A 141,429-nucleotide genomic window follows, 5' to 3' on the forward strand; every position below is an offset into this window, starting at 1 on the left:
TGTTTATTTAACCTATTTCCTGTGCTGGCTTTCAAGTCTTATCCTGAAGAAAATGTTTTGCTAGTGCTTTATCATATTTTCACAACTTGGACTTTAAAGAAAATGATCATCCCTGAGCTATTTTTTTTCAGATCTTCAGAAACTTTAAATAGCATTTTCTGCCTTCATCACAAAACCAGTTAAGCACTATCTGACTAAATGCGTGAGCAGAAATATCATTTTGTTCAAGCTTTTAAACTCTCCTTGTCAACAAATGATTTGAGCATCTCTGCAGAGTGTACTGTCACTTCTCTGCCATCTGTCATCCATCACTTTTCCTCTCTTTTTCCCCAAGGAGAAATGTCAATCGCTGATTTATATTTCATGTTTTCCTTTACAAAAGAAAATCCTGTTAGGATACAAATAAATTTTGCAGCTCTTACTCAACTTCTCAGAGGCCATTAATTGTTCTCTTCCAGGCACTATGTAATTCCTTCCTACTGAAATATTCTGGTTTTCTCCCTTTTTTATAATTTTATTTTAAGAAGCTATACCTTCTGTTCACTTGAAAGTAAGGAGAGCATAAACAAGTTTCAGCAAGAGTACTAATTGTTGATACTGCTGGGAAGATGTGGAACCAAAGGTCTGTGGATTATTCTAAATTAGAGGAGACAAACATTATTATAATTTCTCATGTCTAGGACAGCCTCAGACTCACAAGATTTGCTTTTGGAAAAAATATTTTAAATCACTCGTGGCAAACCATTTCCAATCAGCTCTCACACACTCTGGGAGAGGAGATAGCACATGGGCAGACCAGAACAGTTGATGTGTTCAGACAGAGACAGAATTAAGATTCCCTTTTGATTTTAAATCTAAGAAAGAAGGAAGGGAAGAGATGGTTTTACTGCTGCATATTTAAATTGATCCATTTACATCCATTTAAATCCACTGTCTGTCCAATCTGTATAGGAGTAAGTAGAAAATGCTGATTTTCTACACGTGGCAAACCATTGTTAATTTTGAACCAGAGAACCTGTTCATCAGGTTTTGGCTCAAAAAGTGTGGAGATGGTGTTTGACCTTCCCTTCTCCTTGGATGCTCACTGATGAGCTTCCCGTTATCTGGCTCGGAGCCCTGTGGGACAAGCAGTGACAAAGAAAAAGGCACCTGGTGCCAGAGGGAAGCACCACAGGGGGTTGTACAGGAGAGGCAGAGAGAGTCCAGATTCAGAGGAAGGGCTGGAAACCCCTCTGAAACTCTCCAGGCTTTTACTGCCCTGGAATTGTGTGAGAACTGGAGGCATTTCAGATGCAGGCATTGCTTTTCCAGCAGGGCTACCCCACTGCAGCGGCCATGGAGAAGGAAAGCCAGGCTGGTGGTGGCTTCTGGTGGACTTTTCCCTTTCAGGGGTTTAGGGCACGGTTTGGAAGCTGCCAGAAATTTTGGTCCCTGTTTATACTGCACTCAAAGGAAGATTTGTGCTTCTGAGAGAATAAAGTTTTGGGCACGGCTGGTAAAGAACCCAATTTGAAAACTGTAATAGTTGCCATGTGTTTATTTCTTCTCCATCTGCTTTTGATCACTTCTCTCCAGCTCTGGAGAGTCTTCAGCTAATGGGTAGGATTTTCACTTTAGCTTAGGAAAGCTGATGGCTTCAAGATTTAATTAAAAGTAGCACTTGTAATGATTTAAGAAGTGGCTCCCATTGCACAGGGAGGTACTCACACCAAACCACTGCTGTAGGGGAAATGGTGCAGCTCCAGCTTTGGGAACAGCCCTGGCTTGGATCAGCTGCTCTGGTTGTGGCTACAGGCTGAAATGGACACTCAGGAGTGATTATTTACAGCCCCTCTCCCTACCTCACATTTCTACCTTTCCTGAAAAACACTGATTTATCTTCTGCATAAATGCCATAAAGAGAAGCTCAGTCCCTGGGGAAGCTCTGGTAAGCTCCAGTTGGATCCCTAGGGTGGGATTCAGTAGGAAAGGGTCACCCAAGGCCCCATGCCCCTCACAGCCCTTCCATGAGCATTTTCCCATTAAACCAGGAGTATGTGGTGAATTGTGCAATTGGATTTTTGAGCCGAGCGTCTTCAGTAGAAACAGGGGCAATGCAAAGCTAAATAACAGATGAATAATTTCAACAGAAAAATGTAACACATTGCCCAGAGGAGCCTGGTGATGTCATTTACCTCATTTCCCCTGTGCCTGAGATGATGTGCTGCTTCCAGCGAAAGGTGAAAGCCTGCTCGCCCCTCCACATCCCTGTGCTCCACAAATTAGATCCAGATGAAGCTGACTTTGATTTAAACACCCTTGCAGGAGGAACATCAGCCAGCTAATTAAACTTGCAGCAGTTCACCTTTGTGAGAGCTTAATTAGCTGAGATGCTGCCTTCTCTATATTTATCTTGTGTGTATTGCAGAGATGTGTGTGGAGAGGGGGGTTGATTTGTGGGTTGTGTAACCACGAGTGTGCATAGGCTCTTCAGTTCATCTCCCTGTAATGCTGGCTGTGGGGTGGTGGAGGATCAATGGTTAAGTCTATTTTTTTACATGGAGGCTGAATATTCAAGGTCCCTGAGTGTTGAGTTGCACCATGAGGTGTGTCAGTCACTCCCAGAGCTTGAATTGCTGGTGCATGTCCATTAAGGTCAGGTCACCTTTCATACACATCCTAAGAAAAGTCATTGTGCTACCCTGTAATAGTTTAAAAAGTATGTAAAAGTCATGTAAGTTGCACAGACCACTGCAATTCTGGAAAAGAATTGCTTTAAAAGCACTTATATCACTGCCTTCCCTGAAAAATTCCAATGCTCTTGGAGAATACCTGGGAGCAGTCCATAATAGTGCAATAAATATTCATCAGGGCTTTGGTGGATGGCTTTGGAGAACTTCTAATTACCTCTAATTAGGCTTACAAAGCCTCCCTTGTGCACACTTTAGTTCAGACTTTTCTGGTTGTCAGTTCTTTCCTCCCCTGAAGGGCAGCTCTGGGCTCTGCTCACACCTGGCATTGTCACACACAGCCAGGAGGAGGGATCCAGGGAAAGGAGCTGGGAAATTAAAACGGGAGACTTTGAGAAAGGGACTGTCCTTCCAAATCTCCCAAACCTGGAAACGCAGGGAAATCCAGCTCCTTGCAAATCTCCCAAACCTGGGAAATGCAGGGAAATCCAGCTCCTTGCAAATCTCCCAAACCTGGGAAATGCAGAGAAATCCAGCTCCTTGCAAATCTCCCAAACCTGGGAAATGCAGGGAAATCCAGCTCCTTCCAAATCTCCCAAACCTGGGAAATGCAGGGAAATCCAGTTCCTTCCCAGCAGTGGGGAGAGTGTGGCTGGCACCTTTTGAGTGCAGAGCACAGCCTGAAAACATGGATCCTTGTGGAAATCATTGCCCTGCTTGGGACAATGTCATGTTTTCCCAGGAATTAAATGTCCCAGGAGTGATGGTGGCCTCTATTTGACTTATTTGTGATTTGGTGGCAGCAGCAGCCCAGCTCCTCAGGAAGAACTGTCAGCCCAGCTTTCCCAGGGTTCTACCCTCATCCACCCTGCAAGGGTCATCTCTTGGCTACCCTGAACACTCTGCAACTTCATGGGAGATGGGGGTGTAAATTTAAATTTAAATTTAAATTTTTGGTGCTGTGTTTTCCTAAATATGTCACGTGAGGGGCAAGGTGAGCCTTGGCAGGGCTGGATAAAGTGATGTGGATAAAGGAAAAGGATGTGCATGGCTCTGAGCTCCCACTTTGGGATCAGCACAGCTGACCCTTTGAATTCCACCTGCACAGAAATCCTTGCAGGGACCATTTTGCAGACATCCACTTTCCCCTTTAATTCGATTTTCACTGCTGACAGCTGGATTATTTGGGTAAAGATGTTTACATCTTGGATAATCACCAAGAAATTGAAGTGCTGACTAGAGTGAACCATCTCCTCAAACGATTGGGGAATTGCTTGTAATCAGTTGTTGCTGTGACTCTGGACACATTTCCCTGTATCCTAGCAATGATTGTCTCTGACTGAAGCTTTGGCTGCTACGTTTGGGATCCTGATGGAAATATTCTGACTCTCAGCTCCTTGCCTTCACTTGTGCCATCTCCTTCATGTCTGACCTCCTGCCCTGCTCCACAAAGCTGGGAACTTGCCTCAGGCAATGTCATTCCTCCCAACACAGCAATTTACACCTTGCTGAAATGACTGGGGTATTAGAATAACATCACTTCTGTGTGGGACCTGACTGGATTTTTAATAAACCATGGTGTGATGGGAGCTTACCGGCCACAACTCACTGCCTTCCAAACCACTGCCAGTGAATTCCCCCTCAAAAGCCTCATTGATTTCTGCCTGCATAATTTATACATTTGTGTTTTTCTTCTTTGAATAGAGGACCAAACAATGGCAGTGCATTGAAGCAAACATCCCTCAATGAAACATTCCATGACTTCAAAAGCACCTTCACTTGCAGGAGGAATAAATAACAAACCCCAGCAATAAAAAATGCTATTGTTGTGTGGGTTGCCAAATCTAGAAAGGTTTGCACACTTCCAGAAAAGAGCATATTCCAGAGGAGAACAGGCCATGATGAGATGGGGACAGAGGTTTGGCTTTCTCAGCTTGCTTCCCCCTGGAACCCTGCAGCAGAGTCACTGGCAGAGGCTGAAAGCTGATGCTGGGGAAGGGCTGATGTCCAGGACTGCCAGGTTTTGGGGTTACACCACAGAGTTTGTGATTCTCACCAACAGCCTCAGACACTGAAGGGAAATAAATGTCTGACAACCTCTGCTTTTTTTCCCTTATTCACATAAAAAATCTTAGTCAGGAAGTGAAATGTATGGTCTCTGTAGTATTGGGGTAGTAAGGATTGCATAGTAAGAACCTCATACACACATTTAATCCTATGGTTTGAAGAAAACTCCTTCTCTTTGGGCTATGACTCATGTTTGTGGGCGCTTTTTTATGTTAAGTGGTCAGCACTTTCTTCCTGGAACAAAGCAAGGCTCAGCTCAATGATTTGAGTGTTCATTAAGGAATGAGATGAGAAATCTCTCTCCATCAGAAAAGAGATGCCTCACAGGAGCCTCTCCTGCTGCAGGTGTTTGAATACATGGAGCAAAATGGCTCTTCAGCCCTGCAGCACAGCCTTTGTATTTGCTATTATAGTTGATTGATTTTTCACTCTGTGCTGCGTGGAGCTGTCTGTCTGGTTTCCATTTACAACCTCCATTGCTCAAGGAATTTATGGGTTACAGGACATATGCTGTATGCTATATGATATATATCCAAAGCCATAGGATCAAACTCAACTGCTGCCACATAGGAACAGCTCTCCATCCACCAACATTTTCATCCCAGAAAATGGAAATAATTGATGGATTCAATGTTGTCCTGTTCCAAGAACCTGGATTGATTCTCCTGCCAGTAACAGGATCATGACTAAGAATATTTGAGGGTTGCAAATTTTCTATTATAAGCACTTTCTGGATAGGCAGAGGGAATAATTTTTCCATGCCCATCCTTTCTCTCTTTACACAAATTTAACTTCTTGCTGCAACCCACAAATTAGTCAGCTCCTCTGACTGCAGTAAAATGCTTTCATTGGGTTTGCTAGAAAATAATGTTACCAGCAGCCTTGCTACTAACAGGGGGTTTTGTTATTTCCTGCTCATTTATCCACACCTGTTTTTGTGTAAAATAGTCTGGGGAGTCCAGGCTATTTCAAAACTAAAATTATTTTTTAAAAAATTAATTAATGAACAAAATTAATTTAAAACTATTAAGTTTTTGATTTCTCTCCTATTCCATACCGGTAAAATTTGAAAGAACAAATAGCTTTTACTCCTGATGGTGTGGATAGTCCAGAGGACTTCAAGGAAAGTCAGTCAAGACACACTGAGGTTTGGGAGATGGGTTACAAAATGAAATATCCCAGTGTCCATGTCTCCAAACTTCTATCCCCAGGTCATTCTCTACAGTTTGGTTTCATTTCCTTCCTCACAGATGAAAGGAGGTGGTTGATCTTGTTCTTTGGGTGTGCCTTGGGTGTGGGTAATCCCATGTGAGAGTTTCAAACCTGTGGAGCAGAGATTGCTCAGGCCAAGAGTTGTGTTCCCCAAGGGAAGGAGCCATTTCATTTCTAAACCCAGAGGTCAGAGCTGGGAATGGGCTTTTATTCCTCCAAGCTCCATTCAGAGCTGAATGTGTGATCTGAAACCCATTTCCAGTTGGAAATATGCTACAGGAGATCAAAAGAATATTTCATCCCCTTAGAGAATAAACTTTTATGTATATTGCTCCATGTATAAAATGTCTTCTTCCTACTGAACAGTGAAATAAAAATGACACGACTGTTTCCATTTGCCAAGAGCATTTTCAGCCTGAGCCAGCCCAAAGGCACAACTTGGTATTTTCAAGTGTCAATCAAAGATGCTTTTCCTTCAGCTGGTGCAGGGTCCAACAATGGGCCATATGGGACACCAGTCTGTGCCAAAAGAAGAAGAATAGAATCAGAAATAAAATATGTCTAAGTATCTTCATGTTAATTCCAAGCTCTACAGTCATCATGATGGGAGTTGCTGTAGCCATGCCAGCCCAATCATCTCGCTGGGCAAAATTAGAAGCAGTCCAGGTATAAATATCCCTGAACTTTTGGATGTTTGGAGTGGCAGGATGAGGCCTAAAGACATCATGATAAATTGTTTTTGTAGAAAAGTGCAAAAAATAACTGAGTTCCTGAATAGCATGAGACTGCTTGGTTTTCTGACAATACTTTGGTGGGCACGATCCAGATTTCCAAAGATATCCAGGCACTTGAAATCAAGTGTTTGTGTTCCTCTACCCTGACTGAGCAGTGAGTAGTGCTGTAAATAACTGCTGTGCAAATACAAGAGTTGTACATGGATCTGAAGGAAAGGCCAGTGTGTTGTCAGCATGCAGGACAAAAAGCTGTAATTTTAGATGAAGACACTATATTTTGGGGGAATCAGTGGGAAACGGGTGCCTTTTGGAAAAACATCCTCCTTAATCAACAACACTGTTGTGATCCAGAAAACTGTGGGAGTAACAGATGGCTGGTGTTTCTTTTTGTGTGGGCCAGTCAGCAGGAAAATAATAAAGCCCGTGTCTTACTGAGCAGAGAGAAGATGGGAGCCTGAAGGTACCAGAAACGGGGGAGGAGGGTGCAGACAAATCAGGCTCTGCCTTCCTGCTTACCCAAAAAGCTTTCTCATCTGTTGCACAAAAAGAGATGGGAAGGGGAAAAGCATCTTTGGCCCTAATCCAGACTAAGGACCTTTTCTGGAGCTCTTGGATTGTCCCCTCTCCACCTTCCCAGGTGCACACTAGGGAGAGGCAGCACCCCCAGCACGTACCAATATTGTCAGTGTGGCCACAGCCATGCTCTGAATCCTCTTTATTATTGTTTTTTAACTTTGAACATAGACTTTATAGTAGGTATGAAAAGTATCTCAACTGGCTTGATCATAGCCAAACAACCAGACAGGATGGATGGTATCATCTCAGCAACTTCCAATTCCAAATATTCTCTAAGAGACACCACCTTTCCTTTCCTGTTTGTGCAGCACTTCTGAAGATGCACATCCTAAGGCTGCCTGTGAGCTACATATGAATGAATCCAGGAAATAAAGAAATTGGTGGAAGAATGAAAGAGCTGGAAAAGAACTGCCACTACAACATCTACTGCAGGAAGCTTTTGGACAGTGCTTAAGGAAGTCTAAACATGAGGGTTTTTTCATCCCAGCTCTTTCTAAATTAAGAAAGAAAACAAATGCTGTTGAACTCTGGAAATCAGAAATCAGAGTTTCAGGGCTGCTTCCAAAGCTGTGGGAAAGCTGCCCTTATTTGCCACACTAGCAAGGCAGGACCCTGGTGCCAATGAGTGTGAGCCAGTTACTACTCAATTATAATTGAGATTTAAGAGCTATCATTTCCTATTGGTTAACCAAGGAAATATTTATGGCCAAAGCTTTGTGCCAAGCACAATATTTATCACCAAGTTTCTACCTCTGGCTGCATTTTTTTAATGCTGATTTTTGCACAGAGGACAGAGATCACATTCACACTGGTGTGGGCATGAAAATGAAGGCTGAAGTCATCCAGACAGAGCCTGGAGTTGGGTCTATCTCTGGCAAAGCTCATCTCTGTCTTCACAGCAGCCTTGGTGAGAGCACTTGAGGTATTTCAGGCTCATATCACTCTCCTCTCCATGCCTGGCTAAAATACCCTGTGTTCAGGGAGCTGAGGCCTGGCATGGGAGTTGTTCCAGGTCATGTCTGTGCAGAGGAATCAAGAGCTTCACATCAGGGACCTCCTGAGCTCCCCTGATGCCAACAGGGGTGGCTGGAGAAGCTCCCAGCTCCTGCTCTCCAGATGGATGGGCAGGTCCTGCACCTGACCCTCCCAGCCCTGGGCTGCTCAGCAGGTTGGTGACACTTCCCTTCAGCAGGCCAGGAGCTCAGGGGAGGTTGTGACTTGCTCAGTCACCTCATCTAGCTAATTACAGCCTGCTCTCAGGAGCCCTGGCTTTGCCTGGAGCCTGCAGCTCCCTCGGACAGGTTTGCACTGGCTGGGAAGTTGGGATCTGTTGCTGGAGCTGACTGGGGAGAGGAAAGGATTTGTCAGTCACTCAGCTCCAGATTTCTACAGTGAGTAAACTGGGCAGTGTTTGCCCTCTGGTGAGGAAGGACAAGAGCCTAATTTAGATCCACAAATCTGAGCAGTGAAACCAAAGCTATCCTTGGAGAACAAACTTGTCTGGAGAAACATGCCTCTGTTCTCTAATTTAAAAATCCATCTTTGTGGATCTTAAGAGGAGTGAAAGCTGCCTCCTTGCTCTTTATGGGCTCTTTTCAATGGAATCTGGCATTTGCAAATAAGATGTAGAGGTTCATCTGATCTGTAACATGAGTCCTTTAATAGTTGTAGAGCTGGAAGTCTTAATGAGGCCATGACTTCCTGCTTTGCTTCATTTCCTCTTTCAATGCTTGGTTCACTTTGTTTGTTGCTTTGTTTAAGTACAGCCAGAGCCACAAATCCTCCTGTTGCTTCATTAATAAAGAGCCTTATTCAGAAATTCCCAGGATATGCCTGAGTGAGCAACAGGAAGAAGAGAAATCCAGAGAGGAAGAAATGTGTGGATTATTGTGTTTTGTTGGCGTGATGAGTCATTGGTCAGACAAAAAGAGAATCAATGTGTTGCTGTGGAGGACAGAGGTGGGAACAAGTCTGGAGACAGAAGGAATGAGAGAATTCCCCCTGCTCTCCATCAGCACAGGCTGTTCAAAGGTAAATACAACTGGATTCTCCCCACAGCTTTGTTATGGAGTTAATCCTGCAAGATTCTGAGTTCCCTTAGCCTGGCAATGTGTGAGAATTCCAAGGCAACCCAAAAGGTTAAGGCATGAGGGCTCTGGTGCTGGGGTTCAAATCCCAGTGAGCACAGAGAGAGGAGGGGGAGATGCTGCATTAGCCACACTGCCCTGCTCTGGAGTGTGCCTGTCTGTGCTCCAGCCCCACTGAGCATCTCCTCATGGATGGGCTGCCCTGGCTCAGCACTGGGGGGCTGGATGCCTTGGAGGGGCTGCCTAGAACAGAGCTAGACAAGATTAAGAGAGTGAAAGCAGGTATTTATTGAAGGCCTTCAACAGGTACACCTTGGGCAGCCTCCAAGAGGGGCTACAGCCAAGAAGGACAATGGTCATGGGTTCTTCACACAGTTTTAAGTTTGGTGCATTTACATATCAGGGGTTAATCCTCCAATTACAGCTTCAGGCAATGAAGCCATATACCCACAGTTTTCTCCTCTCCCAATTTACTTTTTGTTTATACATCTCAGAGCCTGAAACAGTGGGGAGTCCTTGAGTTTCAGGCTCAGAGAGGAATTGTTTCACCTGAATAAAATGGGAAGGCAGTAACTAACAGGCTATGGAGCTTTAGAGTTATACACTAAGGAAGCACAGGATCTGAAAAACATAAAAGCTACAATCCTAAGGCATCACCCTGCCTGGACACTGTGTGCCTGTGGTGTCCCAAGCAGCCAGGGCTGGGCTGCCAGGTGTGCTCACTGTGTGCACCCAGAGAGGGACACTGCTCTGGAGGGGAATCTTGTGGCAGGTGCAGCTTTGGAGCACCTCAGACACAGCTGGGTTCTCACTGGGGGTGAGGTTTAGCAAAGCCATGGCACTGCCTTGGTCTGCAGGGCCTGGTCAGTGCCACGAGGGTGCTCCAGGGAATAAGAAGAGAATATGGCAGAATTCAGTGGCTGAAAGAAATCCACTCCATGGCCAATTTCCAAGAAAAGGAGAAGCCTTGGAAAAGCCTGGGCTCCATAATTATATCTACTGCTTTGGAAATAATCATTCCTACATTTACAGGCAGCGTCTCTCCCTCCTCTCTGTGTGCTCATTAGGATTTGAATCCTTTTACATTCCTACAGTGTTGTTTTACTGCTGTTCTCACTCCCATGCAGGTGTCTCAGCTCCCCTGCATGGCCAGAAGTCTCTCACACAGTAAAAAGTCTTTGATTTAGTTAAAAATGTCTTTTGAAGCATTCTTTCACTTCAGAAACAAACTGAAATGGGTATGAATAAATCAGAGTCACTCTTGAGAGGCCAGCAGCAGCTCAATCAGCACCCCTGTTCCCCAGGGGCAGATGGAGCCTGCTCTGCTCAGAAACAGCCCTGCACATCCCTCTGCTCTGCTCATCCCAGTGCACTTTTCACTGAAAGGAGAGCTCTCCCCTTCCACTGTTGGTTTTCTTCCTTCTGCTTTTGCTCCACCTGAAGCCTCTGTTGATGACAAAAACAGTTAGAAACAAAAGAGGGAAATCTTTTTCACAGGAAGGAGGAGACAAGGAAAAAAATCCCCTTTGAATGCAAAGCTGGTGTTTCTCAAGCATTCCATTAACCTGAGATGTTCCCCGTGCCAAGCCCAAATGGGCAATGGGTAAGGAGATATTATCATTATAATGTCTCACTCTTGTAGATTTAAACATTCCAATGACATTTTACAAAATAAACAGAGGTCAAGGGCTTGCCCTGGAGAGCTGGCTGTGACATCCAAGACAAGACCATGGAGAGAGAGCAAATTCAAATGTGCAGTCCTAGGATTCCCTGGCAGTGCAGCAGCTTCTGCCTCCTCGAGCAGCTGAGTATTTTCAATATTGAATGAGGCAGGAGAGGGGGCTTAGGCACAATTTGTGTGCAGACACCCACCTCTCAGGGACCTTCAATCTGCTTCTGCCAGTGTCTTTTATAGAATAAAAATTATTTGAGAAAGGTTTAAAGTAGACAGGAGATTTAGAGGAGTGCAGAATGCAAGAAGGCACAGTCAAGACTTACCAGATCCTTGCAAAATCATGGAATTCCACTAAATGGCTCAAACCTGAGCTTCTTACTGGCCTGCCCTTTTTCCAAGGACAAGTCTGAGATTTCACTAGAAACCTTGGGGAAACACTGCCTTGTTTCTCTTTTGTTCCGTCTAGAATCTTCAATAATTGGGATGTTTGAATCAGCTTTTGTGAACATCTGGATCACCCAAATTATCCACATCTTTTTCGGACAAAGGAAGATAATAGTAATGAGGAGACTCAGAGCTGGGTCCCTGGAAATCAGGCTGGAGTTGCAGCTTTCTGCCACAATAAAAAAAATAATTAAAACCTTTAAATGGCATCTTTTGTTCCAGCCAGAGTCCCTTGCACATGTACCAGGGGAAGTCATTGCCTCCCAAATTCACACAGGAGCTGATGGAAATTTTGTTATGGCCCAATGATGCAGAAAGAAACTGGCAGTGAGATTTAACAAGGTCACTTGAAGGCACAGAAACCACTGTAAAATATGCTCATTCCACACATGGCCAGCGAGGTGAGGGAGAAATGTTTCACTCACAGGAAATGGTGATTTACAATTAATTTCCAAAAGAAGGAAATCCTTTTTTAATCAAAATAATTTATAGGGTTAATCTAAAGGCAGGGTTTGCTCGCCAACATGGAAAGCCAGGCAAGGTGAAGATGGATGGGGTTTGTCCATGGGATTTGAATCAGCTCTGCACAGGAGGGCCTGTAGTCAAGGATACCTGTATTATTTATGGCCAAGGTTTTCAGAAGGGAATAGTTGATCTTGCCTCCCTTGGGTTTGGCTGCTCGGTGTGTGACCTGTGCAGAGCACCAGCCTCGCTGAAAAATGGCCTTTAGAAATCCTATTCCTCACTATTTCCTGTGTTTGGTGCTCGTGGCTAGATGTAGGTGGACAGAAAGCCAGGATTCCCTCACTGAATGCTGCTGGGTCAGAACTGAGCAGGGCTGGACATGACAAGGGGCACAAGAACCTGCAGACTTCGGCTTCCACAGAGGAAAGGTGTTTAACAAAATGCTAGGAGGTTTTTAGTATTGTTTTTGGGAATGTGTGGCTGCAGTAGGAGACAGAGTGATGCTGTTCTAACCCTGGTGAGGAGTGATTGCCCCCTTGCTCCCCTCTTGCTGGAGGTGCTCAGAGCTGCACAGGACCTGGCTCTCAGGATGTATCCCACGCTTCAGCTCCGAGTTAATTTGATCTCACATCTGCTGCTTATTAAATTAATGCTGCATGGTTCCCTGGAATGAGCACTATAGATTTTTATAGCATATCACAGGTGCTCAGTGAGGGTCAGGACTCTGAAAACAAAGCAGGAAACTGTGCAGGAATCCATAAAGTGGGAAAATAGGGTGTGATTTGTCACTGGAAGGGCTAACAATTGTTGAGGAAGAGATGAGATAAGAAAAACAAGACGAGTTTGGTACTATAGTGATGTTATTTATAATCTCACTACAGACCTATTTTCTCTTGTGACTTTAATCCTCCCCATTTGCAATGAGCAATCTATTATATTGGAAGATATTTGAGATGCTTTGGGAGTAAGGAAAGTATTATACATAAAATATGTAGCTAATATTATTAGAACAGACTCTGATTAATTTTGCAGCTGGCAACATTACCCCTCCTGAAAATTAAATCCATTTGCTATCCGTGTGGAAGTAATTGTGTTAATATCAAAGCTAGTTTGGAAATGAAATGGGGAGAGTTCCACTCCATGTCTCCCGTGCAAGGAATCAGGGATGGGAGATGAAGGGCTGGAGTAATAATTCCTTGCCAACACAAGAAGTTATCCTTTCCTCCACCAAATTTTCAAGACTTCAGTAGAGTTTTTTTGGGATGTATTTAATGTGCATTCAAACATAGGGATAAATCCAAGTGGCCCTGTCTCAGTCTCACCCCTGATTTGCAATATTGCCCTTGGGCAGACACTAATATTTGTATTTGTACTACATGTTTGTACAGCACTGTTCTCCTGGGCAGGTTCATCACCCCAGTAATTATTGACAGCAAAGATACGTGCCCAAGCCAGAAATATCTCAGTCTAATTACACTGGAGTGATTTTGAAAAGCAGTTGGACGAGATTAAAGAGACAGCTTTCGTTAATTAAGAACTGTTTGGGCTTCCGGTGCTATAAAGATCCCAGCTGGCCCCATATGCACCTCTGGCTGCAGCTGGGCTCCGCATCTCCCCCTTTATTCCTTCTGCAAAAGTTTTCCTCCCTGCAGCCTGTTTGCTGGAGCGCAGGCATTCTCTCCTCCTCCTCCTCCTCCTAAGCAGGAGGTGGGCAGGACTGACTACATTAAATATACAAACACGCTGTGCTCCCTCTCTGCTCCAGAGGCATCATCGGTGGCCCGGCAGCAGCAGAACCCGAGCGAAGGCTGCCCCGAGGGCTGGGGGAAGGCTGACAGCAGCAGCAGCGAACAAACCAGCAGGAAAGGGGAGAGGAGCAGAGGGGAGCCCAGCGAGGTTGGGCACCCCGGCTCCCCCAGGAGCTCTCGGCAGCCCTGGCACATCACTGTGAGTGAACGACAGCAGCGTCCCAGCAAAGAGCATCCTTCGAGGAGCAAGAGCTGGAGATCACTCAGAAGAGAGAGGGGAAAAAAAATAAAAATAAACAACAACAGAGCACCAGCTGCTATCCCTTCCCAGAGGGAGAGAGAGAGAAAGGAGTTGAGGGGAATGAACCTGGAGGATCCAGAGACTCAGAGCGGAAAAGTTGCCCTGACGGGAGGCTCTGCACAGTGAAGCTCGGCTCCACGATGGGATTTCTCGTGCCTAAGCGAAACCTCCTCCTGCTGCTGTGTGCCAGCATTTTCCCCGGTAAGTTTGAGAAAGCTCTTCTCCCTTTGCTCTCCTCCCTTATCCCTCTCAAAGACACACAGCAGGGACCAGCCCCTGTCAACAGGGAATTTCCCCGACTCCTCCACCCTCCTGCCCCACCATTTCTGGCTCCCTGAGCACCAGCCTCTGCTGGGCAGCGCTCTGCCTTTATTCTCTGCTCCTTGGCTGATTTGATGGAGAAAGGGTTAAAGCCACGGTGGGAAGGGGACAGGAGGGACAATCCAGACGGGGGCTCAGCATCCTGCTTCTTGCCCGGGCTTTTCTTCCCTGGGTAAAGTGTGTTAATGTGTCTCGGGGCTACAGCTCCGGCTGGGGAGAGCACAGCCAGCGCTCAGCTAATGCTTCCCTTTGTATAATCCAGGGCAGCTACAGGCTAAGTAGAAGCCATATTCCAGGAGGGACGTGGGGACAGCCCCCGGCTCCCTCTCCCTTCTGTCTGGCACAGCCGGCACAGGAGCGCAGCTCCTCCGGCAGCCCCGGGACGAAACGTGGCTTCGATTTTTAACAAACGCCAGGCACCTCTGACAGCTCCTGGAGCCTACGTGCAGGGTCAGGGCTGCTCCTTGCAGCCTTCAACTTTTAAAGTTATGCCTGAGCAAAACTGGGATCTTGCTATCCAACTTGTGCTCTCCACCATCCTCTTCCTTCTCCCATTGTTTTTGTGAAATATCCACTGAGCAGGTTAAAGAGCTGAATGTCAGTCTGCCTTTTTTTCCTGATAGATGTACTGCCAGTTTTTTATGTGCAAATCTGATCCAAAATCCCTATCTCCCAGCAGGAGGGTGCATTTTCCTTTCTGGCTTGCCCTCCTAGCATCCCTCTTCCCTGCTTTCAGACTCCAGTGCTAGAAACTTGCCACAAAGTGGCCATAAAAATGAGACCAGACTCAGTGAAGAATGGCTCATGAAGTGTTTTCTAGATGGTATTACTGGTGCTCCCACTTTCTTCAGACCAACCCTGCTCTGTAATAGTGGGTGAATAGAGTGAGGCACACCTGGCAAAGTCAGGGGAGACAAACCACCTGGGTAGCATCACCCTCCTGTGTGTCCCCAAGCTGTGGTTTGCTGGAGTTTCCCTCTGGAGAAGGCTCCAGCTCTGCCAGCCCGTGGACCTGCAGGTGTTCCATTCCTTCCCCACAGCCTTTGGCCACGTGGAGACCCGAGCCCATGCAGAGGAGAGGCTCCTGAAGAAACTCTTCTCTGGCTATAACAAGTGGTCCCGTCCCGTGGCCAACATCTCGGACGTGGTCCTGGTGCGCTTCGGCCTCTCCATCGCCCAGCTCATCGACGTCGTAAGTGCAACCTCTTTGTGCAACAAAGGCCAAAATTACCCAGGCTGGGCCCAGGGAGAGGCTCCTGGTGTGTGTGGCTGACCCAGGGTTGGGTTGGGAAGGCTCTGCCCTCAGCAGAGAACAGTGATCATGCAGACAGAGCTGGTGGAGCACAGGGGGACACATGTGAATAGCTGGGCATCAAAGTGGATCCTTGACTCTTCATTTACTACAAGCAAAATCACAAATTCCCTATCAAAACCCATGGGACTGATTATAGCAGGGCACTGGAGCAGCTGGCATAAATGACAAAGAATTCTGGCAAAATAATAAATCAAATACCTAATTTAGAATTTGAGCAATGATCATTAACACTGATTTACACAAGCTAATAGGGACAGTGCTTTGCACGCCTTGGGAAGAAAGATTTCCTGAAGAGATTTCTGCAAATGAAAGTTTTAAGGGTTTTTAGCTAATCTTGCAGATATTAACAAGAAAATTCTGAGTGTTTGCTCAGGTGGAAGTCACACATGCAAACTGTATATACCTTGTACAAAACAGAGTCTGCATGCAGACTGATGTGCACTGAAACAATATTTATGGGATTATTCTGGCACAGTGTGTTGGGGTCAAGTGCTGGACAAAGGAGGTCCCTGCAGGGCTGCAGATGCCAGACACACTCACAGGCTTTAGAGCTTATCCAGACCTTGCTCCTGCATTTTTCTGCTTCCTGTCCCTATTTGCATGTGGCACTTCCCAGGACAGTGTCTGTGCAGCTGAACACTCTTTGAGCAGGTATTGGGCTGGCTTTCATAGAATGGTTGGGGTTGGAAGGGGCCTTTAAAGGCCATCTTGTCCAACCCCTTATTTTTCAGAAGAGGGGACTCCCTGTCATTTTTTACTGTAGTCATGTGGCAGAATGAAAGGGGTGATAATGCCCCAGCCCTGGAAGTGTTCAAGGACAGGCTGGATGAGGCTTTGGCCAGCCTGGTCTCGTGGAAGGCGTTGGAGAGGGTTGGAACTGGATGAGCTTTGAAGCCTCTTCCAATACAAACCATTCTGTGATTCCTGTGACAATGGAAAGAATAATGCAGCCTAAAGACTTTACTGGTGTGGGGCAGTCCTAACAGATGACTGTCCACACAATTTTATATTTTGAAATCAGATTTTTGAGATGAAAGGAAACAGCTGAGATAGTTCAGGGGATGGGGAATCAAATCAAAAAACACCAGTTGCTGGAGAGTTTCATCTCCTCGTGCAGAATCCATCCACTTCCAGCTTTGCAGCACAGCAATGGTCTCCCATTCCCCTCTTCACTCCTACATCAGCCCGAGGCTTCCAGGGCTGTTTGCAGTTGCTAATGTTGAAGTTGCATGGTTCTCATCTGAATAATTGATAAGACTAAAGATAAGACATTAGTGACTGTGGAGGCATGAGAGAGATTTCCATTATGCAGCTGCTGAACTGTGGGAGAGGGGGATCGATGCACCTGCTCCACAAAGCTTTCCCAGTTTACTTAAGAAAAATTAATCTTCTTAAAACCATGTCAGTGGTTAGAAGTGCAGCTCACAGGCAGAGCTGTGCTGGGACCTGTGGGCATGGCTGGAAGAGAGCTCTCCCCCCTGCTGCCCCAGTCTGTGGCTGGTGACACTCCTGCCACCACTGTGGCTCTTCAGCTCCTCTCCCCCTTCCTGACAGTGACAGTTTTGGTGCAGACCCTGCTGCAGTTGTTGGACACAAAGAGTCTGAAAGGGAAATCAGACCTGTATTCAAACCCCAGCTCCTCCTGACAAAAGCTGGGGGCAGGGGAACAGAAATCAATGGGGAGCTCTACATTCCTGCATGTCCTTACCTCACCCTGGATTGCTGAGGGTTTTCTGGGACCAGAAATAAGGGGGAAGAGGTCAAATATGTGTCCAGGAGCAGCCACCAAGAGACACACTTGGAGTGCTGTGCCTGTGTGTCTGCAGGAGCTCACCTGCTGTGCTCACCTTGAGAGAAGGGGCCAGGCAGTGCAACACCCCCATGGCTGTGGAGCCACTGCTGCCCTCTGGACTCGCTGGTGAGGAGCATCCAGCTGAGGAGGAACTTGGCCTTTATCACATTGCAAACCACTCCAGATAATCCCCTGGGACTGGAGCTGTGCTTCACATGGGACAGGAGGATGGTGTGGTGATGGGCAGGAACTTCCACCAAGGGTGGCTCCAGAGAGGAGAATTCCAGGAAAAGGCAGCACCTGCTACACTGGGATGGCCCATGAAGGGGCTGTGGTAGAGACCCTCAGGTGCTTGAATTGCAAAGCAGGTTCTCAAGGACTGGTCCAGGTCATGGCATTCATCGTCTTCCATCAGCAGCCAAAGAAACAGCTGGAAGTTTTCTCTCCCTCTGTTTCTCTCTGGAGTGTTTTTGCATTCCCCCTCTCTCCATGTGGTTCTCATCCCTAACCCCAGGGCAGAGAATCTCTGCTCAGGTGTCACATCTGGTGCCACAACAGCAATGAGGAGGCTCAGGGAGGAGGAGGCAGAGCTCCCCCCAGACTTCCTGGGTTTAATGTTCACAATCAATCCTGAACTGCCACAAGAGCAAGGTTAATGATGAGCAGTTTGCTGTCAGCTGAGCTCTGCCAACTCAGCTGGGTGTGGTGCCAACCAAGGCAAGAGATAAAAAACAAATAAACCCTGAGCTCTGGTGGGACACTTCAGTCAGACCAGCACTAGGCTCTGCCCCACATAATTCATCTGAGTCACTTGCAGAGGGCACAAAAGGCAAGCAGCAAACAGTAATTAACTCTACTGCAGTGCTGCCAGCATTAGAAATGCCTGACATTATTTAAATATGTATATATAGTCCTACTTTTCCCTGCTGTTTGTGCACAGAAAGTCTACCCATTGATGGAAATCCACCAGGCTGCCCAAGAATTCCACGTCAGCAGAGCAGCTAAGGTTTGTTCAGAAAACGCAATCCATAGTGCCAAAGATCATCTAGTTGGTAGAAGGAGAAATGTGCTGAGCTTCCTGTTTCCAGAACTGTGTCCATGGGTAATGTTCCACAGGAGAACACCCTTGCAGATGAAGCTGAGCACTGGAATCCACCACACGTGTGTGATTCAGGGTTTATATATCCATCACTCCCCTCCTTCACTGCTCAGGTCAAAGGCAGGCTGGGGAGCTTTTTCCTCTACCTGGTATCATCATCCCAGGCTGAATCCATCAGCACTGAGTAAAATCCCAATAAATTCCAGTCCATCTGCTCACAGGATTGCTTAGGTGCAGGCTCAGCTGTTCAGTGGTATCAGACAGCTGTGCCCTGTCCCATGTCAAATGACAGAAACATCTGCTTTTTATTTCCAAGACAGAATTTACATTTATTGCAGAGGTGATTTGTAATTATGTAAATGAAACACAATAAAGGGAAATTAAGAGGGTTCTTTGGGCCTCTTAATCTGCTCCTATAACCAATATCTGATCTTGCATTTCAGGATGAGAAAAATCAAATGATGACCACGAATGTGTGGGTGAAGCAGGTGGGTGCCCCCAAATATGTGTTTTTTCATATTTCTTTTCAGTTTTTCTGCTGAACCCTCCCAGCTTTGTAACCACCTCATTTTTGGCAGGAGTGGCATGACTACAAGCTGCGCTGGGACCCCCAGGAATATGAAAATGTCACCTCCATCCGAATCCCCTCGGAGCTCATCTGGAGGCCAGACATTGTCCTTTACAACAAGTGAGTGGGAGCACTGTGACCAGAGGGCAAACCCATCCTTGCAAATTTTCTCTGTTCATGAGGTTAAACTGTGTGCTGCAATAATTCCACTTTATTTTGTTCTCTGTGGTTGGAGTTCATGCAGATTCTATAACATGCCTTAAATGACATGACTGGCATTCATCACAAGGGCTTTGCTCTCCTGATGATCCTTCCTCTGGGCAGCCAGTTCTGTTGGGGAATGCCAGGTATTGTTTTCTCTTCACATGTCAGATGCACAATTAAGCTGGATTTGAGCTTTCAGTCCTCTTCAATTTCATTTCACCCAGGAGCTCTCCCCTAATTCATCACCATCAGCTGGAAAAGCCAATTACTGATGATGGGCTTAAATAAGGAAAATATGCTGAAACATGTCAGGCATCTACCAACAGGGGTTTCAGGTCAGCTAAGTACCATTCTGGAATGATTTCCAAATAGGTATTTGTTCCTCATTGCAGATACTTGGAATGTGTTCTTTGTAAGGACACTTCCTAGGGAGCAGGTTGTGGTTTTCTTTCTTTCCTTTGGAGCCTGTTGATATTCTTAGAAATGCTTCCCAAGTGCCAAGGCTGTTTTCTCCCTGGAGGCCACAGCTCTTTAGTCTCCCAGGATGTCAGATATTCCAGTCCCCCAGCCCAGCACAGGCCCCAGAGAAAACACTTGCTGCAGGCATCAAAGAAAAGCATCTTTGCATGTGGCTGACACTCACAGCAGCAGCCAGGCTTGGTGTTAATAAACAGTTGCCTGGTTCTAGCTTGATATGATTTTGCTTCTGTTTAAATCCCAAAATAAATGGCTGAAGCTGGAATCTGCCCAGGGGACTGTGAGCTTTGGAGACTACAGGGGCTGTTATCTTTCCCATTAGCTCGTTCTGGATCCTCAGTGGTGTGGAGTGATTGCAAACCTCTCGGAAATCACTGCATCCTCACTGAGCACCTTTCAGAGATTAGCCCGCTGGAAATGATTCATTCAGAGGCACTTGGACCTTCCTGCCCCCAAGGGACACACTCTGAACATGAATATTGCACCCAAAGTGCCTCACTTGGCTGCCAAGAAAGGTGTTCACAGCTTCCACTGGAAAGAAAAAATAATGTCCTTGTCATTCTCGTTGTTTAATTAATGACAATAGCAAGGATTGTTATTTTTGGAGCTTCTGGTGGTTGTTGTGGTGGACCATGGTGCCAGAGGAAATGACATGGCAGTGGCACAAATCCCCGTGCCACCTTTGTGCATCAACCCATCCTTTTGCTGGAGCTGCTGGCACAGAAGAACCTGATATGTCACCTCTGCTTCCTCTCCCTTGGCTCAACACACTTGATGAGGATGGTCCATGCAAGGAGGGGCCAGGAAATAAGGAACCACAGAATGACAGAATGGTTTGGGATAAAAATGATCTTAAACATTACCTCATCTCAGTGGCAGGGACACTTTCCACTAGACCAGGATACTCAAAGCCCTGCTCAGCCTTGCCTTGAACACTTCCAGGGATGAGGAACACTCCAGGAGACCTTGGTATCCTTTAGGTCTCTGGACATTTTGGGGTTTCATACTGAAGACATCCCCCAGATGTCCAGGACACCCTGAGCTGGGCAGCCTTTGGCTCCTGCCCCTCACCAGCTCTGCCCCTCTGCCCTGCTGTTGGAGTCCACTGCTGCTGTCACATTGAGTCTCTACAGGGGCTCCAGGGTCTGATCTCCTGGCCACAGCAGCTACCCCAGAATGTGCTTCTCTTCCTCTTCTGGGCAGTGAGAGTCTTTCAGTCCTGCCCACCTTACTGCTCTGACTTGCAGTAACAAATCTGGCTGTCCAGGGACCTGCTGACACAGGGAGATCTCGTGCCCCAGCTCCCCAAATCCAGGCTGCTTCCCTCCTTTGGTCCACACTTAGCATTAATAATCATGCATTTGTCTGTTGGCTGTCATGAGTCTATCATGCATTTTTAATTGGTTACTTTATCCATGAATTAAGCATGGATGTGAGCTAGGCACCAGACATTAGTGGGTTTCCATGAATTCCATGTGTCTTCACTGCTGTATTTCCCTTTGTTCTTATGCAAAATGTTTTCTGCCCTGAGATGTGCTTCTCTCTTCCACTTAACTTCCTGCCAAACACATCTGGAGCTGCAGGCAGTGTCTTCATCAGGTTTCACATATTTTAGGGATTTCAGAGCAAAACCTCCAGAGTGAGGAGACACCAAGGTGAGGCTCTTTTGCACATCATTTCACCAGCTGCATTTCCAGCCAGGGCTTCTCCTGCTGGGCATCTCAGCTGGAAATAATAGTGATCAGCCATGGTGATGGTAACAAGGAGTCCATCTGATATTTTACACATGTATATGTATAGTTTAGAGGGAGTTTAACATAGCTGCACATGGTTCTGTGTCTCTGAGAGCAAGAGAATGTGGAAGGAAACCTTGGTGGAAGGGAGTGAGAGGCCACACTGACCTTTTGCTGTCTTCAGGCTGTTCAGTGTAAGCTGAATATTGCTTATAATAGTACTGAAATATGGTATTTCTGTTTGGGATGGACTCCTTAAGGAAAGATTATACAAATACCCCTCCTGTTTTCATCTTGGGCTATATATTACAGAAATGGTAAAATTTCAATTGATTTCAGATTTACATCTTTAAGGAAACCTAACCCTTTGTTGTGAGGTTACCCTCATATCTTTGCTCATTATTGTAAAAAACATTCCATTTACCCACTCTAGAGACCCAAATTAAATCAGTAAATTCAGCTGGTTTGGCCTAGAGACTAAATGTAGTTGTCAACATTCATAAGGAATCTGAAAAGAAATTAATATCCTACAGGGAAATTAATATGCTGTTAAATTTTCAGGCATGATGAGATAAGTTCCAAGACTCTGCAGATAGTTTCTACTGGATGTGACATAACATATGTACAACAGAGGAATGTGAGTTCCTCACAGTGAAGTGACAAAGCCTCCTCTTTGCCAAAAAACCAGCTTGTTCCTTATCTGAGGTTGTAAAGGCTCTTCAGGCACCACCAATTCATTTCTAAATGAATTATCTAATCCTCACCATTGATTTGTTTTTCCATTTATGAATGGCTTTGAAACACATTTTAGTTCTTCTTTGTATATTTGAAGTACAAAAAAAGAATTGTATTTTTGTATGGTCCTGGGGGTTGCATTTTTTGTTTGTGGTAGGATTTTTTTGGTGGTTTTTTTTGGTTTTTTTTTTTTTTGCTTCTCCACCATGGTGTTGAGTCACTTGCTCAACATAGGAGCTCCAGAGGATAAACCCCTGAAAGCACAGGTTTGCATCCAGGTGCTCCAGCTGCTAAAGGCTGCCCAAGGCAATCCAAGCCCATGTCCTTGAGCCTAATGCTGGTTTTTCAGCTGGATAGTCATGGTATTATCACAGCATTTGTCTTCTCCAGCCTGGTGGTTGTAAAACCTGGGAAGAAGCCACTGGGAATATTGAGAATTCAGAAGTTTCTCTTTTCTTGGTATTTTCTGGGATTAACTGTTCCAGAAAGTAATCCCTGCCTTAGACTCCACAGCTACCAAAAAAAAAAAAAAAAAAAGAAAAGAAAAGAAATAAAGAAGACAAGATCAGATGTGAAGGAAAATCAAATACAAATTTCTGTAATTAGGGGTAGGAAATATCTTGAGGAATTCATCCAGTGATAAAATGGACACAAAGGGATTACTGGACTGGGTAAGAAGATCATCTGTCAGGTAGCTTTTGAAAATCATGGAAAAGCAAAGAGTTTTTTTGAAAAGTACAGTAGCAGCTTGTTCTCGTGAGCTATACTGTGATGTTTGCAACCAGTTAGATTTATGGAGTAACACTGGTTTAATGACTCATCCCAAAGCTCTTTGGAGGAGAAATACCAAAAGATGCCCCAGTGTAACCTTTAAAATTGGAAACATACTTGACATTTTTCTTTATGTGCATTGGCACAGATCTCATCATTCTGCACCAGCTATATTTATAACAGGCCAAAAAAAAAAAATCACTAATTCACCCTTCAGTTCTCCTGATTCTTCTGGCAGGTTGAGTGGTTGTTTATTTGGAGAGAGACATCTTCAGGTGCTCTGAGGTTTGCTGCCAGGCTCTACCCAGCAATGCAGGAGCTGGTAGAAGGAGATATTCAGGAGGGATCCCTCTCCTGGGCTGCTCAGTTCACACCCAAGGGCTGCTCCTGCCGTTCTAAGGACAGAGCAGGAGCTCTGCCTTCAAAGGGCTGGCAAGGATCCTTGGCAAAGGGGAGAATTGGAGCAAAGAGCACCAACCCAGCAGAGTCAGAGCCTCCTGAGCCCCCTGTGCTCGTGGTGCCTGTTTTGTTGAGCAGCAGCCAAAACATCATTAGTTACTGCTGGTTCCTAAACACCAAACCAAGCAAAAGCTGGGATGTGACTGAAGGAAGTCCCATCAGTGCACAAACATCTCCCCTGGGCACCCAGGAAGTTTTGTACCCAAGTTGCCAAGATCCTGCAGCTATTTAAAACCCACCTAGGTAAGGTCCTGATCCTCTTGTGGCTGACCTGCTTTGAGCAGGGAGTTTTGGGCAGGAAACAGTTCCAGAGATGCCTTCCAAGAGGTGCATTTGAGTTATTTGGTAGCACAAATCAGTATGCATTTACCAGTAAATATTTTCTGGTTTCCCTTTGAAGAGAATTTTAATCTGAACATTCCAGAAGCATCTTTGCAATGTGTACCAAAAGGTTGCAGGCTCCTAATATCACAACTTTTCTTTATTACTGCTCTTTGATGAGAAATGCTTTAAGTGAGGACATTCTACTATATCCATATGTGTGTACAGATAATTTTCAGGCTTTTAAAGGTCTGTTTGGATTTAAATTGTGTCATCAGAAATTAAAATAAATGTGTGCCTCATTTACATGCACTCTGAAAACACTTAATTTTGTGAGATGGTGTATCTCCCAACTGCAGGAAAATAGAAAGTGTCAAAAGAAAATAGAAATTCTCTGTCAGCAGAGCTTTTTAGTTGAATATGGCTGGTAGATGTCAGTAAAGCAATGCCATCCTTAAACCCTTATAAACTTAGCAGATTTAGGAGAGCAGCCTTTCTTCTCAAAATGAGAAATCAAAGGCTGCAGCACACAGCAGCTTTTTTTTTTTTTTTTTTTTTTTTTTTAAATAAGTAATTGTCTTCTCTCTTTCTTGTTGTGCACTGCTGTGTTTGACATAAAAATTTAAGAGCTCCAGTTCTTGATTACTGACATATTTCTAAAGCTGTCAGGTCAGAGTAACCAGGAGAGCCTGAGTATCTGAATTCTGCAGTCCTTGTGATGTTTACCTTGCACTCACGCCTTCTTCCAACTGGATTTTCATGACAACTGTCACAACAGAGTGGTCTCCACTGAGTGAGATGAGAACGTGCCACTGCTCTGAAGGAATGTCTGCACATTTTCTCTGTCCCACTTCATCAGGTCTCCCACCCTCCTGTCTCAGGCAATATGCACGTGGTGCAGTCAGGGCTGCAGGAACAGCAATGGGTTTTCCCACAGCAAAGCTGTCCAAAAGAACACAGGGTTTCCCCAGTCTCCCAACTGCAGGCTGTGTTTGCTGTTGGTTGTCTCACCTTCATCCCTTGGAGAGTGGGGAAAGACTTTGGAAAGCACTCAACGGCCAGGTGACCTTGTTTGCTCCCTCTCTCATGTGGAGAGGAGCAGAATCCCAGTCTCACACTGGAGGGGAGAGAGAATCTCTCCAGGCTCCCCTGCATGGGCAGGGTGCCAGCAGGCACAGCTTCCAATCCACTGAACATATGCTTGAAGGTCCAGTGTGGGTGGAAATCTTGGGGAAGGAGGCAAAAATGTATGGATGCATGAAGGATGAGACAAGTGGGAACACTGCCTTTGCATGATGTGGCTGGCTGGGATGTATTCTATGTACACAGCATGGCTGATTTACACTGCTTACAAATTCCTCTGCATTGAACTGCGATGAGAAATCCAAACACACTCAGTAGAGTCAGGAATTCTTTCATGGTACTGATGGGCTGGTGAGGCAGGAGCATCCCAGGGTGTTTTGTGGCTCCTCAGAGAAGCTGTGGCTGTCTCATCCCTGGAATTGTTCCTGGCCAGATTGGATGGGGATTGGTGCAACGTGCTCTAGTTTAAGGGGAAAAAAGAAACTCCTATAGCAGGGAGTTGAAATCACATTGTCCTTAAAGTCCTTTCCAACTCAAACCATTGCATGATTCTATGAAACTATCAAAAAATCCTTTTTTTTTTTCCAATTTTGCTTGTAAATGAATGGCCTCCTAAATAAATGAATTCAGAAAGTTCCTGTGCCTTCTGCAGCTTGAGGAGCCCTGCTGGATCACCCATGTGTTGATGATCTTGCTGCTGGTAGGGAGGAGGAGAGGTCTGTCCCCTGTCACTGCCTGGCTGCTGTCAGGGCACATCTGGGCACTGAAGCAGCAGAGCAGGGCCCAGGGATTTTGGCAACTGCAGGCTGGGCTGGCTCCAACCAGAAGCACTGGGCAGGAGCAGAGAGCTTTCTATCTGTATCAGCCTGAATAATTCATCTCAAGTTTTTAGCAGAAGCTCTCTTCCCCTGCACAGCCTGTCTTTGTCTGGCAGTGCTGCTGTTTGTAACTCAGGTTCTTCCTCCAAAAGTCTGGAAAATACAATTTATTCATACAATTCCAATACAAACTCCTGAGCTGTTATCTGTTTACCTGATAACCCCCAGTTGAGGGTTCCTGTGAGAAGACAAAATGCCAGTGCTCTTCCTAACTGGGAAATAAAAAGATTAATGTTCATTATTCCTACTAATAGGATGTTCTTGCTGTTTTTCACATAAAAGACTGGCTGATTACCCAACACTCTTTCATTTTTAGCAGCTGTCACAAATAATTCTGCCCAGCCCACAGCTGCATTATCTCATACTACTTCCTCACACTTCTAAAACAAACTCAACTCATTCCAGAGCACATCTGGGACACCTTTGGGGGAAAACTGTGTACAGTCACATCAAGGAACTGACTTATGCCAGGGGAAGGCTGACTTGTGCATGAATTCCAGAGCTTGTGTAAGCCAAGAGCTCAGAATCCACTGGACAAAGTAGATGGATCCAGTGTTTGGACATGATGTGCTTCTTGCACCTCTCAGGTCATTTGGAAGCCAGGCACTAGATATCCTGTTTCCTTAACAGAGTTGACACGTCCTAGAGAAGTCTGAGCCTTTTTTTGTCTTCCATCTGTCCCCAGTGCTGATGGTGACTTTGCAGTCACCCACCTGACCAAGGCTCACCTCTTCTATGACGGGAGAATTAAATGGATGCCCCCTGCTATCTATAAAAGCTCCTGCAGCATCGATGTCACCTTCTTCCCTTTTGACCAGCAAAACTGCACCATGAAGTTTGGCTCCTGGACCTACGACAAAGCCAAGATAGACTTGGTGAGCATGCACAGCCATGTGGACCAGCTGGACTACTGGGAGAGTGGGGAGTGGGTCATCATCAACGCTGTGGGCAATTACAACAGCAAGAAATACGAGTGCTGCACAGAGATCTACCCTGATATAACTTATTCCTTCATTATCCGGAGGCTGCCGCTGTTCTACACCATCAACCTGATCATCCCCTGCCTGCTGATCTCCTGCCTGACCGTCCTGGTCTTTTACCTGCCCTCTGAGTGTGGAGAGAAGATAACCCTGTGCATCTCCGTGCTGCTGTCCCTCACTGTGTTCCTGCTGCTCATCACGGAGATCATCCCCTCCACCTCCTTGGTCATCCCTCTGATTGGGGAGTACCTCCTCTTCACCATGATATTTGTCACCTTGTCTATCATCATCACTGTCTTTGTGCTCAACGTGCACCACCGCTCCCCCCGCACCCACACCATGCCTGACTGGGTGAGGAGGGTCTTCCTCGATGTAGTCCCACGGATCCTTTTCATGAAACGTCCCTCCACAGTGAAGGACAATTGCAAGAAGCTCATTGAGTCCATGCACAAAATAACCAACGCGCCGAGGCTTTGGTCCGAGATGGACGTGGAGCCCAACTTCACTACCTCATCCTCCCCCAGCCCCCAGAGCAATGAGCCATCTCCCACCTCCTCCTTCTGTGCCCACCTCGAGGAGCCAGCCAAGCCTCAGCCCATCTGCAAGTCCCCATCGGGGCAGTACTCTGTGCTGCACCCAGAGCCCGTCCAGGTGACCTGCTCCTCTCCACAGCCCTCCTGCCACCCCCTGAGCGACGCCCAGGCCACCTCTGTCTTGAAAGGCAGGTCTCTGAGTGTGCAGCAGATGTACAGCCCCAACAAGGCAGAGGAGGGGACAATCCGCTGCAGGTCCCGGAGCATCCAGTACTGCTACCTGCAGGAGGACTCCTCCCAGACCAACGGGCACTCCAGCGGCTCTCCAGCCTCCCAGCGGTGCCACCTCAACGGGGAGCAGCCCCAGCACAAGCCCCCTCAGTGCAAGTGCAAGTGCAAAAAGGGCGAGGTGGGCGGCACAGCAGCCCAGGGGAGCAAGAGCCACGGCTCCAAAGAGCAGCACCTGGTGCTGATGTCCCCAGCCCTGAAGCTGGCAGTGGAGGGGGTTCACTACATCGCAGACCACCTGCGGGCAGAGGACGCGGATTTCTCGGTGAGCGTCCCAGGGGAGCCTGCTCTCCTTCAGAGGGGCAGAAATGAGCTGCTAAGGGAGCCACAGCAAGCCTTGAGCTGTGCTGAGTGTGTACGTGTTGAGGCAGGCCCAGCCATACCTCTGGTGTGGGTTTTGGCCACTGGAGGGGTCCTTGGGGTCTTGGAATGAGGGCCAAGGGGGCAGCACAGCCAGGTCATGCTCAGGGCTGCTCTAGAACTATGGGTTCTCCAGCAGAAAATGGGAATAAAGATGTTGTTATGAAGCAAAGAAGCAGTTAGGTTTGTGAGAGACCCAAAGTGCAGCCATCTCACAGGAACAGAGACTTATTCCTTATTTAAGCCTCTGACAAATGGGGAATTCACACTCTCTGCTTTTTATTAATCACTGACTGTGACTGTGGAGCCCAGGGAAGCAAATTGCCCAAGCAGGCTGTGGGAAGCTGTAGTAGAGTGGGGATTCTGCAAGGTCTGTTTAGCTCTGCTCACGTATCATGATGTGATTTTTTATTAGCGGGCTTCCACTGGACCAGTTGGTTCTGTGCAGGGATGTGGGGAACAAATTTCCTATTTATTCTGTGGGGGTAAATATGGCTGCAAATAAAGGGAGTAGAGGCTGAAAATATTTTTTTTCATGGAGACAGTGATACAGATAACAAATGCCACATTCTTTCACAGCTGTAGTAGCTCTTTCCTGCAGGACTATGGATATTGTGTGCTAGTAATTATGGCAGTAATGAAAGGAGGCACAAGATAACCTGAAGTTAGTCATCTTATTAAAGAAAAGTCTTATCTACCTTTTCCTGGGCAGATCCATATGCAAAAGGTGCATTTTAGCTTTGTCTACAGGTTAAATTTCTAAAGGTTTAGAATCAGTGCAAGTCATAGTGTGTTTATACAAGACTTCCTGAGCATGGAGAATGTCTTTTATTTGCATTTTTCACAGCACTGAGCAGCAGCAAGGAAACCTTAAATGCTACTGTCCATTTCTATACTATGGTATCATAGTTAAGGGCCTCTGTTCTTCAATGGATTTTGCTTCACAGCATCCCTTTGAGGAAAGAACTGTTAATTCCTGACATTGAGGAGTTACAGCCAAGACACAAACTTTCTATTCAAGGTCACAGAACAAATCTGTGGCAGAGATGGGCTGTGAATCCTCATCTTCATTAGTTGCCAGTCCAAAACTCCTTGCCAGGGTAAAGCACTTCAGAAGCACATTAGGAGTGCAGGAATTAAAGTCTGCTCTCTCCCTCTGGCAATAATCACAAGTAAACCCTTGGATGTCAGTTGAGTTTAGCTCAATTTTTTTCCCCATGGTGCAAATGAAAAAATATTACACCAATAATACTTCCCATTTCAAATGATTCTCCCTGCTGAGCTGGTTGGTGTTAACAAGAATGGACTCAATTAATATCTCGGGTTCCTTCCTCTTAATTTTTTTTAATGAAGCAGTCTTCAAAAGCCACAAATTTTCTTCTGATACCTTCTGCTGCTCTTCCCTCTTAAAATTAAGTGATCATCCTGAGGAGAATGCTACTTACAGTGCTAAACATCAAAAGCAGAAGAAAAGGAACAGCTTTGAGCCTTTGGTCTCTGACCCAAGCTCCTGCCAGCACGGGCTGTGAGGAAAGGCACCAGGAAAATATCCAGCAATGAGCTGGGGGCAGCTTTTTTGGGTTCCCCTGGGGATTCAGGGTGACCTTTCTCCCCTGTTCCACAGCAGCTGTGGTTGGCACAGAAGGCAGAGCTTGAGTTCTCAGATAGAGGGGATAATGCTGGCTCCATGGTGGGGCTGCACTATTTTCTCTCTGGACCCAAGTAACATTAAGTAGGAAAGCACAATTTTTTCTCCCAGTGGAAATGAAAAAGAGGAAGGAAAACGATCTTCTGGAACTGAAATATACTGTGAGGAGCAGAACTGATCTAATGAAATGAGAATTTATTGGGGAAAAGAATCAGTACTCAGAAATGTGCTTTCATCTTAAAATCAAATTGTGGCATTTCTTCATGGAAGTCTTCAATAAATCTATCAGCAGGCACCTCTGGTGCAGCTGCTGAGACACATCTCACTGTCTGGTGGGCAATATTTCCAGAGACATTCACCTTCCCAGAAGGAGAACAGAGCTTCTTTTAAGTTCATGTCTTTTTTATTTTTTTTCTCTAAAGCTCCATTGCCACAGGGGCAGTGCTTCTAAATTAAAAGTAAATAGCTCATTTAATTAAGTGCTCCAGCAAAGAGAAAATGGGAAATGCAAGAGGCAGTTGTTTGTTACAGAAAGATATCTGCAAACAATACAGGCACAATGGGGAGCTGGGGAAAACACATGGTGGAATTGTCCCAGCAGAAGATGGAAATGCCATTAGAAATTAATTACAGACTGAAAGGCAAAACAAGTTCCATGTCACACATCAACCAAAATAACCAGACAGCACCAGCACCATCTGGGAACTTGTTCTGTCCGTGGTTGTGTGCATCTCTGCAGTGCTCTGATATGTAGATATTTAAAAATAAAATGGGAAGGAATAAAGCTGAGGGGGAGGAAACACGATAATCTCACTGGGTTATTTTTAACAAAGTACAATAAAACTGCCTGGGACTGCTCTAATCTGTGTTGCAGACTCTGGGTCCTGGGGATCAGATGTCACCAATGCCCCTCAATCCTCCACTCAATCCTGAGGCTCAGCCCCATGAGGAGCTGGACCAGGGCAGAGCTGCAGATTCCCACTTTTCAGGAGTTTGAGAATGGGGGAGTCAGCTGGTTCTTCCCCTGAGCATTTCCCAAAAATAATTTTGAGTGAGCTTCTTAAAAACTAATCAGAACAGAGGTCAGGAGTTGTGGTGGCAGATGTTGGCAGCTGCATGGATGTCAGAGGGATGTCTGCAGATCAGACTCCACATGGGCTGCTGGACCACGAGGAAATGCTACAATGGTGGCAGAATGCAAAATAAAAAATCCAAATAATTTTCTCTCCCTCATCCTCTTTTTGTTGTATTATCACCCCATAAATTCCAATTTCACCCTCTGTGCTCTCAGTCTGAAGCTGGGCATTGATTTTACAAACATCTGATGCAGTCCCAGCCATCATTTTCAAAATGGGCTCAGTATTTCTGCATACACCATTACATTAGGAAGCAAATCCCTCTGCAAGTTGTTCTTCCCCCTCTTTCCTCCTCTTTGCTCAGAGAGAAACTCATCAAGTTTCTTTTCTTTGTGTGATCTAGCACTTATTTTTACTAGCATAAATATTCAAAGAAAGTTATTACACCAGAATCAGACATTATTTACTCAATCCAGCTTTCCAGCTGAACATCAGATGGGAAATTTCAGATTTGCTTTACACATTGGTTACATCATAAGACATTAATCCCATAAAAACAATCATCCAGGGCTTGCTTAGATGCCTTTCTCATAGTGAATTTTAAGCATCAGAGGCTCCAATTCTCAGCAAGTGATGAATAGGTCAGAAGATAAGTGCAGCAAAAGGGAGTTATCCACTGAGCTCTTATCACAGAATTGTAGAATCACAGAATGGTTTGGGTTGAAAGGGATCTTAAAGCTCATCTCATCCCACCTGCCATGAGCAGAGCCCCATCCAACCTGTCCTTGAACTTTCCAGGGATGGGACAGCCACAACTTCTCTGAACAGCCGTGCCAGGGCCTCAGCACCCCCACAGTAAAGGATTTCCTCCTATTTTCTGATCTAAACCACTACATTTCAGTTTAATTCCCCCTTGTCCTGTCACTACATGATTTTATAAATTTGAATAAATTATAGTTCACAGCCCAAGGAAATTGTAGAATCTTAGGATGAGAGAATTCCTTTTGTTTTCAAGGGTTAATATTTTTTTTACTTACTCTAATTACAGATGGTTGTGCAGAGGTCTGTACAATCATAAGATACCATGATTTTTCCCAAGAAGGTGACAAGATGCAGGATGAACCTGGTTGTTTTCTCTGCCTTTTCAGTAGTAAAGGCTGACTTAATGCTGCTTTTAAAAGGAATAAATCTGTCCATTGAATGAAAACATTGAACCCATTCTTATGCTTTTGACAACATTCAGATATTCCTGAAATTGAAAATGCTTTGTTCAGAGAAAACATAATATGGTCTCCAGTGCATGCCTCATTTCCCAGCTCACAAAGCTGCTCACTGAGCCAAGGAGCTCAGCAACACCACTGTACCTGTGGAAACACCCTCTGCTGCAAATGGCCCTGCACTGACAGCTGGATTGCTTCCTTTACCAAAATGCATTTTTGGCAGCTTTGCAGTCCCCTTCTTCTTTCTCCACTCACAGCCCCTGGGGAGGTTTGAGTGGGCTCCTGCTGAGATGTTTTCCCCAAAGAACAAGGCATCATGCCAGATTTCTGCCCTCGGGTCTATTAATCACCAAGTGGGAAATTGTAGGAAATCATAATGGGTACAGTCATATCAAATAGAATTTACCATCTGATCAGGCCTCTTCCTGGGAAAGAAATTACTCACAGCAATGTAATAAAAGAGGTTTTCACATATATATGGTTTCTTAATGAAGCAGTCATTTACCATTTCTGCCTCATGGTACTAGAACTCCCTGGAGAGGAATTGCTGGAAAATCCTCCCACAGCAAGGCAAAAATGGGGGAAAAGGAAAGTGAGGGTGCTTCTATTTGCTGGTTCATTCTCACTGCTTATTCACCCAAAGCTGTGAATCCCTTCACAGGAGGAGTTTGTCTTTGTTAATCTGTAAGCAAATCTTTTTATGAGCACGGGGAAAGGATCCATTTCTTACCCCCCACTGCCCCAGCCTGAATCACAGCCTCATTTACACACCCAGTTACAGCTGCTGCTGATGGAAAATGGGAGAGTGGGTGTGCAGATGGCCTTAATTATACACAGGGGTGTGTTATCCGTGGGATTTGGGACTTCACATGCACACCCCTGCAGTCTGGGCATCCCTCAGGTGATTGATGAATAAACCTTTGCCATTTTACAGCTCCACTAAGTGTGAGCAAGACATCCCCCTCCTATCTCAGGAATTATATTAGAATATCCTACTTTGGAATAAAGCTCTAAGAGTTTTCATAAATTTTAATCTCCAGTAAATGTTAATTGTTGGCCTGTCCCCTCTGTGTTCCAGGTGAAGGAAGACTGGAAGTACGTTGCAATGGTCATCGACAGGATCTTCCTCTGGATGTTCATCATCGTGTGTTTGCTGGGAACTGTTGGGCTCTTTCTCCCACCCTGGCTGGCAGGAATGATCTAAATATAGCACCAAAGGGAAGAAATGATTGTCCCACTATCCCACTGTATGGAATTTGGTTCACCTGGAAGGAGAGAACAGAGAAATGGAGGCAGCCCTTTGAATAATTCACTGCGTGTCCACACTCGAGCTGCTCCCGAGCTCTTGGGGAATCCTTTCTGAGGTCACGTTGTTTTGCCAAGCCATTTTCATCTCCTCCATCTAATTTAGGGAAAAAGTTCTTATCAAAGTCTGTACATAGCATGGTGACATTCATTGGCATATACTCAGCAGTGTAAGAACACGAGCTTGTCCCTAAAGCAGCACAGAAAGGGGCTCTGCATCCACAAACCAGCCCCTGGCAATAGCTCCAGTCACCCTCAGCAGTCTCACTGTGCCCTGCTCAGTGATTTTGCCCTGTCAGGCTGAAGTCTTTCAGGACTGTCTCCCTGTATGAGTCATTTTATAAATAAAGTTCCAAATTTGGGATACCTGTGCAGGATGTGGTCTGTGTTCAGCTGGTAAAGGCAGAGAGTCTTGGCACTGGGAGGTTTACCTGGCCTTAAATTCAGGGAAATACACACCAGGAGAGGCAGGCAGCTGCCTGGGGAGCAGCACAGAAGGTCCTGGCAGAAGCCAGAGCCAGGTGAGGGCTCAGGTGAGAGCCCAGGTGGGACATGTGTGACCCTGTGTAGTGGCCTGGCACATGAGGCTCGTTGCTGCCACACGGCTCAGTGAGCAGCACAGGGATGCTCAGAATTGTGACAGCAATGCTGGAACACAGACAATGGGGTTTAGAGACTTCTTTGAAATACAAGTTACTGCACTCAGCCAGAACAGCACAGGTTAAAAATCAATGCAGTGATCAGCCTGTGAGGCTTCATCTAAGAACTACAAGTGACCTCTGTGTTCACAGATTCAGCCAAGTGCTTAAAATGTGTTTGGCTCACCAAGAAAGCAGAGTAGCTGTGGTTTGGGCCAGCTCCACAAAGAGCTGTGCTGGCGCAGCACGGGTGGGAGGCAGGGAGGGAGGACGAGGGAGCTGCTTGTTTTCAGAATGGAGAGGGACCCAGCCTTTGGAGATGCTAATTTATCCCTTTTCACAGTCAGTGAGTTTGCTTATGGCAATGAAAGGAAAACAAACAGTCGAACATCTTCAAGGTCTAGTGCATAAATGTACCAGCACAGCTGTGGTGGTTGTGCAGGGCTGTGGCACAGCCTCTCGCTGTCACAGCCCCACGGGGGCACGGCGTCAGCCCTCGCCAGCACCTTTGAACATTTTGACAAAAGGATTATGAAGGTGGAAGATTTCTGGCCCTGGACACTGCTGGGTTTGGGGCATCGTATCAGCAATGCCCACAGCAGCTGCTCAGAGCTCGCTCTGCCTCCCCCTCCTCCTCCTCCTCCTCCTGAGCACATGGGAATCACTAGCAGCAGGGCAGGTGGGAGCCTTGGCTGTGCATGCACATTTTTAGCATTAAAAGCAGCAGTTTCCAGCTGGGATGGAGTCAGCAGCAGCTCCAGCCTCTGCTCACATCTCCCAGCAAACGCAGGAGCCAAAGCCAAGCCAGGGTGCCCGGGCTGCCAGAGCTGCTGCTGGGCCCTGGGGGCAGGAGGGGATGGCTTGGAGGCACCAGGAGAACTGATAAAGGTTTAGGGACAGAATAAGAGCCAGATGTTCAAGGTGACATATTGGGAAGTTCAGTAGGGACAGGCACAGGCTGTCCTTTGTTCACAGCAAAGGGCTCATCTCCAATTTTCACCTTTTTCTGCTCAAAGCCATGGCCAGTGCACACTGTGTGAAGGGCAGTGTCTCAAGGGGAGCATGGCACTTCAACTGCAGCAGAGCAGGACATGAAACCCAGGGGAGAATGGCTCTGCCATGAAGGAGGGGAGGAGGAAAGAGCTGCATTAGCACATCAGAGGTACCAGCTGTGATCAGGAGTGCTAAGGGTGTGGCTGTGTCCTTGAGGAGTCAGCGCCTCTGCAGGATCACAGAGTTTGGAGGCACAAGATGAGGAGTGACAGCTGAAACCATTCACAGAGGTGTTACTGGTGTCTGGGGAGAAGCTGGCATAGGGCAGTCCCTGGCATCTTCTGCTTTGCTAATGTCACAGCAGTTTTCATACACTGATAACTACGTTTCCTCACATGTTGCATAAGCAGTTTCCCGGGTTAAAGTTCAAATAAATTCTTGGTTTTGCTTCTGACATTCCTCCTTTTAAAGTCTAAAGGGAGAAATTAGGAAACAACATCTACTGCTCTTTCTCAGGCAGGTTATTCCATCCTGGATGTTGTTTAGGAGGATGCTATCCCTCCATAGGATTCAGTGATCAGAAACTGGAATAAAACTGGGACATGAACCAGACTAGAACTGTAGAAAAATGAATAATTGTGCTATTTCAAACCCCTGGAACACAAAGAGAGGTTTTAGCATATGAAAGACTCCAGGAAAATGCATGCAGCCAGACTGTTGGCATTTGTAATGCTCCCGGCTCAGAATTGATTCCCAGGACTCGAGTGAACAAGCTGACATCAGAAAAAGAGTGAGGAAGCAAGAGTGGGACACAACAAGAGCCCTAAAATGTCTTGGAAGAGATTCAGAGCTAAGTAAATGATTTTCAGCTTCCAGGAGTGCAAAACTAAGCTCAGAGACCCAAAAGGCATCAAAGACAGCAGATTTGGGTGTTGATCTTTTCTGTTTTACTTGTGCAGGAGAGATTGAATCCTTACCATGGTGTTTGATGCTTTCCCTCCAGTACAGCTCCTTTGGGCATGAATGGAACAAAACTGGCTGTAACAACCTCAGTTACCTCCACTGTTCTGGTTTTTCCCCTACATTCCTTTCTCCTGCTTCCCTAATGCTCACTTTGCCCAGATCATCTTCCCAGGCACAGAGGATGCAGGGTGTTTTATCTGCAGCTGGCTGGTAGGATGAGCTATGTAATCCCCATTTCCCCAGCACTTCCAGGGCTGATTTCCATCTCATTCCCCAGTGAGCTAATCCACATAGCTCATAACACCTCCCTTTTGGAGAAGTTTCTCTAGACATTTATCAAGAAATTTGGCTCAAGGAAATTCACTGGTGTAGAGGGAGAGAGGCAGAGGTGCAGATGAGAGATGCAAGATTCATGTGCAGCCCTAAGGAAAACACCCCCAAAAGAGCCCCACCTTCCCCCCCACCTCTGCAGTGATGTCCATTGATGACACTTTATCCACTCCCAGGATATCTTCCTGTTTCCAGCCCTTTAATTCTGATTCAGCCAAGCTGTTGAGTCATGGAGAAAAGGCTTAACAAGCTCTGCTGCCTATTAACAACATTGTTGGTTACTCCTGTAGTTATATTTTACTCCTGAGACAGAGATAACACCTCAAAAAATGCTTGTTGCAAAAATATCTGTCACTAAAAGGTCCTCAACCTGCCAGAATCCACCTACACCAGGTGGGTCAAACTCCTAAAAATCTCTCAGCAGAAAAGCTCCTTGGCTTGAGGAATTGGGTTACAAAACACTGGCACAGGCTCTGTGACACTGCATGGACTAAATAGCCTTGACTTCAAGTAAATAAAACCACTCATGGGACAAAGTTTAGGAAGATAAATGGACAAGTTGTTTGTGCAGGTTGTCTGTCTCCTAATCAATAGCCCTGCTGGGACCCAATTTTGTTAAAGTCTGACTGCTGCTTTTGGACCTGAAGTAACCAGACAAAAGCAAATGTCACTAGGAATTCCACCAAAATAGATCAAATCCCAAGACAGGCAGAGAGGGGATGTGAGCAATTTCCAAAAACAGTTGACAAAGAAACGTAAAGGAGCTCTGTCTCAAATCACCTGTGGTTACTAATTTTAACAGGCAGAACAGCAAATTCAGGACTGGGGATTTGGCTGCACTGGTTTAAGTCAGAAAGGACTCAGAATAACCTGCAAATGCAGATGTTCCTCATTGAACTGCTCAGCTTCCCCACTTTGTGAGCATTTCATGGCAATAATTTTCTGCCCACTGCTTTCACTGGCCAGTTATCACAGCTTTGGAGTTTATACTCAGTGCTAAATTCAGAACCATTCTGAGCCAACTTACTGTAGGTTTGGCTATGATTTTTGGTTTGGGTTTTGGTTTTTTTCCCAAGGAATCAGGAAAGCACAGTTCCAAAGCTCTTTGACCTGTATAAACAGAAACACTGCAACTCCCACCACCTGTGCAGGGTGTTCCTGTGCAGGTGTCTCTTCCAAACACAGAGTTCCTGCTGTGCTGAATCCTTCAGCTCCTCTGACCTCTCCTTCTTCTTCTGACTGGAGCTTTGTCTGCAACAACACCATCTGAGCTGAAAGGTTTCCATTTTATATGTCAAGGCAACTCTGGAGAGCTCCACAGTGAACAGAAATCAGAGTAGTATTTCTATGCATTTTCCTACATTTTCCAAAGTTAATGTGTGTCATACTGAAAATATTAATTCTCGGGAGTTTCTAGAGAATGAACACACATAAAGCCAAGGATGACTTTAAATACTTACAGGATGCACTAACCATATTTTATCTGACTTTTGTTGTAGGTTGGCTCCCACACAAGTCTGACATGTTCCAATACTCCTTTAGCAGAATTTCTGAACTCCATAGGATTTTTCCTTAGTGACAAGAATAAATAATATTTGAACTCCCTGTCTAAAAAATTCAGTTCTCTTAAGGTAAACCTCTTTCTCCTTGGTATTGATGTGACAATCTACTCTCTAAGTGTATTTGCTGCTAAGATTTCAGAGGTTGGCTGTATGAACACCAGGCTTCCAGCCTGTATGAAACTGCAGAAATTACACATCCAGAATAAATGTGGAGGAATGTGCATGATGCTCCATTTTTTACCTTTTAACAGCTCTGGAAAATCTGTACTGATACTTTTTGTACCACTCTGCTTTAGGCTTAGGGTTTAATCAGAGTTCAGGAAGGTTTGTTTCTGAAGCAGGGGCAGGTTACAGGCAATGATCCAGCACAGCCTGAAGCAGTGATTGCAAAGAAGGAGGAACATTTTTATCAGTATCTGCATGGTACTGATAAAATACACATCTCAGCTGATGGCAAGGAAAGGGGTGTAACACAACAATTACCTCCATGTTATGTGGGTAAAAGCCAGACTCAGAGCTGTTCAATATTCCACCTGATAAAATGCAAAGTAGCTACTCAGCCTGCAGGAGGGAGACATGGAAAAAGCAGCAGGTTAATCTCCAGCTCCTCTCAGCACAGGGTTGTGACTCATGTAAGGCTTTGCCTGAGTTACCAAGCCCCAGGAGTGTTGAACAGGGGTTTGTCACACCACAGTGAGGTGATCTCTGGCTGCAATGTTTGTGTACAAAACACCCCTGCCAGGAAACCATCAGCATTCTGCCAAAAGCAGATACAGCCAAGATGGTGCCAGACTTTGTTACCTTGGCAGCCAAGGGAAAATGCAGCTGTGCTCCAGTGGATTGATTTGCTTCTTTGGTTGTGAGGTGCTGCTTTTCTCTGTGCTGGGGACACAGAACAACAGCTGACAATGAGAAACCACAAGCAGACAAATGGGCAGAAATTATCTGTTATTTCTGAGCATTTCAATACAGTATTTCTTTTTCTTACAAGTCTGTCAGCCTGAGTATCCAGCTGTGCCTTTTTCTTGCTCTGGGATGTGAGTTTGAGCACTGCAGTTGTGCACACAGACAGCTCAGCCAGACACAGGCTGTGGCTGTGGAGTTTGATTGACTTGTCCATACAGAAATGATGGGGCATTAAAAAAACATAACACATCTGCTATTTGGGTTGCTTCTTCTTTCGGAGTTGTGGAGTTTTCTTCCAGAGATTTCCAGGGAAAAGCATCGTCTTCAGCTGCCTCCGCCCCAGCCATCAGGGGACAAAATCTGTGTGTGGAAAGGATGAGGCCACTGAGCAAATGAATAAATCAGTGTCAGGGTCTGAGAAGGAATGGCTCAGAATTAATTCCTTTTCCTTGTAAACCTTTTGTTCCGTGCCAGTGAATTTCTTCATCACTCAGGTCTTTGTCCCACTGAGCCCCATGAAATGCAAATGTAGGAACTGAGGAATTGTCCCTCTCTCCATCCCCCATAGAAATATTGCTGGGAACATGAAGAAGTGATCCCCCATGATCCCTCCCCACCTGCTGGACTAGTGCTGCATGATGTGTTAATCCATGAAGGATAGCTGAGGAGCAGCCCCTGGAGCTGGCTTTTATCCACGTGGGTTGCATGGGAATCACCCTGACTGCTCTGCAGAGGAGGCTTTGCAGGACTGATGGCGCCTGAAGGATCATCAGAGGTCTCTGCCTGGCTCAAGAGAAGTAACCAGAGCCCAGCCATGCAATCATCTTTGTACTGACACAGTCAGGACTTACCTCTTCTATCAGCCCCAAAACATCCAGAGACATCACAGCCCCCTGGCTGCCCAGGCTGCCCAGGCTGCCCTCTGACACCAGGGAAACCTGGAGGACCAACATTCCCAGGGAAACCCTTGGGACCTGGTTTCCCCTGCACAACCTCTCCTGGTGGGCCTGCAGAAGGAGAAGCACAGAAAGCTGTAGCACATCAGCTTTAGCAGTGCGATTCCTCTGCTGTATTTTCCTCCATCCTACGTGACAGGTAATTTTCTGAGCACAGTTAACTCATTTTGGTGGATAAACAGGACCTGCCTGTTGGAAAACCTGTTCTGAATCCCAGTACCTGAATCCCAGTATTCTTGACCTTAAGGGTGCACAGCTTGGCTAAAAATGGAGCCTGGTTATGAGAACCCCAAATCCACCTACATGTCAATGCAGAGAATCGCCTTAATCCCAGGATCCATCCCAGAGTCACTGGGGTTTGTGTCTTTGTATCTCAACTGTAGACAATTAAATGCAGAAGAATGTGTTTGACCACACTCTTTTGACAGTGCCTGGTTTGCTATGCCAGTGGCAAACTTCCCACAGGTCCCAAGTGCAGGGATCAGGGTGGAGGAGTACACCAAATCCTCACACATTACTCACAAACCCTTATGTTCCACGAGCTGAATTTTCAGAGCTTCTATCCCCCAAGCATCTGGTCTTGCATGCAAAAAAGGCAGAAAAACTAAAACTCCCTGGATGTGTCTCATGTCCTCAAAACACAGCATCCCCTGGGAATGGGTACCAGAGGGAAGAAGCTGCCTGGAGTAATCTCTTGCATTTTAGCAGAGAGGAACCATTGAGGATGCTGCCAGCAGGGCTGTGGTGGAAGGTGAGTCCAACCCCACCACAGAGGTCCTTCAGCTGGATGATGCTTTGGATCTGAGAGCTGGTGGCCATCCCATGGCCTTGCTGGATCAATAGACAGAAGTTGGGGTCACTCTACCTGTTCTCCCTCTGGGTCCTTGGCTCCCTTCCTCACTGGCTCCAGACATCCCTTTCTCTCCTTTTGGCCCTGGGGCACCTATTCACAGATAAGAGATAAGTGTTGCTTCACTGTATGTCAAATTTCACCCGGAATTGAGGCTCCTGCAGTCTCTCCATGAGTCAAAGAGGAGTCACAACCCTTGGCAACACTGAGAAACATCCATTTGCTTTCATTCAGTCTGGGCACCTACTCTTGCTCTGACCAGCAGGGCACTGATTTCTTTGATCCAAGCAGCACAGACCTGCAGCCCAATAGGGGTGGGAATGAAGATTTTTCACAGAGAAATTCATAGCAAGACTGTTACAGCACCAGCCTGGGGGTCAGGTCCAGCTCTGTGCTCTTCATGTGATTCAAACAAATCACAAAGCTGAGCTGTCTCTTTGACCAGGTGCTGGTTAGCCAGGTTTGATATTTTCCTGTTAAATTACTTGTGAAACTAGTACCTCTCAGAGAAAACAGGTACATTTTGACAAAATATGATTTTTCATTGTTTTAAGATGAAAATATTTTGATCAGCCATGTCCTTCAGGTGGTTTTTCACTAAGATCCATCTTCTGCCCTCTCCTGCTTGACAGGCTGGAAAAATCTGTTGTTACTCCCTTCTCTCTGAAGTGATTTTTGATGAGCTGTGCAGATACCAGCTAAGACTGACTACTGCAGGAGGAAGGAGTTAAACAGAACATTTCCAGTTCCTCCGAGGTGTTAGGAGACTGCTGAAACCAATGCTTTTCTTTTTATTTTGACAGACAATTACTTGAACCACTGACAAACTTCGTCTGGGAATCCAAGCAAAACATCTTCCCACCTTTCACTCATTCATGTGCAATAACTGAGGGCACTTCTGAGATTGTATTAATTTATTTCTTTAGTTATGTCTGTGTCTTTCATTGTGAAACTACTGCTCCAGACATTTCCCCTTTGAAGATTGCTTCAGCTGCCTCATGCCTTCTATCAGTGTTTCCCAATGCTCCTCCTTTCTGCCCAAAGCTGATCTGTTCCACCCCCATGTCTTCACCCAAATGACTGCTTTTCTGTAGAAAAACCCTCCTGCACCCTAAAATTAAACTCTCCATCCCCCCAAACCTACAAATGGAGCTAAACTGGCCTTTCCTTCCATTCAAAGCTTAAAAATAGAGTTGGCTGCATCTGGCTTCTCCCTGCTTGTTGAGATTTATAATTTGGGTGTCTCTTCCTAGAACGGAGAAGTTCAAAAGGAAAACAGCAATGAAATGAGATAATGTCATGCATTATCTATACAGTACTTGAGGCACTGAGATGTTTAGTTAAAGTATCAAAAATGCAGTGAAAAGTGCATATGAACCCTTCTGTCCATACCTCTCTCTCCTGGATACCCATCTTTGCCTGGCTGTCCAGGGCTGCCATTTTCTCCTCTTTCTCCACTGTTCCCAGGTGGGCCTGGGGGGCCTGGTGGTCCTGGTTCTCCTGGTTTTAACCTTTCCTCCCAGATGGGAACTGGCTTCCTTGCATGTTCATGTATGAATGAGTCAAATTTCAACACATGAGCTGAGAAGGCAAGAGAGAAAATAAACATTTCCTTGGGTGGGAAATTCAGAAGAGAGATAAAAATCAAAGGATTTTGTCTAAAAAGGTACTTAGAATGATCAGCTAGTGCTAAAAATCTGTCAGTCCAAACTGAGAGAGGCAGGAGATGAAGATGGGCAGCTGAGTGATGACTTTGCTGCCTGACCTTGGACAAGGCACTGCTTCTCTCTGCACATCCCAGCACAGGAGCTTTACAAAACTGCCTCGTCTCAGGAGGAATCAGGGAGGAATCAACATGTATTGCTGAAAGAATAATTTCTCTCAAATTAGTTTCAAGCTCTTCCATTTAAGAAATAAAGGAGGCTTTGCAAAACACCAAAGGGTTTTGCAAATAAATGGTTTGCAGGTCTTTTCTGTGCTAGTGACACCCGATAAAGCCAAAGTAGCACTTGGAGCCTGAGATGGGGCATTTGCTGGTGGTGGAGCTGCTGGGATCACTACAGCTCCAGGATGTCTCTCCTCTGGTTTTCCACTTCTGGAGAGTCTGAGGATCACAGAATCACAGACTGGTTTGGGTTGGAAGGGACCTTAAAGCTCATCTTGTTCCACCCCCTGCCATGAGCAGGGCCACCTTCCCCCATCCCAGGTTGCTCCAAGCCCTGCCCAACCTGGCTTTGAACACCTGCAGGGATGGGGCAGCCACAGCCTCTCTGTGCCAGGGCCTCAGCACCCTCACAGGGAACAATATCACATCTAATATAAATCCAATCCTTCAGCTCAAAGCCCTTCCCCCTTGTCCCATCACCAGTGAGCAGACTCAGGAGCTGGGTTGGTTTTACTCACTCTGAATCATCCTCTCACAGGCCTGGCTAACAAGCTGGTAAATGGTGGCCAAAGACTGTGGCTCCCCCTAAAAGGAAGCATTTAAAAAAATAATAAAAAAATTAAGTATTAATATCTTTTATAAAGGATCAATCTCATAATGCATGATAGCTTTCAGCCCATTCATTTTCTCAGCTTGAGTTCCAGAGATATTAATTACTGTGAAATGCAGCTCTATTTATTTATCAAGAAGCTCTGAAACCAGAAAATTGAAATTGGAAACATCAATAATTGCTTTCTCCTGCATATCAAAAGGCCCAGACCGAATCTAAATAATTACCAAAAAAGGGAGAGCAAATTTCACCCTCAAATTTTATCAGAAAAGATGCTAAGTCTATAACTCAGTGTTCTGTGATATGTAAAACATTTAGTATGATCAGATATTACACCTTCCTATCTTTGACTCCATCTTCCATGAATATTGATTCTTACTGTATTTTGAATAAATCATATATTATGGGCCCTTCAGAAAGTTTTAGTAAAGTAGGGAAAAGCAATTAAAATGCAAAAACCTGTTTAAAAATAAACACTGACTGTGAAATTCATACCTAATGCCCCTGCTTCCAGAACTGTTTATAAAACATACATCTCTGGCTGGATCACAGTGCAGGTAACCCAGGCTTAAAAAACTGCTCTGTTCAACACCCAAAGGAGGGGAAAATAGAAAGTTCCAGTGGAAAAAAAGTCTAGAAAAGGAATAGCTGGTGGGATTGGAAGGTGAATGCTCTTAAAAATTATAATTCTGCAGCATTAACTTGACACAAAAGCACCTCATCCCTGTCTGAAGGCAAATTTGCATAAGTCAGTCTTGGCAATGACTCCTAGGAAGTCATGGCAGTTTAATTTACCCAGAAGTCATGATGAGAAAAACTTGAAAAACTTCTTTTCCCAACAAAATAACCTTCCCAGGTGGTGTGGATGTCCTGGCTGCCAAGGTCTGTGCTGGGGCATGGACAATGATTATGACAAATGAGTCCCCTTTTGTAACACATTAAACCAGAACAAAGTGGAGCCAAGTGGGTTTGGTTTTTCCCTTCTCAGCAAAGAATGGATTTGCATTTGACATTTCTGCTTCATTACTACAAGTGATACTAAGGAGCTCCTGACTGCTGTGGGATTATTTATACCCCAGCAGCCCAACCTGTGCAGGGGAAAGGAAAGGCACAAGCAATAGGTACAACCAACACTGGAGAGGTTTGGCTCATAATTGTAAGTAAAAGCTGCAATTCAGGTTATCACACCCACTCTTTTGAGAGTATGATGCACTGACAGTGTCACCCAGCACCAGAAAAACTCACTTTCTCTCCTCTTTCTCCTTTGGGACCTGGCAGCCCCTACAGGAAAAAAAAAAATGAATAAGTCAAAGGGAAGGAAGAACAGAAAACAAACAAACAAATAAATTCACTGGGGGGGTGGGTTACATTAGTGGGAGCACAGTGCTTGTTTCTCACACTCCTGTTGTTTCCTTGACCTCATGGCAGTGATTGTAAGAGTATGAACTCATACTCCAACACTTTGTTTTTAAAGAAAAAGAGTAATAAATCAGTAACTGGAGCAGTGGGATAAGCACCATACACAGGAATGCAGGAATTTCTCAGCTGCACTCTTAGAACACATTTCCCAGCAGGACAGGTGGTTTTTAACATCTGAGGAGAAGAAATACCTGTGACATTTAGATCTGTGGTTTCACCTACAAGCCCAAGGCTGGCTGCTCCAGCTCAGGAGTGACTTTCTTGCTTTATTCTATAATCTTACACCAGAAATCTGTTTAGATTCTGTGTAGCAGGTGAATCTGCAGAGGGTGAAGGGAGGTGGGATTTGCTGAATGCTTTATCAACAGATCAGTAGCCTGGGCTTTGAATGCCCAGACATCTCCTTAAGAAGGATGAGTGTGAATTTAAACCATCCTTCAGACTCTGAGGCAGAGCTGCTGTGGGAACAGCTCATCCCCTCTCAATTATCCCATGTCTTGCCCTTCTTTGAGACCCAAAAGCAGAGACTTACTGTTGGCCCAACATCACCTGGAGGTCCCTTCTCACCACTGCTGCCTCGGGTGCCTGTGGCTCCTTGGAAACCCTGCAGACATTACACAGTAACAATCCAGTCATTCCCCAACTTTCTTTTTCTGTTCAAGGGCTCCAGGGGCACCTGTGGTGGGAGTTTAGAGGACTCAAGCAAGGGAAGAGTAGCCCTCAGTTTCCTGCCCAGCCACGTGCCCACTGTTCAAAGCACATCGGGTGTGAGTCATGCTCACATCATTTCCCATCACCATCTCAATTATGGCCAAGCCAGCAAAGCTGAGTTTTGCCAACAAACTGCAGTGTAGTTCATACCCTACAGGCTTTTTGATCTTTCATTATATATTCAGATTTAGACATAGCCTAGAGCACAGCCCTCTTCTTCAGCCTCCCAACTCCACGTGGTTGTTTCCTTTTTCCTTTAAAACTTGTGCTGGCCTCTAATACTTAACAACATCAACAGCAGCTTAGAGAGTGGGAAGTGCCTTCTCTGGTCATCTCCTCTTTGTGAGCTTTCTGTGCCTTTTGGAGCCATAAAGGGAAGAAAAAAATCAGCTAAAACAACTAGCAGAAATACTTTGTTTTAGAATTTTCCAGCTATTACATTTGAATTCAGTAGATATTAACAACTTTTCTGAACAGTGAAAATGAGAAAGGTTTTCAAGGTAGCACCAGAACAGCTTTCAGAGCCTGCTCTGGAGGTGACAGTGCTTTCCTCATATTTAAAAAGCTGAGGCTAAATGCTGCCAGCTCCACATATTCCAGGATGAACAAGTCAAAGTTATGAGCCTAATTCAGCCTTGGCTCCTATAAATAACTTAGCACAAGCACTGCCAAATTCCTTATAATTCAGCAGTGAGACTCAGCTGTGAGAATCAGTAACTTATCAGGTCCACCAGCCATCAACTACCCCCAAATTTGGTTCAATTTCCCAAGTAAAATGAAGTGTTCCTGTGGTGCCTTCCAATTAGGAGCTGTGAATCAACAGGTCTTAAAGTTCTGCTACCCTGGGCATGACTGAGTGCAAGCACACCCCTCTACATCCAGCCCTGGCAGCAAATGCTGGCTGTGATGTGCTTCACGCTGCCTGCATCCTCCAGCTCCTGCTGAGTTCAGTCTAACAAACCAAATCCCCTCCAACTCAACCAACAGCTGGAAAACAGCAGTGTCAGGAAAGGGAAAACAGCACAATAAGAATCTCCTGGATGGGATGAAACTTCCTCAGGACTTGCCAGAGGAAGCAAAGGATTTTCTTCTTACACTGAGGGGTGGCAGGGAAAGGGGGCACCTGCACCATGTGCCAGGTGTTCCCTGTGGTACCCTGGGAAGGGGGTTTGCCCTGACACTTCCAGGTGGAAGCACAAAACTCTGCTGAGGAACAGATTTCAGAGTGCATCACTCACAGGGAGTACTCACCCTTGGTCCAGGAGGTCCTGGAGGCCCAGCTGTGCCTTCTAGTCCCCTCACCCCCTGCAAAGCCAAATCCAGTCATTCACTAGCAAGAGGATTCTGAGACCTCATCAGCAGTCAGATGCTTTTCCATGTGCTGCTTTTAGCAGGAACTTGCTAAAGTGGGTAAGAAAAGCATCTGTCGAGCAGCAAGAAGGGCAGTATCTGCTCAGATTTGGCCAAACCTGACATGATCCCATTTTTTTCCCCCCAGTCCATCTGGCTTTGTGAAAAGACCATTCACTTCTGCACTGAGTGCACTGGGATGTTTGGAGTCTCTGCTGGGATGCTCCTAGCAGAATTTTAGGCACCCATGCATAAAACCTCAGGGGTGTTTTACCTTTGCACCTTGAAGTCCATCCCTGCCCGGAGCTCCCTGCACACCAGGAATGCCCTGTAAATCAGAAATGCTGGGTAAAGTCAGCATCTGGTTATCCTTGCCCTAATCCATCTTGGAACAGAGGACAGAAGAGAAAGGTCAAAGAAGAGAGAGAGTTATTCATCACATACAGCAAAGACTGTTACCCCAGCTTTAATTCCATCATATCCAGCTAACAGATAGGTCTATCTGCCTTACACCAGGTGACTCAGTTTCCTTGGGAAAGTGATGGCATTCCAAAATGACAGTTCCCAAGCAGACAAGACCAACAACTTTTCAGATTTGCCTGAAGTAGTTACTCAGAAGAAAAAAAAAAAAAAGGGGGGGCAGCAGTGGGGAAATCTTTGGGACAAGCAGAAGGAGTGGTGTTTGCCATTACCTGCATGCCAGGGATTCCAGTGTCTCCTTTCTCTCCTTTAATTCCTGGTGGGCCCTTGGATTAAAACAGAAGCACACAGTTGGGTGTGTGGCAGAACCCTTAAAGGCAACGAGCATCCTGCAGCTCCACATGCATGTCCCAGGTTGTTCCTGCTCCCTGCAGCGTTCCAGGGTAATTTACAGCCACAGCATGTGCACAGGGATTCTGCCATCCCAGACATGTGGCAGCCCTTGCCACTACTCCCTGCCAAGCAATGATGATCACTGGAAAGAGAAATGCCTGAATATTCATAGGATATTCTGATTTGGAAGGGACCCCACTGGGCTGCTGGAAATAAAAGCCCATTAAGGAGAGTCTGGACAAAAGCAGGCATTGGCCAGAATAATTAGGTGCAGGGCCTCGTCAGCAGAAACCCACTGATTGCCATCTCTCCCTCTGCAGCTGTTCAGCTGTTGGGGAGGGTGATACAAGCACATAAATCACAGCACTGACACCCATTTCTGACAGGTTCTAGCTGGGAAGAGTGAGTGACAAAAAAAAGGCAATGGAAGAGGTCACATACCACAGGGCCCTGAACTGTGATTCCCTGGGAGCCTGGAGAGCCTTGCTGGCCACTGGGACCTGCTGGTCCCACTTGTCCAGGGGGGCCTGGCTCACCCTGAAACCAAAGACAAGGAAACAATCATAAGGGAAGGAAGTGGATGGTGCCTGCTCTCCTCATGGGCTTCACTGCATGGCCTGGATCAGCACGAGCCATCTACAGGATTCAAGATTAGCTGGAGCACTGAGGGCATCTCCAGTAACCTCAGCTGCCTTTGTACTTTAGGTCCAAGGTTTTGGGCCACCTTTCATGAGAGCAGACAGCAAAGCTGCAGAAGGTGCTTTGCAGAGCACAATTCACCTTCCCAAGCAGTTATTCCTGTTATTCAAGGTGGTCAGAGAGCAAAGGGAAATCTTCCTTAGTCCATTTCTGAGATCTGTGTCCTTCCCCCAAATCCTTCCTCTGCAGCCATGCTGCTTTCCCAGATGTCACCCCAAAAAATGGGACCAGTGCTCTGCTCTGGCTCTGCCCTGTGCTGATCCATGGAGCTGTGAACATTTGCACCAGGGTTTGCTGCAGTCCCCAGGGCTGGGGGATTCAGACCCAGCCACTCCTCATGCGCACCTCAGGGCTGTGCTTCCCTCCCTGCCTCCCTCCTCCCTCTGCTCTGCCCCAGGGCAGTGTCTGGGCAGGAGATCTGGCAGCACAAAGCCTGACCCTATCACAGCCCAGCTGCTCTCAGAGGACATTGCTGACCATGTACCCTGCATTAATTCAGCACAATCAGGCTCATCATCTCAATCTCCAAAGCCCAACTGATCATTTAATTAATAATAAGTGATCCCATCCTCCTCTATGTGTTTTTAAGACTCTGTTTGGGCTCAGCTTGGTGCAGTGAGATAATCTCCAGCCTAAGGACTCACCTTTGGTCCTGGCTCCCCCTGCTCCCCCTGAGGTCCTCTCCTCCCAGGGCTGCCCTGCCAATGGGACACAAAGAACATCATCACATTCACTGCACTGGAACCAGGAGCCTGGGGACAGAACTCTGTGCACTTCACTGCCCCACACTGAGAAAGGTTTCCTGCCCCACACAGCTCAAAACAAATGGAGACAGGAAGAAAATTAATTGAGTTGTCTAGGAAATGTGGGAAAGGGAAGAACATAAGAGCCCAGTCCCTCCATGACCAGCACTGGGAGCACAATATTTATTCCCAGCAGAGAGGGATGAAGGTTCAACCTATTTAACCTTCCTCCAACTCCCTCTCAGTGGATCCATGCTGAGACAACATCTCATATGGACATGGGAACACGCTTGAGAAGGAAGAAGAGGGGTGCTCACATCTGCACTCCTTTGGAACTCAGCTGGGTTTTACAATCTCCACCCCAGAGAAGTGACCTGTGCTGAGACCAGGGACAGACCTGGCTCTGGGACACCTGGCTTAGCTCTGCCTCTGCCTAACTCTGGGTGGGGAGAAGAAACCAACCTCCTGGCATGACCTCATTTTGTGTGAATTTTTGACATCTTAATCTGAACACTGCTATTCTTGAATCCAAAATGAACCACGTGGGTTTGAATTGAGAAGCACAGGCAGGGAATTTTGGGAAAGGTGCTTTCAGAAGGCCCCAGAAACTCATTTCAGAAGCCAGCTGGATCTAGTCAGACACACTCATTAAGGACAGTGATAAATACAAGGTGGGACATGTCTTGCTAACTGGAATTTTAAAAATAGCAGTGAGTGCTGTTGTAACTGCAGCAAATTGCCAAGAGTTCAGTGGTGTGAGGAGAAGGTTATGTGTCAAAACCTGATTTCCTCTAATGCTTTAAAGAGTCCTGCTCTTTAAGGCGTTGTCTGTGGAGATACTTAAACCACAGGGCAATGCAAGCTGCTAATTATGCACTTAGGATATTGGAGCAAACTGTGACAGTGGAGTGTGCTGTTAATTAAACTTCCACCGGAATGAGCAAGTAATTACTCTGCAAAGAGGCACTCTCCCTGCACAGAACTGAACTCACAGTTAAACCACAGGTCAGTGCAGGAAGTGATCTGAGACCATTTCACTTGAAAAAGGAGGCAAATGTTTCCATTTATGGTTATTTTCCAGGAGGAAAGCACCTGGGGTGGTTGAACTGAGGTGCTCTGGACAGGCTGTCTGTCAGGTTTCAGCTGGCTTGTGCAAGTCAAATATTCTTCCCTAGATTTTCAAAATGAAAAAAATTTTAAAACTGCTTCCTAGTGTTTAACAGGAATATTTTCTCCTGGGATTTAAGCCCACGACAGCTTTCCTGCATCCATAAGGGATAGGGCAGAATTTATGTCCTTTTTCTTGAGCACACTGCATATGTAATGGCTGTTTTCTCTTCCCCCCCATTTCTTCAGGGTTTTCTTGCAAGTGACATTCACTGAACAGAAAGAGCTTTGGGGACAGGCAGGATAGCAAAGTCTCCACTTTCTCTTTACACTGTCCACCCACACAGCCACTCACAAGGCTCCAATTTAACATAGGATCCAGACAGAGAGATTTTTTTGGTGAGCTGTTTTTTTCCTTAAATTTACAGAGAGTTTCAGAGCCTCCAATCCATGAAATCTCTGCAGACACCGAGGGTGACCTGTCCTCCTCTCCTAAGAGGATTAATGTGGAACCAGGCCCTGCTCAGCCTGTTCCCAGCTGCAGCTGTTGCAGTGCCAACTCTCCATCTCCCCACTTCATCACCATCCAAAATCCAAAGGGAAACTCTCAGCCTTGCCCTGGAAAAGCTCCTTGAGTTAGGATGAGAGGAAATGGCCTCAAGCTGCACCAGGGGAGGTTTAGATTAGACACAGGGATAAAACTTCACCAAAAGGGCTGTCAGCCCTGGCACAGGCTGCTCAGGGCAGGGGTGCAGACATCATTTCTGCAAGGATTTAAAAGTGTAGATGTGGCTCTTGGGGACCTGGTTTAGAGCTGGGCTTGGCAGCCCTGATTAATGGGTGGACTCAATGATCTTTAGGATCTTTTCCAACCCAAACAATTCTGTGATTCTAAAACCCCACAGAGCCCCAGGAGAGTTACCCAATGCCCAACATGCCACAAAAAAAGAAGCAAGAGCAGCACCTGCAATACACTGGGTGGGAGGGTGAACTTACAGGGGGCCCTGGGGGTCCTGGCAAGCCGGGGCGCCCCGAAGTGCAAGAACAGGCGGGAGCCAAGGTAGGGCAGGTGTCCTCATCCCTCTGAAATGAAACCAAGCCAAAACCAGTCATCAGCAGCTGCACAGCAAGAGCAGGATGGATCACAAGTACAACACTCAGTGTTTCAAAATCCAATCTTTTACTTGAATTAAAGCAGAATTTTTTTTTCTACTCCGCTGAGAGATTTTTGGGAGCAATCAAGTGCTTTATTTTTTCTGTTGAATAACAGATGTAGGCAAAAAAACCCACCTATGAACCAGCCCTGCCTGCAATGTGCAAAACACATAGTGGAAGATAATTTTCTCCTTTCTACATACTTATACACCCCATATAGCAGCTGTCTGTGTTGAGAAGTGAAAGGAAGAGTGGGGGATGTTGTGCCTCGGGGCTGAGGTGGCAGCAAAGCTCTAGGACTGACAGGGCTCCTGGATGAGGTTGTGACAGGAAAAATATGCACTGCACCAGGATTGGAAGTTTTCACTCTTTTTGAAGCAAACATAGTTTTGTTTGCTTCACCAAGAAACACACTGATGTTATTCCCAAGAGGAAAAAATGCTTTCCCCCTTAAGTCTATCAAAATCATTTTCAGTGTCACTTCAGTGCCATGGACTTTCCCCAGCTTGTTGAGCAGAGCAGTGCCCCTTGCCTTACCAGTGCAGGGAGATCACAGCATCTGTCCTGCTCTGCCCCCACACTGCTGCACAAGAGCTGCAGAGACTGCAGCTGGAACTGGGGGGAAAAAAAAGAGAGTTTGATAAGAAAGTAGCATTGGCTCCCACCACCCATCACCAAATCCTATGAAGCTCAAGAGATAAAAATAATCTTCAGGGATGATTTGGCAGGACTCATCTGTGTGATTCCAATTATAGCTGTACCCCAAAAAAGCCACAACATGAGAACTACCCCCAAACTGAGTGTTCCACAAGTCCTCAGGTCTGTGTCTTGCTGAGCAAGTCAACAAAGCAGCTTCACATCACATCTGCAATTTACTCACAGCCCTGCAATAGCAGCAGGCTCTCAACTAATTGGGCTTCAGCACCACCAGAATGTGAAAGCAAACTCTGATTTGCTCCCCTTGGGGGCATGGGGAGAAGGGTAAATGTGGCAGCAGCATTTCCCAGGGCAGGGATGTGATCCCCTCCCCAGAAACCCCAACCAGTCTCTCACTGCCTCCCTCGCAACAGCCACATCTTCCCATTCTGATTAACAAAAAAGCACACACTGCACAAAGCCAAACAAAATAATGAGGCAGAGATTAATTTTTCTTGCCTTGACACCATTTCTCATCTTTTTTTTTTCTTTTTATTTTCCTTTCACTCCATGCATTTAACCAGGAGAGAGGTGTACAGCCCAGGGAGGGTTACGGATACAGATGAGCCCTGCAGATCAAGTGGCAGTTAAAGATTTCTTAAATTAAATAAGGTTCCATGATAACCAATAATGAGGCACTCTGTCTTCTCAAGGACAGCAGAGCTGTGGAAGATGTGAAATGTTGCTGTGCTTGAAAGGCAGTGGGAGGAGGGATGGCACAAGGCTGTTTATTATTTGGCCAGACCTGTCTAGCTGAGCTGCTAGCAGAGAGAATTTGGGAGGGACAAGGAAAGCACAGATTCCTGCCTTGATGGCCACAGATTTTGATCAAATTACCAGGGAATTTATTTAGCAAACAAGTAAATACCGATTGAACACTCTGGCCCCTGGTTTGTTACACAGCAGACCCCATTTCTTACAGGCAATTCCACTTTTTTCTGGGTGCATCCCAGACCTCTGCCTCTCAGTTTGCACTAGGGATGCACATGGGACAAAGTGTTTTGAGGCAAGGGGAGCTACAAATCACCTGATGAGCCATTTCCCCCTGGACTTCTAGATCTAAAAGCAGGGCCAAGAAGCAAGATCTTGACATCAGTGGTGAATGATTTCCTACAGCCTCACTGGACCCCTGTGAGTGATGAACTTGCCACTGACTCTGCACATAATTAACACTCCTGCTTTGGGGAGTAAGACTGGAACAGACAGACAGAAGAAGGGTGGTTTTGCCCTGAGGACAGTGCACAGGCCAGGACACCAAGTCCACACATCCCCTTTTCCTGTCCCCTTGCAGGGAGCAGCTCCCTGCAGAGCTGAGTGGAGCAGTGAGGACACACCTTCAGGCCAGCACTCACTGCTGGGTTGGGGTTTTTTTTCCAAGTAGCAGCTGATAAGAGCCTCTCTACTGGAGATTATTTTCCCCTCATTTGTATTCAGATAGACAAATCCAAACACACTGGAGACTGAGGCACACCCAGCTCTGCTGCCTCCAGCCACCAGCACTTCCAACATTGCTCTGTGTGGGCTGATGTGCCCAAATTTCCTTGCAGAAGCGATTCCCAAACCCTTCTCTCTGCTTCAGCATCCCAGTGCAGGATCTGTGCTGCCCCAGCCCTGGAGGAGGCAGCCAGCAGAAAGTTCCTCTGGGACACACTTCCATCACAGTCCCCACACCGAGGCAGGAGGCACAGAAACGCTCTCTCAGTGCTGGGAAAGCTCTGAAACCCCCAGGGAGCAGCCCAGCAGTGTGGGGAGGAGTTCAGGTGAGGGTGATGTGGCACCCCTGCCCACTGCCAGCCCAGCCAGCTGCAGCAGCACGTGCCAGGACTCACGGGCACGGAGCCGCTCCGGGGCCCTCTGGTGCGCGTCACTTTTCCCAGCATGATGAAGCCAGCAGTGGAGATGCTGCCCAGGGTGTTGAGGGGCTTCTCTGCTGTTTTCTTACAGTCCACATAGAGCTTGACCTTGGAGTGGCTCACGGCCACGTGCACCTGGGCAGCAGGAGGACAAAGCCATGTTGGAGATCCGTGGTGGGATGAGGGGGCTCCTACTGACAGCAACACTTTCTGCCCCATCCACAGCCTGCTCTGGCACACCTGGGGTGTTTTTAGTGAGTGAATGGATGGAGGGGGCTCAGGAATAAGGTTTAGTATGGCTTTCCCCTGTTGATCCCCTCACCTCTCCTTGGGAGAAGCCTTGCTGGAGGTGAGTAATGAACCTGCCCACAGATACCCACAGAAAGATCTCGATGCTCATTTGGGTGCAATCCCTTTGCTATGAGGACATAGATAGACAAATCCCCACCCTAATATGAGTGATAAAGTGTCTTTCTCACAAGGCTGGATTCCCTTTTCCTTTCATCCAGAACTAAATGGTTACCAAAATTCTAAATGCTAAAAAATAAATTATTTCAAAATTTTTCCTGATCATAAAGACCTAAAAAACACCTCAGTTTTTGGAGTATGGGGGAAAAGGGAAAAATCAATATTTGGAAATCATATTTCGATCATGAGATCCACCCGAAATCTTTACAATTATGAATTTCAGCATATCTAAGAGGTTGGGCACTTCTCTGGCAACCAGGATGCAAAGCATTTGGATGATCACCCCTCAGTTTGAATGATACTCCTTGACCAGAGTGAGATCATGAGCCACATTTCTCCCTCTCTTGTTAAGGACCTTATGAAAGCTCCCATAGAATATCTTCTTCACTTCCTGCTCGTCAAAGGAGACTTCCTGTAAATCAGCCTTGTAGTCATGATTGAAATAGGTCAAGGATTTCTTACTAGCTGCAGGAAAAATAGGACAAATAACAGCTTAGAAATTGATTTCACACATACGTACCGTAGTAAATAATTAGCTTTAAACATGGTGGAAGATTTCCTATGTTATCAAGAAGTACTTCTAAACAGTGGAAAAAAAATGTAAAAATAAAGAATATGCTACAAGCAGAATAGAAATAAAAACATGTCTTTCAATTGGACTGAGCAGTGTTTTAAACATGAGGTTGGCAGCCACGACAAAGCTTCCCAAGAAATTGCTGCTGTGTAAGGAAACCATCAAAACATTCCAAGCGAGTCCTGCTGCTCGCAAGATGTATGGAAGCACCCGAATTGAATGTATTTAGCAAGAAATCTTACGGTCCAGGTTAACCCCCAGGAGGGGCTGGAAGTCCTCGTCCGTGACCTGCCACAGGGCAAAGGGCTCCTTGGGCGTGTCGGGCAGCAGGCGCAGCAGGGCCACGATGGTGTGCTCGGGTGGGATGGCAAACTGGTGGACGTCACTGCAGTGACACAAAGCAAGGGAACATGGGTGATTTAAACCATCAGAAACATCCTGCAGCTTCATCCTGGTGTTTGCTGGGCAGGGGGGGCTGGCAAAGAATCACAGAATTCACAGAATGACCAGGTTGGAAGAGACCTTCAAGATCATCGAGTCCAGCCCAGCCCCAACTCCTCAACTCAACCCTGGCACCCAGTGCCACATCCAGGCTTTGTTAAACACATCCAGGGATGGTGACTCCACACCTCCCTGGGCAGTCATTCCAGAATGTTATCACCCTTTCTGTAAAAAACTTTTTTTTAATATCCAACCTGTATTTCCCTTGGTGCAGCTGGAGGCTGTGTGCTCTGGTTCTGTCAGTGCTGCCTGGAGAAAGAGACCAACCCCACCTGACCACAGCCACCCTTCAGGAGCTGTAGAGAATGAGAAGGTCACCCCTGAGTCTCCTTTTCTCCACGCTGAGCACCCCCAGCTCCCTCAGTGGTTCCTCACAGGGTTTGTGTTCCCAGCCCCTCTCCAGCCTCGCTGTCCCCTCTGGACATGCTCCAGCATCTCAACATCCTTCCCAAATGGAGGGGGCCAGATCTGGACTGGCTTTGCTCCCAGGAGATGATGGTGATATGAACAGAAAGAGTCTGGACCTGCTGTGCCTGGACAACCCTGTGGTGAGTGATGAGCCCTCATGGGGCTTCTCCTGGTGCCTGGGGGATGCTCAGCTGGAGCAGCTGGTGTCAATCCATCACTGCCAGAGCTGCCCCAGGGAATGCCAAGCCACAGCGAGTGCAGCCTCAATTCTTTTGAGATGAGAGCTCAGTGGAGGCTTAAAAAACATCCCTGCTAGGTTCCAAAGCACTCCCCCAGGTCTCCTCTTCAAGGAGGAGGAATGGTTGCCATATATCATGGGGTAAATCTTTAAACCCTGGCACAAAACTCTTGGCCTAGGGATGTGGTTGAGTGGCAGACCTGGCAGCATTAGGGTAATGGTTGGACTCAGTGATTCTTCCAGCCTAAATAATTCTATTATCTAAATCAGTGTAAATGCCCTTCAGGGATAAGCACTGAGCCCACAGCAAAGGCCCCTCTGTGTCCCCACATCCCAGCTGCAGGATTTAGGCTCAGCAGCTGTGAGAGGATACAAGGCAATAAGGGAAGGTCAAATTGGTTTTGCCTGAAACACGCCTGTAATCTGAAACAGGACACATTGGCACGGCATAAACACAGCCCATCAGGCATCTTTTCAAGACTGATTCATAAATAACACAACTTTTTTTCTTTCTCTCAGTTCCTGAAGGGGTAGTGTCCTTGGAAAGGCATCTATAAGAGCTGAACAAAAGGATTTGCCCATAATTTCCTGAGCATTTAGACCAAAGGGTTCTCTGAATCTCCCCCACTCTGTTTACTCTAAGAAGCTTTGCCTCTTTAACTAAGATTAAGCGGAGTCAGTGGCTCAGTAATTAGGCTTTAAACAAAGTACCAATGAATGTCAGGAGTCAGATCACTCCTGATTCATAATCATAAAAAAGGAATGAGGTCACAGGAGCTGCCTGGCTTGCTTGGGACCCTGTGGAGAAGCTTCATATGCAACGGAATGAGGTCAAGCCACAAGCCAGAGCTAATGGTTATTCCCTCTCATCAGTGCAGCCCAGGCTGCAGAGAGCAGCTACAAGAGTAATATTTTCTAAAGCAAAGATCTCTCTCCAAACCAGAGATATTTGGGAGAAGGGATCGAAGATGAAAATGTGACCTCAAACTGCCATCCCTGAAATGTAGGTGGCTGTGGACAGAATGCCTAAAGACTGGTGGAGTGTCCATACGTGACACGATCCTCATGTCCATCACAGCAACTAAAAAGCTGGAAAAAAGAGATTTTGTAGAAACCAAAAACAGCACTGTGAAAACGTTTGGCTGTACTAATGTAGAATAAATACTATTGTGTCCCCTTAATTTCTACATGACCACTCATCTTGAGGAAAGTCAGGGGTTTATTTATTAATACATTAAGTAAAAACCCTCTGGCTATTTTTCCAATCTACCAATGGCTTGATTTAGCTTATCATATTTATAATTTCATTTGGAAGTTGCCAGCAGGGCTGCACCGTTCCTCCCCAAAATGACCTTCCTTTGCTGTGCACATGGCATGAGGCTGAGGATGAGGATGGCAAGAGCCAGAGCTCTGCTCCCACCTGGTCCTCTGGGTGAGCTGAATGTCCCTGAACAGCGTGAAGGTGCGGGAGCCACTGAAGACAAAGGGCTCCATGGCCACGCCCTTAATGGAGGAATATTCCTTCTCTACCAAGCCAAAAACTTCCATCATATCAAATCCTGGAACAAAGGAGAACAGAGGAATCAGTGGTTAGGCAGCAGTGTAAAAGAAGTGTGTTTGAAGAGCAGGTTGAATTAGCACAGAGAAGGCAGCAGGAGAAAATTCCCTGCACGACACAACATCAGCTCGAGTGTACCCCTCAAATGGCAGCCAAGGAAAAGAAGGTTGTGTGCACATTTCTTGTAATCTCTTCCTCTTGAAGGAGAGCGGGCAAAAGATGGAGGCTTTCACAACTATGTTTTCAAATCTTCAGGATGAAAAAAACCCCAAAGAGAAAGATGTTACTCCAACGATTTCTTCTTTTCAACTACACACAAAGTGTTATCTTCAAAAGGCATGGAATCAGTCCAGTAATTGCTAGCAGGGAGAGAAAATGATTTCTACTCTGAAATGCCTGATGTGTAAGAGACAGAAAAAACCCTTTAAAATACAAACTTTTCCATTTCTCTCTATTTTCAGGAGACACCCATGGCTGACCTGCCTTGTGTGGGCTACAGACATTCTCCTCTGACACCTCTGACATCTTCTCTGGCTCATGCAGCTTCTTCTCTCTCCCCCAGCTCATCATGAAAACTCCAAGTCATTTTCATTTCAGTTTTCTCTTCAGTCAGACAAGATCTCACTCTTTGGGTTCTGTTTGAGTTTATCTGAGTTTGCAGCACTGGGATGAAGGAGATGGTTCCTTCTTGAGCAAATGGAAGGGCTTCATTTCAGAGGGGTGCTTTCAGTCTGGATTCCCTCACCCCTTCACCATTCACAATCTTCTGCAGTTTCTTGGCTCGAGTTTTTATTTCACCTGGGGGTTGGCCCAGGGTGCTTTTATTTCATTATTTTTTCATATCCCAGCAGTACAAGGGAGTTTGCCAAAATAAATGACCTACTTGAGGGCCATTTATCTCTGGTATGGAGCTTCTGACACTGAGACTCCCTTTAAAATGCGCAGGAAGAGAAGGTTTGAGTCACAATTAAAAACATATTGAAATATAATCCCATTATTATCGCAGAGTCATGGAATCATAGAACAGCTTGAGTTGGAAGGGACCTTAAAAATCATCTAGCTCCATGGGCAGGGATGTTACCTGCAAGATCAGCTGGCTCACATCCAGCCTGGCCTTTGGCAAGGTGAAGTGACTCAGCCATGGAGTAACCAGACCTGAGAACTGCAGCCAGTCCCTCAGCTCACCCCTGACTCAGAACTCTGGAAGGAGGTGATTCCCTTTTCTAAGCAGAACTCACTGCTTTCTCAGGCAGCAACACTTGCAACAAACCCAACAGCAGGAACGGCTCTCATGGCACAGACAGGAGAAAGGGGAAATTCCTGCCCCCAAATCCCTGCAGCCTGGGTGCAGAGAGCTCCTCTGGCTCTGGAGGATGCACAGGGGATCCCAGGGACTGACTGGCAGGTTTGGAGTTTGATTGTCTGAGGAGCCTTTTGAGATAGGAGTTCAAACCCTCCTGGAATTCAAGGGCTGTTTGAAGCTTCACCTCCTTAGGCTGGTGAAAATCCTGGTGTTCAGCACTAACAACTCAGGTGCTGCAAAATATTCTTCTACCTGATAAAAAAACATGTTCCAACTTTGGTGCTCACACTTCTCCCCTTTTCCTTGGGGCATTTCCCCCACTCTCAGCTCTTGCATGTGTCTCCACATCAAGCCCAGGCAGTGTTTCCACTCCCAGCCCAGCAGCACCAGGGCTGGGATCTGCTACTGTACCTCTTATGGAACCTTCAATGGAGGTGATGGTGGGGCAGGCTGTGAGAACAGAACAAAAGGGGAAAACTATTAGAGGAAACAAAAAAACCAGCAGGGAATTATGGAAGCAAAATGAACACAGTTCCTTTAGACAGAGCAAAGGAAAAACATAGCAAAACTTAGAATATCCTGCAGCTCCATTCAGAGCTTGGACTTTAACCTTGTTTATATATATATATATGAAGAAGGAGAGAATTGATTTTTATGCAGACATAAAAGTTGTTTCCTGGCTTGCCTATCAGCAAAATAAAAATAGCATCTTTCATCATCAAACATCTCCATGATCACTTTCTTTTGACTAACTCAGCTGGCACCTGATGATATGCAATACAAGAGAGCATCATCTTGGCAAGTTTTTTTTTAAAAACAGACATCAAAACATCTATTTTTCTTTTAACAGTGCCTGAGTAGTGTGGTAAAATAAAGATATATGCAGTTTCAAAGTTTGTACCTGCAATTAAAAATACACACAGCAAAAAAAAAAAAAAAATGTATCTCAGCTTGGGAGTCTGGCTTTTGATTTCTTTCAGAAAACAGAGTTTTGAAAATTTTTGCAGTTTGTCTTTCAGAAATCCTCTTGATGAATCCTTTGAGATGCCACAGGATAAAAAGCAAGACCAGAGAAGAGATGGGGATGTGAAGCTGGAGCATGAGGCACCAGGGTTATGAGCACTCTATTTAAAGGCTCAGGTAAAGAGGTGTTTTAGAGAGCAGCTCATGAATGCTGTTTTCAATCATCTGCTGCCACGTAAATCCCAGGCCATGGGTGCCAGATGGAGCTGGGACAAAGGGAATGCTTGATGCAAGATGAGAAATGTCCCTGAAAATCAAGGACACTTGGACAGGATGGGCTGTCTCACAAGGGGTTTACTCATTCATCAGGATAATAGAATCTCAGAGATCACTGTACTGAGGCTGCAGCACAGCCTTGCCTTTCTTGCACCAATGCCATTTCCTACCTCAGCAGCAGCCCAGCTTTTGTCAAATGGGTAAGACATTTAAAGGAGGTGACTTACTTGCCCCAAAAGACCTGAGATTCCTAAGCCTGTAAGAGTTTCAATGCCATTCCTCATGGTGAAGAAGGGGCACCCAAACCTATGACTCTGAGGGCCACAGGACCACTAAAGCCAGGATTTAAACCACAAAGACTTAGAAGGTGCTGTGACCTTTCTTGTTCCAACTGATGCTTAATTTTCTATATACCATAATTCCTGTAGAACTGGGTGTAAAACTGTGGAAGGGATCTATGGAAATCCATTAAAAACTCAGTTTCTGCAACTTGAGCCTTGCAATGCTGAGCCTGACCAGCCCTTGCATGCAGGATCTTCAACCTACACTGCTCTTTCCCTTCTCCTTCCAGAAACCAACTCTTCTCAATCTTAGAGAATGGGTTGGGTTGGAAGGGACCTTAAAGCTGATCCTGTTCCACCCCTGCCATGGGCAGGGACACCTTCCACTGTCCCAGGCTGCTCCAAGCCCTGTCCAACCTGGCCTTGGACACTTCCAGGAATGGGGCAGCCACAGCTTCTCTGGGCACTCTGTGCCAGGGCCTCAGAATCCTCACAGGGAAGAATTTCTTCCTGACATCTAATCCAAACCTGCTCTTTGTCAGTTTGAAGCCACCCAACCCTTGTTCTATCACTGTTCACATCTATCACTCCACACCTTGTGAAAAGTCCCTCTCCAGCTCTGTCAGAACTGAAGCATGGTGAATAAAAAAAAAAAATCCTAAACCAAGCTGTAAACTTGTCCATTTTCCAGGTTTCTGACTTTGTTGTTTGGGAGTCAGTGAGCTCATTCTGACCCTTGCCCAGGCCCCAGAGTCCCTCTTGCTTCCATCCCTGGCAATTCTCCCCTCCTTCCCAGCTGGCAGCACTGGATTGCTCACAGCTCTTTGATCAGGCAATGCTCAGCTTCTGGGAAGCCTCTCAGAGTCAGGGCAAGGATCCCTGACACTGGCAGTTTCACTTCTGCTTTGAAGATTTTTCCCTAGACTTTCCAGCCTAAGATTCCTGCTGTCTTGTTATTTCCTTTGGTTTTTGTTTTTCTCCCCAAATCCCAGCCCAATGCAGTTATTCACTGTTCAATGAACATTCACTCCTGCAACATCAGATCATTTCTCTCAATAATTTGGTTATATATCAATATTGGAGCCTTTATTGCACATCCAGCTGTTTTCCCAGCATTGTTACATATTGTCTCTCCTTCTTCAAAACAAAGGTACTTTATAAAACATAAAGAACTTAGTATTTCTTCCATTGTCTTTTCAGTTCTCATAGCCAAACAGCTATATTAAATTCTACAAGGTGACTCATCAGCCCTTTGAGAGGTTGTTTTCTGCTTGAAAGTTCACAGGACTTTTCCACTGTGATCTGAAAACCTCAATAACACTTGAAAACTTAATCTGCTATGTCCTTTGTTGGCTCTAAACTAAATATTTTTTTTTACATCTAAGCTGCCTCATTCTTCGATCTTGACTTCACTCAGTAAATTTTAAAACTGAAATTTTGCTTGGAATAGTTTCAAATAGTGCCAGCAGTGCCACAATATCTGCATTGTGATATTTACTTATTAAAAACTTTTTATAACCCCATTAATTCAACATTTCCCACTAATCCATTTCATAGTTTGCTTTCTATCAGCTATGAGAGCATATGCTCATTAAATTTAATAAGGGACTTTACAGGGAATTTTAATTTAAAACATGTCACACTTCCCTGCATTACATTTTGGTCAAGTTGTGCAGAAATCCTCTAAAATACTGTTGGTCTCTTTACTGAGCCTGGTGTTCAGAAGTTCTGTGGTTTCTGGCTGTCCTTGGGTTGTCCCCAAGGGCATCTGTCAAGAGCTGACCCTTCCTGCTGCTCTGCAGAGCCCACGCTGCACCGTTTGCTCTGAATTAAACCAGCACCAGCCAAGCAGGGCTTTAGAGGAGATGACTTACCCTCTGCTTTAGGTGGGATGAATCCTCGGATGGAAGGGAATTTAGACAGCACTGGAGCTGGAAGAGAAAGCAATCATAGAATCAGAAAGTTGGAAAAGACTTTAAAGAGCATCAAGTCCAACCATTGACCCAAAACCTCCACGCCCACTCAGCCACATCTGGAAGCGCCACATCTGCTCGGTTTTTAACCCTTCCACGGAGGGTGACTCTAAATGCTCCTTGGGGAGCATTTTCAAATGCTTAACCACTCCTTCAGTGAAGAAATGTTTCCCAGTGTCTGATCTGAACCTCTCCTGGCCCAGCCTGAGGCCATGCCTGAGCTCTGTTATCCAAGACTGTGACGCCAGGCTCGAAGCCCAAGGGGCCGCCAGCCCCTCGCGCTCATCCCGGAATTGTCAATAACTCACAGGAGTACAGAAATTGGGGCAGGATTTTCACTTTTCAAGGCTAATCTTCTATTGCTGAGCAAAACCCTGGCTCCAGGAAGAGTGTCCCAGCAGAGGTGGCCTCGAGGTGGCAGCTGGAGGGTGATGCAGGAGGTGCCCAGTCCAGCTGAGCCCTGTACCTGTCCGGCCCGTGGTGGAGGTGCTCTCGCTCTCTCCCGTGTAGTGGATGGCAGAAATGGTCACCTTGTAGGCTCGATCAGGCAGCAGGGACTGCAGGGTCACACTGCTGCTTTTGCCTGGAGCCATGATCTGAAATGAGGGGAGAAAAGACCCCAGTGATTGGGGCTGTGATTGCAGCTCTCACTCACAGCCCAGAGTTAGCTGGGGCTGGCTCCTGGGTGTGAGGCTCAGAGCAGCATTCCTGCTCAGCTCAGCCTGGCTGTGTGTTGCTGTTGGAATAACAATGGCCAGAGGAAAAGCATTTTCCTATATAAAGGCCCAAATATTCCCCATGGAAATGCAGCAGCAGTGCCTTATAACAGGATTATCAGGCTGTTTAAGTAGGGAATCTTTTAAAATAATTATATTTAACCTCCCTAAGCCAGAGAGGCAGTAGATTTATCCCCCACCCCTCTGCTTCCAAGAATTCCCTCCCCAGTTCAGGGAGCAGAGAAAGCTGTATTATTCGTGGCTTTGATGGAGAAAAATATCTTGATTACAAAAGAGTCTCAGAGTTCTGTTTACAAAGCAACACATCAGCAAGAAGAGATTTGGGTTTGAGCCCTGATAGGGTGAGCAGAGTTCCTCTGGTCGTATTGTCCCCCTGTTCCCCACAAAGGAGCTGGACACTCACAGTTTGCTGGGCAGCAGCATCAGAAACAGGGCTGTAGGTGATTTTGTAGTGCTGAACTCGGCCATCAGGAGGGGTCCAGTGCACCTGGAGGCTGCTGGGAGTCTCGGAGCCGATGAAGAGGTTGGTGGGTGGGCTCCTGGAATCTGGGACAGGGATGGAAGGTGAGCAGCACAAAGAGCAGGGAGAAGTCCCTGTAAATGGAGCCAGCAGTGTTTGCTTCCAGGCCCTTTTCTGAACGTCTCAGTGCTCTGCTGTGCAGGTAACCAACACCCAGGGCAGCCACAAGCACCCAGGCAAGAGGGAAAAAAATTCTGGAGGGATGAGGATTGCCCAGCTACAGCACACCACAACTCAAACATTCAGCAATTCCAAGCCTAGGACTTGGGAAAAATTCTTGCAAAGGTGAAAGAGTCCTGGAAACACAAGGCAAACACATTGTACACATCATGAACAAACACCAAGGCTGCTTGAACTGGAACTGAATTTCATCAAGCTGGATAGACAGCTTTACTGGCAATTAAACCTGGATCACACATCAGAGTTAATCCATCATCATTTCTAATACTTTTCAGCTTTTTCTCTTTTAAAATTACTCTTAAAAAAAAAATCCTAGAGCATCCAGCACACCAGAATTCTGTCTAGAGCTCCTGACATCATCATCATCATCAACACCCACAGACCTGGAATGGGTCACACACAGTGCCTGAGCTACCCCCTCTTCTCTGGCCCTGTCCTAGGGTGGCTGGATGGATTCCAAACAGGTGATGGGCTGAGCCAGACAACCAGAAAGGAGTTTGCCAGAGACCATAGCTGAGCAATTTTTAATTACATAAATGCATTTCTTTCCCTGGGGTCCTGCTGTGCAGCAAACTGGATCTGACGACAGAGGCCCTTCTGCTGGAGGGATTTCTCTGAGCAGAGGTTGAGGGAGGAAGAGAAAGGCAGAGGGAGCTAAATCAGGTCAAAAAGAGGCTCCAGAACGTGGGGTCATCTGCTCCTGGGGCATTTCCAAGCATAAAATCATGTGTCTGTCCTTGAACTCATGCTGGTGTGAAGGCACAGAAGTTCTGGGCAGACAAAAAGAATTTATTCAGAAGACACTAAAAATGATGGGTGAGCCCTAAAGCCAGTCAAAGAAGCACACTAAGGTGATGAGAATTTTATTCTGCACTTTTCCTGTAAGGATGTTCTGCCCACCCAGCAAAGCCTGGGGTGACCTTATAGCACAGGCTGAGTGAAGATCATTTCCATCTTCATTGATCCTCCTTCCCTTTTTTTTATGAAATGAGCTTTTACTGAGGCTGAACTGAGATTGCAGCAGCTGAATCAGGCTGGAGGTGTTGCTGTGCACCACCACGAGGTAAAGCAGAGAAGAAAACAAGAATAAAGTCACTCCAGCAGCACTTTTATCAGTCAGTGCTGTATCTTTGCTGCCTGCACTGGCTGTTTCCTTCACCTGAGGTCAGGGGAGGCTGCTGAAGTGAACTTTAAAGGGAGAGTTAGGGGAAGTCTTTAGAGTCAGGTTTATTCTGGGAAGCCCTCAGGCCTGGCAGAATTTGATGGCATGGATCTGACAGACAGGGGACAGGCCAACTCCTAAAGCTGCCCTGGAGGATAGAAGCATCCCTGCCAGCATCTGTGTCTTTGTTTGCCTCTTCACCCTCTGCCCCTACTCAGGAGCAATCCCTGTGTGCTCTCAGGTCTACCCAGCACCACAGGCACACAAATACTCAAACAAGAATAAAACCCTGGGCTCCACTCCACCCAAACCCTCACCTGCAATGATTATTGTGTATTAACTACAAGCCATGTGTTTTCCTGCCATGGGTTGAAGCTTCATTCCCACATTTCAATCTCCTTTATTTGCCCTGCATACTCTGTTAGGAGCAGTGTATCCTCAGAGAGGAGCTGGATAAGGAGATTTCCCCACAGCTTAGCTGGAGGAGCAGGGCACACAAGCACTTTGTAAAACCCTTCAGTGCAAAGCCAGCCAGGGAGGCTCAGCCCAGTTTCAGCAGCAGTCCCATCCAAACTGCCCTCTCCTTGTCCTTCAGGACCATCAAGGGGCTCTTTTCTTCTGCTCAAGTTCTTTTCCCCCAGCCTGGATGAAAGAACTCTCCCTCAGTACAAAAGAAGGTCCTTGTCTGATTCTCAGCAGGACCAAAGCCACCCCTTCCAGCACTTTCCAAGGATCACCATTCAGCAGCACCTCCAGGTCCCAGCAGATTCCTTCAGCAAAGCATCTGCACTCCCTGGGCTGGCTGGGAATGTTTGTGTTTGAAGTACCTCTAAAGATGTTTATTAGTGTGACAAGTGATCACTGTGAAAGCCTTTGGTCAAGGATAAGGACTTTGCTACACTTGCCAATTTATAAAACAGTCTGAAAGGAGAGCTCAACTCAGAAGAGAATTCAGTCTAAATATAACAGGGAAAAAAAGAAACATCAGAACCGTGGGTGAGCAGCACATTTTGACAATTCTGTTGTCTGTGGGAAATACACCAGCATGATTTTGTTTCTGCTCTGCCTCTTAGAAAGTCTGCAGGGAAAAGTTTGCTAACTGGGTTACTGAAAAATAATCCCAAACTTTTTTCTTTCCTCTAGTCAAAACAAAGAATTTTTAAAAATCCAATATCTCCAAGACAAGAAGAGGCCTGTACTATATCAATGTCTGCAAATTTTCTTTTCCAGCTGAAGCTACTCACTGATTTAGAATTAATAAATGACAAATCTCAAACCATAACTTTGAAACAACTTTTTCTCCTACCAGAAAAATGAGTGACCTCATCCCAGTCCTTCCAAAGGACCCATCACATGATGGCTGGTTGTTGGTTTTTACAGGAGGATGACTTTTCTGTATTTTGTGAGGGACTGGTGTCTGCAGGGTCCCATGAATGTAACACATTTGGTCTCAAAGTGGGGTTTCAGGTGAGACAAGAGGCAATACTGGCCCTGAATAAAATGAACTTGGTGTTTTTCCCTCACCCCAGGGGCAGAACTCGGTTCCATTTCACAAAACCATAGGCAAAGAGCATTGCTCTGACCTGGCAATTTTTTCCCTTGACCTTCAAAGAAGAAAGAATTCCAGGGAGGCTGAAGGACAGGGAGAGGATCTTGAGTTACCAGTTCCTGCTGAGTTTCACTTCAGTCCTTGCCCTTAAACTTCAGCATTTCTTGGAAATTCTACCAAGACATTTTTAAGAAAAACTTCATGACTTGACCTATCCTTACATAAAGGGATGTTGCCAAGAGAGAAAAGGAGAAAAGCAATGATGAAATCAGAAGAAAGCACTTCTTCTCTCCCTCTCTCTCACAACCTCCTCTAGCACACACTTTTGGTATTGTTCAGCACAGCCTGATCAATGCTGCTCACCGCCCAGCAACCCAAAGTCTGCCATCCTCAGGAGATCCAGACAGCTTTCATCACTGATTCAGCCCTCAGAATTCCATTTCATAATGAAAATTCAGGGGGAGAGGGCTCAAAAATCAGACCAGGAGGTCTGGGTTTTCAGATAACATCAGAGATTTCCATGGTGTGTCTGAATGAGTTGTTACCCACCAGCTCTGATGGTGGATAACACCACTGGACATCCTCACCAGGCACAGTACAGGGTGGCAGCTTCTGCTTGAAACACTGAATATTTGAAATACAAATATCCCAGGAGTTCCCAGAATCCTGCCTAGTTCCACATCATCCCATGCATTTATTGCTCAAGTCTTCAGCAATTTCCTGGCATCCCCAGGTTCCCCCTGACCTGCCCCAGAGCAGCTCTGGAATTCACCAGCCACCCCTTCTGTGCCACCTCTCCCCTGTGGGCACTTCTTACTTCATACCCTAGAAAAGAATTAGCACCAAACCCATTGATTTCACCTGCAAATGTTGGCTGGGAGGAGTGTGGCAGTGCCCTGACTGCTCCTGCAAAGGGAGCAGCAGCACCCAGGCACTGCACCCTGTGCTTGCTGCCCAGCTGCACACCTGGCTTTCTGGAAAATTCTGTGTTCTTCATGCAGAAAGCAGAGCCTGACAATTCCCAAGGCTCCTGCACAAGGACAGCAGCTGACAAGCAGAAATCAAATTGCTTTCCCTGCCCTGCTGGGGTGCCAGCAGCAGCAAGGACTGGCTTGTGCAAGTGTGCCCAGAAGGACACTGTCACGTGTCATTGTGTTGGGCTGAGAGAGCTCCTCTGACACTTCATCATTCATAGCTCAAAACATTGTAATTAATTTTCCTACAGCCTCCAAACAGCTCTAATTGTCCTCTTGTCATCATATATCAGTAGGATGCTTGCTTTTCTTTTTTCTTTTGTCACTATGCAGCTCCAAGGGACTTGTATGAGGTCGTTTCCTATAAAAATGGTTTTATTATTTATTATTAATAAAACCTGAGCTTCTTATTCCAAGATTACCATTTACTTCAAGCTTCATCAGCTCAACACCAGCCTAAATGAGTTTATTCTGCAGAGGAGGATGAGATCTGAGAGGGGAGGGAGGCCTGCTGGTGTTGAAGTGTTCCATTCACTTCCAGCAAAGCCATTTTACAGGCAATATTAATTACCAGGACCTGTGGGAGTGCCTCTTTTTAACCTCATTCCCTGCCTGTGCAAAGCCAGATTTAGACAATGCTTCCAAGGCGGAGTGTGCCTGCAGGATTGCCTCCCATGTTTGTAAATGCCCTCAGTGGGGCCCAGCTCAGCAGGGACAGAGCTCAGGAAATCCTCACCCTCCCTACAGGCAATATTTCATTAACAAGAACCATTCCTTAGGCAGCACAGGGACACGACCAGCTGGACACCCTCAGAACTCATTTCCATCCATGCACTACACTGAGGCAGGGGAGGGATGAAATGTGCTCCACATGGATCATGTGCAGGGATTACCAGCTGTCCAGCCTCTTGCTCTCAGGACACACTGAGAACATTTTCAGACAGAAATCTAAATATCTCTAGCTTTTGCAGTCATTTGGGTTTGTGTTTTCAGAGCTGGAGGAGACCAGTCTGAGCTGCAGGTGTGTGCTGGGTTCTGAGGGGTCCCCTGCCCTGTCTGTCACCCCTGGGCTGTGATGCCAGCACTGGTCACTTACTGGTCCTGTGGTGGACAGACACAGTGTCACTTCGAGCACCATCTTTGTAGTAGGCCCAGATGGAGATTTTGTAGTCAGTGTTCTTCTGCAGGCCGGGCAGGACAGCTGTGGCCACATTTCCAGCCAGGGAGAGCTGCACAAGGAGAGGACAGGAGTCAGCCCCACTGCCAGGAATCCCCAGGCTAGTCCATGCCACCCAGGTGCCTAGGCACACATGAGTTAGCACCAGGCTTTGGGGACAAAGTTTGGGGCTGGACATGTGAAAGCAAAGGCAAAATTCCAGCTGTGAATAATGCAGAGCAGCTGCCAGTCATGACCAGCAGCTCCTGCAGCACCACAACACAGAGCTCTGACACCAAGCAGTGCCTGCCTGGAGCACAGAGTCCTTCTGCTGAGTTTCCAGCTCCTGGGGGAGCCCTCTGTTCCAGCCCAAACAGAACTTACTTGGTCTCACTCATTGCAGGAGAGACTTGGGTTTTAAGCCTAGATTTAAACTCCTACTGAAAATAGGGGCTTCAGATGGAAGAGGGCACCTGGTCCATCCCTGCCACACCTGCACCAGCTCTGTCTCTGCTCATTCTCCTCTGTGTGCTCCTTACTTGGACCTCATCCTTCCCAAAGAGCAGTATCCCAAAAATATCAGTGCTTCCTAGCACTGAGGAGAAGATAAAATGCTTCACCTTCTTAGAAGCAACACCAGCTATAAATACTTGAGTGCTGTCCTTTTCTTATCCACAACATCTTGACATTGGGGACTGGTGATCCTCTGTATCCCCAGATCTTTTTCTACTGAATTGCTTCTTAGCTATTTGTTCTACATCCTGTATACCTATGGTTAATTATTCCTGCCTAAGCTTAATACTTTCTGCTTGTCCCTATTAAATTTCATCCTTGAGGTTTCCCAGAGCACTTCTGCAATCTTCCCAGAGCCTGCAGGACTCTGCCCTGCTGTCCCTCCTGCCTCCAGCCCTCAAGGTGACTGCTCCACTGAAAGGCAGACCCAGGAGGGATCCTGCTGAACTGTTCAATTGCTGCAGTGCATTTCCCTGAATAGTTTTACACTGCTCTCTGCCACTCCAGCAGGTGAGCTCAGAGCCAGCCCAGCCTCCCCAGAGCTGTGTGTGGGCTCATACCTCCTGAGGCTTCTCCCCACTGGCTGTGCTCCACTTGATCTGGTAGACAACCACGTCCGAGGCAGCGACAGCTTCCCACTGCAGGCGGAGGCTGTTCCCAGAGAGCTCGGTGACCTTCAGGGCACGAGGAGGGGGGACCTTCACTGAGGGCAGCACAAGGAACAGGAGCTGAAGTGCAGGCTCTGACAGCACCTTGTCAGAGCCAAGGTGGGGAGCAGATGGCTGGGGAGCAAAACATCACCCAAGCAGATGTCTGAGGCCAGCCTGTCTGTCGCTTCTTCGGACCCATGTGACAACAGTCAGCAGGACAGACAGGGCAGGGGTAAAATATTTTTAAAGCCCTAATTAAGACAGGTTACCTCATTTATGGGGAGCACAGATATCACATTGGTTTTGTAAAGGGAAGAAGGCTAGGAGGGCTCTCAAGGATGCAGAGGCCAGTGATACATCAGGCTTTTCTTCATTTGCTTCTTTTCTTTATCCCTTCCACCTCATTTTGAGCATAACACAGTTGGACATATTCCACACACAAAGAACAGCAGCCATCTGTACTCTGTGCAAGAGTTTTGGCCACAAGCTGCTGGGGCCAGTCTTCAAAATATCCAAGTTCAGAGACACACAAACCAACTTTATCACCTCTTACTGAGACCAGAAGTATTTCTGTTCCTTACTTACAGGTGGTGACATTGCCAGTAATTGGAAAGGAGTCCCCTTCATCGTATGTGGATCTGACACTGATGAAGTATTGTGTGAGGGAGGACAGAGGTCTCAGGACAGTGGATGTTGCAGTGCCAGGAACTTCCACCTGCAGTGGGGAGTTGTGTGAGTATTGTAAGAGGCAGGCTGAGACACCTGGGCTTGTTCAGCCTGAAGAAAAAGAGACACTTCATTGCAGCCTTTCAGTATTTAAAGGGAGCTTGTTAGAAAGATGGGAACAGACTTTTTTAGCAAGGCCTCATGCTACAGGACAAGGGGTTGATTTAGAAGAGTTTATAGATAGATTTAGAAGAGGTATAAGGAAGAATTTTACAACAAAGGTGGTAAGACACTGGCACAGGTTACCCAGAGAGGTGGTGGATGCCCCATCTCTGGAAAAATTCAAGGCCAGATTGGATGGGGATCTGAGCAACCTGATCTAGTTGAAGATGTCCCTGCTCACTGCAGAGGGGTTGGACTAGATGGTATGGGTGTCCCTTCCAACCCAAACCATCCTGTGACTTTGGAGGGTACAGCTGCAGAGAGGTCAGCACGCGGTGATAACTGCGCCAAAAGCGCCCATTTCAGAGTTACAACTCTGCCAGCACACAGGCTCTCCCTGCACCACGCAGCTGAAGGAGAACAGGGAATTATCCAACTCCCCAAGGTTCTTTCCCTTCCCCCCCAGCCCTTGAGGACTCACCTGTCCAGCGTTGCCCCCTCTGCTAGAGACGTAGGTGAGGTGGTGAGCGCGCACGGCCGGCGCTGCGGGCTCCCAGCTGACCCGCACGGATGCGTGGCTCAGCTCGGAGAAGCTCAGGTACCTGGGAGGACTCAAGGCCACTGCAACAACAGTTAGTGACAGCACTCCCAGCCTTCACAGGCTGCACAGAGGAAATGCCACCCAATGCCTCCTGCTGCTCTTAGATGAAGAGCACCACCTTGAACTAAGAGGCTAGTTCATTATGCAGGAAAATATTCCTTTATTCACTGTGATGACTTGTGAAGGCTGACCTAGAACAGAGGCTAGGCAGGGTTAAAGAATAAGGTAGGGATTTATTAGCAGGCCTCCATGGGTAATGCTTGGGCTCTCAGCCAGGGCTACACCCAAGAGGAACTAAAATTGTCACAAAATGCATGACCGGTCATGGGGTCTCTCACTTTTATAAGTTCTGCTCCATTTGCATATTGGAGATAACTATCCATTTATAAAGTCCCATCCTTCTTGTTTTTCCCTCTTCAGTCCATTGTTGTTTATGCTCTTGGGCCTGAGATTCAGATCATTTGTCCTTGGTCCCCAGCTAGAGAAGGAATTGTTTTGTTGAGCTACTCTGTGAAGAGAGCTTACTGTTTCTTAACATGAAGCTCAGACCTACACACAAAAGCAGTACAGAATCTAAAAAATATAAAAGCTAAAACATGAGGCATCAACTATCACATGCACATCTGGAAGGTTACAAAGGGCTGCCACAGATTTAGGTGAGGAAACAGCCAGATGACTGCATTTGCTCCCCAGACAACAGACTTCAAGGAACACCTCTTTCAGGGGTCCTTTATTACCAGGGGAACTCCACTCCTTTTTCACAGCTCCCCTTGCAACTAGAGATCCCCTTGAGGACAAATATTCACTTCAGATCCAGCAGAAAAGAGGCAGCAGGTGTACAAGCCACATGCACAATATGGGAAGCAGCTCACTGAACACATCTCTCCTGCCTTGAGTGTTTAATAACAGCTCAGTAAGCAGCAGCAGCACACTTACAGGTGGTTTCCTGGATGCTGGCTGGATCACTGGCATCGTCCCCATACATGGCATACACTGCCACGGAGTACCCAGTGCTGGGGGACAGCCCCTCCAGCAGCACCTCGGGCTGGGTCACCTTCACCTGCCAACCGAGAGGGGGTTTAGGGTACCCTTCAGCTCCAGGGTACCTCCCAACGTATTAAAGAGAGCAGGACCTTGCAGAGACACAGGCCAAGGGCCCTTTGGTTACACTAACAGGACATCTCCACTCTAGAATGTTCTTAGAGCCATGGTATCACAGACTATCCCAAGCTGGAAGGGACTCACAAGGATCATCAACATTCAAATCACGTTCCTGAACAGGAAAACCCCAAGTACCCCACCATGTGCCTGAGAGTGGTGCACAAATTCTCTTTGACCTCTGTCACCCTGCTGGATGGCTGTGACCATCCCATGCCCACCCACCCCCTGGGTAAGGAACTCTTTCCTGATCTCCACCTAAACCTGCCCTGACACAGCTCCAGCCGCTCCCTCGGCTCCTGTCACACAGAGCAGAGATGGGAACTGCCCCTCCCTTCCCCTCATGAGGACACTGCAGATCTCCATGGTGTCTCCTCTCCTTCTCCTCCTCTCCAGCCCCTTCCCCACCTGGGCAGGTGCTCTGCAGTGCTCTGCCTCTCTGACACCCAACCCTTGGGGATGCACAGCACCTCCTCCTGAGCCCGCTCTGCAGAGCCCTGAGTCTCTCACACCAAAACGCTGCTGCTCTGGGTTGGACCGGGGGGCATTCATGAGCTGTGATCCCGCTTTTCTCAGAGCCATGGGAAGCTCTGGCAGGAGAGCTGCCGGGCTGCTGCCATCTGCTGCCAGCACAGCACGGGCACAGCCCTGGTCCCGCAGCCTGCGAGCCGCAGAAAGCCACCACGGGCACCTTTAGGAGGCTGCACCCACTGGAGCACAGCTTATAAGAAGGTGGGAACATTTGAATGCTGGTTTTGCAGACATCCCATAGGTCTGGAGCATTGCACTCCTGCAGGGAGTATGTCAGGTAACTGTGGAAACGTTTTAGTACGCTGAAATGCAAATTTGAATGTTGATGTTGCTTCAAGTGCTCTGGATCTTATAAAAATCCCATGATTATGCCCTGAAAGCAGGGTACTAATTGTCCTGGTTTGAAAACCATCCTGCAATTGTCCCTGTGCAATCAAAGGGGGAATCTTAGTCAAAGAGTCAATAAATGTTCCCCCCCACTCACTTTGTTTTTTTAAAATTCACATCCTCAGCCTACAGGTACTCCAGATAAGGCATTAACATGCACAACAAAGGGTTCTTAGATGTTTCTAAGGATTTTCCATTCATCAAGCATTGTTTCATTCACCTACAGTGTCATAGGTCTGTTTTCAGATGTCAGCAAATTCCATCCTAACACATTTTCAATTAACATTTAAAGATACAGACAGTCAAGATGTTTATGTACAGCCTCGAGGACACAGTGATTACACTTGGGGCTGCAAGGAGGTGAGTTCAGTGCCTTGGTTTCCAGGGCCCCAGGAGGCAGCCAGATCTCTCCCTTGACTTAATTTCCCACAAGAAACCCTAGCAGTTAGAAATCATTTTGAGACAAACCATAAAAAAAAAAGAATCTTCTGTGAAAGCTGTTTCTGGCAATAATTCTGATACACTTTTTTTCTTTGACCACACGCCACCAATCCCCAAAGCTTAGAGCTAGCACTAAACTCAGCCCAGACAGAGAAAAAACAATGTTATCACTCTGGTCACAAACTCTACCTCAGTTGTATAGTCCTCTGCTCCATCAGGGGCTGCAGAGCAGAGCACCAGGTAGTGTGTGGCTCCCTGGGCTGCTTCCCAGCTCAGCCTCAGACTGTTGTGGCTCAGCTCAGAGACGCGCAGGGAGCGAGGGGAAGACAAAGGCACTAAAGGGAAAAATAAGGCACAAAGGTACCTTCAGTGTATGAGGTCTGAAACAACTCAAAACCCAGGGGACACCTGGCTTTACAACAGCTACAGCAAGCTGGTGGGCACTTATCCCATGTCTAACACGGTCTCTGTGCTACAGAGAGTTTAATTCACTTGGAGACTATAGATTTAAAATTTAAAAAAAGCAGCAAAGAGTTGCAATATATTCCTAGCAGGGTGTGTTACTGCCACATTCTGCTTTGCAGAATGACATAGGTGGAAAGGACTCCTGGAGGTCTCTGGCCCAACCAGCCGCTCAAAGAACAGACTGCTCAGGAGCCTTTTCGGGCTGAGTTCTGAGCATCTCCAAGATAAAGAGAGCTGTAGGCAGGCTGAACTTGAGGTGGGGAATACCCAAGGCAGTCTCCAGGGTGAGATGGCCAGAGCAGCCATCAGCACAGCTCTCTCCACTCACGTGTGGAGGTGACTCCTCTCAGCCCGTCCCCCGCGGCGCTGTCGTAGACGGGGATCACCGACACCAGGTACTCCGTGTGCGAGGTCAGGTTGGACAGCTGCAGGGAGGACACTGCTCCCTCTAAAACCACCTGCAAGCACAAGGCAGGGCTCTCAGGGCAGGGAGACACTGCTGCTCTTCAATGGAACAGCTGGAGTGGCTCCCTCGTGGCAGATCTGTGCCCAGAAATATGAAGTCCAGTTCCCTCGGTGCTTTGTGCGAGCTAAATCTCTCCAAAACAGAGAGGTGGGAAGCAGAAAGGATTGCTGTCCTCTAAGCCTGGGATTTGTGCAAACACTGAGCACAAAACTCTAGCCATGCTCTCACTGAAATAAATGGAAAAATCATCCACAACTTGGATTTGCTTTTTTGAATCATATCCATCACAGATGAGTATCCTTGGACAGCTCTCTGTACCCAGGTGTCCTCTTTGAGTCAAAACATATGATTTAGGGAGGGGATAACACTGGCTAAGAGAAAAATCAAGCTTGTCACCCTATTACCTCATCCCATTTACACTCATTGTACATTGAGTTTAATCTCTGACTTAACTGATGTCCCGCTCCCACCCTCTTTTTGTCCACTGAAGCCTACTTAAATTCCCAGCCACCATCTGGAAGCTGAGGCAGTCTCAGGTGTCCAGGGAAAGGTTTCTCACCTCTTTGGGGGTCCCACCCTTGGATGGATAATACACAACCCTGTATTTCTTTGGTGGTTTCAGAGGAGGGCTCCAGGCCAAGTGCATGCTCTTGGAGGTCACAGCAGATATTTTCAGGTCAGTTGGGCTGAGCTGGGGACCTGTGTTCACAGGGGTGTCTTTCACAGCGCTGCCTAGGAGTTAAAAACTCAGTTATTTTCTTACATTCACTCTTCTCATGCCAAACATACTTTCCAGCTCATAAATATGAGTGACATTTTTCAAATCAAGTTGCAGTCTCCTTCCCTATAGAGTAGAGAAACTGTTCCAGACTGCTCTGAAAGAAATATTTTAAAACTGCGTGTGCAGAGAACATAAATACTCCATAAAGAGCAGGCTGTGTATTTTGCTGGGTGCTGCAAGTAATTCTTCAACACAAGTCAGCATTCCTCAATCACAAAAATTTGCCAAAATTACCAAGCAAAAATTACTTTAATTTCTTTTTTGGAGAAACTGATTTTTCTTCAGACTAACCTTCACCTTTGTAAAATGTCTAATTATATCAAATACAAATCAAAAAGAATAATTAATTTATTTACATGAGTGTCCAGAGCATTCAAATAAAATTATGTTTGAAATTTAGATGTTCCTATTCTGCTTAGGCCAATCTTAGAGCAAAAAGAGATAGCAATATGTACACGATATTTCTCCTGAGGATCTAAGCTAACATCTGGAGGGGTTCTTCAAGCTCTTCATTATGCAAACTGTTCCCCAGCAAAGAAAATAAATGGCTGCTTGAGTTGAACTTGAAAATACCTTGGAGATCAAACATTCAAAGTTTACTGGACTAAAAAAAGTGTACAGGTGTTTTTATCATCTCCTTATCCTACTTCCACGTTTACCCCATACTCTTTCCCTGTATTTCCATACCAGTTCCTCTGCTTTTTCTGCCTCTTCTGGTTGGAAGAAACTCAGAAAAGGAGATGGATACAACACATTTATCACACCATATGGTAAAGGAAGAGGGAAGTAACATAATGGTAATTCCCTCTAATGGTAATTGCTGTCATTAGGTGATTTTCTCCTCCAAGAGGAAGGGGCATGGTGAGCAGCAGTGTGGGGGATAGAATATAAGAAAAATAAAGATAGTGCAGAAAGTAATCTCACCCCTAAGGAGTTGCAGCTGGGCCAATTACCAAATATTAGGAACAGGCCTGACTTTAACAGGCCACAGCTGTGACCAGTGAGAAGAAGAGTGCTATAAGAGTGGCGTGGTTGGTTGAGAAGGGAATTGGAGTTGGTTGGTTACTTTGTGAAGAGGAAAGAGTCAGTGCTCTGAGGAGCTGCCCATGAGAAACACCAAGAAGGTGTGAAACTTCTACGATAAGGAGACAACAGCACGGAACCCCTGCCATAAGATAATAACACAACAGGAAGGGAGGCCCCACTTCACCTGTGGTTTCCTTGTGGCTCCTCTCCTTGATCCTGGTGCACAGGACCCGTGTGAGTTTGCCCACCAAGGAGCTGAGCAGGGGGAAGTCCAGCACGTTGTAGACGGTGAGCTCCAGCGGCTCCGAGGCCACCTGCCGCAGCTCCGCCTCGTCCGCGTTCTTCACCCCTGCAGACAGACAGCCAGGCTGCTGAGCTTGCAGACAGACAGACAGCAGAGCCAGGCCGCCGAGCTTGCAGACAGACAGACAGCAGAGCCAGGCCGCCGAGCTTGCAGACAGACAGACAGCAGAGCCAGGCCGCTGAGCTTGCAGACAGACAGACAGCAGAGCCAGGCCGCCGAGCTTGCAGACAGACAGACAGCAGAGCCAGGCCGCCGAGCTTGCAGACAGACAGACAGCAGAGCCAGGCCGCCGAGCTTGCAGACAGACAGACAGCAGAGCCAGGCCGCCGAGCTTGCAGACAGACAGACAGCAGAGCCAGGCCGCCGAGCTTGCAGACAGACAGACAGCAGAGCCAGGCCGCCGAGCTTGCAGACAGACAGACAGCAGAGCCAGGCCGCCGAGCTTGCAGACAGACAGACAGCAGAGCCAGGCCGCCGAGCTTGCAGACAGACAGGCAGCAGAGCCAGGCCGCTGAGCTTGCAGACAGACAGACAGCAGAGCCAGGCCGCTGAGCTTGCAGACAGACAGACAGCAGAGCCAGGCCGCTGAGCTTGCAGACAGACAGACAGCAGAGCCAGGCCGCTGAGCTTGCAGACAGACAGACAGACAGCAGAGCCAGGCTGCTGAGCTTGCAGACAGACAGACAGCAGAGCCAGGCTGCTGAGCTTGCAGACAGACAGACAGCAGAGCCAGGCTGCTGAGCTTGCAGACAGACAGACAGCAGAGCCAGGCTGCTGAGCTTGCAGACAGACAGACAGCAGAGCCAGGCTGCTGAGCTTGCAGACCGCCCCAGCGCGGGAAGAGATGAGAATCTCGACTCCACGTTCCACAGGGCTGATTTATTATTTTATGATATATATTATATTAAAAGAAAATGAACTATAAAACTCGACTAAAAGAATAGAAGAAAGGATTTCATCAGAAGGCTAGCAAGGAATAGAAAGGAATGATAATAAAATCTTGTGACTGACCAGAGAGTCCGAGACAGCTGGACTGATTGGGCATTAATTAAAAACAACCACATGAGGCCAATCCAAGATGCACCTGTTGCATTCCACGGCAGCAGATAATTGTTGTTTATATTTTGTTTCTTAGGCCCCTCAGCTTCTTAGATCCTAACAAAAGGTCTTTTCATAAAATATGTCTGTGACACCAGGCTGGGAAATGCCCCACACAGGGCTTCATGTCCACCCTGCTCTCCCAGCACAGTGATGTCTTTTCCTGCAGCAACCACCTCAGCCCAGCCTGGGATGAGCTTTCAGCTCAGAAGGCTTTTAGTGGCCAGGAGACAGCCTGGTGAATTTTCCTGCTGTTTTCCTGCCTCCTCACCACTTGCAGGTTTGGCTATCAGAAAGGTAGATGTTTTTCAACGCAAGAGGCAGTTGGCATAAACAGATGAGGGACTGAATGAACAAATAACCATTTTATATTTATGAGATGCCAGCGCTCCCTATAGAGAGCCTGTTGTTTGTCAGAACATCACATTGCATTTCAACAGTCAGGGATGAGTAAAAAGCAGCCCTTTTATGTAACAGAATTTCTCCATCTCACAGCATCCTCCATCCCCATCTTTCAGCTCCCCCTCTTCATTAACTCTCTGCTGACCAAGCTCCACAGTACAACTCATTTTGCTTCTCAGAGCTTGGTTCAAGGTTCCCTAACACTGTCCAAGGAGGCTCAGCAGATCCCCTCCCTCCACAAATGCCACTTACCTGCATAACCCTATGCAATAAACCCTCACTTGCATGTTCCCAACATAAATTAGCACTTAAACTTTTGGAGATAGCAATTTTAGGGGAGCTTTTATGTAACTGTATTGCTCATGTATCAGTCTCCAGCAGACCTCGTGTGCTCCTCAAGGCCATTCTGTGTCTCGGTGTTGCTGGCAGACAGTGAAAAGCAGATAATGCTGTTATTCAGAGAAATGGGATGTTGTGAGAGGCAGTAATTATACAAGAGGTCCCCTGCCATCCCCAAAACAATGTTCTCTTGCCCAATTCCACAGCTGAGAATATTGTTTTCATGGCACTGGTCCCTGAGGCTCCCAAAGGTCTTTAGATGAGAGGTGTGAAATCTCTCACGTGAATACTTTCTCCAAAAAAAAAATATATCCTTTCAAGACACTGCCTGTGCTGAATAAATGAGTTAATTTTCATCTGAGCCACAGTGTAATGAGGTCTCACCCACCACCTCAGTTCTACAGCCTCAGGATGCTTCTGTCAAAGCAGAGGGAACATAACCTTCAATTTGAAGATGACCAAAAATAGGTTGGCTTTGTCCTACAGCTTATCCATGGCTGTGATCTTACCAATGGCAAATATCTCTATGCCCAGGTTTTTCAAGGTCTGAGCAGCCAGGTTGGCATCATCCTGGGACTTCCCATCAGTCAGGAGGATTACCAGCTTCTCAGCCTCCAGCCGGGCACCAGCATCTGGTTTCAGATTCTGCTCCAGGACGTGGGTCAGTGCCAGACCTGGGGAGGGGCAGAGATGGAGGTTGTGCCACAGCCTTCCAAAAAACCCCCGTGCCTTTACTGTTTTCTCTGCTCCCCAGTGACTACAGTCCCTACAGAGCACATTATCCACGGGCACAGCTTACCCCCTGCTCAGAGCCCTGCCAGGTGGAGTTACCTGTAAAGGTGTTGCCGCCCTTGTACCGCAGATTCCTCACGGCCTCCAGCAGCTGTTCCCTCGTGGAGTGAGCGCTCAGATCCCACTCTGTGCGGGGGTCACTGCTGTACTGGGACAGCCCTGGGGGAGACAGGAGCCATGGGCATCCAGCCAGCCCAGGTGAGCTGCAGGAGGCCCACTCTGGGAACCAGCATCAGGATTGGCACCAAAGAGTGACAGGGACTGGGGGTGAGCACATGGGGCTTCTAACTCCACTTTCTGCATGGTTCTGAGAAAATAGCATGAAGTTGAGTCAGGGGAGGTTTAGGCTGGATATTGGGAAAAGGTTCTTCCCCCAGAGGGTGGTGGGGCACTGAACAGGTTCGCAGGGCAGTGGTCACAGTCCCAGGCCTCACAGAGCTCAAGGAATGTTTGGATAATGCTCTCAGGCACCGGGTGGGATCTTTGGGGTGTTCTGTGCAGGCCCAGGACTTGGGCTCAATGATCCTTGTGGGTCCCTCCCAATTCAGGATATTCCACAATTCTGTGATTCTCTGGTCCTGCCATGCTGGAGGCAAAGCAATGCCTCAGACCCCATGGGGTACAGGGGTACACACCCCTGTCATGATGGTCACAGGTATTTGATAAGGTGTCAAGGCACATGCAGGTCAAACAATCAGCTTCAAGGGCTGAGAAGGATTTACACCTTCCTATTTCATGTACAGCCTGGCTGTCAGCATCACTCAGAGCTGGAAGCAGCCCCCTTCCCTGCTGAACTCACAGCAGCCCCAGTTGGGCATTGCCACTGCACCCAGTGCACCTCGGCAGAGATGGCAGCAAATCCCAAAAGTATCTCAGCATCACCACCCCACCTAGGGCTGCCCAAAGACAGCGCTGCTGTTCACTGTGCAGGTATTTTTCACAGCCACTAGAGGCCAGAGCTTGCTGCCAGATGGGAAAAGCTTCCAAGAGCAGCTCAAGGACCCCATCCTAAAGAAACAACAGCTCCCAAGAGGAGCACATAACCACAGGGACGAGACACCAAGGTCCCTTCAAACATCGACATCCCAAGGGCAGGAAACAGGAGCGTGTCCTACCTACTCTGATCTTGTCTTCTGCAATACTGAACGGGGAAATCAAATTGCTCAGGAACTCCTTAATGAGCTTGAAATTGTTGCGCCCGATGCTCCAGGAGCCATCCACAAGCAGGACGATGTCAGTCATGGCAGGTGTGTCACACTGAAACTGGGAGCCTGCAGGGGAAAGGTTGGATACTGAGAGAAGCAGTCGTGAGGAGGAAAACCTGCTTTGGTTTTAAGATAAAAATCAAATCTGCTGTGCAAGGCCTTGTCTGGATGGTGGAATGGACCATCTGCCAGTCTGGCACATGTCAGCATCCTCTGAAAACCATGGAGCCAAGGATAACCCATCTCAGCACCTCGAAATGGAGTAATGGTGTGCAGCTGCACCTCTGCAAAGAAGGGGTTAAAGCTGTCAGGAAGCATGTGCTAACCCAAGCACTGCTCTCTGCAAGCTGTCAGCTCCATTCCATCTCTGCCCCAGCCCAGTGCTTCCTTTTATCTAGCTTAAGTCTCCAGGAATTGCAGGTGATTGCTTAATTCCATTCCATCACGAGATCCCCCATGGGCTACAATTATTTCATAGCTTTATATTAAATCCAATCTCTCAGTAAAAACCTGCTGGCACCATGGATACCCCAGTTCTGCCTTCCTCCCCACCCCAGGCCTTCAGCTCAGCAGAGGATAAGATAAGGCATTTTGCTAATTGGATGCATCTTCCTTGAGTATTTCTCAGATGGGGAATTTTCCATCTTTGGTGGAGGGGAAACAGATGATCCCACTAAGATTTATTAGGCTCCAAGGAGGTGTGTCTCCTCTCACAGATATGGATTTCTACTGGGCCAAAGAGGATGCTCTGGCCCATCCCATTCCCACCATTTCAGCAGAGCTGGGAGCCATCACAATCTCAACTGAATCTGAAGGATCCTGGTGGATCTGATATCTGTGAAACACTAAGAACAAGCCCAGAAGGAGGAGCAGGCAGGGTAACAAACACCCCTGGTGCTTGGAAAGGAAACACCTTGGAAAGGTCCATGGCTGGGGGTGCTCTGCTGAAGAGCACAAATGCTTACATGAATCTGCCAGAAGCAGGGGGAGATGACAACATTAGGAGAGAATGGTGCCAAATCAATTAAAATCAATAAATTAAATCATCTGGAAGGAATTTTTGGCCTAATTTCAGCTTTCCTGAGAATTCATGCTGTTGTGCAGGACTCCAAATTTCTCCAGTGAGCTCTGACAGTTCCCAAAGCATGACCTAGGAATTGGAAACACAACCAGCAGCACTGTACTCTGGGGGGGGCAGAGGGTGGGCTGGAAAGGTTGAACTCAGTGACTGTTAGGGAAAACAGCAGAGAAGAAGGAGCAAGACATGTCTGAACCCCCTCTCACCTCGTCTCAGTGAATCCTTTGGGGTTTTTTCTTTTCCTGGAGATTCTCTCTCCACATTTGCAGGAGTGTCCTGGGATGATTTTGGGGTTGTTGATGCTGTGTCTGTCCCACTGGCCTCCACACTGGGCTGGTTTTTTGTCACTTCTCCTGAGCTCTTTGGCTGAATCCCCTTTTGCCTTTTCTTTTCAGCTCTGTCCTTTGCTGTGCTCCAAAGAGAAAAATACCATTGTCCCTCACTGTGTTATCCCCATGCAACCCCACAGCTCAGCTGATTTAAGCCACGTTTAGCACAGGTGTGGGGGGCTCAGAGGGTAAAATTCCTACAAGTTTATGGAAATAGGAGGATAGACCTTCACTCATACCTCTCTGAGAGGGCTGCCTGTGTGCTCAGGAGCTAAAGTTAAAGATGGATCACATCAACAAGTGTGTCCTTCCCATTCTCATCAATGATGAAAAACAATGGATGTTTATAAAATACAAATCAGGGGAAACATCCTATGGCACCTCAGACCCAGTTGCTCTCCAGAGCTCAGTAATCTGTGACTTGCAAACACCCTGAGCTAGTGCAAGACTTTTTGGATAATGGCCCTGGTGGATCTTTCTTCCATCAACAGGTGGAATTCCCTTTTGGGCCCATGGAAACATGAGACTCTGCAGTTACATACAGTCCTCAGCCAGGGAGGTGGAGGAAATCCTTCTTGTAGAGCACCTGCAGCCAGCCCTGGGACCCAGAGCTTAGGGGAAAAAGCACCATCAGCCCTAATGCTGAGGGAGCAGCTTGCTCTCAAAGGATCCACGTTCAGTTAAAGGGTGAGTTTGCATCTGCTGAATTTGGGTACCTGGACATGCATTTTCAGCTTGGCTGGAATGAGGGGCAAATATTTTTAGGTGGTTTACTGTGTTTCTGTAGCTAGGAATTGTATGCAAAGGATGAGAGCAGGCTAGCAAGGCTCACTGTAAGAAAATCTCTGATGAAGGGAGGTTGTGGTGAGAAAATGGGAATGGTTTTAGGGACAGCTGAATGCCATGGTAGCATGGCACAGGCCGTGGCTCAAAATCAACTCCCTGTGACTCCAGGATGGTGAGAGCACCCACCTGAGTGTGACAGGGCAGTGTTCAGGGGTGGTGGGGTGGCCTCAGCCACCCCACTGTGCTCAGCTGCAGAGGAGGTGAGATTCTTCCCTGACGCAGTTCCCACGTTCCTGCGGTTGTTTCTAGTCTGGGATGCATTTCTGAGCTCCTCTACTGTGGGAAGACCAAAACCAGAGAAATTGCACATCTAGAGAGGCCTGTGAGCCACAGGCCCTCCCTCATCCCCTGGGTCTTCCCCATCTCCCTTTCTAACCTTCCAACCAAAATAGTACCAGGCTCTGGCATTGCCAAGCAGTCTGCAGGTGTGTGCCAGAGCAGCCACATCCCCAGGACCCTCAGGAGCTCTGAGTGGTAAAATTAAGCCCTCTCCACTTACTCACGAATTTCCTCTTGGCAAACAGGGCTTCCTGGGAGCCATTGAGCACGTAGACCTGCAGGGTGTATTCCTTGGTGGGGCTCAGCCCTCCCACTGTGGCTTTGGGAGTCTTGGTTTTCAGCATGACTTCTTGCTCCGAGTCCCCTGAGGTGGGATGAAGCCACAGCTCAGAGCCTGTCAGAGCTTAAATTTAAGTTGACAGTAGCAAAAGCAGCACTGAAATGCAGGGAATGTCTGCCTAGGGACTGCAGTCAGCTCCTATTCATACTTTAAATTTTGAGGAGCTCTGATTTTTACTCCTTTTCTTCAATGTAGAGGTGGGGAGATTGAGGTGAGTTTTTTAAATCCCTGGTACATGCCCAAATTAGAGAATTATTTCCTACCCAGTATTTGTGCAACTCTCACCAGCTTCCCAAGGAGTTATTGAGGGAAAAGCTGGTGTTCAGAGTGTAAAGACTGGCAACTGCTTATGAAAACACCCAGCTGGTTGAGGTCATGTGTGACAAAATGAGGAAGTGACTCGGAGTCTTCAGAGGTCACCACTGGCACTTGGACTCATCTTACCCCAGCTGTGCTGCCTCTGCCCCATCTGTCTGCAAGGGCAGCTGCTGCCTGCAGGGCACAGCTCATTCCTGGGACTGGCACTGCCTCCAGAGCCTTCCACAGCCATGTCCCAAGCTGTTGGACCCTGTCCTGGGACTGGGATGCCTTGAGCAGCCAAGAGCTGGGGCGTTTCTGTGCTGGCAGGGCAGTGAGCAGGGGGAGCAAGGCAGTGACTGCTGCACTGCAGAGGGGCACAGCAGCTCCTAAACCCCTCTGACAGGAAAGGTCTGAAGCTTTGAATGATGGAGATGGATGTGCTCCTGACCCAGCCATCCCTGTGCTCCTGCCTGGGGCTGGAAACTCCCCAGCCTGAGAGGGAAAGCCTCAGGCATGTGATTCCCTGCATTCCCGGGATGCTCATCAATCTCTGCCGAGCTGAGGCTCTGGGGAGGAGCAGGGCAGGCAAGGAATGAGAAGTTCCAGCCTGGGAAACAGGTGGGGGCTGAGCTAAAATCGGGTGGATGATCACAGGAGCCGCCGCCCGCGCTCCTGCCCCGCAGTTCTCTTTTCCGGCTCACTGGGAAAGCCACCGGGAACCGAGCCAGCCACCAGCGAGGATGGCTCAGCCCCTCCTCCCCGCTGAGGGACATCGTGTCCTTCCAACACCGCCAGGTGCAACATCTGAAATCAGGGAGCAGGGCTAGGGAGCAGAGGGATGAGCCCACCCACACCAACAGGGTCAGAGACTTCCCATGCCTTGTCCCTGCAGTGGAGGCAGAGCTGGGAGCTCCACAGAAGAGCCAGGCAAGGAACCTGTTTCATTTTTGTCCCCGAGTCCCAAAGAACAGCGTTTCTGGCTAAACCTTTCACCCAGGGTGAAGAGGGCTGAATTTCCTCTCTTTCCTGTGAAGGAGTGAAAAGGGACAGTGCCTGTGTTGGGTGGCACTACAGACTGCTCCCAAGGTGGCCAGAGAGGCTCCTTGTCACTGCTGCACGTGCAGCCCAGTGAAACCAACCCTTGGAACCAGAGCAGGCTGTGGGTAACTCCCTCTGCCTTGTCTCTGCTCCCTTAAGGTGTCAATAATGCTCATTTTCAGGTCCTGCTGTGCTCAAGGTGGAGCTCAGTCCCGCTGAGCTCTGCTGGGACTCGAGCCCAGGGTGTCAGCACGTACCTGCCATGGGCTTTACCCGAACTTTGTAGCCACTGATGTTCCCCTCAGTCTCCTTCCACTTCATCTGGAGCCTGTCTTCTGAAAGGACAGTGAGTTTCAGCCGGCCCGACCCTGGGGAGGAGGAGAGGTGGCCGTGCTGTTGTGGCTGCAATTCCTGCCACAAACCCCCTGTGCTGTCTCCCCCAAGGACATGGCAGTGGTTGTGGAACAAAGGGAACCTTCCCCACCCCAAGCAAGTCCTCAGCATCCCATGGCAGCTCCTGCAGTCCCCTTGCACCTCTGCAGACCTGGAGCCTCCCGTGCAAGGAGGAGTTTCTCAGGTGCTCATTTATACCCCTGCAGAAAGGTAAAGCAGCCTCCCCACAGGTGAGAGCTTTCTCTGAATCCTTCATGTCTTGAAGGGCTCTCCAGGAGCTTTCAGGCTGAATGGTTTTTTCCAGCATGTGTGTTCAGTGCAAACAAATAAAATGGGAGGGCAGCAAATGGGCCCGAGCAAGGCTCTTCAATAGGCTTGGGATGCTGAGAAATACAGGAATTCCCCAGGTGATGGATCCCACACTTCTGCAGAATGATCATTTCAGAGCCAGCTCCGAGGACCAGCTGGGTTCAGAAAGAAGGGAAGAAAACAAGAAGAAGAAAAGCTGATAAAGTGTAAATAACAGCTCCTGGCAGGACCAGAACTCATGGGCACCAGCTTGTATCAGTTTGCTGCAGGGAGCTGCAAGCTAAATGACAAATCCTGAGGGAGAAAATAGTATCAGACAAGGAGGTAAAGAGAAGAAAGAGCACATTCCTTTATCATCTCCAGATTTCACAGCTATCTGTAACCCAGCTAGATGGCTGAGCCCATGTGTCACTCCTTGAATCCATGATTCCTGTCACACAAATGTCACCAGATGAATCTTTTTCACTCGGCTGGATGCAGGATGGCAACTCAGCAGATTTCTCTCCCCTCCTTCTGACACTGTGCCCAGAGCTGCCTTTCCAGCAGGATGCCCTAATTTGCAGTGAGTGAGCACACCATAAACATCTGCACCCAAGGGCTCCCCCTCATTTGCAGCTGTCACCAACCTTTTTCCCTTTACAATTACTCACAAAAAAATAAATCTCAGAGTGATCTGGGTTTTCTGCTCAGTGCTGCCAAGCTGTCACCCAGGGCTCCTCAGCTCCCTAATCTGGTCTTGCACGATGCCCTGACGCCTCCTGACATCCCTGCCATGATGTCACCCCCCAGGAAAGCAGTGAGAGCTGGCAGTGAGGTTCCTGCTTGTCTCAGCCCAACATCTGTGCCTTAACCTTTCCCTGCAGAGACTTCCTGCAGGCTGCCCAACAAGCAGATAACTATTTTGGGGAAACAAAGCTCAGATTCACATCTCACCCCAGGCAAATCTGAAGAGGAAGAAAGAAAACAGGGGAAAGAGGGGTGAAGGGCAAAAAGCAAATCCTAAAATCATGCCTAAGAAAAATGGTAAAAGATCAGGGAACAATGAGGGGAATTCATAGTTAGATTAAACATGGAGCTGTCTTCTTTTGGCCAAGTGTGGTCCAGCTCCTTGGGCATCACTCTAGGAGCCCAGAAGCTAAAAAGACAAGAATGTCCCCAGACAGACCAGAAAGGACATCATCCTCTAAAGCACCATTATGTGCTGGATGCAAATGATCCCCAGTGCCATGAAAGCTCCACTGTTTCCTTGCCCTGTGTTAGATGTGCACTGTTTGATGCTGTAACCTTGCTCTCCAGCTCACAGGGAGTTAAGCCCAGGCTTAACTGCAGAAGTCTGGGAGATACACAGCAGGGATCAGTCCCAGCCCTGCAGTGCCACCACCTCTCTAGAAACCTTTGTGCTCCCCAGACATAACCTAAAGGTGGTTTTCCCCATCAGAAAGGCTGTGCTGAGGTGCTGTAGCCATTTTCTGGTCACTCTGGGGAGCAGGATGATGCAGGAGGAATGACCTCGTGCTCTCTCACCCAGATGTTGCACCACATCTCACCACAACCACCCAAAGCAGGAAGGGGCAGTGTCTAAAGAAGCAACAGCCTTTTTCTCCCTATTCCTCAGGCTCCCACAGATCACACAAGCCCCTCATTGCTTGCACAGGCTGAAATGCATCCCTGATGCAGGGGAGTGGCTGAACTGCTGCCAGGGATGAGGACAGGCCAGGCAGGGTGGGGAGGGATGGAGGGGCTCTCCCAGATGAGCCCCCTGACCCCTCATTGCTCTTCATGCTTGGAAAAGGCTGTTAGGAGCTCCACCAGCAGACACCAGAGCACAGCAGCCCCCTGGAATGCTGCCTGGCTTTGGGAATGCCCCTGCCAGCAGGAAGGGCTGGGCTATGCCAGGGCAGACAGACCTTGGGGAGCAGCCCCACCAGGGCAGGCAGGCTCCTTACCTTGGCCCACTCGTCCCCAGACATGGCTCACCACAGGCAGGCAGGCAAGAAAGAACCAAGTGTGAATCAGCATTGTGAGCAGGACCTACAAAAGGGCAAATGTCAGGAAAAAAAGTTGTATTTCACCACATCAAAATCCAGGTTTTATCCATCCTCATTTAAGGCACCCCAAGCTCTGGGCATCATGGATGGCACTGAAAGGATGGTGGAGAAGAACACACAGACTTTTCTGCAATCCCTACACATTATTTTATCTTTTTAGACTCTCCAGTATAGCTGATAAGTGCCTTGGACTAAACTGGTGGGGAACACTCCTCTCCAGCCCTGCCTGGGGCTGGGCACTGCTCTCTGGGCAGGACAATCTCAGCACTGGAGCTCCCAGTGATGGGCTCTGCTCTGATCATGGAATCAACAACACTGGCACATGACTGGACAGAGAGATTCCAGAATAACCTCGGGTTTAAACTGTACAAAAGTAATTAATTCTGGTTATCATGACCACAATCATTCCAGGTATGCAGACAGCACATTTCTCATGTCCCTGGGATGCACACACCAAGCACAAGGGGGAAAGCACAGAGAGGAGCACTGCAAACCACAGATTTAATGACATCAGTTGCTGTGATAAAGCAATTTTGCAGCAGGAGGGATCCACAGACCCAGTGGAGTTTGTATGTGAACAGCTTACAAAGAAGGGGTTTATTTCCTATTTCATTCCCAAGAAGTTATATCCAGGATTTGTTGGGATAGTTTTGCTTTAATTTGTTCACCTGAACAGACTGAAAGCTGAGAGGACAGACTTACCCATGGCAGAGGATCAGAATTCTGAATCAGTTGGATTCAGAAATAACCCCAAAGCTGACTGCTTGAGCACTCAGTGTTGGCTTTTCCAGCCTGGATTTCAGTGCTGGTCAGTTTGGCTCAGGAATTTTGGGTCAGCAGAAAACCACCCTGATGGAAGCAGTGCCACCCCCTCATCTGGCTCCCAGCAAACCAGGTTTTAAGCACATTTGTTGGCCTTGTGTCATCTCTGTGCTCCACATTTCAGCCTCACTGCTTCTGGCACAACCAGCCCTGCACCCTCTCCTTCAGTGGCATTTCCCTTCCCTTCACCTTGATGGACAGGTATGCAGAGGCTCCTGGCAAATGCCTGATTCCCCTCAAACACAGCAGCTTTGCAGCAATTTCAAGGAAAAAATAAATATGCACGTGAGTGAGTGAGTGATCCAGGCATGATCTGTTTAAATCAGATCTAAATTGCTGGAAGAATGAATGGAAAAACCTGCAAGTTGTAACAGGGAGTTGATAACCACCCTTCTCTGTCTGTGGCTTTTTTTTTTTTTTTTTTTTAATTGAAGATGAATGGAACAACTGCAGTGTAACCAAAGCCTTTGGCCATGGGAAACACTTGCTTTATTTTTCCAGCTAATAAACTGAGGTCATTGTTTATAAAAAACAGCAAACATTTGGTAGGTGGGTTTCAGAACCCTGATTGGCACCTCCAGGAAAGCAGAGCCTGCCCTGGCTGCAGAGGTGTGTGTGCCAAACAGCAGCAAAAAGTCTGCATTTTTAAAATTCCTTGAACTAAAATTTCATTTTTGCTATTTTGCAATGTCACCAAACTGCTCTTGATTTCCTTGAAACTTCTGTGCAAATGCTGACAAACAGGATGCCAGACTCTGGCAAAAGCACTGGATTGTGTGGGATCTTTTCATGTTAGTCAGGGTTATATGGGATCCAAAGGCCAGAAAAATAAACTCCTCCAGCCTGTGCTGATCCGGGCTCACTGCAGGCTCAGATTCAGGCAGGAGCTTCCACCCTGTTGTGTCAGTAAGGATGAGTTCAATATTATCAAAGAATCACAGAATGGTTTGGGCTGGAAGGGACCTTAAAGCTCATCTCATTCCACCCCTGTTATGGGCAGGGACAACTTCCACTGTCCCAGGTTGCTCCAAGCCCTGTCCAGCCTGGCCTTGGACACTTCCAGGGATCCAGGGGCAGCCACAGCTGCTCTGGGCACCCTGTGCCAGGGCCTCAGCACCCTCACAGTAATCCTGGTTTTAACCCAGACTGGGCACAGTTAGCCCCAGGCTGTGGATCTTTTCTGTAACTAAAGCAAGAAAAGGGATTTCATCTCTTCTGCCACCTCAGAGGCAAACCCATCACCATTCTGCCTCTTCTCCAGCATTCATTTTCCTACCTGTAAATCAGGAATAAGAAATGCACCTGTCTGAAGTGGTGGAAGTCACACATGTGGAGGAGTTCCCTCTCCACAGCTCCCCTGGCACATCCCAAGCCCCAGCTCCAGACTCCTTGGTCCCTCCCCATCCATTTCTGCCACCAGTGGTGCCACCAGCCAGCCAGGCTGAGTGTGGACCCAGGGGCTGAGGGGAGCACAGGGACAGCAGCCTGCTGGCAGGCAGGGAGCCCACAGCACCCTGGTGCCTCTCTCCTGTTACTCACCCCCAGGGAAGGAATGTGGAGACAGCAGCACATGGAGCAAGTGGTGAGTATTTCCAGAGCCTGGAAAATAGGGGTGTGTGGGGAGCACACCACTTTCCACTTGCTCCAGTTGTGTGCTCAGAGGAGATTTGGAGGTTAAGGCAGTCAGAGGAGTCTTTTTTTGTACAGGAAATTTTAGAAGTAATTGCTTTAGTCAAAGAAAAAAAACTGTCAGCCACATATTTAAATCATCAGGACTAAAGGTGATGATTTGCAGGCACTGTGAATTATTTCCATCCTCCACAGTCACAGTTTGGGGACATTTCCTCATGTCAGGGGTCATCACTGTCTCTGCTCAGAAGTGCTGGCAGAAGCAATGTCACCTCATGTCCCACTCACTGCTGGGCACACGAGCAGTGCCAGGGACAGCCCTGCAGGAGACAGGGACTGCCCGAGGCAGGCAACTGCAGGGAATAAATCTGTCCCACATTCCCCAAGTGCTTTGCTGATTAAAGGACCTAAAACAGACTAAAAACCACAAATTCATCAAGCCCTTTCTAGTTTCTCTTGGAAACTTCCTCTATTTCAGTTCCACTATTGAACAAAAGTGGAAGAAGAACCAGACTAAAAAAAAGTCAGGAGAAAGTTCCACTTGTAGGCTGAGCTTTTGCAGCTCCCCCAGCCCATCAGGCTGAACCCACCCACACCTCCAGGTGGGAAAAACCCACACAGGTGACAAACCCTTCCAAGCACTCTCTGGCAGCAATGTCCTACAGGATACTAGAGGATGGTACAGTTTTTAGAGGATATCCTAAATAGTGGAGTATTTTAGATAGATAGTACAGTGTTTTAGAGGATATCCTACAAAAAAATACAGTTTTGTACTATCAACCACAAAACAGAAGGGAAAAAAAAATCAAACCGACAAACAACGTGCATTTCTCACAGCCACAGCCCCTGAGGAGTTGCCAGATCCTGGCGGTGTTTGGGCTGATGTCAGGGAATGTGCCTTGAAGCCACTTCACCCTAAAGGAGGGGACCTGTCCCCCCTGCCCGGCACCAAGCACTGCACCAGCTCCGAGCTGCCCAGGGAGCAAAACCCTGCCGAAATTCCCTCCTTGTCGTACCCACACATGGCCCAGAAGAGCGAACCCCTGCCCGGCATCCCTGCCAAGCCAGCCCCGAGGGGAAGGAGGCACAGACCTGTCGGAGTCGGGCGGCGGCTCCGGCTACATCCTGGGACAGGGGCAGGAGCTGCCCTGGCGCCTCATCCGCTCCTCGGCGAGATTAAAGATCGCAATTCCAGCCCTCGGGAGGGAGAAGGGAGGGGAGGGAGAGCAGAGGGAGAGGGATGGGATTCCCCCACCTCCCTCTCCGCACGCACGGCTTGGCCCCTTGGCGCAGCCAAAAAAAGCGCTAAAAGCAGGAGGCTGCTCCGATGGGCAGGAGCACAGGGATTTTAGGGGATTTGCTAATGAAATAAAATAAATTCTCTGTCCGGGAGGCTGCAGGCTGATTTCCTAGAAGGCAGCAACAAGTGCTGGCTCCCTCCCACCCTGAGAGCGGCCGGGATGAAGTCAGCCCAGCCTCGCTCACTCCATCAGCAGCTGTGGGAGCCCCACGTGTGCAGGGATGGGGTTGTGCTCCCTTTGCTTTAGGAAATTAAGCACATCTGTCAGTTCTGCACGGCCAGAGGCTGAATCGTGAGCTAGGGCTCCTCAGCTGTGAGATCCAGCCCTGCAAGAGGGATCCTCAGCACCAGGAGCTCCTGGGAGGGACCCCCAGCTCCCTGCCAAAACTTCTGCGAGGCAGATTTTGTCCTCGTTGCCAAAAGGGAATGACTGACAGCGACATTTCTCGTTACAGGGGCCAGATTTTCAGCTGCAACTGCAGGGACTGTCAGCATCAGTCTCCCATCACAACTGAGGTTTAAGACACTTGCTTTGCCATTCAACTGGAAACACACATAATTTTAGAAGTGTCAAGTTAAATGGGAAAAAAAAAATCATCGTTTTCAAAATATTTTGCACATTAAACAAACACCTGTTAGCTCTTTGCAGTTTTGTTTTATAATCTTGTAAGTACTTAAAGCATCACAATACCCAGACCAAAGGATAACACCCATAGGAAGCACATAAATAATGGAACTACAGAAGGATTTGGGTTGGAAGTGACATAACAGAGCATGTTATTCCAAACCCTGCATGGACAGAAACTCCTGCCACTATCCCAGGTTGCTCCAAGCCCCATCCAACCCAGCCCTGAACACTTCCAGGGATGGAGCAGCCACAGCTTCCCTAGGCAAAAAGCAGGCAACAAATCTTCATGAAACAAAGCACAGAGCATTTTGTACCCCATGGAGAGAGGGTTGTCACTGCCCTTTGTGTAAATGCCTGAAATTACCTCTTCTGTAATTCCTGCTAGCTTTCTGATGTTGCTCAGAGCTACAGTTTTCTTTAAAAGTTGGAGAAAGTTTTGAGCATTTATCTCCTGTAATTTCAAGGAATTCAGATCCAGAATTAAAAATTCCTGCTTTGACACAGAAAATCTGGAGCTGTTTTCAGTGCTCGTGTTCAGGGTGTTGTTTCCTGACCTGCCTTTCCCAAGGTGCTCACACCACTCCTAAATCTTCTGGATTTGACCTTAGTGCAAGCCAAGCACCCTGGGTTAAACCTCTGGGACATCACAGACATCCAAACTCTCCCTAAAGAGAATTTAAAAAGCAAAAAGGCAGAGGTTGCTGAACACACAAGTGACAACTGTGAGATTGTTGAGGAGATGGTCTGGTTCCACTTAGGGGCTGGAAGGACCCCAATTATCAATGCAAACATCTTGCCTGGACCCTGTTCCAGGAATTCTGTGCTCCAAGTTGTCCCATTGCCTCAGCACCAGCACTGGGGGAGCAGAAATCTCTTTATACCAAGGGAAAAAAAAAACAGCCAGTAGGGCAATACCTGATACACAGCTGACAGCAGATTCTCCAAAAAAGTCAACCCCATTTTAACACAAATCAAAATTACTATCTTTGGCCTTTTTGGGGTGTTTTTGAGGTTTGGTTTGTGGCCAAAGGAGCTGCACTGAGGACCCTGCCCTAAGCAGCAGTGCTGGCAATCATCCTGTCCATGCACAGCACAGCAGGCTAATCACAAACAGGATGCTCTGTGAAATGGAAAGAAGGAATCCTCCCTAGTTTCTTGTTATTACCTGTTTTCCTATATTTAGTTCACTTTCAGGGTAGTTTGCAGGGAATATTTTGCACTGGCTGCAAATACAGTCATCCTGCAAGCAGCAGGGGACAGGGGGGCTGGATTTTGGTGGCTTTTACTTATTTTTGTTCCTTCCCAGAGCCAGATTCAGACCAGGACACATTTCCTTTGGGGCAGTCTCTGGTTTTGGTCCCTCCTTTACCCACTGCTCCCCACTAGGCTGGTAGCAGCCTATGGCCTTGGGGATCTCTGCCTGCCTCCTTGCTGAGGTGAAGCTGATTAATGAAATTAAGCATTATTAAGGGGTGGGGGCACAAAAAGCACAATCATGGAAGTATCACCTTTTCAAGAAACAGCTGGGAAGAGCAACCAGCCCTGGCTGTGAGCGTGGCTAAGCCAGGAGAGTAGCAGGAGCCTTAGACTTTACAAGGAACACACATTCCTGTATCCATTTCCTTATTTTCTTGACAGAGGCAGTGGCACAGCTTATGGGGCCATCTGGAGAGCACGTTGTGTTCCTGGAAGAGTGCACAGACAGCTCAGGGCAGCTCAGACAGACTCACTTGGTCTAAACTCCTTGCTGCTTACCAGCTTTGCCACCTGCCTCACAGCTTGGCTGGTGAAGGGCTTGCTCTAAGCTGGGCTTCATTAAGTGCTGAGTTCTCACACTGGCACTACAAAGGAGCTGCAAGATCTCAGACACTCAAAGAGCAGGTAGAGACAAATATTTTGAGAGCACAAAAATCCAAGATTTGTCCATTTGAATGCATTTATTTGAAAATACATCAAAATGCCTGGGTAACACATCACAGTGAGTGGTCAAGCTTGGTCCCTCCCCACAGTCCATCCCTGCCCAGTGGAGCCCTGCCTTTCCAAGCAGCAGTGGCAAGAGACTCCCTGGCTCACTCAATGGCTTCCATCACTTCCATCACCAGAGTCCGTGGTCCTGTCATGATGAGGCTGCTGATGGTCTGATAGTCCAGGTGCAGAACATACACCCCATTCACTGAGAACACAAACTGGCACACCTGCAAGAGAGGAGGGACAGCTCACCTCCAGCCCCACAGCACCTCCTGCCCAGGATTAACTGGAGCCAGGGCCTGAGGTGCAAATAACTCCTGTCCAAATCCTGGAAAGCCTCAAGCATCACCAGCCTGTAGCTACACCAATAATCACAGTGCTGCAATCCCTGTGCCATAAAAATGGGACCAAGGGGATTTAGGCTGTGAGCTAACAGAGGAAAAAAGGACTCATTTATGAGCAGGGGCTCATTTCACAGATGGAAATGAAATACAATATTGACATCCAGCAATTTGGTAGCAAATGAGATTAGGTAAGTAGAAATTAACTGAGCTCTTGAGTAAATGAAACAAATTCATCCACCCCCTTCCAAGCCTGCCTGAAGCAAACAAGGAGTTACACTCTGCCTCTGAAAAAATCCATTGTTTCAAATATTCATTTGACTTTAGACTTATATCAGCTTTTAGAAATTACTCCCTTGCTGCTGGGGTTTCTGTAGGGAAACAACACTTCTTTCATTCCTGCCTAAGACTGCACACAAACTCGCATGCCTGGGCCTAAAGTGAGTTTCAAGCTCTAAGTTCATTTCTCCTGAGCTGTAAATACTGGAAGTTACTTGATCAATCAAATCAAGGCTTCAATTTGATGTTATTAAAGTTTAGTGTGCATGGAAAAAAGCTCAATGGAGAAGTTCATTGCTAATAGCAGGGAAACAAAATGCTCAGGAGCTGAGCATTTCAGGAACTGTGATTCAGGACAGAGCTCTGCCCCTTCCTTGCATCCCTGGGGTTATTTAAAGTCACTGGAATTGAACTGGGAATTCTCTGCTTTGTGTTTAGTGGCTCAAACCATTTTGACAGTTCCAAGGTCTGGCACAGGGATGGTTTGCTTCTGACAGAGTTTTTTGAGTTTCAGCTGCCCACAGTCCCTGTGCTGCCTTGGAAAAGGCAAATCCTCCACTCTGCCAGCCCAGACAGGGCACTCTGCAGACAACATCCCTCCCTCCATCTCCAGAGCTCCATGTGCCATTCCACTAGTCTGATCCCCAGGGCAGCAGGTGGGACTATCACAGAGCATGTGTTCAGCCCAAAAAGCTCAAACAGGACACAAATCCTGTCTCCTGTTTATTCCCCATGAGTAGGAAGTACCTTCATCCCTGCAGCAGCAGCAGGTCCTCCTGGGTCCACTGCCTGGATGTGGCAAGGTCTTCCTCCTCGAACCACAAAGCCCCAGCCCACTGCATCCCCCACAATCTGCAAGGACAACAAACATTCCTTTAAAAACCAAGGAATGGGCTGCAGAGAGGAGATGCATCAGTTCCCAGAGGGACAGAGAGCTCATGATCCTAACCTGTTATGGGCAGGAGAGAAAAGGCTGAGATGAGATGAACTTAATGAAATTGTGAGATGCAAGTGAGATGCAGAACTGATTAATTGCTCCTTGCAAAGCTGCTTTCTGATTGATTCCCTGCCAGCCTGTGCAGGAAGGGGCATCACAGGCAGCATCAAGCTGAAGTGCAAGGCATGCACCACAAGAATGTTTGAGAACATTCCCAGGGCACACACACCTGCTTTGCCTCTTCCTTGGCACAGCAGAGCATTTCCTGGGTGGAAGGGGCTGCTCTTGCCTTGGCACTCTGGTGTCAGCCTGCCAGAGCAGTTTGCTGTGGTACTGCAGCCCTCTGAAGTGCCCAAAAGAGAAAAGGAATTCCCAAGAGACTTTGCACATGGCCCATATAAATAAACAACAGCAACTGCAGAGCTCAGCAGGAGGAAATGAGCCATGAAAGGCCCAGGCTGGCAGAGTTGAAGGGCAGGGCAAGAGCACGTCCTCAGATGTGCCATGCCAATCACCAGCTTGATTTTCCTTGCTCTTTCCCATCACTTTGTACAGCACATTTAATTTGGGAACCTGATCCACATTTCCTGGTGCCAAACCAGCATGGCAAGGCAGCCCTCATGCTTCCTACACTGCTCTCTATGAGCTTGCCCCTTTCAGAGGTGGGCAGTGAAGGGGTGAGACACAAAAATAGCCAAGTGCAACAGGATCCCCGGGGCAGGAGCTGCCTTGCAATATTTCCACCCACCAGCACTGACTTGACCAGTCCTACAGCTTTAGAAATAGTTTAAAAAGCAAAAGCCTCATTCTTGAATTGTCTGCAGCATCCTGGAGATTTGTCCATGTAAAAAGCCCAACATAAGGAAGGAAGGAAAGAGTGGCCCTTGGATGCTCCCTCCACCCAGTGCAGCTCCATCAGATGCTGATGGATCAAATCAACCCCTGATCTGCAGAGGTACCTGAAAGATGCATAAAGCTGTACATAAAGTGTGTGACAGAGGGTGAGTGTCACAGTCCCAAGAGTCACAAGACTTACTGATCCTACAGCTTGCATGGAGCTGGATAGAATAGAAATCACAGAATATTAGAATGGGTTGGATTGGAAAGGACCTTAAATATCACCTTGTTCCACCCCTCTGCCATGGGCAGGGACACCTTCCAGTGTCCCAGGTTGCTCCAAGCCCTGTCCAGCCTGGCCTTGGACACTTCCAGGGATGGGGCAGCCACAGCTTCCCTGGGCAACCTGTGTCAAGGCCTGACCAATGGCAAAAAAATTCCAAAACAGGAGATTTTTTTTTGGCCAGAAAACATTTTTTTCCTGATCTACCTCATGGAAATACATCAAGCTCTCAGAGGGGCTGAGCACACTTCCACCCACAAGAATGTGTGAAGACATTGACCCCTAGGGAGTCACCAACAAAAAGCCACGATGATGTGACAAAGCTTTAGCACAGAGAGGTCAGAGCAGCCAACAGAAAAGCACCAAAGAGCAGGCAGGGAGCTGGGTACTGCTGCATTAGCAATGCCACTTCCAATGGTCACTCACAGTCAGCGTTTTCTTGACATAGGGGGCCCCAGGGGACAGCAGCTCCTCAGTGGTGACAGGTCTCTTTAACACTAGAGCAGAAGGTGACAGATTCCATCAGAAACAAGGGGTTTGTACAGGAAGGTGCATAACAAGGCAGCCTGGGGATCACCCTGGGCTGGAAAACAGATGTTAGAACCACAGGTCCTGCACACAGAAACCTTTGAGTTCATCTGAGTGGTTTTCCAAACACACACACACAACTTTTCAAATCAAGGTGCAGAGGTGAGGCTGAGGGGTTTGATGGGTTTGGGCCTGGGCTTGAGCCCGTGCCCTGAAGGAGTAGATGTCTCCCACATAACAACAGGCAATGCAGAAGCCCAGACCTGATTTGGGGTTGCACTCAGCCACAGGAGGGAATACCAAGGTAGGAGGAGCACTGAAGTAGGTGTTGGCGTTTCCAGAGAGGGAAGTGATGCTGCTCCTCCGAACTGCTGAGACAACTTTGATCTCCTTGTTGGTCTGGACTGAAAGAGGCACATAAAATAATTTCTATGTAAAAACAGACTAGTTTAAAATAACAAACTTCCCCCCAAACCTGACTTACACTTGAAAGGTATGTGTGCACAGAAGAAAGTATTTGAACTGAGAGTAAAACCAGCTTCAAAGATCAAGAGCTGACCTGATGCTAAGCTATTTTCCTGGACCAGGGGGCTGTGCTAGAGACTGCCAGTGCATTGTGACATCCCCCACAAACCAGTGGGATGGGTGTTCACTTCACGGGGTGCCCAGAGGAACCTCTCAAACTCTGCTGGAGCAACATCCTCACCCCTGGGCTACTCTGGAAATTAATCCTTGCTTTCACAGGCACGGTTACCAGAGAGGAAGCTGGTGTTGCCTGGCTCTGGGTTGAGCTTGCGGAGGCAGAAGGGGCTGTCAGGGCTCTCGGAGAGGGCACGGGCAGAGTTCTCATTGAGCAGCTCCGTCAGACGCCGCCGCCGCCGGAAATTGATCCAGAAGTGGTAGAGGATGTCACTGTCAAAGAAGTGATGCCTGTTGGAGACTAGGAGAGAACAGGGGAGGAGGGAGAGGCTGAGGGGGTGGAAAAAGATATAACAAATATCCTGAGGGTGCCACCCTGATTTTTTAAGTTTTTCTAAGCCTTCTGAGGTTTACATTCTTGTAAGGAACTTTCTCACACATTTTATGTAAATAACTTATTGTTTTGCATTCTTATATGGAAGAAGAGAAATTTGATAAACTGTTGGTTTGTCCAGTGTCATTGGAGAGGTGGGACTGTCACCCTCCAATCCACTGTCACTTTGAGAAATCTATAAGTGTTAGAATCAGAAATGAAAAGTGCTTTTTTTATTTTAAAAAAGCTGCGTGTGCACGTCGTGTTATTTCATGTCCTATAGTGACACTGAGGGACCTTCACAAATTGCTTTTAATGTCCCTGTGCTCTACTGCAGCTTTTCTGCCTGTTTGGGAATGCTGCCTGCAGGGAGGGAGGAACAGCAGGGCCACCCCCCTAGAGGTACCATCTCCCAGGGGTGCACTCAGTGTCACAGCCCTCCACCTGCCCCTGTCCCAAGACACTCAGAGGACTCCCTGCCTTCCGAATTATAGTTTAATTATAGCAGATGGATAAGGTCTCCAGCCAAGAGGAGTTAAACTTGACATCCTCCCGCCCCAGCCCTCCAAACCCAGGGGTGCAGCCCAGCCCTGTGGCCGGTGGCTTTGAAGAACTGAAGAGCAAGAGCTCAGATTTCATCTCAAAGCCTTTGAGGATGGTAAAGATTGCTCCAGTTTCAAAGGTCACCAGCTCCAAACATAGAACTCAAAGGCTCCATTGCCATCTCCAAGTGGGCACTTGACCAGCACTTGTTGCATGGCATGAATGGGGATCTGTTCCTCCACAGCCATGCTCGTCCCTCGCTTCCCAGCCTGGCTCACCATGCTGAATGATCCCGTGCTCCAGCAGTGCCCGGCCCAGCTCCACTGCCTCCTGCCTGTTCTCCACCTCTCCCTCCTGAATGAGCCAGTCGATCATCTCAGAGCCCAGGAAAGTCCTCTGGTACTTCACCGAGTTCTCCTCCCTCACCTTCAGGATTGACTCCTCCACGCTCACCAGCCTGGCACAGAGGTGGGACAAGGCTCCCGTGATGCCAAACATCCCTGCCAATCCCCAGGGGAGCTGCAGCCGGGTGAAACAAGGCCGAGGGAAGTGGGCAAAGCATTGCAGCCAGAACATTCCTGCCAGGGAGCAGCGGGAAGGGAGGGAGGAACACGGAGCTGCAGTCGGGCACCTTTGTAAATCTTCAGCGCAGCGAGGCAGCAGCTCCAGCAAAACCGGGTGGGCTCTGAGCTCAGCTAAAGATCGCAGGGAAAGCCAAGCAAGCGACTGAGTGTGGGCAACAGACGGCAGGGGATCCAAAGCCAAGGACAAGGTGGGTTTCAGTCAGCAGGAGCTCCCTGGCAGCGTGTGAGAGCTGAATCCAGTGTCTCCACGAGAGGGTGCAGCCGGCTCAGCCATCAGAGCGCCGGGACGCGCTCCCCATCCCACGGACACTGCTGCGGACCAAGAGCGAAGCACAAGGGATGCACAGCTGGCAAAGGGACAGGGACACGCCCAAAGTCACCACCCGGCCGGATGGAGGACTCTCCTTCAGGGCCAGTTTGTGACTCTCGCTGACAGAGAGGGGAGGATGCGAAGCTGTGAGGAGGCTGGAAACAGGTCCAGAGAGTGGGCTGGGGTTAAATTCTTGAAAGATGGTGTGGATTTAGAACCAGAAACAATTGACACAATGAAAATTAAACACTTGGAAGTGGAAGGAGTTTTCTCTCTGAGAATAACCTTTTCCATTACAAATTTTGCAAATTAAGATAAGAAATAGCCTAATTTATGCTATGAATAGCCTAAATAGGCTAACAGGCCAAGAAAGGGGCAGGAACCCCGGCCCACAAGGGTCCTGAAAGTCCCATACCTTGCTCATTTTGGTGGGACATAAGTCCTAATACAGCTGCTGGAAGCAGCTCACACGAGGAGGCTGGAAGTGTGTAGGGAATGGCCACTGGATGTGCTCATCCCAGGAGCACTCAGACTGCACTTCCCTGCAGCAGATCCCAGATCCTGCACATGGCCTGGAGCCCTTGGAAGCATCCATGAGTTCATAGTAAGACTCCAGTCCCATGCCCTGGCTGTCCTGCAGCTGTGGCAGGGCTCAGAAGCAGCAGGACAGCAGGGAGTGCAGAGAAGGAAAAGCAGAGCCAGGGGCTCCCAGCTGCAGGGCAGCAGCAGCCAGCACAGCCAGCAGGGCACAGCCCCAGTGCCCCAGGGCCAGGAGGACTCACGTACTTCTCATAAAGGCTCTGCCCTCGCAGGAACACCTTCACATCCTTGCTGAGGGGGAAGGTCCCGTCGTCCTTGCGGAAGCGGTAGAGCAGCTTGGCATCCTTGTAATCCGAGTGCTCGTCACAGACTGCAGGAACACAGGACACACAGGGCTCACCTCAGCAGGGTGTTGTCTCCAGGCTAAAAGCTGTCAGGGATTCGTGCCACGTCCCCTCCCTGTGCCCCTCGTCCCATGGAACAATCGGCATCCGAGCCCTCGGTCCCCAAAAATTACCTGCCCGTGAACACCTGAAGCTCATGCTGCTGGGAGAGGCCAATCCCAAAGTACAGACCTTGGTAAAGATGGAGCTGGGGGCTGCATTTTGTCCCAAACATTAAAATACTCATTAGAAAAAACAGGACTTTTTAAATTTAAGTATTAATATTTTGATTTAGACTAAAAGAGGATGGATAGAATTGCCTCAATCAACTTTTAAAAAAATGCTACAACCACCTGTAAGCAGAATGTAAGCAGACTTAGAGGACAGAGGAAACAAAACCACACTGCACTCAAACCCCCATAAAATCACCTCTGTCTATCAAAAATACTCATAAACTAAAAAAAATAAGGCACAAAATTTCCACATAATTTTGTGCCAAGCCTGCCCAATTCATTTGCGTGGCAAACTGACCTCAAGAAAAAAATTTCCTTCAAAGCCAGGTGTAATACAACTGGAATAATTAAATCTGTATGAAAAGCCTGGGATTCATCTTGGGGACTGGACAGTCTGTAAATGCATGGATTTATAGTTCATGTAGCCTTAAGCAGGTAAATATTTGGGATACCAAATATTTAAATAAATGAGATAAACCTGCCTGAAACAGACTCCTAGGCTACAGTAAAAACAACAACAACAACAACAACAACAAAACTAAAACAAAGACCAAAGAAACCCAACCCAAAAATCATAGTTCAGCTCTTAAAGTCAGCCTGCCTTCAGCTGCACCCATCTGAAGCAAGAAGAAGAAAAGGAAAAAAAAACCCAAACAACAAAAACCAACAAAAACCAGAATAAAGAATATGCCTGGAAAGCAAAGAAAAATAGTTAAAGGGAAAAAGAAAAACCGCAAATGTTTCCTCACTAAAGTAACACCAACCACGAGAGTGAAATTCAAAAGATTCAAGAAACTTCTTGTGAAAATTTTAACTCTTTTCCATCCTTCTGAGCAGACTGGCAAAACCACATTCCCCTTCAGGTGAGCAGCAAAATGCCAAAACTTGTCAGATTATCTCGGGCTCATCATTCCTGCAGAGCAGCTGTCTCAGATGCAATCAGGACTCTGAAGCCTCTGACTCACCAAGCACAAGGGCAGGATGAGAAAGTTGTTTTAACAACCTTTTTCTTAAGTGAAAGTTTGCAGCCTCATAATTCCAAGGAGCAACTATTCCAAAGCCATTGCAACCAGGAATAGAACAAAAAATCCTACAGGACTGTGCCCACAGAAAGCCAAAGCAGTTTTCCTATTTAAAGACCAATTCCATGTGTTTCCAGTGTGTAACAGAACCAAAGCTCAAAGCACACCAGACAATTAAGAGGCAGCACAATGAACTTCATGAGATAATTATCAAGATGCCAGGGAAGAAGAGGGCAAACAGTTCAGCCAGACAATTGCCAAGCACCCAGCACTGTGCTGGCAGCCCTCTTTCCACAGGACTAACAAAATTAATGGACACAAGGCAAGTTGGAAAGTCAGCTTCTGTGTCCTGCCAGGAACTGTCACGGGAGCAGGAGGGACATGTCTTACTATGCAATCAAAACAGTGCTGGTACCCAGTGCTGCACAGGTTTAATTAACTAATGGATTTATTTGAAACTGTCAGCTGGAGATGTAGTAATAATCAGGTGTAAGTGTTAATGGTTAACTGAGAACTCCCTGCTTCAGCTTTTTGTGATAAAGCCCCGCAGCAGTTTATTTTTATTCTAGGCAGTTTAATGTAAAGGGCATTTCCCTCAGCAAGGAGCAGATGGCAACAGGGAGTGTTTGCATTGCAGTGGTCAAAGGCAGCTATTTTTGGAACCCAGAGAAGAGGGGGGAGCAGAGGGTTTGGTTTGGAAGAGATGTTTTGGGTTTGATTTGGTGGGGTCATCATCTGCTTCTGTCTCCTCAGCTACATCCTCGAGTGACAAACCAGCACCCAGCTCCAGGCAGCCCCAGCTCCTGCCCCAAAGCCCTGGGAGCAGGAGAGCTCAGCCACAGCCCTTCCCAACCATGGCAGAGGTGTCCCAGGGCTGTTTGACAGTCTGGGGGTTTTGTTCCTGGCTGGGCCTGAAAACCACATGGACAGGAATTGCTTTTTGCCCATCTGAAGCACAGCTTGTTTTCTGTTGTTATATCAGGACCAAGGGCTGGATCTTGCTCTGCAGCACAGAGCTCAGTATGTGACCTGAGTTAATTCAAAACTCCTGAAAGTTCCAAAGAAATTTTAAAAAGGAAAAAAACTGAGTACTGCTAAGAGCTGGGCTTGAGCATCAAGCTGCTTTTTCTCCACACTTCCTTTTTTTCCCCCCTTCCTTTTAAAATTTCTTTTTAATTAGGATCTACAGACAAGCCTTTGTAATGGCAGCACTCACTCCATTCCCAAGGGAGGCTTTCCTACAGGATTGCTTCAGCTTTAGGTTCACAGGTGACAGATTAAATTTTCCTTGGACTGATGTGAACTCCACATCCCTCTTTGTCCCAGCATGAGGAAACTGGAGGAGTACTGGGGTCTTATGGTGCAGAGGTGAAATGTGCTATAATTCAGCTTCCACTTCTGCATGACACAGACATGAGCCAGACCAGCTGCTGTACAAACACCCACCTGCCTGGGTACAGGAATACAGGGCAGGTGTTACTGAGCTTGCTTTCAAAGAGGAGACACTTTAGATGTCATTTTACAGCCCAAGCCCCTTCTGTGGTGGGCAGGGAACTCACAGAATTCACAGAATGACCAGGTTGGAAGAGACCTTCAGGATCATTGAGTCCAACCCAGCCCCAAAACCTCAACTAAACTCTGGCACCCAGTAACACATCCAGGCTTTTTTTAAACACATCCAGGGATGGTGACTCCACCACCTCCCTGGGCAGCCATTCCAGAACTTTACCACCCTTTCTGAAAAAAATTTTCCTAAAATCCAACCTGTATTTCTCTTGATGCAGCTTGAGACTGTGTCCTCTGGTTCTGTCAGTGCTGCCTGGAGAAAGAGCCCAGACCAGCTGAGCACAGGCACCATTCAGGAGCTGTGCAGAGTGATGAGGGCACCCCTGAGTCTTCTTTTCTCCAGGCTGAGCACCCCCAGCTCCCTCAGTGTTTCCTCACAGGGTTTGTGTTCCCAGTCCCTCATCAGCCTCGTTGCCCTTCTCTGGACATGCTCCAGCATCTCAACATCCTTCCCAAACGGAGGGCCCAGAACTGGACACAGCACTCCAGGTGTGCCCTCACCAGTACCAAGTATCTGGTTCATGCCCCCATCCAGCCTCTCCAGGAGCCCTCACCCACGGCAGGGTGGCACACAGGGACTCCTTGCCTGCTAGGCTGGGTGACACACAGGGTGAGCAGACACACAGCCTGCCCTGGGGGTGGCAGGAGCCCCACACACCGTGGTGGATGATGTAGTGGTCCATCAGCTTCTGCATCAGGCGGATGGCGGTCTCGCGGTCGGGCGCGTCCTTGTGCTCCACCAGCCAGTCGGTGAGCTCCTTGGCCACGAAGCAGTTGGGGTACGTGCGCAGGTGGAACCTCCTGTCCTTGATCAGCTTCCCATCGTGGAGACGGAGCCTGGGGGGAACAGCAGCCACTGAGCACAGCTGGGCTCTCAGGAGAGTTGGAGTCTGATGGCTCGGATCTGTCCAGCCTGGGGAGACCCCCCTGGATGTGCCAGGGAGAGACCGCCCTGGATGTGCCGGGGGTGGTGCCAAGCAGCCAGGGACTGATCAACTCAACCAAACCCCCTGGCACTGCCAGACTGCATCAGCCAATCCCAGGGAGCTTCTCCACCATCCCCTTCTCTCCTCCTGCCACCACCCAGTTGCCTGAGCAGATGTAGTGTGACCTGTACGTGTCTTTTCGTTCTAAACAAGCCTCTAAAACCCACAGCAGCCAACCAAAGAGGGTGAAGAGAGGACAAAACTCAGAAAATAAAAAGTATATGTACATGCATGTACAAATAGCACATTTGTATTTGTAAATGTCTCTTGGCATGATTCTGTGTCCAGTTCTCCTATCCCATGGCCACAAAGGCAGGAATAAAGCTGCCCCAGGACAGAGCCTTACTCATAACTCCAGGTGGGAGCAGTAACAGGAGCCCTCCTTTCTCCTGTCCAAGCAAAGAGTGCCAGGTAGATCCCAGCACCACTTGATCCCTGCACCCACTAACCCACAGCAGCAGTTGAGAACAGTCCTGGCATTTTCTGGTTCCAGCTGGGATTGACTGGGATAGAGTTTACCCAAAAACAACCCTCCTGTCCCAACAAACCCGATGTTATGGCTGGTCTGCAGCTCTGATGGAAAGGCAGATGGGGGAAGGTTACTCAGGTGAGCACAGCTTTGACTTTCAAAAGGACCTTAACAACTGAGTGAGCCACAAGGCACAGAGTTCCTCTGTGCTCCAGCCAAAGCCAGCCCACTCTGGCAGCAGATCTGTCCAGGGGCCAAACTTCTGCCCTGTAGCCATGACTGTTCCCGAAACACCAGTGCTGGAAAATGCCCAGTGTGTGCAGCAGGCTCTGAGGGGAGACATTAATTAAACATCTCTGTAACTCCAGGGTGGTTTTGTTTCAAATTATTCAAAACTGGCAATTCCTGGTTTTGCCACAGGCCAGTGAATTTTACGGGGGCATTAAACACTGCAGCCTTTTGTTATTCCATGCCTCGAGTTCTTCTGGTTTTTTTGCCTGTTGGACAAAACTTTTAGGTACCTCACAAGAAGTTTGAATACCCTAAAAATCTCTCAGCTAATAATGGATTATCCTATATTGTAGGATTTATAAATACTAAGTTCCTAAAAGTTTTACCATCAAATGTTTTGTCAGAAGAATAATTAGTAATTGATTGTTGCAATTAATACTGAGCAGCTGACAGAGGTTTTCAGACCTTCCTGCTAATTAAAATACTACACTAAAGATTCATGCAGAACCAGCTGCTGGCCTGGCCTTGCACAGACCTCCCCCAAATCCTGAGGTCCATATCCAGCCTTTCACTCTTTACCTGTCAGCCTGATTCCCACATGTGACCAGCTCTTGTTCTGCAGATGGATTTTACCCAAAAAGAACACTCCACAGACAGCTGCCTGGCTATTTATAGAGCTTTTGTCTTTTTTCTTCCTTTATTTCATGGTCCACTGTCAAAATGCAACCAGACACAGTCAGCAGTGACTGCAAACAGAGGATCCCCACCCTGGAGGAAGACACAGCCAATTTTATGTTTTCTCTCTTTCACAATCACAAAGTGGGGAGGCACTTCAGAGGAGTATTTGGTAAAGATAAGAAATATTCCAAGAGTGCTCTTCTGCCACCAAGAGTCTACAGGAGTCTATATAAAGAATATATATAGTCTATATATAAGAATATATATATTTCTACACTTACACACACACACACCCTATACATATAACAATACATAGACCATAACCACACAAGGCTTGAATAGAAACTGGTTGGAAGAACACTATTTTCCCTATTTTACTCCCTTTATTTGATCATGTTTCAGAATACACAAAAAAAAAAAACCCCACAGATTTTTAAGGAGATAAATAAAATTTAAACAGAAAATATTTTTAGGAAGCAATGCTGCTAAGGCCTAAGATATAAAAATTTAAGAAATACATTTATTCTGAAAATATTTGATTGGGAGCAACTTCCAGGACAGGAATTAAGTGGTATTTCAGCACCTCTGGAGCAGCAGCTTGGACTTTAAATGCTCTTTTGAACTTGTGACGAGTTTTCCCTCTGTCCTGCAGACTCAGAGCAGCGGAAGAGGCTCGACTGGAATGTCCTTGCAGACTTTTCACTTTCCTCTTGTTTACTGTTTCCTGTCAACCCTGAAGAGACAAACTTTGTCCTTCAGGCACAGGATGTGACAGCTCTTGTGTGATGTGATGTTAGAAAAACAAAGCTGGTGAAGCCATGAGCGGGTTCTAATCACGCTTCCAGATAAATAAGATTAAGGAAATAAATAATAATGTGCAATATTATGAGTTTTCTAGATGGCAAAATCTACCCTGTGGACATATTACTTCTTCAAAAGGGAAAAAAAATTTAAAAAGCAGAATAAGGTCAGGATAAAACACTTGCTGGAACATGAGAATGGGCTCTTATGAAACACTCCTGGCTTGGCAGGCAGAGCCTCCACGTGCGTTTGCTTTGGGAAGGTTGTGTTGGGTAAGCAAATTGTTTCTTTGTCAAGGTCACTACAAAGCCATCATTATTCATCCTGGGTAACCTTGTGGAAAGAGACATCCAAACAGAAGAGGGATAAACTCTCCCTCACCTCCCGTGTAAACAAACCTTGAGCATCTCAAATGACAAGGTGGATCTTTCAAGGATATTAATTCCAGTTCACAGTGCCACAGCAGCTGAGCACAAATGAGTGGCCTTGGAAAGATGCATCATCCAAAATACCTTTTCTGTTCCTATCTTCACAGGAACAAACAAACAAAAACAAACAAACAAACAAAAAAAAAAAAAAAAAAACCCACCAAAACAACAACTAAGTGCTCACTAAAAGGCAGCAACAGACACAGGAGCTTTTCTGCAAAGCAGCTGCTGCTGGAGAGGCAAAAGAGCTGCTGCAAGCACTGCACATTTTGCTGAAAATGGGCTCAGCAAAGCCCAGTTTGCATCACCCCCAGTCTGAAAAAGCACCAGGACGTCTGGGGAGAAGGGAGGGCTTTGCACACCTGTGACAACCCAAAGTGGTACCAAGATGTTTTATTTTCCTTCTATTTAAATATAAGTATAGAAAGATAAATATCAGAAAGAAATCCCAGCAAGCACAAGTCTTTTTCCCAGTCCTCCCTTTCACCAGGGCTAGAAATTTATTAATTAGCTTTTTAAGGTCATTCTGGCCATGAAGTCTCATCTTTGAATAATGTTCACTGTTACATCAAGCAGTGCCCCATGATTCCTCAAGGAAGTCATGCTCTCCACAAGAGATCCAAGTCCAACAGAGAACCACCAAATCTCCTGCAGACAAATGACTTTTGGGCAAGAACACAAATTTTGGCACGTTCAGCCACACACCTTTAGTGAGCCCAATTTCCAGAGCATCAAAGAAAGAGCATTTTATTTAACAGCATTTCAGTTTGAGTATCCAACTAAAACACTTGCCAGCTCTGAAAGTTTTGGACAGTGGCAGAAATTGCATTTTTATTCTTTGTAGGAAAAAAGCTTCCTTCTCCTCTCACTTTTCCTGTGCAAGATATAAATTTACTGAGTACATTTTATGTTTAGGAGTGATTAATGCAGCTTATTAGAGCACAGCTTCTTCTCTTGACCATGGGAATACCCAGATGAGAGTGCACCAGGGCTTGTCCCTACTTGAGGAACTCTGATTACAGCAGGGTGTGAATGCAAAGCAAGGAAGCTGCTCCAGAACTCTCTGTGTAGATAAGCCATTTGTTGCAATTAGAAGTGACTAATTGGGCCTCTCTTACAGAATGCCACCCAGGAATACACAACGCCCAGTGAAACCAATGTGATTTCCATGCAAGTTTTTATGTCTGACACAAGAGGAATGACAGCAGACGTGAGGAACGAGCCTGAGCCAGCAGCTCTGTCAGACTCAAGGCCAAAATATGAGTGAAAATTTTATTTTTGTATTTCTAGTGAAGAGAGACTCAAAATACAATTTTTTTCCCCCTCCCTGAACCAGGCAGCCATTGAAGCAGAGGAACCCTGGCAGACAGGCAAACCCAAACCCCCCTGGCCAATCTCCCACTGATTCCTTCAGGATCCACTTCATTCCCAGCCATCCACACAGAGCATTCCTCCAGCCCTCACTTGTGCAGCTATTCCTGGCTGGGAAACACATCCTGACACTGAACAGACTCACCCCTCTGGCCAAACCAAACTCTGAGGCATTTGCAAACTTGCTGGGAAGCCAAAGAACTGCAAAGATGGAGCAAAGGTTTGTTTGATTTAATGTAATAGTGGGGAGGCAGGGCAGGAAGCGGGGAGCAGGGAAAAACAAATGTTTGATGTTTCGTGTGGACACAGCAGCGTTATTTGCTGCTGGAGGTTCACTGAGTCAGGGCAGCTGCAAGGCTCCTTTCCATGCCTCTGTATTCCACAGCTGGGGAAAAGCAGGGGAGGACAACGTGGACATTTATCCCTGTCCATCTGCTGTTGTCTGATACACCTCCCAGCCTCTCTGCCTCAGTTTCCCCATTGCTCTCCAGCAGATATCCAGGAAGATCCATACCACTAACTCCTGACCTGCCAGGCTGTGAGATCCCCAAAACACGAGGGAGAAATTCAAACTCTGTGGGTTCTGCCTCACTCCATTCTCCTTCCAGCCAAAGACTCAGTGGAAGGAGCAGCCCAGCTCCAGGCTGGTGTCCATCTCCTCATTTTCCTCCCCAGGTTTTACACCAACAGCTCCTTCCCATCCTTGTGCAGCAGGAAGAGGCTCCTGCCCAGACCAAAGCAGAAGGATGCATCTGCTGTGTGCCCAGCCCCAGCAAAAGGACCCTCCTCTCCCTCACTGGGAACTCTCAGATTTTGGGAGCTCCCCAAACCAGGAAACTTCAAGGCACTGCAGCTGTGGGGAAAAAAATAAATAACGAGGAAGAAAAAAAAATATGGATGTCCCCAAAACTACAAAAACTTTGGGGTTTCTATTCAACTTTAGCCCAGTGTGCAGTGTACTGGAAGAGTTCTGCTCCCAAACAAATTTACTCTATCCCTTTCTCTTGTTTACAGTCACAATCATCAAATGGTCCAAGGCCTGATCTGCTCCTGTCCTGCAACAGGCATGGGGAAGTCACATCACCCCCACAGATGGAACACAGTTTTAACACACAGCTTGAGTATTTTATTTTCTCTCTCAATACCTGACCCCTTCCTCTGGCCCAGGCTATGCAGCTCAACTGAAAGCTCAGTCACTCCAGATAAGTTACTGGAAATATAAATATGAATAAACCTGCTCTGTCCCTTGGCTGTATGCTCAAGATGGGGCCCCAGTCCTTAGGTGGAAATTATCAATCCTTGATAGAGTACAAATAATAAAGCTAAAGCTAACAGTGCTCACAGAGAATGGACAAAAAACCTACACCAAGCTAATTTTAGGGCTCTGATGACAGCACACTCAGGCTCTGGAGTGTTTACATTATCAAGGATATATTTCCTATTTTCCACCCACATTTCATAACAAATCAGATTAGCTCCAGATACAAACAAGCAAACTGCTCTAGAGCTAGGAAAGGCCACAGTCAGATGCTTGGAAGCAAAGAAGGGGTTCTGACCCCATAGACACAAGGAACACATTTTCCCAGCCCCACATTGCAAGGGAGAATGGATTTCTGTCTTCATAAGAAGAAAATCCTCAGAAACTGCTGAAGGACTGGGACTACAGAAGTTCCCAAAAGAGACTTTCAGGAAAGGGAAGGTCCAGTTCAGGCACGTGGAATGCCCTTCCAAGTCACCCCAAAAACATCTCCAGAAGTGCTGCTGTCCTCACCCAGCCAGGGTCAGGGACCTTGTGGGGGCAACTCAGTGCCACCACACCACTCTCCGTGCTTCGGGAACGTGGAAAGTGACAAAAAAAATCTGTGGCCATCTAAAGTCCCCTGGTACCTGGGGATGAAGCGTGGGAGACGCCAGAGAGGAGCAGCAGGACAAGGTATAACAGGAGAGGAGCTGGCTCAGCACGCTGGTGGATGAAGGAAGGATCAGCAGGCACTGGAGAGGGGAAAGAGCTCGCTCAAGGATAAAGCTCTGAGCCTGCTGCTAACGGCACACAGCCCTGAGCCCCAGAGCAGGAGGACCCCGGGACCTCCTACCTCAGCTGCTCTCCAGCAATCATCACCTCAGCCCTGTAGTGCTGCTCCGTGGCTTTCTTCTTGAGGCTGCTGCTCAGGCTCTCCATGCCGGGCTGGCGATGCTCCCCATGGGCTCTGCCTGGGAAGATGCTGCTCCCCCCGCCGCCGGCCCCGGGCAGGTGAGGCAGCCCCGGAGCTGCTGACTGCGGCCCCACGCCCGTCCCTCCCTCCCGGCGGGCTCCGGAGGAGGAGCCTGCTGCAATCCGAGCCTGGCTCTGCCGGCTGCCCCGCCGCTGCCAGCCGGGAGGTGCTGCCTGCAGCCTGGGACAGTGTCCCCTCTGCCGGGGGATGGCTCTGGAGGGCACTCACCGCCTGGAGGATGAGCCGAAGAGGGACAAAGCGGTTCCTTCCTTACGCTGTAACCTTCCTGCGGGGTTCAGGATGTGCTGCTCCCCAAGGCAAGCCGTGTGCCTCATTCCCATCTCCCTCCCCGAGGGCTCTCTGCCTTTCCGCAGGTTGGGATGCATCCAGCGCTTGCTAAAAGGGGATCAGAGCAGCTGGAGCCCTCCCTCTGTGCAGGCTGGATGGAGAAGCACAGGCTGTGAGTATCCAGATCTGGTACTGGGGAGTCTGGAGCTCTGCTGGTGCCAAGCAGACACTGATGGCAGCTGTAAAATGTGCCTCCAGGAACAGGCACCTGCCTCAGCTACCACTCCTCATTCCCATTATTAGAGGAACTTTCTGCAAGGCCAGAGCTCACCTGAAAGTGAGGGTGACCAGCAAAGAAAAAGGCAAAGGAACTGGATGTGGAGAGGGTTAATGACATCCATCACTGCTATCATGTTCCTGTAAAATCATGCTTCCATCAGTTATCAGGAGAGAAAAATACTGCCTGGCACAGGGGACCAAACCTCAGAGACACAAAAGAGAGAAGGAGAGTGTGGAGAAGATGAGTATGGGGACAGGGAAGGGAATTTTATCATCTGAGGAGGTTCTGCTTCAATTTAAGTCTAATAAAGCATCAATAACCTAAACACTGCCTTTAATTAGCTCCTCTGTGGCAGTAATTCATCAGCAGGCAGTGAGTTTGCCGTTGTCTCCATCAGCACAGACTTCCAGGCTTACATTCCCCCATCCCATAAATGCTCCTAAATCCACCCGCCTGGGCTGAGGGTTGTGGAAGAGCAGCAGAAGGAGCAGGAGACACAGGGTAAAGGCACCACGGTAGCTGGAGGTACTTTGGTTTCCTTCCGGCTCCCTGCTGGTGGAGGAGCAGCAGGGGAACACGCGGGGCTGGGCAGAGCTCGCTGCCGTCCAAGGCAAACAGCGGAGCAGCGGGACGGGCTGTGCCAACAAGGCTCCTCTGTCCGGGCTCTGCCGGGACAGCTCTGCCCGTGTCCCCTGTCCGGGCCGGCCAGAAAGGCAGAACAGGCTCCCCTTGTGTGCCCAGACCCGGGACGGCTCCTGGAGCCCCCTCCGGGCTGGCCGAGCCAGGCTCAGCTCAAGGGCCTTGGAGGGGCTCCCACGGCAGGCTGGGCAGGTCCCTGCCCTGCTGCAGCATCCTTCATTCCCAGCGGGAACACAGTGGGGAGAGCCCCCCAAACCTGCCCATCCCATAGCTCACTGTGCTGCTCCAACTGTGGAGAAACTGCTGCTGTTTTAATCATCATAACTATCTTCCATCACTGGATAATAACTTAAAAAATATATAATAACTATCTTCCTTAAAAAATATATATATTAACTATCTTCCTTGAAAAAATATATAATAACTATCTTCCTTAAAAAAACATATATAAGTACTCAGCTCCAATGCTGAGAGTGTTTCACAGTAACAAGGTAAAGGATTTCAGCTCTTGCCAGCTTCTTCCGTGAAAAACACAGGAGAGAAATGTTTATTTCTCCAATAAATAACCTTGTTAAATGTGTCCTTTAAAATAGTCATTAATGTTTCTACTTGAGACACACAAAAAAGGAAGAGAAGCTACTAAAAATATATTATCTCCCCATCTCAAGCTTGGGGAACAGTCAAGGGAGCAGAGTGAGGGCACAGCAGCCAGGGATATCTGGGGCTGCTGAGGATGGAGGGAGATGTGCTTGGAAAGCTGCCTGTGAGGATGAAGGGCAGGGGGATGGACTAAAACTTCTCCTGAGAGGACAGAGCACCACTGTGAACCTGCAGCTGTCCTAGAGGAGGTCACTGGAGTGGCTGTTTTCCCAACAAGGACCAGGGCCAAGCTCATGAAATGAGTCAGCAGCCTTGAGACAAACTCCTTGACAGGAGGGTTTTTCCCCTTCAGCTGCAAAAATTAAACTGTGCAAATTATCAATACTGGATGTTAAGCCTTAAAATCTAAATTAATTTTTTAAAGGATTAGGTAAATTCATGAAGGACAGATCTTGGTATTGAACATGGAAATCCAGGTGATTACTTCTGTTTTCAGTGATGGAAATTACAAGAATACATTAATGGAAAATTCACTCACAATTTCTTCTCCTCTCTCCCTGATTTCTGCTGCTGGTCCACACCAGAGCAAGGATCCAGGCCTTGAGGAACTTCTGCTCTCCTTCAGCTCAACACTCTGAATGTCACAACCTCAGGGCTTTTTACACTGACATTTAATGGGAAGAGCACCTCACTAGTTCAAGAGAAAAGGGATGTTAAACCAAAGCCCCATGCTCACAGCACTGAGCTCTTAGTTAACCTCAGCAGTGTCCTTTGCAGACCTGAGCTTTCCCCCAAAGCATTTGTTCCCTTTTTTGAAGGGAATATAGGGAATACACCCAGCAAGCTGCTGTTAACTCCATCCTGGAGGTGACAGAACTTCAGGGTTGGGAAAAACAATCCCTAAATGTGTCTCCCTCACTCCCCATCCATGGAGGGATACATTAGATTGAATTAGTTATCAGCTCCATCTACAGATGAAAAGTGCTTTCCACAGCATGGCTTTGGAGTCCCATCTACAATGGATGGGCAGAGTCCCTCCACCTAGGTCTCTCCTCCAGAGGAGCTGCAGTGCCTGAATTTTCTGTTTCAACAGATTAGGAAGTAGTTTGACTCATAAAGTGTTCAGAAAAGATAGAGGCACCTCAGGGTACAGCCAAATATCTTTGTTTTCAGCTCCCGACTTTGTTACATCGAATAGAAGGTGCAATACTCTTTGATTTTTTTGTTTCATTCTTTTTTTTCCTAGCAGAGCTGAGGAAAAGACAGGAAGAAATCAGATGAGTTTGTTTTGAAAAGCTGTAAAAAGATACAAAAGCTGTTTGTAAATCTTGCCAGGAGTGAGCACAGAGGACACCGGGAGCTGTCACAGCCGTCCTTGTCACTGGCTGCAAAACTTGCCTTAGTCCTTTGCCTAAATTTTGTCCTCTCAGTGGCAGCTCAGGCCTGCATTTCAAGCAGAGAGCTGGAGAAATCTGCTGTGCAGGGGAGCAGAGTCTGGCAAGATCAGATGCAGATTTTTCCTGCTCTGAGCTGCACATCTGATGGCAGCAGGCTGCAGCTGGCAGCCAGCCAGCGCTGCTCGCCCCACACACCAAATTTGATTTTGCTTAAACAAAAGAAAACCCTAAAAAAACTTTAAAGGGATTTCACTGCCAACATCAGCCCAATAAAATCCCTGATTTGATTTGATAAAATCCCTTTCCCCAGGCCAGCTGCCACAGTGCTGTCCTTGCCAGAGAGCATTTCCCTGGGGGCAAGTGCTTGTCCCCAGCAAGGTGTGCTCAGCTGGGCTGGAGCCCAGAGCTGGGCTGGCAGCAGAGTGCCCAGCATTGTTTGGGAGCCAGGCCCTCCCTGCTGCTTTGGGAAAAATTGTTTCTATTCCAGTAAAGGTCACAGGCAACCCCCAGGGCTCTTTGTGCTTAACTCATTGGTGCCTGGGCCACAGCAAACACCGGAGGGCACCTGGCATCAACCCCCTCACACATCAGCAATTCCAGGGGCATCTTGCACGGAGATCCTTCATCCACAGCAGCCAGGGAATGCTCCTGCAGCCAGTAATGCCAGCCTGGAGGTTGCTGTACACCAGGAAAGCACATTGCATTCTGCAGAGTCCTGCACTCCTGGGCTGGAGGCTGCGAGTGCACAGCAGCGCTCTCAGAGAAAAGTGGAAGATTTATTTCCATCTAGTGGCAGAAAATGAACACAGTATTCAGCAATTTCTCATTACTGAGTTATAAGTCTGAGCTGGAGCTCTCCTGTCACTGAGTGTCCTTCATTTTGTTCCAGAAAAAAAAAAAAAGGGATGTTTGAGCAATAGGTTGTGTATTTCCACAGAAAACAGAGGCTGCTAACACGAAGCAATTAAATGGAAGCCAAAATAATTTGGTTGGCTTCAAAGTAACAAATAGGGGGATCTTTGTTGTCCTTAAAATGGTAAACAAATACAGCTCAGTCCTGGTTCTCCAGAACTACAAGGAATAGAACTTCAGCTTGGGAAACAAAGAAAGAAAGAAAGAAAGAAACAACACTGAAAAATTAAATTCTCCCATGATTGCATTGCTTCAGGACCTGCAGCTTCAATGAAAACACCACCAAGTACTCACCTTCTTTATGAACTAATAAAAGTTTTCATTGGAAAAAAAGAAAACCAACAAAGAAAAAAAGGACTCAAAAGAAATGTTCTTACACAACAAGACAGGGAACTTTGTCACCTCCACTTCCCCATTCCTCAGCATCAGAAGAAACATTGAAACAGTTCATAGTCCTCAACTTTTAGCTCCCATACCAGAGTGTGGGTGTGAGACTTCAAAGCTGGGCAGAGGAGTTTAATTCACCCTGCTCACCCTCAGGGTGAGGCTCTTCAGTGTGTTGTTTTACAGATTAGGTGCTGCAGACCACTGAGACAAGGACACAGAGACTTCCTTGTCCCTGCTCTGGGACATCTCTGGGAGGCACCTCTGCTGCCCCAGCTCCACAGAAACCTCTCAGGGCTCAAGGATTGTGGAGGTCTTTTCCAGTCCAAATGAGTCTGTGATTCAGGGAGCTGCAGCCTGCAGAGCAGCACTCAGGGCTGGTCTGGGCACCCTGACCTGGGTCAGGGCCATGCCATGGCCAAATCCAGACCCACATTTCTCTCAGGCTTCTGAGGTGGGAAAGTCTCCAGTCTCCTGCTGTGATGGGAATGTGCTAATTACACTACAATTAGCCTGGACTGAACTCAGCCAAAGGAGCCACTCCTGGCAGGGGAACTGTAATCCTATCATGGTCCATTAAAAAGAGATGTTGGCTAATGCCAACCTTCATGGGAGACAGCCCTGTCCCAGCCCTGCACCTCCAGTCTGCTCTTCCTCCTCATAAAGAAAGGGTTTAACAGCAAGGGCCAGGATACCAGGGATCACATAAAGCCTAGATATTTGGTATTTATTACAGCCTGTGCTTTAAACTGACTCCATCCAGCCTGGTGCACTCTGGCAGAGAGATGGGAGAGCTGGAATCCCAAGGCAGTAAATAAAATTAAAGGAGTACCAGTGTGGGTTTGGAGGACAGGAATTTGCCCCATGATTGCTTAATGCAGCATGAAAGTCGCAGGCAGAGAACAGGATGGGGCTGTGGATAACAGATCCATGAGCAGGAACACATTTCCAACCCTGCATCCAGCTATCCAAACCTCACAAAAGGTTCCCTCAGAGCCACCCATGGGCAGTGACACAATCTCCTCAGAGGAAGAAAGGTGAAGTGACAAGTGAAGATCTGCCATCAACTCTGAAAGGAGCATCTTCACAGAATCATAAAATCACTTTTGGGTGGAAAGGATCTCCAAGGTTATCTAGCTCCAACCCCTGCTCTGTGGGCAGGGACACCTTCACTGGATCAGCATCATCTGTGTGAGCTGGTGTTGCCACAGTCCTTCCTCAAGGCCAGTGCAAGAGAGGGTTTGGGTGGCCTTTAGGAGATGGTAAAAGCCCTTCACAACCACCATCAGAGAGAGGACAGGTAAATACCTGTCTGTTAAATAACAGACATGGGAATGGAGGAGTCTGTTCTGCAGAGGTTTAATTTGACAAGCTGGGTTCTCACCAGCAGCCTAGATTACACAAGGAGTATTTATTCCCCCAAGGTTGGGGACCAGCTTAGGGACACACCTTGGTGTGGGCAAGAAGTTTAAGAGAGTTGCAGCAGCCTCAGCTTCAGATTCTATCTCTTCTTGCCAGTCCTGCAGTAACACTGGGCAGCTTGACCTGCCTGGTGAAGCCCTGTCTGGGCAGATTAGATTTGTAATTCAAGTCCAGTGCATTGAGCTGCTCCCCAAAGGTGACAGCTGATGGCTGGAGTCAATAGGCAATTTGTGAACAAAGAATTAAAATAGCAATTCCCTCTTGAACAGCATCAAGCTTCAAAGCAACAACAACACACAGAACAGGTTCGGTAAGGAGGAAAACTCCTAGTTTGACCTTGATCACAAAAGGCCTTTATATGGGCTGGCACATCAATTTACATATATTAACCATCCATGTCAGCAGAGTAGGGAAAAAAATGTGTATACAAGTGGGTTTTGCCCTAGGTAGTAAAATACTATTTCAGTGAAGGCAAGATGAGCAATCCAGTGCAGAACTGCTGATAGCAAGCACTTCTGAATCAGAAGTGGTGAATTTTTTTCATAAAAGACACACTCCAGCCTTTCTACCTTTCCTGGCAGAAGCTGATTTATCTATTGTAAAATTCACCAGCCTCAGCAACGCTGAGCAGCCTCTCTGAGGGAGCACACTTTGGCAGGGCTTAGAGGGACAGACAAGAACTGGTTTCCAAAGTGTGCAGAGCTGATAGCACTGGATTTTCCTGCTGGAGCAGCAGTCACCATCCTGATGAGGTACAACATGACTGTTCTGGGCAGTCCTTGCAGCCAGCCCTGCCAGAGACTCGGTCTCTCCGACTTGGTCTTGGCAACTGCAAGTACAAGGAGGCTTCTCCTAGGAGATCTTTTCATATTTCTTTAATATTTTCTGGTTTTAGCCAGTTTAAACGTTGCCATCAGTGTTGGCGAAATTCAGGTTGGAAGCGAAGCCACACTTGAGGATAAATCCAGGGTGGTTTCATCTCACCTAAAGCAAACGTCAGTGCCTTGCTCAGAGCTGACCTTTCTTTTTCTGCCTTCCTGAAGAGATGCAGCTTCTTGCGGACAGAGCACAAATGGCTGGAGCTGACACAGCCAGGCAGTCTCTCTTGGCCTCCTGCAAATCAGTGACTGACCAGCCAGGAATGATCACACTGCAGGTCTGTCAGAGATGCAGGGTTTACAGCTTCCCCACAGGACAACACAGCTCCATCTAGTTTTCCTCTTGGGATTTTCAGTTTTCACTCCATGGCTGCATCCTGCAAACCTCTGCCAAAGCAGAGGTGCAGAGCCTCAGGGGGGTCCCTGTGGAGTTTGGGGGTGATGGTGAAGGCTCCTGAGGCCAAAGCCTGCTGCAGATGGCTCCTGTGGACAAACCTTCTGGAACAGGAGAGCATGAGGAGGGAAAGCAGGACACATCCCCAGTGCCTGCCTGCACACCTCAGAGAGCACAAGTGTTTGGCTGTGTGGAGTGAGTGAGCCCAGAGTCGCCCTCTGAGCCTGCATCTGCCTTGGAGGGCACCTACACAGATCAACAATGGCAGGAAGCTCCAGCTGGACTTGCTGCTGGTCTGGGATCAGAGCACAGAGTGGGACATGGCAATGCAGCAGTGACCTGTCCCCCCTCAAAGCCAAGCCTTGTGTCTTCTGGTCTCAGCATTTTCTGGTCTAGACACTCCCCTTTTTCTATCAGCTTTTACTGACTGTGCTCAGTCTGAAATCCAGAATACACATCACTGCTTCCATGGTGTTTTTGTTTTAGGTCATTAACTCTGGATGTTGTCAGAATAAAGGGCCCAAATCCTCTCTCCAGAACCAGCATGTGCTGTTTACTTCCAGTAATCCCATGTGAAAACTTTGCACCCCACACAGCAGCCCTTACAGGAAGAACAGACACAGCCTGTCCATGGAATAATACCAGTGATGTTATCAAACACAAATGGCCTTTTTGGCATAAAAATCAGTAAAATTACCTCTACATAGCAATTAGGATTCAGTCCTGCTGACCAAGAACATAACAGAAGATATTTTAAATTTGCCCAAAGCCAAGTGCAGTCATCTGGAGAACTCACGTGGCTGTTTGGCTCATGGAGGAAACGAATCTGAACGTGGAACACCACCACAGCTGAAGGATTTGTCAGAGGTCTCTCTTCTTTCAGGAAAACTGCTTTAAAAGTTACCTTCTTCTGCTGCAAAAAGTGCCTCTGTAAACAAGCTAATAGAACTTTCAGAGTACATAAATTCATCCGCACTTTAATTTCTATTTAGAGTTCTCCTTAAATAAGGAGACAATGTCTCCAAACTGCTCCTAAATAAGAGTTTGAAGTTAGACTGTGAAACTCCAATGAAATACAAAGATGTTTTTGGCTCTATTATTGTTGACAGTTTACTCTGTCCTTTGTTACTGCCAAGGAAGAATATGTCTGACCCCAGCACCTGGGCTGAAAATTAACTGAAGTCTCCCGAAAAAGGGCTGACCACCATTCTGCTCCAGATCTCTTTGCTTTATTATAATACTCTTTAAAAGATGACACTGCAGTTCAAGTCCAGAACCACTCTACAGAACAATGAATAGTGTTCACTGAAATCGCCATTCCTGTGAACTTCACAAAAAAACACAGCAGGAAAATTAAAGATACAGTACTCCAGACTGACCAAGTTTCTGCTGGCATGGAAATGAAAGAGGGTTCTGCAGCTAGAGGCCACTCAGCCATTAGGATCAAACTCTTAATAATGGCCATGGAAATGTTTCTTGATTTCTGATTAAATCACTGATTGCTCAGACCTTTACCTGGGTCACTGAACTTTAGTATTTCAGCCAGAATAAGCTAGGAACTGAAATACTTGTGTAGACTGCTACTCTCCAAGAGGACCACTGTATCTTTAAATGTATCCTGGATTAAACAAAGGTTTTATCTACACTTGTTAAATTATTGCACAGACCATTACACTGACAAGTACATTATGAACCCATGGAATGTTACAGTCTGGCCTGGAAAATAAAAGCAGCAGCATTATCCTTGAGGTCTCAACCATGAGGGAGAGCTGGCCAAGCACTTCTTAAATTGTACTAATTATTAATAGGTTTCAATACACAAATAAAACATTTTAAAATAATCCCTAACTCCCAGGATTATGTTTGGGAGCATTTTCCAAGACTTTCACTGTTTTGCAAGTGGCACTTAGTTTGATTTCTTGACATTTTTCTAGTATCAGACTACCTGCAGGAATCCAGTTGCTCTGTATTTTCCAAAGCTGAAGCCATACAAAGAAATAAAAGCTTGGGTCACCAGGGGATTAGAACCAGCCATTGCAATGTCCAATTGGTGCAGCAATTTCACCTCCTGCAAAACTCCTGGCAGTTTGTATGACCCAAACCTGTGACTCAGGGAGTGGGATGAAAGGGAGCAGAGCCCACGGTGCCACCACAGCCCTGTCACCCCACATGCTCGGATTCATGGCTGGATCCTCCCTCAGCCAGGCAGCCTCAGCTCCAGCAGCCTGCACTCACTGCCTCTGCTACTCATCAGGCCAAAAGGGGAGGATCTGGGGAGAGGAGGAGGAATTAAAAAATAAAAAAGTCTGATTCATAAACACTTGCTCCACACATGCAACTTGATGGGATTTTCTTCACAGTGCAGACACCTCCAGGCCACCTACTCTGAAAAGAAGTAAAATTCAATAAAACAGTTGGTGCGCAAAAAAAGAAAATGCCTTTGTTTTGTCTTCTCCTCTGGAAGGCATGATCACACATTCAGGCTCAGACAAGTCATTAAAAAATGCCCATTTGCTCATCAAACTGACCAGCTGGCACACTGGTTTTGTGTCTGCACTAAGACCTTCTGCCATTATATTGGTTTATTTGGATCTTCCAGTAACATCTTTCTGTCAGTTGTAGCATTTTGTTGCTTCCCTACAACAATGAAGAAAGAGATATGGCAACTGTTCTGTCCTTGTCTCCTCAACTGGAGGAAAAATCCTTACTCAAAGCTTCTGCTTGAGCAGGGCTCTGGCTGTTTGATTTAGAACATAAAAGTTTCAAAAGCTACAAAAATCAAATCAGAAGAACAAACAAATGTCTCATGCCAATTGTGGCTGCAAGTGATACATAAATAAACCACTTTTGTCCCAGGCAAAGCTCACAGCTGAGGAGAACATGCACACACACATCACAATACCACTGATTGAGTGGACTGAAATAAAGATTCTCCTGCCACAAGCCATTTCAGGAGGTTTATGAAAGAGAAACTGTAATAAACTTGTACAGAAGAAGCCTAATCAGCTTCAGACTGGGGAGCAGACACATTGACAAGGAGGCAACAGAGGTGTAAGCATAAAAAACCAAAGTTATGTTTGACATGCAGCTAAGCTATGACAAAGTTATACTTGAGAAAAAAACAGAGAAAAGGTAGAAAAAAATTCCTTGTTTTAGTCAGGTTGTGAACTGCTGCCAGTGGTACCATCAGCAGCATTACAAACCAAGAGCTCTCGTGCCTTTGGCACTTCCACAGTGTCTGTGGCAGCAGGGACACCTTGGGAATGGCTCAGCCTGGAGCAGCACTTGGGTCAGAGCAGCTCTGGGTCCTGCTGCAGAGGCTTGGAGGCCATGAGCTTCAGACCATGCTCTCAGGAGAGGCAAGGGGGAAAAAAGAAATCCCAACTCTCAGAGAACAGTGTGAGAGAAGACTGCAAAAATATTCTGTTCAACATCTGAAAGATCCTAGGAACAGAAATACAGACTCAGGCTGTAAACAGAGCTACTTCTAGTCAGACTTAAGCCTTTAAAGTCTGCTACTTATGAGGAAATTAAATTTTCTTTCCTTTTTAAACTCTTGATATTACTATCTACTCAAAAATCTCTGTGAGTAAAAGAAGTGGAGTGTTATTTAAGGTAACTTTGACACCTTCAGTTGGTTGCTGAACAAATTAACCAGTTTTTAAAAGAAAAGGCTTTTTAGGTAAGTAATAGGATCTACAGGGTTCACAGAAAGAACTCCATGCTGGAAAAGCAGACCACAGAGAACATCATGATTTGAGTTTTCAAGTGAGCTGATTGTTTTTGTGCTGAGGGTACATTCACAACCCACCCCCCAAAATAAAATGGGATACCAATGATACCTTGGTGTTACAAGTCACAATTCTTCTCTAGAAGTTATGGTTTGTGTCATGCAAAGAGATTTGTTGGGTCAAAACTGACACATAACTGAATCTCCTGTTCCAGTCCTTAATGCTGACAAAGAGTTTCTCTCGTTTCCAAAATAGTGTTTCTTTAACAAGATCCAGGAAAAAATGTGGAGAAATATATGACAGAAACAGAGATACAGCTTGACACACTAAAGAACCGTTTGGAAAACATCTGCTTAAATTAAATTTTACTATTAAATCGAGACATCTACTCATCTTGAAAGGGGCTTGCTGCCAGGCTTTTTCCTCAATGTTCTTGTATTTTCCACCCATTTTTTCTTGCTGGAATCTTCTTTTTAATTATTTTTTTGCTGCCAGGTTGCCAAAGAGATGTCCAGAAGGACATAAGCAGCAGAAAGACTTCATTTTTTAACAGCATTAATAAAATACTACACAGGTAGAAGGAAGAAAGAGAAAAAAGAGAGTACATAAAATACTCAAACTGGGGCAAGGGTGTAGGTGAGGAAGGAAAACACCACAGCTTTCAATCCATTGGGTAAGGTGGGGAAATAAAGCCATTCTGGATATCCCTTGAGAGCTCAGGTCAAACCTGTCAGTTTACACAAATAATTATCTATTTCTAGATTCTTTCTGAATTCTAAAGGAGAAAAATAAGTTTTCAACTACTAAAAAAAAAAATAATGTCACAATGTTTAAAAACAAAGCTTCAATAAAAAATATGTTAAAGACCATCTTGAATTGCCAGACCTCCCATAGTCAGAGCAATCCATAAGGCATTGGAATTCGATGTATCCAACTGCAGCTTGCCCAGTAAATGGCTGTCTTTCCAAGTCACACCCTGTCCTTTGTTTGCATTAAACACCCCAAATCTCAAATTAGATGAGGACTGGATGAACACCTATTACCTACACATGCAAGGTTGTGCCATGGAAGTGTCCTTGCACTGATTTCTCTCCATTAACGTTTGTGTTAAGAAAGTTGCTGTAGCCAGCTCCAATAGTGCAAGGAGAATATACTTATCACTATCCTTAAAAAAGGGAGAGCCACCTTTATGTAAGAAAAGATTCAGATGCTACTTTTTTTTTCCCTATACCAGGGCAGAAGGAAGGAGAATGAATGGGAAGCACAAACAGATCAGAAAGGTCAGCCATGATACTCCAGGTGTGTGTAAAACTTCCTCCCCTCCATCAAACAGCACAGCCTCCCTTTCCCAGCTGTGCAGAGCAGGGTTAACAGAGTTCTAAAAGTCATCCCATGCATTTTTGGTTGCCTTAGGAGGTTTTCTGGTCTTGCTCTCCCCTCCTGCGTTCTCCCAGTTGGTCTCCCAGTTTTCCCAGCTGTCGCTGTTACTGTTCTTGTTGGAGACCGTTCCCGAGCCCCACACGTCCCAGCTATCCGAACTCTTCTTCTCTGTGGAATTGTCCACATAGGTCCAGCTCTCACTGCTTGGAGATTTATGAGCTTTTGGTGCATCTGAGTTGCCAAAGGTATCCCAGAAGCTTTGATCTACAGCATTGTTCTGGTAGCCCTCCCCTCCACTGTTCTGGTAGCTGTCTCCCTCAGCGGGTCTTTTGGGGGATGGGGGGGAAAGGAAGGTAGAAATAAATTAGTTATGCCAAACATAACAGTAAAAATAAATGACCCCAAAGAAAACCATAATTCTACTGCTCCTTGCTTAAAAAAAACCCTTGATGGTAAAGGAAGAACTAAATATTGCTCCAAATGATACAGGCTTGTTGTCTAATTCACAGATTTTTGTTAAGAGATTTAACAAGCCCAGGGAAAGGGAATGTGCATTTGGAATAAGTTTTAAACCAAAATATGTGCACTGCTTTGTTCTCAGTTTAAAAACAGTTATAAACAAAGTTATATTGAATTCCTCCCTATTACACAGAGGAAGACTATCAGCAAAGACAGAATAAGTTCTTAATATTGAAAAATTACCTTTCACTACTACACTACAGAGAAAGTACAGGAGATAAAATTACGTGTTCAAAGAGAGAGAAAGCAAAAACAAAATATTACCTGTCAGAATTATCATCTGCTTTGCCTGAAAAGAAAGTGGTGACATCTCTCCATCCCTTACTCCCAACGCCCTGAACCTAGAGAAAAAAAAGACACTCCATTCATTGGGACTGAACCAACCCTCTTACTGAGTCCAACAGCAAAAGCCAGAACAAATTCCTCCACTTGTTCCCATAAATCAAACACATTAACTCAGAGCTCATTAATGTTTCTGATGGACACTTATGTGGTGGATGTAAAGAACATACATTTGATAGCATTGTCCTGCCGGAGGAGGGAAGTAGGTCAGGTTTAGCTTTTTCACCCACTGTAACATCTTTTGAATCCTCTCCTGGACTTCCTTGACTAAAGTACTGGAATAAGTCCTTACATAAAATTAAACTCAATGAAAGCACTGCTGTTTTGTGATTAATGTAACTTGTATTTATATTTCTACTGCTCTACACAGCTACTTTCACTCTGTTTCAGCATTATTTCACTACCCATGTAAAACAGGCCAAAAGCTGAGTCCTAGAATTGGATTAGAAATACAACTTCTAAAGTGACACCATGGAAGGTACTATTCTGAGTTAGAGACAGGGAGGATGAATCCCAGAATTCAGCCTGAGAGTTTCCAGGCTCTAAAAAGAACAAGTAACATAGTTTATTTTTTTCAAACAATAAAGACACTGAGCTGGTCTACGGAAGAGTTTCCAGTGCTGACTTTCCCAGTGCTAGAAGACACACACTCCTGGGTAAGACCATGCAAGTTACCCCAGCAGGTGTTAGTTTGTGCATGATTTCTGTGCTTGGCAGCCTCAGACACACTTACCACGTCACCGAGAGCAGCGGAAGGCAAAGGAGAAAGGTGCAGAGGATTAGCAGGTTTTACTGTACCAGTGGGACACAAGCTGTCTCCATATTCCCTCACACATTTTCTTTGCTGTTTATAATCACCCCATGTCCTCATTCAAATTACTAAGAGGACACCACCATGCCTGTGCAGCTTTAAACACCCCAACAGAAGTGCTGCCCGCTGAAAATTCCACTTTCCAAATTTCTCTATACAACACAAGCACAGGCAAAAGCTGCACTGGGGGTTTGTATTGTTTTTATGAGAATATGGAGACTGGCTTGACTTGTTTGGCCTCCTTAAAGCCAGGCAGGCCACCTCATACCTTGCTGGCCAATTGTGATACCCCCGTGGTGACCTCCTCAAATATTTTCCCCTCTTTCACCTATGTGGACCAAAGTATTGGTAATTAGTCATAAAACAAAGTATTACTGAAACCTTCAAACAGACTCATTTGTGCTTAACAGCTAAAATGTCAAGAAACCCAGCCCCAAACTGAATCAAAATAGATTTAAGTCAAAACTAAGTAAAGAAAAGTATATATAAAGTCTGTTGATCTATAGTGGAGTGAAGCTCAGTCCTTTGAGTTTATGGAAGTTTTCTGTGGCTAAAAACCCATTTGAGGAAGGTATCACACCCAGTTTGAGAAAGATATCATTTAAACACAGTTCAGGTATCATTACACTACTGCTGAGCAATTAAACACAAGTACAAAAAACATCTGCAAACATGAAGCTTTATCAATATATTCCACTGCATACAGACTGTTAAAAAACACAGCAGATCCCTTTTATTCTCTTTTATAGATCCTTATTTAAATATAAAAAGGGCTTTGAATTTTGGTGGAACACAATACAACAGGTACCTTTCACCACTTAATAAATGGCAGTTGTTACAAAGCAAGTGACTTTGCATAACCATATAGAGAATAATTTTTCAGAAAGTAATACTTAATTAGAACTAACAGCACAACATCCTAAGGGAAATTTATCTCTTTTTTTTTAAACACAAAATGTATAATTTCTCATTAAATTGTCCTACAAAATAAAAAGCAGATCAAGGAAATGCACCCTAAAAAATAACCCTGAAAATAATGCATATAAGCCCTCTGAAATAATCTGTGGATAATTCCAGGGAATAGAAAACCAATTAGAGTCTTCTCCTGTGTTTGAAATGCCATGTAAAGAATGGTAAATTAATAAAGGTAATGGAAGAGGAATTAGTCTGCAATATGATTAAAACATTCTCTTCAAATGGCTCAAAGATGTTTGACTGAATTAAAATAAAGCTGGCAGGTAGGTAAAACACTAGCAACTTAACACTCCAAGATACAACTACTAATAGATATAAATATATATATATATATATATATATGTTTCAACAACTGATTTCATATCCATTTAGGGTGCATTTTCCCCTTGTTCCATCTTCCATTATTGAAAGCATGAAATCCATAAAATGATATCTAACAAGAGAGAATGTGGCAGACTCTGGTGGACATGAGAGAGGTAGGTGGAGGGAGTATACCCTCATTAACATTTCTCTGATAACAGCCTAACTTGGAGTTGTTTGATGCTTCCCATTTGCAGAAAGGCCCCCTGAGAACCTGGGCAGCTGTGGCAGCAGGAATCAACCACTCCCTGAGTGAGTAAAGCATTTTTCTGCAAGCCATTTACTAGATCCAAAGTTACCTTTTCCTGTGCAGGTTTGAGAACATTTTCATTTAATGTCTGACCTAACTCTGATGCCTATTTAAAAGCAAAACAAAAACAAAGTCAGTTATAATTTCTTTTTAAAAAAACCAATAAAAACCCACAGCCAACAACTTCTGCAGGCTCATTTCTCAGCAGTATCTCCAAAACCACAAGAAGCCTTTAGCTTTGATTCATACAAGCAGAATGAGCTGAAAAGCACACACAGCAAAGTGCTGCAGGAGACATTAAGAGACAATAAATTAAAATCAGATACACATGGCAATAGATGCCCAGAGCCCAAGCAAAGTCTGATCTTGCACTGGAAGCAGAAGCAATGGTGCAACCAGCAACGGTTTTGAGGATGGGCCCCTTGCTAATGCCTGCAGCTGAATATTTGGAAGACCTGTCCTCATGCCCCCTCATTTTTCCATACCAATTAAATTACTCCTAGAATTAGATCCTTTTGGCTGATTTTCCCCCAATTTCTCTGTCTTGTAGTGCTCCAATTATCATCTGTTAGTAAGAGTTCAAGTGTTTCTGAGCAATACACAAGAGCCAAAGTTGTGAGAGAAGACTTTTGTTATTTTCTTTAAAGCTCCAGGTTTGCAGGGACAAAAAACAATGAATTGCAGAAATCTGCTGCAATCCAGAACAAGATTCAAAAGGATATTGTACTTCAGAGGCACCTTACAAAAATATAAGCCCACAGTCCAAGTCACAAAATTACTTTCCTAAGGCAAAGTTGACAAGGACAGCAGGTTTAGAAGAGTTTGGTATCATTCCTTGCCCTACTACTATAAAAAGCCTTTGGCAGATGTACACTTTCTTCAGAAGTGCCATATCATACTGAGTGCCACCAGAATTATCCTGGTTAATCCAGAAGGGCTAATATGCCAAGAATTAAGTTTGATTTCCTAAGGGTCCATATTTGATTACTACCATTGGTAAGGTGTGAGCCTTCACTCATGTTCTTCCTGGGAATAGCGCATCTTCAACATCTTTCCTCCACAGACTCCCAGGTACCTAAAAAGCCTTTCCCTAAGCCACAGCATTCCCAGGATCTCCCCTTTTCCCAGCCATTAGATCCAGCACTTCTATTCCTTACAGGATAAAAAATTCTTTGATAAGCAAAGGCAAAAAGAAATCTCACTTCCACCTAGTGAGAAACATGAATGTAAATCACACAGGGATTGTTACCTTTGGAAGTGAGGCTACAAAGTGTTTAAGAAAAACAAGAAGGGGTGTTCTCACCTTTGAAAAACCCTCTGGAGTCTACTGAATCCAGCAAAGTGTTTATGTTTGGCAATAAAGAATGTAACACACCCATACTAACAGTTCAGGTGTCCAAGTGGAGTCACTGCTAGAATTAGGAAGAATTCTTATCTGATCTCTTACTCAGCCACATAATTTTGTACATGTGGAATGGAAAGATTTGGGTACAACTGTATTTTCATCTAAATCACTTCATCCTTCCTTCCTATTGCTGAATTTAAGACAGCACTCTAACCACCATAACAAACACCTCATTCAAGTGTCTGCCTTCCAGCAACACCCAGCTCTTGGCACATTCCTGGGGCAGACATGCAAACAGAAATCCTGAAATCATCAGAGTGTGGACAGCAGCACAGTCAATTTTCAGACAGTGCACAGCTTGGGTATCTCTATCCGACTTCACAAATTTTAAGTAGGTTTGAAGAAATGTTACCATACAAAACACACAACATTATTCTAAACAGGTTTGATGTAAGGCAGAGAAAGAAAAGACAGCTCAGGAGCAAATGCACATATTCAGCACGAACAGACAAGGAGTCCATGCACAAGAACAGATGTGAGGGTGTTACCGGCTCTGGTTGCTGCTTGTAGCCCCAAAACTTTACCCAGAGAGCAAAAGAGAAAAGAGCAAGGAAGGTAGAAGCAGCTTTTAGCAAAAAATTGGCAGCATTTTTCCAGGCGAGTTAAGTATCATGAACCTTTTTCAACTTTTTACATCTACTGACAAGAGAAACAGTGAAATGTGTTTGCTCACTGGGCCACACATACACTTTTAACCAACGTAGTGCATTAAAAATGTGTTAAATCTGTTCTGCAATGGGTCAGGAGTTTCAGGAACAAAATTGAACCTTCAGTAACACAGCTTAGACTATAGAGCATCATGTTGCTGCAGTCCTTGTCAGTAGATGTGATGAGCTTTTAAACGTAACATTATAGTTATTAATACCACTAAAGAAAAGGCAGCTTTTATTACAAAAGGAAAACTGCCAGAGGGAGTGAAGAGGAAGACCTGTAGAAAACTTAGTTTTTCTTAAGCCAAGCAATTTCAAAGCTTTGAAGTAGGAAGTTTGGGTGCTTTAACAAGATGTTTTTTTGCAAACATGCCCAAGTTTGGCCATTTGAAGGATTAATATCCCAGTGCATAGACCTCTCTGAACACCTATAAATATCTGCATCTCACTCAGAACTGGGCAAATTAAGAATCACATTCTTTTGTCATTTTTATATTTGAATTTAAAACTTGTCCTTGCAGACAGATCTTGCATATGTCAGAGCTCTGTGTAATCAGGTCTGACTGTCTCTGTTTTAACCTCAGTTTGATAAATGAAATCCTTTTGTCATGGCTACTTTTTAAAAGACACACAAGCAAGTTAGTTTATTAATAATATTGAGCAGTTCACACTTGTAACATCTTATTAGGCTTTAGCCATGGGAAGCTGGCTTGCCTTGTATTGCATCACTAGGAAAACTGCTTCAAGCTAGACCACATTTAAGATTCATAGAAGTAAACCAGGGGTTTGTTAAGTTTGCAAGCTCTGCAGCCTCGCCAACACATCCAACAGGAACAAACAGCAGAGTATCCCTGTTTATCTCTTGCTTAATTTGATCACTGCAGCTGATTGCAATTCCCATGGAATTAAAAGCTAGAACTAAAGACTACTGTGCACTAAGAAGGAAAAGCACACTGGTCTGCTGATGATCAAATCTAAGTCAATTGGTGCAGGCAAACACATGGCACTTAAAGACAATTAGATGGTGTAAGAGCTAAATCTATAATCACCTTTTGACTTGCTTGAGATCCAAATCTGGTAGCCTGTGAAGAGAAGCAAATACAAGCAGGTTTACTTGGAATAAACCCTTTGAGTTTTAAAGACATGCAATTAGAAATGCTGCATGATCCTCTCCAAGGTAAAGGAGCCTTGGCAGAATTTCACAGTGAAAAGAGAATACCCATATCACAATCTCTGGCATTCCACTGCTAACTAAACCACATTTTATTTACTTACACCCTCTTTAGCAGCTGAGGCAATTTTGCTTGCTCCAGTTGTAAAACTGCTCCATCCCTTTAAAGAAAGCAAGAAAGTAATGAGCTACATACAAATAGTAATAGCAAATAACCAAGTTTTAATGAAAACAGACTAGCTTAAGTCAAAATGCTCTAATACAGCTTCTCCTGTAGTTGTAAGAACTACCTGCTACTGAGAAAAAAATTAGATCCTCTCATTTAACTGAAATAGTAATGAACTTCAGTATTTGTGTGAATTTGAACCAGCCAGAGTGTTTCAGGTATTACTCTGCTAAAAATATGTACAGGTGTGGGCAAAAATCATCCCATGCAGTGGAAGACAAATTGTTTTCCTCACCAGGATGAAGACTCATGCAAGGAACTCAGCATCCCAGAAATAGAGGGCTTCAGGACACAGTGCAATGTGTGTCTGTGCTCACACGAGGGCATTCCAGCCAGGACATTAAGGGAGATCCTGGACTCACAGAATGGCTCACAGGAACAACAACAGTGGTGCCTCTCCTTGGCTGTCTTAGCTCACCTGCAATACACTGCAGTGCTTTCTAATCTGAACTCCCTGGCCTAAAACTGTGAGATACCTAGAAAATATTTAGCTGATCTATACTAAGCAACCTGTGGGATCACCCGGAATATGGTGACCAACCTGTTCAAAGGTTCAGGCATTACCTTTCTCTGGTAAGTCCTAGTGAAATTATTCATTTATTTATTTTTAAATAAACAGTGGAACCTGGTCTGAGTATTTAGCTAGTGAGGCTCTACAGAGGATTATAGGCCACTAACCTTGGTAGAATACCTTACTGCACTCCCAAATGACTCCAAAGCCCAAATATTGCTCAGCACTGTGACTTTGCAGCCTATCAAAGCAGCAGTATGGCCCTGACTGCCTCTGACTTTATTCCCATTTTATTTCAACAATGCATCTTTCCCTATCTCTACTTGAATCACGACAACTGTTCAGCCATATGCTGTTATCTCTTCACACCCTGTCACAAGTATTTCAAATGTTTTCATCACTGCTCAGGGCTTCTGGCACCCATATAAACACATATTTCAGTTGTTTTCCTCTGAACATCCCTAATATGGTTAACAGATTTAGAGCTATTCCTTACAGGTAATTACAATTTTCCTTCAGCCCTGCTGATTATTATTTCTTAATCCATTGCTATATCCTCACTTATTTCTATGGACTGATACCAGACATAATTCTTAAGTTCTGCTCAAGTTTCTCCATTTTGCCTGTTAAAGTCCACCACAGTATCTTCTTCACTCTTTGAGAATACAACCAATACCCTACATCTCTCCATATCCACTTGCAGTCTTTAGTTTCTCCTCTGCATTCATATTCTACCATACTAGGGGCTAAACCAGAAGAAAACAGTAATTCAGAAAGCTCCAAGCAATTGCTTACCGAGTACAACGAGGACATGGCATTATTCAGGAAGTCATCCTCTTTTTTTGGAGGGTTTACTGTGTTCCCAAACCCCACATAGCGATTCTCTTGGCCACTGCCACAGGAAAAGGAATAAACAGTCCTTGTATCAGCATGCAGCCATTAAAAACATTAAACAAGAACTGAAAAGCATGGAAGGATGATAATTGTTTTTACACCTGGCAAAGAAAGTCCTGTAGCACCCAGCACCAAAAATACAAAACTACTCACTTCATAAAAACACCAAGGATCCACTGAGGAATCCTAGCACAATATAATTTCCTCTGTGCAAGCTAATGTGGTCTTAATGATTCTCCAGGTTTAACAAATCACTGACATCAGAAAGCTGAGTAAATCCTAATAAAGTGACACATGAAAATGAGAAAAGGAATGAAAGAAGTTTTATAAATGCCTCTGTTTAACTCAAATCACTGTAAAGTACAACATACAATCAGAATTCCCTGGTTTGGAACCTAGCACAATAACATTTGGAGTTACAAACTTTTTCTTCATTGCTTCAAACATTTTATTCTGCTAAAGAGAGAGGCACCCAGAAAGTCAGTAAATATTGCATTACCCTTGGTAGGAGCTGACATCATCATTTAACCAGTCTTCAAAAGCCTTGTCAGAAGAGGCAGTTGCACTCTGAGATTGTCCAGCAGAACTGAAATAAAACATTGAAGAATCAAAGCCATGTTAAGCAAAACCCACCAGCTCAGCAGTACAGCTTGATGTATATCACCATAATACAGGTTAGAAATTGATTATTTATTTCATCTATCAAGAAGGGAACTCTAATGCAACCACTAAAAGGCATGAAGCTCTTGTTCCTTTGATTTACAACTGCTTTTGCAGTTAACTAGGATCTTTAGTGCACACAATAACAAACACTACATGCAAAAGCAGAACAACAGAACTGCTGTGGTACAGAGCTTTGATGCTCCCCTGGTAATTAGCACCAGAAGAGAAAAGTCTTCTTCTTTTTCTGTGGCATCCAAGCACAAACTGGAACAGCACCACAGTTAAGGTGAGGATGTCACACACTACCTGTGAGTGACACAAATGTCTCATTTCAGGTGCATTACAAGTCAGGATAAAAGAAGCATGGCTTCCTCCCTGCTCTTGCTCACTTCTCTCTGCCATGGTTTAAGGCTCAGGTGCAGGGGGTGAGAATTATTACAAAAACAAAGTCCTGCTACCTTATACTCCATAACAACAGCTTGTTCAGACACCAGCACCAACAGGGTAACAGCAGACATGAAACCATCAGGTTTTGATGCTGTGTCTGTATCTGATGCTGTATCTGTAGCAACATTAGGTAAGCACCTACCGGTGAGCAGAAGACAGAGACATTTTAGGCTGAGGTGGGGTCCAGTTCCTGGCTGGAGAAGTTTCAATGGACCACTCCTTGCCTTCAGCTACTGTAGCTACCTACGAGAGGCAAAATAGCCAAGAATGCCAAGTCAGAGATTTCATAAACATTATAAACTGCTTGTGTAACACGAAGACAAGACATTTTTCCGATTTGCTGCTTATCACATTTTTCCAATTTGCTTGGATCACTTAACTTTTTTTCACAAGGAAGAAATTTTTTTCTGACTCCCAGGTTATGATGTTGAATTGAACACTGATTTTATTTCAGGCAACTGAAATAGAAAATTAGACAACTTCCTCAAAGAGGCAGGTTTCATTTGAAGAGGAAAGATTGGATTAATGAGATGTAAGCACTAATCACAGAGTAAAGGAGGAACAGAACTACATTACTGTTGTATGTTACTATATACACTAAAGATTCATCAAATCACTTTGGATAGAACTGTACAGCTGAGGTAGTGAACTGAGAACTGACACAGCTCCACTGATTAAACAGTTGCAACAAACTGCAGCACTGCAAATCAGAGCTACCTCAGCTAAATGCAGAAATGAAAATTCCAACAGAATACTCTTACAAGACTTGGGAAGAAGCACTCTAAGACCTTTAGGGTCCCAAGAGGGCAGTCCTGGACTGCCAGCTCAGAGGTACCAGACCCTTGAAATACCCTTGGGCTAAATTAGAGAGAGTTACTCAAAATAAGGAAGTTAGTCCAGAAAAGCTCCTGCCTGCCCAAGACACTCTCTTCTAACCCCACCTTACCTCCCTGGTAGGACAACATTCCTTAGCTCTTCTGCCAAATACCTGACCCATGAACTCATTCAGGTTTACATTAACTCTTCCAGGATTTCACTCTCTCACATTTACCTTTCCAGGAACCACTGCACAGGTTCAAAAAACTGTAATTTCCTTCCTTTCAAAACCAAGCGCTTACAAAGCACTTTAATATTTTCAGATCAGAGGGCTGAGAACACACCTAAAACTGAGCCTACCTGGTCTCTAAACAGAGCTGCAGCTTTGCTGTTGTATTTCTCTTGCATTGTCCAGCATGGATCATAATCATCTTGAGACTCCAAGAACTGTCGGAATTTGCTGTTACCTCCCGCTTTCATTTTCTCCAGCTCAATATCCTTCCACTTGTCCATGGTTACAGAACGCACAAAACTGAAAAGCAGGTTTAAAAAAAATAAAATTTAGATCACAGCTTGTTATAATTTCATGCTGTATCAACAGTGACAGAGAAAAAAGCTTATTAAAACCTATCTCAAAAGTTGAGAGTATAAACATCTTAGAGAATACTCTCCAAGTAGAGAAAGACAGATCATCATAAGAAGGTGGGCAGATCCTCACTGAAATAAGCCAAAATCATGTCATTTATTGGCATTTAAAGGAGACAGTCAACAGAAGGCAAGTGACTGAAAAAGTAGCTTCCTTCAAAGTCCAGAAATTATTCTAGCCCACTATGTAACAGAAACTTTTTCCACACTTCACTCTGCAATTTTCTTTTTCTGTCTATTATCATGTATTTTGATGGTAGGACTTGATGATCTTAGAGATCTTTTCCAACCTTAGCAATTCTATGACTCTATGTCCTCATCTCAGAAATTTCATCTTTTCATCCATGCCACATACAGAACAATTAAAAAGGCTCCTTTCCTATGCAACTTCTACTCACTAATGAGCTTTAGCTCACCCCTGGAAAAGCAAAGGATGTACTTCTGAATGGCCTCCTTGCTTTGGTGATTTCCCTCCTGGACTTCCTCTCCTTTCCTCATGTGAGTAACTGTTCCCTGCTCTGACTCTATATTACATACACACTGAGTCTCCAGAACCCCAAACAGTTCTTATTCCATAGACCCCCATCTCAGCTGAGCACAGTTCTTAGAAAACAACAAAAACAATCATTTATATTACAAAGAGAAAAGAAATTTCCTGAAGAATAAAGCTGGTTTTTAGACAAGTTTTATAAGCAACAAGTTACAGACAAGGCACAGAGAGCAAAGCCCACTTTGGAGAGGAGCACGAAGCAAAACTGCCAGTGAAATGTTGGATTTGAGACATCCTATACATTCCAAACCAACACATGCTGTTCACAGGCATAATGAACCCTGAGGTAATGCAATTCAGTCCAAAGGCTGACCTGAGGTGAACTCCCAAGCCTCGGTGTTTTCCTGAGCACTCCAGACAGATCCAAATTCCATAGGTCACACTCACCCACTGGGGGTTAAATGCACCACACTCAAAACAGACCTGTGACAGAAAAACAGTTACTTCTGCAATCTGTCATCACTGTCCACAGGAAGTTTTCACAGCTCAAAAAGGCAAATCATGAAAACATCACACACTGAAAATAAAAAGGAAGGGTTCTTAGTGTTTGGAAATACCTTCCCTGATATCATAAACTTCCTTCAGATATTTATTTATGCAGCTTGGATTATAAAAATTACTGTACCAACTACCAAAAACCAGTGAGGAAATACAGACAAGCAAATGGAAATTACCATGCAAAGAATTAATTTTGATTTCATTTCCATTGCCTTGAAAGAAAGTAACCAAACTGAATTCTTGAGGTTTCCTTGGCAAAATAAAAATGCAGTATTTAAAGTTTGGAACATTTTTTCAGTCACACTAGAGATTGGCAGTGAATGGTAGCAGATATAAACAGATTTTTTTCTTTAGAAATAGCATTATTGCTCATACAGTGCAGTAACCTCAGTTTTATGATCGGATTCTCCACTCAAGTTTTAATGTATTGACATAAATAAAACTGAATCTTTCCATGGACATTTAAGGAATAATCAAACTACTTGAAATGGACTATTTTAAATTAAGTTGTGCCCCAGACATCACTTGTTGGAAAGACACCAGGGGTTCCAGCATTACTAGAACTTCTGAAATACTTGTGCCAAATATGCAGCGATGTATTGTAATGCATACATGAGATATCCAAATTCCTATGGTAGCATTAGTGAGCCACAGCACAAAGACAACAGCAGCTGTAGCAGACCCCAGTGTACATCTGGAATAGGTAAAAAGCAAATGCAATTCTACAAAACTGATCTAAAGATCATCATTTTCTCACATTGTTCTCATCTTGTGCTCTGACTTCCTTGAGGACTTTCCTTGTTCTTGGACTTGCCATGATTCTGCAAAGGGAGAAAAAGAAAATAAGTCATGATTAGGGATTTGATGTTGGTAGGACGCTCAGTACCTCACAAGCAGAGCTCTGTGACAAAGAGCCTGGAATCTAAACCACTGACTCACAACCAGCTGCAGAGGAAAAACAGACAAAGCAAACCACCCTAAACCCCACAATCTTGGCTTTCCATTTACTTTGCACTTTTGGGGTGATTTATTCATCTTAACTCTACCAGTGGAAAGGTGCAATTCAGTCATGGCTGAAAAGTGGGCAGGGGTGATAAACACAGGAATTTTTCCATGTCACAAGTGGTATCAAAACAGACTCTACTGGCTGCTGCTCCCAGGCCCATCCACTACCCTTCCTAAAGCACTTCCTAACATCCATGATTTCACCAGATCACATGCACACAACTCATCAGACCTACGCAAAAAATAGCAGAAACTTCTACACCTCAGAGTGCAGAACATGTTGCTAAAAGAGCCCTTTACTAGATGATACAAGAACTTGTAATTTTCCAGAAATATTGAGTTTGTTTGTCAACAGAATTCTAAGAAATTAAGGCAATTCTTGAGACCTTTTACACAAAATAATATTGTAATTCAACAGGCGTGTCTCACTGGCAGACCACATCATCTCACTCTAATTTTTATGACACAGAAAACAGCAGTGAGTAGTGTCAAGCTATGGATAAAATTCACATTAAGACAAAAAATGATTCACACACAGTACACAGCCTGGAAAAACCCAAAGTACACAAAGCACTCATGATTTGAAGAACTATAGTGTAGAGTGCAGCATAAGGCTACAATTTAGATAAAAAAAATAAATTCCTATTACCAACTAATAGCATAATATTTAAATTAACTTTAAATAAACAACATCTGTTCTCCCTTTTTACTTCCTCTCCATCTTATAATTTCTACTTCAGAAAACAAACTTCTAAGATGTAATAAGTGAGAGAAGTCACCAAGCTGACTAGAAACAGCATCAACTACTAAATGTCAAGCTTATTGGCCAGTCAGATACAAAGCATAAAACAGCAGGTTGATATTTTCACCAAACACTGGTGTGAGAGGCAGAAAGGCCTTCATGCAACTGGTTCACAGTGCTATTAGAACAAATAATCAAAAGTCCTTAAAACATCAATAAAATTAACAAGCTCACAATAGTTTTAGAAGGTAAAGGATTGTTACATACAACAGCCCTAGGGGATGGGGGAAGAATGTATCTTTAATAAATAAAGGAAGGGTGTTTAAAAAGGTAAAATCCTACAGGTGAGGAAACATTGCATTTGTATGACTGTATATCAAGTTCAACCTCTAAAGCAAAGCAGTACAATAAATAGTTCTGTGCATCACCCACTAAGATATCACGACTCAGAAAAGAAAAAGCTCAGTGTTGAACCTACGTATTGCCACTGCTAAAAGCAGAGGGTGTTTGTAGCAGAAGTCACTGCTTTTTATCTAAAGCTCTTATTCCTCTGTAAACATCTTGTTGTCAAATGCTTAATTCTGTGGAATTTAAAGCTTTCACTGATGTTTAGAATTTGCCACCTTCTCAGCCTTAATTACTTTTTATTGGGCAAAACGAGGTAATTGTGATGAAAGTTACTGCAAATAGTGGTGAATAAAATCTTCCTGCCATCATGCATAAAAAAAAAACTGAGCACAGTTATTTTTATCAATAATCTAATAAAAATTGTGTGACTCTAAGAACAGGAGAATGGAAGTGTGTCAAGTGACTCCTCATATAATGAAACAGACTTTTTCCAACAGCATTCCAATAACATTTAGCCTTCCTTGACTTACTCATGTGCATGTGAGCAGGGAGGGAGACAGCACTATATGCATTTGCTCATGTCCTAAATAGCAGTAAACACATTTATATGATTTCCAACCTCTGTCTTCAATTCCACTATCTGTCCCTGGTGAGATAATGTAGAATTCTTCCTCTGCAGTAGAGAAATTAGGTAAATAACTCAGCAGGAATAGCCAAACAGACACTAGTGCACCCTCTGGGCCATCCTCTCCACCATTATTGCTGCTTGCTCTTTGCATGCCAACATCTCTTCCTCAGGAATGAATCTCCCCAGCATCTTCCTGTACATTACTGACAGCTTCCAAAGTTCCCCTCTTTGGCAGGATGTTCAATCCCCTTACCCCTACCATTTCTTTACCACTTTTCCTCCTTTTTCACAGGTTTTCAATCAGAATAACCAACAGAGGCAGTTTACATGCAGAGGCCTTCCAGCCTCAATGGCAGATGAGCAAGGCTGGAGCTGAACAGGAAAACCTCTTCCACTCCAACTCTGCACATGCCAGGAACTGTCTACAAAGCAGAAAGTTACATCCATCCTCCAACAGCCAATATCCAGTCCCCTTCAGAGCTTATACACAAGTTTCAGATCTCCAGCTCCAAGGTGACAGAGAAAGCAATTGCTTTTGATTCTTCCATAACTACCCTTTTTTAAACAAAAACTGAAAGACTGGCCAACTGCAGTGTGAACATGCATCCATTCCACATGCACCCATTTCCCTGCCCAAACCATGTCTGCCTCGTGGGAAGGCAGAGCTTCACCCACACCATGACATCCAAGAAAAGGAGGAGGTAACTAAAGGCACCAGTTTTTCATCTTGTCCTCCTCCACCATTTGGAAATAAAGGCTAAAGTAAAAATGACATGTTCTAAACTTTTTAACAGATAATATCTTTAGAGGTGCCTAGTTTGCTTTTAATGATTTTCCCACAAAGCTTTAAGGGTTCAAATTATCATTGATTAGCACCAAAAAACTGAGCCCTGGTAACTGACTGGACATATAACCACTGTGTTGTTTCATGACTAAATACTGAAGAAAGAAGCCACCTTAAAGAAATATACATTGTTTTGATCTAGTAGAAATGGACATAAGCAGCGGAAACAAATGTTTAGTTTCAGAGTAAGTTTCCATTAAAGAACATAAATATTTTTGACAAGGATGCCAAAGTGGAAAGAGACAGCTTCACATGGACCAATCTCACACTCTTATTTCTCACACAATCTGCTCCCAGAGCAAAAACTAGATATACAACATATGAGTTTTGTGGTTATGAAATCTTTAGTTTGCTAAACAAGCAAAAAGGCAGAAGTGGACTAGAAGTGGAAATAGTACATTAAAGGACTTTGCTTCTCTGATACAGCAGCAAAATCAGAGTCAGGCTGCAAAGGGCTTTGCAATTCAGCACACGGAGAGTCAGCAGGTGACGTGGCCTGGTGACTTCATGGTCCTGAAGGCTCCCAGCGAATCCCACCAGTGCAAAAAGGCCGCAGAAGCTGAAAAACCCTTTGCAATATCACACTGCACCCATCCCCATGGAGCTGGCACGGTTCTCCTCCGCAAATACACCAAAGACCGCTGCATACTTTTAAAGCCGAGCGGTTTCACACTCACCCGCCTCACCCAGCGCCTCGCAGGGCCGAGAGAAGGGCGATTCCTTCAGGCACACCTGCGCTACCCGGATCCCAGCGGCGTCCTGCAGCCTCCCTCAGAACATGGCCGGGTTCCGCCGAGCCCTCCGGCCTCTGCTTTCTAGGCAAGAAAATAACGCAGAAATAGCTGAAATAGCGGGCAAGGTGATGCCTCCTGCCCGCCACGCCAGCCTGGCACCCGCAGCTCGCCCGCCCTCGGGACCGTCCTGTGTGACAGTGCGGGGGCCGGGCCCGAGCGCCGCCACCTCAGCGCTGTGCTGGGGGGCACGGGCGGCCCCGGCACGGCGAGCGCCAGCGCGGGGAGCCACGAGCACGCACCACGACCCTGAGCAACACTGCTGCCCCTGTCTCGGTCCTAGTCCTGATGCCGGTCCCGGTCCTGAACCCGGTGGCGATCCCGGTCCCGGCCGCGGCCCGGTCCCGCCCGGCGCCGCCGACGTTGCAGGGCGCGAGGCATTGTGGGCTCGCGGCTTAACCCGCTGCGGGCCGGCCCGGCCGAGGAGCGCCCCAAACATTCGGTTCTATCCAGCTCCGCGTGCTCCAGAGAGAAGTTTAAGGGATTTGTTTCCACCGGGCAAAGCTGAAATAAAACTTTAAAGCGAGCCTTGCGGGCGCGGTGCTCTCCGTGCGGTTCCAGGCTGCAAAAACGACCCCCGGCGTTTATCGCTGAGGGGAGGCTGCTCGTGGGGGTGAATTATGTGGAATTACGTGGTTTTTCCTCACACACCTATGGATGTGAGCGAAGCAGGGTTTTCAGGTGATGGCACATGTTGCTCCCAAGCTGGGAATAGCAGATGGAGGGGCTGGTTGGACCCCCAGGCCTTCCCCAGCTTCATGTCCAGCTCTGCCTACGCTACTGTGGTCACAGCTGGAGCATTGGGATGGTTTAGGGTACCTCAGTAGGAGGTAAAGATACTAAGAGCATCCCAGGGAGGCCACAAGGATGAGGAAGGGTCTAGGGAAAGCCATTAGAGGAGCAGCTGACATCCTCGGGTTGTTTAGCCTGAAGGAGACTAAGGGGAGACATCACTGAGGTCTGTGCTTCCTCATGAGAGGAACTGGAGGAGCATCTCTGCTCTCTGGTGACCAGCGATAAGATACAAGGGAATGGCCTAAACTCTGTCAGGGGAGGTTTAGGTTGGATACTATGAAAGGTTCTTCCCCCAGAGGGTGGTTGGGTGCTGAACAGGCTCCCCAGGGAATGGTCATTACCCCAAGGCTGCCAGAACTCAAGGAGCTTTCAGACAATGCCCTCAGGGATGCACAGAGTGGGATTTTGAGGTTTCCTGTGCACCAAAAAGTCTGGGTTGGACTCAATGGTCTTTGTGTGTCCCTTCCAGCTAGAACTTTGTCTCCAGAGATCCTCCCAAAGATGAGGGTGGATCAGATGGAAAGAGCACCCAGAGCTGCTCTGTGGCGCTTGGAAGCATGGGCCAGGCAAGCAAATTTATGCTATTGCTAACTTCTTTTTAATCATCAGCTGTAGGCACAGGGCAATGATTTAGTGTTTACATCTGAATCCCTCAGAGACAATACGCTGCTCATTTCAGTGCAACTCCTAGTCTGGCCTCTGTACTTAATAAGTAGGCTATTATCTGACTATCAGCGCACGAGAGATTAACAGGAGCCATTTTCATTACCATTAATGGTGGCTACACACATAATGCCCTCACATCAATGAGAAGATAATGGGCCCTTAAGTGTGCATGTGTAAGCTGACAGAGGAAGGAGTATGAAATATAAAGCAAACTCGGCTTAAATAACTTGCTTTTCCAGTTAAGAAGAAAGTAATCTCTTCTTATAAGCACCATCATTTTCTGGTAAACATGAACCAACAGGCAATGAGGTTCCCATTATACAAATGCTGTGTTACAGGGTCTAATGAGCACATTAATCTTTGTTTTTTTCCATATAATTAGTAGATAATCCAGGGATTTGTGTTGGCGTTGGCTTTGCAGTGGTTCTGGGTGAATGTTGTGCTCACAGCCTGAGCCAGGAGTCATCCTCAACCCCAGACACACAGTGAGCAGAAAAAACTCTACGTGAGGGCTGCAGGATGGGGCTGTCTGGTGTGCAGCAGGAATGAAAGGATGCCACAAACATTTGTCTTTCTCAGCAAGCAAATAATTGTGTGCCATTGCCTGGCAAGTCCCGTTTGCACCGTTCCTGGAATTTGGGATGGGTGCATAGCTCTCTCCCCATCTCTGCAATGTGTGGCAAATGTCTATTCTGAGATAATAGATAATGCCAAGAAAAAACATTTGCAAAGGCAGCCAGCACTGCCTTCCCTACTTGTTCCCTTTATCTGCTTATGAACTGTTTCTAGCTTGAAACTAAATGACAAATATTTTTAGCACAATTGCCATTGTTATAATTGTTATGCCCAATGTCAAGAACATATGAAACATGATGATAAGGAACAAATTACAGCATAAAATAATACAAGGCAGGCACAGTATCCTTGAGCTGTTTTCCATGTTGAGATTTTCCAGATAGAAATCATTTTGCTTGGCTTCAAAAGGACAATATGCAAACATGTAAAGGTCAGTCTGATTTGAGAGCACAGAAAACAGCTAGAGCCAAATTCTGCAGAGATTTCATGAATAAGTTCACCATAATTGCAGTGAAGAAGACTAACAGCAAGTGAAAACTTCCTAAGATAAGCTACCTAGTGTGCAATTTTGCTTGTGAATTAATGATTTTGTATGATGGCTTTGAAACTTCTTAGGGGAAAAAGAATCTCTGGAATAGGATTTAAACCAAAGAGCATGCATTTTCACTTTTTCCTGTTTTACAGATTTACTAAACCCTTTCTAATCTATTAATAAGACTAGATTTTGCTTATTAAATATTGCAGTCCTTGCCATTAATGAAGTGGCATTATGTCTCGGTTTAAATCCCACAAAAATACCTGAAAAATTCTCTTCTAGAATAGCTGACAGCCCGAGCTTCAAATATTAAAGGCAAAAGCCTTTTTGGACTTGTTTACTGATGCCTATGTGGGCTGAATTACAACTCTCACTAGTAGCAGCACTT

General features: G+C 46.3%; 4 protein-coding genes across 9 annotated transcripts; 1 reads left to right on the forward strand and 3 right to left on the reverse strand.

Annotated features, from left to right (window-relative positions):
* Window positions 1-13,416: 13,416 nt before the first annotated feature.
* On the forward strand, window positions 13,417-33,510 carry CHRNA4 (cholinergic receptor nicotinic alpha 4 subunit). The gene is made up of 6 exons (XM_009093105.3): window positions 13,417-14,179; window positions 15,340-15,491; window positions 18,949-18,993; window positions 19,084-19,193; window positions 26,420-27,800; window positions 32,918-33,510. The coding sequence occupies exons 1-6, from the start codon at window positions 14,119-14,121 to the stop codon at window positions 33,041-33,043; spliced, it is 1,875 nt and encodes a 624-aa protein (XP_009091353.1). The 5' UTR covers window positions 13,417-14,118; the 3' UTR covers window positions 33,044-33,510.
* Window positions 33,511-38,561: 5,051 nt separating this feature from the next.
* On the reverse strand, window positions 38,562-91,110 carry COL20A1 (collagen type XX alpha 1 chain). The gene is made up of 40 exons (XM_009093106.4): window positions 90,695-91,110; window positions 87,050-87,134; window positions 84,659-84,769; window positions 82,944-83,087; window positions 82,571-82,720; window positions 81,476-81,676; window positions 80,102-80,257; window positions 79,026-79,145; window positions 78,704-78,868; window positions 76,236-76,400; window positions 74,804-74,976; window positions 74,107-74,236; window positions 73,503-73,648; window positions 71,733-71,856; window positions 70,677-70,816; window positions 69,953-70,082; window positions 69,278-69,420; window positions 68,145-68,277; window positions 63,067-63,209; window positions 62,393-62,522; window positions 61,828-61,884; window positions 58,845-58,883; window positions 56,993-57,131; window positions 54,668-54,810; window positions 54,207-54,316; window positions 53,360-53,518; window positions 51,372-51,449; window positions 50,676-50,762; window positions 48,474-48,527; window positions 47,572-47,667; window positions 47,010-47,063; window positions 46,592-46,645; window positions 46,219-46,272; window positions 44,789-44,860; window positions 44,083-44,118; window positions 42,746-42,812; window positions 41,735-41,923; window positions 40,358-40,435; window positions 39,388-39,543; window positions 38,562-38,896 (listed from the first exon to the last, which is right to left on the reverse strand). Exons 2-40 carry the CDS (start codon window positions 87,120-87,122, stop codon window positions 38,883-38,885), a joined length of 4,413 nt encoding a protein of 1,470 aa, XP_009091354.2. The 5' UTR covers window positions 87,123-87,134; window positions 90,695-91,110; the 3' UTR covers window positions 38,562-38,882.
* A 2,331-nt stretch (window positions 91,111-93,441) lies between these two features.
* Window positions 93,442-110,162, reverse strand: LOC103818716 (DEP domain-containing mTOR-interacting protein-like). 3 transcript variants are annotated; one of them, XM_009093107.4, is made up of 9 exons: window positions 109,954-110,162; window positions 103,555-103,733; window positions 99,939-100,062; window positions 98,537-98,715; window positions 97,458-97,643; window positions 96,967-97,107; window positions 96,602-96,672; window positions 94,866-94,970; window positions 93,442-93,725 (listed from the first exon to the last, which is right to left on the reverse strand). In XM_009093107.4, exons 1-9 carry the CDS (start codon window positions 110,037-110,039, stop codon window positions 93,600-93,602), a joined length of 1,197 nt encoding a protein of 398 aa, XP_009091355.2. In that variant the 5' UTR covers window positions 110,040-110,162; the 3' UTR covers window positions 93,442-93,599. The 3 variants fall into 3 exon arrangements, with proteins under 3 accessions (XP_009091355.2, XP_018772899.2, XP_018772898.2); XM_018917354.3 differs by having other exon boundaries at window positions 109,980-110,113; XM_018917353.3 differs by lacking the exon at window positions 98,537-98,715 and having other exon boundaries at window positions 97,458-97,615; window positions 109,954-110,151.
* Window positions 110,163-118,474: 8,312 nt separating this feature from the next.
* On the reverse strand, window positions 118,475-138,826 carry ARFGAP1 (ADP ribosylation factor GTPase activating protein 1). Of its 4 annotated transcripts, XM_050982008.1 has the most exons (14): window positions 138,712-138,826; window positions 138,356-138,486; window positions 134,869-134,932; window positions 133,927-134,036; window positions 132,779-132,950; window positions 131,745-131,845; window positions 130,992-131,078; window positions 130,394-130,490; window positions 128,966-129,022; window positions 128,740-128,772; window positions 125,685-125,741; window positions 124,319-124,378; window positions 123,162-123,238; window positions 118,475-122,704 (listed from the first exon to the last, which is right to left on the reverse strand). In XM_050982008.1, the coding sequence occupies exons 3-14, from the start codon at window positions 134,926-134,928 to the stop codon at window positions 122,377-122,379; spliced, it is 1,239 nt and encodes a 412-aa protein (XP_050837965.1). In that variant the 5' UTR covers window positions 134,929-134,932; window positions 138,356-138,486; window positions 138,712-138,826; the 3' UTR covers window positions 118,475-122,376. The 4 variants fall into 4 exon arrangements, with proteins under 4 accessions (XP_050837965.1, XP_018772902.1, XP_018772904.1 ...); XM_018917357.3 differs by lacking the exons at window positions 125,685-125,741; window positions 138,712-138,826 and having other exon boundaries at window positions 138,356-138,493; XM_018917359.3 differs by lacking the exons at window positions 124,319-124,378; window positions 138,712-138,826 and having other exon boundaries at window positions 138,356-138,493.
* Between the last annotated feature and the right edge of the window lie 2,603 nt (window positions 138,827-141,429).

This window comes from Serinus canaria, chromosome 20 (genome assembly GCF_022539315.1).
Source record: "Serinus canaria isolate serCan28SL12 chromosome 20, serCan2020, whole genome shotgun sequence".
NCBI classification, from domain to species: Eukaryota; Metazoa; Chordata; class Aves; order Passeriformes; family Fringillidae; genus Serinus; species Serinus canaria.

Excerpts from the sequence above, each read along its gene's own strand:
- CHRNA4 (XM_009093105.3), top strand. The coding sequence starts at position 14,119 with ATGGGATTTCTCGTGCCTAAGCGAAACCTCCTCCTGCTGCTGTGTGCC. Across the intron at positions 14,180-15,339 it reads GTGTGCCAGCATTTTCCCCG|CCTTTGGCCACGTGGAGACC; the intron begins GTAAGTTTGAGA and ends CCTTCCCCACAG. Across the intron at positions 27,801-32,917 it reads CAGAGGACGCGGATTTCTCG|GTGAAGGAAGACTGGAAGTA; the intron begins GTGAGCGTCCCA and ends TCTGTGTTCCAG.
- LOC103818716 (XM_009093107.4), bottom strand. The coding sequence starts at position 110,039 with ATGGAGAGCCTGAGCAGCAGCCTCAAGAAGAAAGCCACGGAGCAGCAC. Across the intron at positions 96,673-96,966 it reads TGAGTGCAACCCCAAATCAG|TGTTAAAGAGACCTGTCACC; the intron begins GTCTGGGCTTCT and ends CTTCTGCTCTAG. Across the intron at positions 93,726-94,865 it reads CTGCTGCTGCAGGGATGAAG|GTGTGCCAGTTTGTGTTCTC; the intron begins GTACTTCCTACT and ends CCTCTCTTGCAG.
- ARFGAP1 (XM_050982008.1), bottom strand. The coding sequence starts at position 134,928 with ATGGCAAGTCCAAGAACAAGGAAAGTCCTCAAGGAAGTCAGAGCACAA. Across the intron at positions 128,773-128,965 it reads CCTCAGCTGCTAAAGAGGGT|GCTACCAGATTTGGATCTCA; the intron begins GTAAGTAAATAA and ends TTCTCTTCACAG. Across the intron at positions 123,239-124,318 it reads TATCACAATTGGCCAGCAAG|GTTCAGGGCGTTGGGAGTAA; the intron begins GTATGAGGTGGC and ends TTTTTTCTCTAG.
- COL20A1 (XM_009093106.4), bottom strand. The coding sequence starts at position 87,122 with ATGCTGATTCACACTTGGTTCTTTCTTGCCTGCCTGCCTGTGGTGAGC. Across the intron at positions 47,668-48,473 it reads AGGGGGAGCCAGGACCAAAG|GGTGAGCCAGGCCCCCCTGG; the intron begins GTGAGTCCTTAG and ends CTTTGGTTTCAG. Across the intron at positions 46,646-47,009 it reads CTGGAATCCCTGGCATGCAG|GGCATTCCTGGTGTGCAGGG; the intron begins GTAATGGCAAAC and ends TCTGATTTACAG.